Below are 144179 nucleotides of genomic sequence, written 5' to 3' on the forward strand. Positions count from 1 at the left end.
CTAGCTAGCAGGACCGGTGCTCAGGGATGATGGGAGCTGTAGTCCACAAAATCTGGGAACGCAAGGCTGATATATGCTATAAGCTGTTTTAGCGCAGGGATAGAGAATTTGGGCCTTCCAGATGTTGCTAAACTGCTACTCCCATCGCCCAGTGGCATAGCATGGGTTGCCAGTGCCTGGGGCCATGCGGAGTGTGGAAGGGAAACAAATGGAGTACACATGTGCATTCAACTGCCTAACAGCATCCACATTACAGCTGCAGAGATAAGAAGAGTCGTTCCGTTGTCTGGAGAGGTCACTTCCTGGTTTGCAGGGAGAAGCTGTTTTCAATGGAGCCCAGTGCCAGAAGCACACAGGTGTACTAAGGCAGCACCGGGCATGGAAATTTGGTGCCCCTAACAATTTTACACCCAGGGCAACCAGCCCTGACCATTGCCCCTGACCACTGACCATGCTTGCTGGGGGTAGATGAAAGTTTGAGCCCAGCAAAATATGGAGGACGTCACATTGGCCGGCCCTAGCTTGGTGTTACGCCAATAGTCTTTCCTTAAGGGATTCCTTCATACTGGCAGCCGGCCGCTTCCCATGCAGCAGCAGTGTGTCTGTGAATGACACAACCACACAAGTGATGGATCTGGGTTGCTGATGGTCCCCCGCCCACCTTTTCTCAGTTTGCACATTTACCGCACCACACGAGGCAACATCACAGGGATGCAGTTGCAATGCAGCTGGGTGGATGTGTGAAGGGTGGGGAACATTTCCTCACCAGCGCTGTGCATTTACAGCTATGCATATGGAAAGAACTACTGAACTCAAGTTAGGGCCGTGGGAACCTTGCAGCAATTTCCCCTTTGATGATGGCTTGCTGGGTGAATTCAGACGATGCATTGATTGATTGATGACTGTATTTTAATATTTTGTTGGAAGCCGCCCAGAGTGGCTGGGGAAGCCCAGCCAGATGGGTGGGGTATATATAATAAATTATTATTATTATGATTGATTGATTGATTTGTATTTGTATCCTGCCTCTCCTCAAGGTGGCATGCATGGTTCTTGCCCGCTGTATCCTCACAGCAACCCTGTGAGGTACATCAGGCTGAGAAATAGCGACTGGCTCAAGGTCAGATGGTGAGATTCATAGCAGAGTGGGGATTTTAACCCGAGTCTGTCCTCATCCTAATTCAGCACCCACACAGTACTCCAGGTGAGGTCTGACCAGAGCAGAATACAGTGGCACTATTACTTCCCTTGATCTAGATGCTATACTCAATAGGAGTATAGCATCTAGATCAAGGGAAGTAATAGTGCCACTGTATTCTGCTCTGGTCAGACCTCACCTGGAGTACTGTGTCCAGTTCTGGGCACCACAGTTCAAGAAGGACACTGACAAACTGGAATGTGTCCAGAGGAGGGCAACCAAAATGGTCAAAGGCCTGGAAACGATGCCTTATGAGGAACGGCTAAGGGAGCTGGGCATGTTTAGCCTGGAGAAGAGGAGGTTAAGGGGTGATATGATAGCCATGTTCAAATATATAAAAGGATGTCACATAGAGGAGGGAGAAAGGTTGTTTTCTGCTGCTCCAGAGAAGCGGACACAGAGCAATGGATCCAAACTACAAGAAAGAAGATTCCACCTAAACATTAGGAAGAACTTCCTGACAGTAAGAGCTGTTCGACAGTGGAATTTGCTGCCAAGGAGTGTGGTGGAGTCTCCTTCTTTGGAGGTCTTTAAGCAGAGGCTTGACAACCATATGTCAGGAGTGCTCTGATGGTGTTTCCTGCTTGGCAGGGGGTTGGACTCGATGGCCCTTGTGGTCTCTTCCAACTCTATGATTCTATGATTCTATGATTCTAGGAGCCAATTTATTGGGGGGGGGGCATTGAAAGCTGTTGCTCAGCGGAGGCGGCTGCAAACATTTTGCCATGCATCTGCACAGAGAAATTGGAAGATGTAGGAGAATTTTAAAAATGCTTCTCACTTCTTGGCAGCCTACTGCTGCTTTTATCTAGTTGTTAGATTACAAGTTCTCTGCGCAAAATTACTGCTTGGTGATGGTAAGGTTGGTTCTCAGGCACTATGAAACCCGAATTCTCCATTTCAGATTTGTTCCTTTTTATGAAAGCAATCTCACATTTAGTTCTGTGATGCCACCCCACCTTTCCTTATTTGCTGTATACGAAGCCCAACATCTTTGAAAATTAGGCAGGACTTGTGCAAAACACATGCAGTTAAGATGAATGTAAATAAAGATGCAATGGGGTTTCTGTGTGTCTGCCTTTTTTCAAAGCATAAAAGGTAAAGGGACCCCTGACCATTAGGTCCAGTCGTGGACGACTCTGGGGTTGCGGCGCTCATCTTGCTTTATTGGCCGAGGGAGCCGGCGTACAGCTTCCGGGTCATGTGGCCAGCACGACAAAGCTGCTTCTGGCGAACCGGAGCAGTGCACGGAAATGCCGTTTACCTTCCCGCCGGAGCGGTACCTATTTATCTACTTGCACTTTGACGTGCTTGCGAACTGCTAGGTTGCCAGGAGCAGGGACCGAGCAACCGGAGCTCACCCCGTCGCGGGGATTCGAACCGCTGACCTTCTGATTGGCAAGTCCTAGGCCCTGTGGTTTAGACCACAGCTGTTTTTAGGATAGTTCAGTAGTAGCACGCTCCAACTCCAGAATATGTGATAGATTACATCTCAGCAAAATGCCCCCACCTCAAAAACAAAACAAAAGTTGGCTAACTTTTTATGCATTGTCTTGATACAGTAACTTTAAAAAAAATATGCTTCTGCTAGCATCAGAAATAGACAGCATTGGCCACAATTTTTTATCACTAAGAACTGGGGTTGAGGCTCTTGTTACCCTGATATCACAGTGCCTCCTGTTGGGAGAGAATATCCTTTACCTTTCTACAGTACTTCTTGTAAACACAAGATTCTTTATGCTATAGACGCAGCACTAAAAGAACCATCTACCATTGCTCCTTCATGCTTCATCATGGGAACTGGGAGCTGTTGAACGGGAGTCTCTGACACAGCTGCTGCAGCAGCACTACTCAAAAGGTTGCGGAGAGCAGTGCTAAATTACCGGGTCCCTTCCAGCTCAGCTGGTAAGAGCGTGAGACTCTTAACCTCAGAGTTGCGGGTTCGAGGCCCAGGTCGGTCAGAAGATCCCTGCATTGCAAGAGGTTGGACTAGATGACCGTGGGGTCATCTCCCAGCTCTACAATTCTATATGAAACTTTGAGAGCGTCTGTCTCACGTGGGTTTCCCTCCGCCCCTTCCCTTATTTCCCACGCTACTTCCCCCCAGTGTCTTCTTCTTCTGCGAGGCTATTTCCTGCAGCCCCCCCCCTGCGCCCCACTCCTCGTTTCAGCCAATGACTGCCCCTTCCTTCGGGTCGTCCGCCTGTCTCTCAAGCCCCGTCTGCGGCCAAGCTCCCCTCTCACCCCCCCCCCGGACTCGCATCCGCATTCCGAGCATCTGCTAATTGGTCGCAGCTGGCGGGACAACACCCCAGCCACTCTCGGGTTGACTCCGCCAGCGCCCCCTACAGCATTTCTCAGGTAGCCGCGCTCCCACGCCCCCCCCCCATCCCCATATCAGCTGCAATAGCGACAGGCAGGCCGCCCTGCGCGCTCCGCTTAACTTTTCCCGCCTCGTCCATATACACAGCCCAGCCAGCCGTCGAGCGGCGCCGAGGAGAGTTCCCGCCCCGTTTTGACTTTGAGGGAGTCTTTCCCAGTTTGCTAAGGGGTGGGGGGAAGCAAATCCATTCTCTTGTCCTGCCTCAGCTGCCTCCCCTCCAAATATATTTTTTTAAAAAAAACTGTGATGAGGGTTGCTTGGAGAGAGTCGGAAGAGGGCTTTCTTTCCTCGACGGGGGCTGCCCGGTTGCTTCTGCTCCTGGGCTGCTGCGCGATGGGCGGGCAGCCCTACAACCTGGACCGGCGGAGCGCGCTCGTCTTCCCGGGTCAGAACGGGACGCTGTTCGGTTATTCGGTGCTGCTGCACAGCGTGGGAAACAGCAGATGGTGAGTTAGGGAGGGTGGGCGTGGGAGGGTCTCTCCCTCCCTCTTCTTAGAACGACCATCCTCGACGTGTCTCCTCGGAAGTTTAGGACTTCTGGGTTTTACTCCCAGGTTCATAGAACTGTGGGAGTTGGAAGGGGGTGCCGAGGGTCATCTAGTCTGACCCCGCACAATGCAGGGGTCTTTCTGCCCTATGTGGGACTTGAACTCGCAACCCTGAGGTTAAGAGTCTCCTCTATTCTCTGAGCTGTCCAGGGTTAAGGACGGCAGCGCTTCTTGGGAAGAAGTTTCCTCCACTGACTTCTGTCGTTGCATTTTGCCGATTTAAAATAATCGCTCGTGACAAGGTTAGAAAGTTTTAGGAATGGAGCGGCAGATTAACAAATAGGCAGGGTGGGCCTTTTGGGGGGGCCCCACAACAAACGGATTGTGTAATAAAATTGGTTTATTCAAATGGTTAGCCGGTAAAATAAAATAAGTATTAGGAGTTAATTTGAAAAGGGGCCCCTGATATTTCAACTGCCTAGGGGCCTCCAGAGGGTTTGTGATCTGGCACTGAGCAAATGTTTCACCTCTTCTCCTCTCGCAGCTTGTAGTGAGGAGCCAAGAGCGTGCCTTGGTTGTGTTTTTCTCATAGGTCTCAAGCATGGATGAAAGCGGGGGGGGGGCAGCTGCCCCTCCAAAACAAGTCAAGTAAATAAATAAAAATGCTTAAGTAAAAGTAGAAATTATAGAAAGATTTTGACAGGTTTTTGCTGAGCAATTGGGGTCAAAAGGGAATAATTTAAAACAACTGTTGTTGAGACATTGCATTCGGAATCTGCTAGACAGAGCCAGGTGCCCCCCCCCAACATAAATCCTGGTCTCAAGCTATCCTTTGAGATGCAGAATTTTTTTCTGGCTTGCCCCCCCTCCAAATATAGGATCCCGGTAGACAGAGGCGCTTCAGTGTTTCTCTGCACCATGAGGACTAGGGGCGCTAATTTTAAACTCCTACCTCCGTTGGTCCCCAAGGGGATTGTCACTGAGTCTGCAGTCCACTTGCCGTTGGTTTAGCCTTGCTTTTCTTTTGCTTCCTTCCCCCAGGCTTGTAGTGGGAGCCCCAAAAGCCAGCTGGCTTACAAACAGCTCCGTGGTGAATCCAGGGGCAGTTTTCCGATGCCAAATTGGGAATAATCCCAGGAGAGACTGCAAAATACTCCAGTTGGGTGAGTGGAAGTGACCCTCTCAGTGACTTGGCCATTGTTGGCAGCCAAACGGGATGACCCCAGCTTTGGTGAAGCTCTTCGGAAATCCTTACCGTATAGCGCTGTTTCTTATTTCCATCTGTCCTCGCTCAGTAATGTCTCCAAAGTCCTGAAATGATAAAGGAGTTATTGAAGACTCATTTCTTTTTCTTTCTTCTCCTCCTCCCTGCTTCCGAGAAGGTAGGATGTCCACTTGGCAGTTGTAATTGCGAGATTGGCACAAGACGAGTTTACTTTTCCACCTTAATTTATTTCATCAGTATTCAAAGATGATGGATTTCCTTGCTGAATATGCAGAGAATGATGTGTCTCCCTTTTATGACACATCAGCTCTCAGTTTGTTTATATTCCTCTACATCCTTTTTTTTAAAAAAAAGAAATAATTGCAGCTGATTAATTTAATGTTTGAATGCCACTTCCCCCAAGAAGGTGCCCGATGCCAATGAAAAATGGAGCTCAAGTAAGAGCGAAAGAACAACAAGCCGTGAAATCCTAAACATGTTTAATTGCAAGGCAGTCTCACCGCAATCGATGGGACTTGCTCTCTAGTTATGTTCTTAAAAACCTTGAAAATGAAATAAAAGCCAGCAAGTCAAAACGCAGGTAATTATTTTGGATCAAGCAGTTGGGCATAACAGCATTCACAGGAAAAACAACAACATGATATGGTCCTTGAAGAAGTGTAGAATTTGAAATCAAAGGGGTTATGTTTACCTAGTTGCCTTTTAATGTGTCTGTTCTTAGAAGGGCTGACTCATTTAAAATTGCCAACCACCAAAATATCGTTTTTGTCTGTTTGCAGATGGAAAGTGAGTTTGCTGTTTTAAGACCGAGTTAGCTGTCCGGACTAAAAATTATATTTGAAAACCTAATGCACTGTGTGATTTCCCGCCTTTTGCGCCCAACACTCACGGAGCGCTTATTCATAATCTTGTGGAAGCCTAGCCTTTTAAGGCATTGTAGCAACAAGAGTCCAAGAACTTTGGAGCCAATGCCGTTTATAATGACAGTCATGGACGAGAGAAAAGGGGAAACCCCATGTACTTCAAAGTGTGTGGGAAGAAGTGTTTAGATTGGAGAAAAATTCTCTTGCATAAATACATCCCGTTCCTTGTGGATAAATTAGCTGAGGAATGCTGTCACATTGTAGTTTTGTAGAAAATGGAGTCATTCAAGAAAAAGGGTCACAGGGAGTGTTTTGGCTCCAGGCTTTTTACTGAATACAGTGCACTGTTGCAAACCTGCATGCTGGTGATTTGAAGACTAGCTGAAAGGTCTACTCTTCTTCTCCAGTTAAGGATTCCTTAACATCTCGTGGCCACAACACCGAGTGATAACATGCATGTGTGAAGGAACCAGTACAGAGAGAGAGAGAGAGCTCAGGTGCAGTACTTTTCAGTGGAGCTGGTTCACAGATTTGCACCGCTTCCAATTTATGAAGCAAATAAGTTATATAAGTGGGACGATTGGCCATAGCTCATGCAGAGCTCTTGGGTTCAATCGCCAGCATCTTCAGCTAGGATTTGGAAGCCTGGAGGGTCAGAGTAGGCAATGCTGAGCCAGATGGACCAATTATCTGACTTTGTATAAGGTAGGTTGCTATGATCCTGTGATGTGTGAAGCATTCCCAGAAAGAGACCATTTACTGAGGTAGGTTGAGGCACAGAGAGAATGTGCAAGCTTCTTAAGCATGATGGTACTCTTTTTCCAAATGTTGCACCCTTGACATCAATTTTTGTTGTAACAGTAAAAGAGACCATCTTGAAATCCATGTGGCTGGAACAAAACCGTAACAGGTTATCCATTGAAGGATAATCTTGTGTTGTGTTGTGCCATGTATCCATGCAAGCAGATTTCTCTTCCACTTAAAATAAATCCCCGGGGATTTAACTGGGGACATTTTTGCTGCACTGCTGAACAACAGCTCTCGTTTGTGTTTCTTGTTACTTGATGAATGGTAGCTGGGTGTGTGAATGGACTTCATACCATTCCTCTTGTCCAGATTCACCCTTGTATTGTTCTTTTGCACGTGCTGCCCACATGTGCAAAGAGCAGCATCTTGATCCCTACTGACAGTCTCAGCCTGCCATGCTTACTCATGACTAGATCAGTTGTCAGTGGAAGGACGTTGTCCCACGTCACCTTAAGCAAGTTCCTTCTCCATAGATGATATTATTATTATTATTATTATTATTATTATTATTATTATTATTATTATTTATACCCCACCCATCTGGCTGGGCTGGGCGGCTTCCTACAAAATATTGAAATACAGTGGTCTGTTAAACATTAGAAGCTTCCCTGAACAGGCTGGATTTCAAGATAGGTTTCCCAGCCTGACATGTTAAGGGTCAGACTAAGGTGTTTATATGTAAGCAGCAGAGACTTGTGTACGCTGCTCTAACTTGCCACTTGAACATAAAAGGCTGAGGAGAATACTCATATCCCTACTGCTCCTGGTGACACGCTTCTTTGCGATGCCTGTCCAGGGATGGTAGGGAAGCTGGTACTTCATTTTTGCAGGATCAAACTGAGAAACGTAGTGGTAGTCAGGGTCGCCACTGTGGATGTGGGGCTTCATTCCCTTTTGTTGTGTTCGTCTCTCTGCCAATTCTGGCCCTGGGCTTCAGCAAGCCTCTGGACACAATGCTTTCGGTATGCCACCTTACTGAGTGAGCCTCCCTTTGCATCTATGCTTTTGCCACCGACTATTCATTTTTCAATAGATGATGTTGGACTTTCCCATCAGTTCCAGCCAGTGGGACCAAGAATGATGGGCATTGTGTTGGCTACACCCCCGACTTGGCATCTTTGGGGTCCAGTCTGCGCAGCTGCCCAGAGTGGAAGAGGAGGCTGTTGTTCCTGCTACTTGCTCCTGTTCCTGTTTACTTGGCTTTTCAGTGGAGACAAGTGAGCAGGCAGCATTAGCAAGGAGGTCCGTGGCCAGGAGTTGGTGATAAGCTCCCTGCTTATCCCACCCTGTGGGATGGGCCTTGATGCCAACCCCTGATTGCCATTGCAGGGTTAACGGTCTCTCAACGCATTCACTTCTTTCAAAAAGCAGCAAATACTTAGTTCTTGACCCAGCGAGGACCCAAATACTGGGGCTACACTAGCAACGGATTTGAACTGTCATGAAGCATGTTTGAGTTGGAACTGTTCTCTGATTGGCAATGTAATAACGAGCTTCAAACATTGTTCATGAAAACTGCATTCCCCAAGAATAATTTATTAGTGTTCTGTTGCTCCTTAGCTCAAATAGAGAAAAACAGAGTTCCATGTTCTGATGATTGTTGGCTACTAGGAAGTCTGTGTACCTGCAGGCCTTAGATCCCAGGCACTTTCAGATAACTGAATTGAGCACTGAACTATTTCACCCATGCCTGTGAAATGCGGAATTTATCTTTGTGGGGACAAAAAAGGGACCATGGTATACCCAATTGTCTAGTGATAAAACCGCTAGCACATCTGGGAAGCTAAGCAGGGTCTGGTATGGTTTCAAACTGAATGGGGAACAACGTGTTGACATTCCTGCATTGTAGGGGCTGTTTTACTAGATGACTCTTGGGGTCCCTTTCCAAATAATCATGCAAATTCAGAACTAACAACTAGAGAACCTATAAAGGCCAGTGATGGAGGAGAGCCCCCTAACACCCCTAAGTCCTTGGGACCTGATTTGGTTGGTCCTCAGGGGCCACCTCATTTGCTGAGCTTCCTGAGGTCACATGGCAAGCTGCCATTCCATGGAGAGGAATTCCAGCTTACTTTGTGCCAACCAGACTGTTATGTACTGAGTTGAATAGGATTCAGAATGCAGCAGTCTGATTGGTCCTAGAACAATGCAGCAGTATGATTGGTTGGCAGGAACCACCAGATAGAAGTGCTCCAGATAGAAGTGAATCCACAACCTGATTGGCTTACAGTAGAATTCTGGAATTAGCCAATCATGTGCAGCCCATTGTGTAAATAATGTATATAACGCAGATACTTTGAGGGGACATTCATTCATTCCTCCTCACCACTATGAGCTGAATAAAGAGCATGAAATCACTTTGCGACTCTGAGTATATTTCACAGACCAAGCAATCAGGCTTGCTGTCCCTCCACCCACGTCTGTCTACATGTCAGCTATCATTATGTCCCTAAATGATGCCAAATTATGTTGCCCATAAACTTTGGATTCTTAACCTGGCAGCTCCTCCACCTGCCACAGTTGTGGTGAAGTAAAAACAGCAACTTTTGACCAGTTACAATGTTTGCTGGTCATCCTGGTCCTAAAGCAATAGGTAAAGGGATTGCTAGCATACTCAGCCCCCACCCACTTGTACCAAATCTGCCTTCCTGGGTCTGAAGATTTGATTTATTAGATTTCAAATGAATCACAAAGTGGCTTATAAACAACAAATAACAAAAACAGAATAGAACATCACAAATGCAGCACAAATCATATAGAAGAATTAACAAATTGCCGTTACAACCCGTAAAACATCATCGACTGAACAACTAAAGCAGTACAATTGCAACAAAGTTCATATTGAAGGATTCGCAGAGGACTACAGCATTCATAATAAATAAAATAACAGCAACAACATTAACAAAATAGCACCCAGAAATAAACAAAGCACTGCAAAATTCATACACACTCTCTCCCCAACCCCATGACTCATAACCTTTCACTCTATTCATTCAGTTCATTATTGATGACCCCAAATTGGGGCTTAAGGTGCAGAAACAGGATAGGTGGGTAACCGTCTGATGCCAAAATGCTCCACAGCCCTGAAATGACCTGCGTGGGGTTGTTTAAATACTCAAGCCTCTCACCCTTTCAAATTCACCAGTCCCAGAGCAACAGGATCCTTTTAACTAAGTGTAGCATCCCCATTGGCCATGTCTCACATGCTGCCCCCACCTGGCAACAAGTGCTTGTATGAAGGGCCCCTTTGCAGCATAAAAATCTGCCCATTTCCCCAAACATTTCAGAGTCTTTATCTTGCATGCACCTAACTGCTAGCTCCCAAACCAAGCTTCCAAAGAATTAGCCAGTTAACCTGTTATGTTACTTTTAATCACGAGGAGCAGGGAGAGAGACTAAGAGAAAAGTTGTTTCCATTTTATAGTTCTGAATTCCTTTGTGATCTTAGAAACAACTAGTATTTTAAATGTCTTGGCTGAAGATTTGCAGTGCAACTCTCTGTGTGTCTACTTGGAAGTAAGCTCAATTGAGTTTAATGGGATTTATTTCCAAGTAAATTTGTGTAGGTTAGATAATTGTGCAGCCTTATACATAGCATGTGAAAGAAGCACTCTAGTAAAAAGTGAAAAACATGGAAATATAGTCAGGCCTATTGAAAGAAATCGCTTTCTAAATGGGTGCGAAGCTGGAGGCATTTTTAATTCTATGAGAAGCATGATCTTGCCTTGTTGTCAGAGCCATATAGTTCATCTGTCTGCCTTTTGGGTGGAAGTCATCCTGCTTAAACCACGAACTTAGATATATTTGTTAGATAAGCCTCCACACATTTCCTTGGACCAGGCCGTGATGCTGCTGAGCTGAAACAGATGTGAGGCGAGCTATTTAAATTCAAGTGCAGCAAAACATTAGCATGTGTTTGTGTGCATTTATGTGCATGTGTATGTGTGCATGCATGTGTGTCTGTGTGCAAGTCTCCCCCCCACCTCCCCACAAAAGATATTGCTGTAAAATCCCAAGCACATAAGCTTAAATCTGAAACCGTGACTCTTAATTTTTTGCTTTCCATTTTTCCCCGTTTTCAAGTTGGTGAAATGAATCAAAAATACATTTGCAAATTGGCTCGTCTGTTGGCAGTAGGGGTAAGAAGGTCATGGCTCTGCAAGAGTCTCCTCAGAATTAGTCACCAGACGCATAAGATTTTATCACTTAAATTTTTTGCTTTTTGGTTTTATGTAGGAATGTTACTGCTATGAGCAATGAATTTTTTTTTTTTTTTTTAAAAAAGTCTGACAGCTTGAAACTGGAACACCAAGAGTGCGGCTGAGATCTTAATACCTTATTTTTTGGATGGTCCCATTTTGTCTGCAACAGATAGGTACATAACTACCCAAGTTCACTATTGGATATAATCATGCTCCCTCAGCATAGGAAATTTTACCCGCAAAATGTGGTGTCCCACAGAAGTGAATCACAAGTAGGGGAAAGCACTGTTGTGCTCAATTCCTGCTTCCATAGCCATCTGGCTGGCCACTAGTGAGAACAGGATGCTGGGTCAATGGGCTTTGGGCCTGATCCAGTACGGTGCTTCTTAGGTTCTTACAGTTCCTTACTTGTCAAGTGTTTTTATGTTGGAGGCAGCTGCATACTTTCCTGTTTTGTCTTTCTGTGCTACTTGGTTCTGTAAACTTTCTCTGAAAATGATAGGTACTTTGGAATATGTTTTCTACAAGCAGTTGATTGCATTGGTATAAAAAATGGGGAGAAGGCAACCCCATAAATTTGCCTTACATTTCATTGGAGAAGTCATTGTGTCCTGTGTAAAGGTAAAGGTAAAGGGACCCCTGACCATTAGGTCCAGTCGTGGCTGACTCTGGGGTTGCGGCGCTCATCTCGCTTTATTGGACGAGGGAGCTGGCGTACAGCTTCCGGGTCATGTGGCCAGCATGACTAAGCCACTTCTGGTGAACCAGAGCAGCGCACGGAAAAGCCGTTTACCTTCACGCCGGAGTGGTACCTATTTATCTACTTGCACTACCTATTTATCTACTTGCACTTTGATGTGCTTTTGAACTGCTAGGTGGGCAGGAGCTGGGACCGAGCAATGGGAGCTCACCCCGTCGCGGGGATTCAAACTGCCGACCTTCTGATTGGCAAGTCCTAGGCTCTGTGGTTTAACCCACAGTGCCACCCACGTCCCCTGTAGTTGCCATCAAAAACATTTGTACATTTCTCTAGAAATCCAAGAAATTCAGTTCTTGTTTTCTGTTAGCTTTGTCTGGAGGATGTTTTTTTTGTTACGCAGGCTGTGAACTTGCTGTGTTTTTGCACACAGTTAATGAACTAAGGTGGTAAAGATACATCTGTAGTGGCTTTGCCATGAACACAAGTGAAATGATACCCACATGCCACTTGTTCTTTGTTAGCCTCACCGCTTTGTTTACAAAAAAGGGTTTCCTTTCATCAAAGTTCTTACTTTTCTGCTTAGACACTAGAGCAGAGTAATACAGCCCCATGCTGCACATCTCAATATGTGAGTTTGTAAAACTCTTCCAACAAGCTTTCTGAGTTGAGATCTTTTCCAGATCTGCATTGAAATTATTTGAATGTGTTTTATTGTTTTATCGCTTATTGTTTCCTGCCATGGGGTGCTTTGAGAGGAAGGGTGGGGTATAAATTCAATAAATAAGTAATATATAAAATAAAACTGTACTAGCCTGGCTGATCAAACCAGTTGGTAGGTGAGTTTCTACCTGTAGCTAAAGCTCTAGATGGGTGGGTGTGTCTCTGGTCTCTGGTGGTAGGAGAGCCCCATGATGATGGAGTAAGTTCCTTCATAGACTACTATGGGACTTGTTGCCATATTTTTATCCCGGGATCTCTTTCAGTAGTGATCTAAGAGTTTCCCCCCTTGTTGTACTATTGAACTCTAATCACGTGTTTTTCTTGGAGTATAGAGGTTTTCTAAAAACGTGAATCATCACAGCAATGTAGAATGCTTTTGTTCAGCCAGGCTGCCATGTCCTTTCCCAGAATATTCCATGCTATTACCTTGGTTTTCCATTTCCCTCTACACTCCCTCTGCAACAGTTCAGGCATCATTCTGTGGTGAGCAGATTGTGCTTGGCCTTCATTGGGTTATTTTTCTCTCCCCTCATAAGCATTTATTTTGTACTTATGCAGGTTTTGGGTGTTTCCATGGGCCTGCTGATACCTCCTCCTTGTAAGTGGATGGTTCAATGAGTTTCCTATTGTTATACGGGAAAATAAATCCTTTCTTATACCACCCCTGTTGCCTCCAATAGGAGTGTGTTTGCTTATGCCATTCGTTTTGTAAGTGTGACTTAGGAAGCTGGAACAAACTAAGCAAGAAGCAGCCCACTGCATTGCCCATCTCTCACCGTGTCCTGAGACCACCCCTGCTTATGTTGGCACCGCTTGCAATCACCTTAAAAGTTATCTAGTGCAATGTGAATGTTGCACCGTCATAACATCGCTATGCTGGCTGAACTTTGAATTATGCCCATTAAGGGTAGGAAGGCAGTGGAAGTGTGGTTCATAAGTTCTGAAAGATGGCTACGCATGTGCTAACTTTTCTCTCTTTCTGGTTTAAGGTGACCCAAAAGGAGAGAAGTGTGGGAAAACCTGTATAGAAGAAAGAGACGATCAGTGGTTCGGGGTGAGCTTGTCAAGACAGCCAGGAGAAAATGGATCCATTGTTGTAAGTACTGCCTTACATTCCCCAATATTTGGGGGAAGGATAATATCTCAGTTCTTTTCGTGCAGATGTTTCCTGGTTCGATTCCTGACATCTCCAGGGAGGTCTGGGTAAGAAGCTTAGTCTGAGATTTTGGTGAGCTGCTTGCCAGGTTGTTTAGATGACATGGAGCCAGATGAGTTCATGGTCCCATTCGGTGAAAGGCAGCTTCTTGTGTCTTGAGTGCTTTCTCTTCAGGCGACCTTCGTGATCATCACACTTTCTTTTTGTCTTTAATTAGGCCTGTGGACACCGATGGAAAAATGTATATTATATCTCAGCGCACAAATTTCCCTACGGCATTTGTTATGAGATACCTTCCAATTTTCGGACGCTGCTGAGTCGAAGAATATGTCCTTGCTATATGGGTAAGTGTTGGTGCAGCTGGAAGTAAATGATGCATTATGAGAAACACTCATTTGCAGCAAGCAAATGCTCAACATTCTATAACTGGGAAAGCCAAACGTTGGCCTCCAACTTTTAAAAGCTTTTTTGAGGCTGCTATGATTGCTACGAAAAACAAAAAAAATCTTTAACAAAAATGAGGCAAGGTCTTTTAAATGCACTGTTATAATGGGTGTTGATTATACAATGATTATGATTACAAAGATGGCTTTATTGTTATTTTTTAAGAAACCCTCTCACCCAATGATTCCGGCATCATCTATATAGGAGGCCATGTTGGAACGTTTAGGGAGATTGAGGGACAGAGAAGCAACCCAGCTATTCTCCCCCTGGAGTGGTTTCCTGCATGATATCCCCAAGGCAGGAGAGGCAACAGCCTCAGAGACTTGGTCAACGGAGTCTGATTCTCCCTGAAAAAAATATTTGCCCTGGTCCAGAGTGGAGTTGAGCTGTTGACAATGCCAGACCACCATTGCTTTAGATACAGCAGATGTCCGGGAGAAATCATGCCCTACCAGTTCATTGTGCAGGATGGAAGGAAATTGATTCCTTCTATTCTGCTTCCCACATTTGACTCTAGACCAGCCTCCCCTAACTTGATGCCCTCCAGATATTTTGAACTATATCTTTTTACCCTAGCCGACATGGCTACTGGCCAAGAATGACAGGAGCAACATTTGGAAAGCACCAGGTTCAGGAAGGGTTATGACTTGGAATGAGCAAAGTGTCTCTCACTGGGACATATGGTGACTTGCCAGGGCACTCCTTGACTTTCTTTAGATCAGTGTTGGGTCTCCAGCTGTTTTGGACTACAACTCTCATCAGCCCTAGCTAGCAAGACCAGTGGTCAGGGTTGATGGGAATTGTAGTCCCAAAGCAGCTGGAGACCCAAGTTTGGGAAACATTGCTTTAGATCCACACTTTTGAGCTTGTGCCATCACTTAGCTTCTCTTCCCATAAAGTTCTCTAGTTCCAGTACCAGTGATTTCCTGATATTATAGATGGGAGGGGAAGAAACAGCAGTGCTACCAACACATCTTATCTGGGAAGCCTGTTAAAAACAGTGACATTGGCATTCTAGCTGATTAGAACGAACTGTGTCAAAAATGAGTTTGCCGGTTTTATTGGAATCCTTTAAACCAGAGCTTTGAAAGCAAGGTTGAGCAATGACAATACATTTCGAATAGGACCCTTTTCAAATCCCTTATTCTTCTGATATCATTAAGTGGGATATTGCCTTGCTGTTGGATGCCAGGAGTTCTAGTTAATCCCAAACTCCTTTATCAAACAGCTGTGGAGAATTTGTGATATTATTCATGGAGGATTATTGTTTTTAGTTGCTTGTTGTTTATACATACTCTCCGTCCCCACCCCCACCCTATATTTTGTTGTGAATATTCAGATTACTGGAGCAAATATGGAGACAAATACGGATCATGCCAGGCTGGGATAATGTCATTTTACACAGAGGTGTGTGTTTTAAAAATATTGCTTTTCTGTTAAAGCTTTGGATATGTGTGTGTTTTATCCTCTCATTGTATATTAGTCTCATTGTTGACTGAGGGCCACATTGCCTTCTGAGGAGGCTTCCAGGGTCCAGAGGCAAAAGGAAGTGGAACAACACACTCTTCTCTGTCCTCTGTCCAGGCAAGCAAGAGGCTTTGTCTGAGTTCAAAGGCAAATTTCAGCCTGGCAAAAACACCCAATGAAGGAGTGAAGGAGGGCCAATGAGGGGTATGCCTGGGGAGATTTCTGTATGTGGGGAGCACCACATACCGAGGCCAGGAGGGCTGCCTTTGGGCACTAAACTGAGATTCCACACAACTGCATGTCAGGAGTGAGCTGGCAGTAAACAACACTGTTCAAGTTGTTGGCAAAAACACAATCTGCACATACTTGGTGGAGTGTCTGTGCAAAGCACAGTTGCCGAGACTGAAAGTCCCCTCCTTCCCACAGCCATTTGCTCCTCTCCTTTCCCCAAGCAATTGGAGACTGCACCTGTGTGAAACCAACCTCTCCTCCACCCTTTTCATGCCTCTTCTGGTTCTGGGAGACAAGGGAGGAAGGGGGCTCATCACAACAGGAGGGGGAGACACCCACAACTCTGCACCAGCCTGACTCAACTCTTCCTCTTGGCTGCCCTCATCCTACTCTCCTGCTTCAGCTTCTGCCTCTGATTCTGGACTTCTCTCTGCCACAGACTCTCCCAGCTCACTAAGCCCTGTTACCCCTTCAGCTTCTGACACCACCTCCTCCCAAGACCCATCCAACCAATAATCCCCCAGCTCTGAGCCTTCTTCCCTTGGGGGCTCCCCAGCTGGAAACTCCCACTATTCCTCTGTATCCAACCTGTCTGTGGCACTGCACTGTTGTCATGTTGCTATGCCAAAGCTCTCCCCCACTCTCTCTCACACACACCCCTTGTGTTCAACACACAGGTCATTGTGTCACATGGCTGGGGCCTTTATTATGCAGCAGCTACAGCTGCATTTTTATTATTTTATTATTTTCTCGGTCCCATAGCTTCACCTTGTAATTGCAAGGGAGTCAGGGTTGACCTATGAGCTGGCTCTGCTCCATTCCTGAAGAATGCAGTCATGCTTCAGGTGCAGTCGTATAAATGACTACTTGCGTCATTGCCAGTGTAAGCCAAACTACAGACCACTGTTCCAAAGGCAATGTATTTTGGAGCAGAATGAGTACTCCACAGCACAATTTTTAACACACACCATGAGCTGTATTTTTTTTTTAATATAGACTTGCCTTCTTTATTTCAAAAAAGATATAAATAATATAACGGAACATAAGATTTTATTGCCTGATTCAGATTTAACCTATCCATAGCAGTAATAAGTTCTGAAAGCATTCCCTTTGGGGTTGTAAAGATCACTGTACCTCACTGCGCATCTTTATGTTCTGGATAAGAACTATGAGTTCTTAAATATTCTGCGGAGGAGGGCAGTTTTTCATTAGCTTGTAGCCCATTTGGAGTTGCTTGCAGACTTAATCTTTAGCAGAGGAAGAGCTAGTATACTTTCAAATATAGAAAAAGAAAGCTAATGGGCTTTGACTTGATTGTACCTACTGAATGACGTTACCAGTTGAGCAAATGTGTCTAGGGCTAGGTAATGCTGCAGGCTTTAAAGCAGAGCAGGAATAAATATGAATCACTCTGATTATCTTTAAGAACTTAAGACTTAAGCTTTTTGTTTTCTTCCAGGATTTAATTATTATGGGAGCTCCAGGATCATATTATTGGACTGGATCCATCTTTGTATACAATAAAACAGCAAATAACTTCCTTTCGTATGTAGACGACAATAATCAAGTAAAGTCTGGGAGTTATCTAGGTAACTGAAATATATTTTGTCAATATGCTTTCATATGAAACTTTGGTTTAATACAGTTTCTGAAAGCATGCTATCTATGATTGTTTTTGCTATTCATGATAGAAATTCTAGGGGGAAAACCTGTTAGCACTTGTTTGTGAGAACAGAAACAAGGGCTCATCCAGACTTCTTTTTATTCTGGGTTTCTAGACAGAGGAAACCCAGAGGAAATATAAAATATAAATCTATTGTGATTGTTCTGACATGAAGGGTTTGAGTAAGTTTCATTTTTGTAGTCGGAGATGGTTGTGCATCATGAGGTGTTGACCACAACTAGTGGCCTAAGAGGGCAAACTGGGAGGATGTTAGCATCCGTACTGCAGGAAGGGTAGGAAAGTTCATCCCGGTCTGCTCTGTGGAGGGAAAATGGGGATTGCATTTGGAAACCTTGCATCCCAATGCATGTCTGACCTGATCCAGGAGAAAGAGAGAGAGAAATGCCCGCATGCATCTTCCCTACTGGATTACAGCATGTATCTTCGAGTTGAGCAAACTTGCCTTGACCCTTCTGAATATGCTTGGTATATCTTAATAAACCTCAGTGGTATTCTTCTCTCCCTTTCATTTTGTATAAGCACATGCCCAATTCATTTCACTGCATTTAGCCTTATAGCAGTCCTAAAAGGAAAGTAGTTCCCATTTTACAGCTAGAGAAATAAAACCGAGGCATGAACTTGCTCACAACAACTTACAGCTTTTTTGACAAGTGTTTTTAAAGGATATGTGCCTGTTAGCTTGCAATAGGTAAGGGCCAGTTATGTGCCTTTACCCTCAGCCACTGGGTCGAGATTTCAGCAGAGCAGCTTGCAAAATGGCATTAATGGTGACATGCCAAAAGCTGAATTTTCCACAAAGTGTTGGGTATGCACAACCAGATATCTAGTGATACACAGCTGAGCCTGCTTTGGCCTTTTCAAGCCATTGTCTTGATCCCAGATAGCTGTGTGAATCAACACTGAAGTATTTATTAAATGAAATAATTTCCTTAACTTCATTCGTTTATTGGGGATTGGGTAGAATGTATTGCTCTGCATTGCATAGAACCTGGGACCTTTACCGCGCTCTCTCACTGCTCTCTTAATGGACAGGCTACTCTGTTGGAGCTGGTCATTTCCTGTCGTGGAATAGTTCTGAAGTAATTGGCGGTGCACCCCAACAGGAGCAGACTGGTAAAGTAAGAATTAATATATACATGTATATACATCTCTCACAATGATGAGAAAGGAATTTGCACTTTGCAGCGGCGATGGAGAGTTGGCTGTCGGGGCTTCCATGACAGCCAAGTAACAAGAATCAGATTGATATGTATGACTTGTTTGTCCCTATGACCACAGCTGTCAATGTTGCATTTGAGCTGGGAAGTGGCTGATGGCATTCAAAACTGTGTACACTTAACAACAGAAGTTGCAGGAGCTGACACCTCTGAGCTGTCAGCCATGTGCTGCTTTGCTGCAGTAAAGGAAGGCAGAGGATGGATGCACACCTGCAGGGCCGTACATTTAGCTCTGCCTCTCCTGTCATGCTGAGAATAACTTCTGTGCTGCCAGTCTCCCTCCACATTCCCAGGCAAGGAAGAACCTTGGGCAGCATTACTTGCTGCCCTGTTGGCCCCACAGCTGCTTCCTCCACACTTGTCCCTCACCTGCGCATAACACATGAAGAGAGCTATAGTTAACCCAAGGTGGAGGGAGGCTTTTGCTAAGCTGCAAAGCAGATCTGATAAGGAACAGCAGGGGATGGTGCAGTCTGTGAACAGCCGTACCTTGGAAGTCGAACGGAATCCGTTCCGGAAGTCCATTCAACTTCCAAAATGTTCGGAAACAAAAGCTCGGCTTCTGATTGGCTGCAGGAAGCTACAGAAACCTCATCGGACGTTCGGGTTCCACAGAACATTCACAAACCGGAACACTCAATTCCGGGTTTGCGGCATTCAGGAGCCAAAATGTCCGAGTACCAAGTCGTTCGGGATCCAAGGTACGACTACTGTATTCTGTGGTGGAGATGGAGAACTTTTTTTTTTTTTAAGACCAAATTCAACTTAAAAGTCCAAGCTCTGGACATAGCTGACCTTGCAACAAAGCCCAGCATCGAGTGCAAAAAGACGCAGTATGAAAACACTGGTCTTGTGTGCAGAGTTGCCTTGTGGGCAACTTTCTGGGGAATGTGTACCAATGATAAGTGGAGCCTATCAGAGGCAAAAATGGGCAGAGCAATTAATGCAAATTTGTACAGCAGGCTAGTTTGTATGTGTGCTCACACATCCCTCCACCCAGGCAAGCAAGGGGGCATCACCAGATTTCAAGGACACATTCCAGCCCGGTAAACAAACATACCCAAGGATAGTGCAAAGTAGGGCTGGTGAGGGGTGTGACCTAGAGACAGTGGGTGTGGGTGAGGAGGAGGTGTAGACTGGGAGAATCAAGAGGGCCATGTGGGGAGGCCAGGAGGGCCACATTTGGTGCCCTGGCCTGAGGTTCCCCATCCCTGCTATTGGAGGTGACCAGATGTTGCCATTGCCAAAGGCAGGGTATTGAGTTGATAGCTCCTTGAGCTTGAATGCAGAGTTGAAGTGCTGTTCTTGGCCAGCTGGTTTTGGTTTGCCTCTTTCTACTGCATGTTGAATGCTTCCCCCTCACCCCCACATACCCAATTAACTTCTTTATCTTTATTTTAGGCATACATTTTTAAAATCGAACGGAAAAAGCTTTCGATTTTGTCTGAATTAAAGGGCAAAAAGGTAATGCATTGTTTAAAAGCTGAGACTGTTGCCTGCAGCATTTTCACCTTGAGGACTAGCTAATTCTCTCTCTCTCTCTCTCTCTCTCTCTCTTTCTTGTGTATGGCCAGCTTGGTTCTTATTTTGGAGCTACTGTCTGCGCTGTGGATCTCAATGGGGATGGGCTCTCAGACTTACTGGTTGGCGCCCCAATGCACAGTAAAGTCAGGGAAGAAGGAAGAGTGTATGTTTACATCAACTCAGGCTCCGTAAGTATTGCTTTATTTTAACCGATTGGTAGTTTGATTCCAAGGGGTGGCTGATGTTCTGTTCATAGGACCAGCTTTTCTCCACAGGGCTCTTGAGCCTTTGACAACTTCCTATAGGGAATGAGTATAGTATGAGTATAGTAATGAGCAAAGGTTTTTCTGACATCGGGATGTGGTGATGGGGAAAGCTTCCCCTGATGAATTTCACTCATTTTATCACAGAAAACCTACCAGAAAAAAATAGCAACACTTGTGCATTCATTGTCCCATCATATGTTATGAGTAAACACTTTGCGTGTCGATTCCTGCCCCGCCCCCCAGTTGGAATAAATAAAGACACAGGACACCAGAATTTAGGTTAATGGGCGAAAAATGGCCACAACTTTATTGGTTACAGGCTTTAGGCATTGGTCCTATCAGACTATCCGGCATAGAACCGGAAAGGGTTAACACCAACAGGGGGAGCCCCTGAGATGCACATCCCTAGGTGCTCCCCGAGGTGTCACCACTTGGGAGCGCGCTTTAGGCCCTAGCCTCCATAGGTTTTGGATGAGGCAACACCCCCCAGAATCCTTTATCGGACTACCCTTAAACATTTGAGGGAGGTGATGGTGCTCCCCCCCAACTCATCTGCATAATAATAACCCTACCAATGCCTAACCGCCAAAGCCAAATGCGTTGTGACGTTTTGCTACGAGGTAGGCGAAAAAACCAAATGGTTTTCAAAACAACGCCAATTAGCCAAGTGGAAAAACTCCTACCAGGCCCCTTGCAGCAACCAACCGAGGTCCATAGCAAAGTCCGAGGGAAAACCTAGAGGGTGGGTGGGTGGGTGGGAAACCGCAGCTGGACGAGGGAAAGAAAGGGGCGATCTCGGGCTGCCCCGCCCTTAAATGACCCCCCTAGCCCCGCCCCTGCCGCCAGCCTATTGGCTGGCGCAGGGAATGACGCAGCCCGAGGATTCCCAAGTTGCGCAGGGCCGCAGCCAGCCCAGCGTGGATGCAGGTGGGCGTGAGCCCGCAACCCCCCCTCCTTATGTCGGGAGTGGCTTTATCTCATTGACACCTGCATGTATTGAAAAGACTAGGACCAATTTAAGCAAGGGCAAGGAACTGAAGCCTGTCTGGAATATGTAGTCACACATGAGTAAAATGCATGTGAGTGGGGGGATTGCCTGTATGACAGGGGAAAGTGTGCATAAAAATGCTTTATGTTATAGAAAATTGCTGGAAAGCCATTTTAAGCAAAATTGCATATGAAAATTGTATGAGGCAAAATTTGTCCTGAAATGGTGACAAGCTTTTATGATACCTTTCTAGAAAATAATAAATTGCAAACTGATTCAAAAATGTGGAGAACTGGAAAAAGACCAGAGAAATGAGAAACTGAAATTCATAGATTTGTTCATCCCTACCTGCAGCCCTTTCCACCCCAAACACAAATATATTAGGTGTTGAATGTCTGTAGTGGTGAACTTCTCTATTAAAGTTGACTCTCCCCATGATTATTTTTATACCCGTCCATCTGGCTGGGTTTCCCCAGCCACTCTGGGCAGCTTACAGCATATCTAAAAACATAATAAAAACACCAAGCATTAAATACCTCCCGATACTGTAGAAGATGAGCATTGTAAGTTGCACAGGAAGCTTGCTTTTATAGAGCAAGCTCCCTGATGCAGACATTCTTCCCCCACCATACAAAGAGGGACTAATGCCAGGGACATTCAGGAAGTAACAGAGCTAAAGACTTGCCCCTGCTCTCCCCCTCACACAGTACAGGTATGGAAGGGAGAGGGATTGGGTGAATAAGGCTGTTGTGTACCATATAGTGCAAAAAAAACAAAAAACAGTTAACCTGGCTTTGGTAGAACAATATATGAAGAGTAGCAGGTTTTCATATGAATCTGTCAAAATGAATCAAATAAAGACTTTATGCTGATGGCAATACAGTGGTACCTCGGGTTACATACGCTTCAGGTTACATACGCTTCAGGTTACACACTCCACTAAGCCAGGAATAGTGCTTCAGGTTAAGAACTTTGCTACAGGATGAGAACAGAAATCGTGCTCTGGCGGCACAGCAGCAGCAGGAGGCCCCATTAGCTAAAGTGGTGCTTCAGGTTAAGAACAGTTTCAGGTTAAGAACGGACCTCTGGAACGAATTAAGTACTTAACCTGAGGTACCACTGTACAGAAACAATAATATATTGCTCTATTAATTTCAAGTATGCAATTAATTCTCTTGCTCCAAGTTTCACTGGTTTCCAAGTACTTAACTTCAGCTCACGTTCCACACAGAAACACTCTTGTGGAAGGTAATGTGTTGTTCTTGTGTGTGTAGCATGTTGGTCTCCCATATGCTGAAGATTTCAACATGGACTGTTTCTCTTCTGAAGTGTTTTCCTTAATTGTATCCCCATACAATAGGAGCCCTGCTACAAAGTAGAATTATTATTTCTTTTCCTCTAGGGAGGAAAGATGCTGGAGCTGGAGACGGCACTGGCTGGGAGTGATTTGTACGCAGCGAGGTTTGGAGATGCCATTGCCAATTTAGGAGACATGGATAATGATGGCTTTGAAGGTATAATGTCCTAATGATTTAAAACTAGGTATTATGGAACTTAAAATGATTTGTGTGTATGTTTATGTCATACAGAGTTCAGTATAGATTACCAAAGTTTGTATATGATTGCAGCCTCCTTTAACTTAACCTCCCTTTGCCTGGCTTGTGTTGTGGGCTGTGGGATGTTCACTTGTTTAATTGCTAAATATTTTCAGTTTCTGCATTTTGTGTGCCTAATGCACCATTCTAGAGATTGAAAAATTCTTTCGTAAATAAAAGTCCTGTTTCTACTTTGTTTTAAAAAGCGTGATGCATTTTGAGGCAACACATTCCAGTTCTCTTTCTGCTTGGATCATTTACTCTAGCTATTCGTACAACACTCTTGGAGATTTAGGTAATCGTGAAGACTATTATTCTTATGTCTCTGAATTTTCTGTAGGAATAAAACTGCTCAGGCGCATAAATAAGTTTCAATTTACTTAAAACTAGTTACCTTCATTTACCTTTTAAGTGCCCTACTCATAACAAAAGTTCTAATTGGTTGCTTAGAGATTTTTAAAGGAGAAAAGAAGTGTCAGGTTTAAAATGAATGCTAACTAAGTATCCTGTCTCATACCAATGAGAGTGGAATACTGCATAGTTATCCACTGGAATTGTCACAGAGATTCCACTGACCATTTTTGTGGACTTCAGGTATCCATATATGAAGAACAAATTCTGAAAGTTCATTCAGAAATGGAGTTTTGGAAGACCTGAAACCATATTGTGATTATAACACAGCTTATTTTGGAATCATAGGTTATAGATCAGCAGTGGACAGTCCTCCCAAAACTTGTGGGGTGCTGCTATACCTGAAGCAAGCTTCCTGTGGCTTCACCTGTTAACTTCATCCAGAGTGCCTCTGGGCATGTATGGAAGGTTTAAATTCAGAGAGCGGTGGCAAACTTGGGTTCAACTGGTGCCACCAAGCAGCTGGCCTACAGGGGCTACAGACAGCTCTTAACATTCTCCAGTTTTAAGTAGGCTGCAGAGCTGGCGGCCATTAAAACATTAAAACACCCAATCCTACTTGTGGAAGCTAAGCAGTCCCTGGATGGGAGATAGCCTAGGAATCCTTGGAATGTTGAAGAGGTGGAGATGCCTTAGAACAGAAAGCAAGGGGGACCTGAGTATGCCAGCATGCATTCCTGAAGGGGGCAGCAGGCAAGGCACTTGGGGAATCTAGCTTGGTGGGCAGGGATGGGTAGCCAGCAATTAACCTAAGCAGCATGCAAGGTTGCCAAAGGAATCCTGTTTTTATTTTAAGAAGGAACACTTGATTATTCTCCCAATTTGGGGGGGGGGTGGCAACCACCAAGGCATAGAGATTGAGACCTACTTTTCAATAGCTCAGCTGAAGAGCTTAGATCATGGGTAGGCAAACTAAGGCCCGGGGGCCAGATCCAGCCCAATTGCCTTCTAAATCCGGCCTGTGAACGGTCCAGGAATCAGTGTGTTTTTACATGAGTAGAATGTGTCCTTTTATTTAAAATGCATCTCTGGGCTATTTGTGGGGCCTGCCTGGTGTTTTTACATGAGTAGAATGTGCCCTTTTATTTAAAATGCATCTCTGGGTTATTTGTGGGGCACAGGAATTCGTTGTTGTTGATTTTCCCAAAATATAGTCTGGCCCCCCCACAAGGTCTGAGGGACAGTGGCTGCCCATGGCTGAAAAAGGTTGCTGACCCCTGGCTTAGATGAATAAAGGCTAGGGGTGGAAGAGAACTTTATTCAGTCTGCGCTGATCTCTTCACATCATCTTTATGTTAGACTCTTCTTCCAGCTGCCCCCAGAACATTCAAGACACCTTTTTAATTAAAAACCCCCAAAAGGCAGGGCAGATAAAGTAAAATTTGTTAGATCAAGTTCAAGTGAATCTTTTGCTGCTGTCTTCCCTGGGCTTGCCTTAGGATATCCCTGCACTGCTTGTACTGCCACAGTCAAAGTCCTTCATCTATCACTAACTCCAGAGCTCCATTTTTGTTAATAGCTCTTGATAGGCCCATCACCCATGCATCTGCCTAATTCTGTAAAAGCATATCTAAGCTAGTGGGAAGCACAGCGCTTACATGACTATCAAATTCAATAAATCATGAACATTTCCAACAAGTCTAGTTTTTCAGTAACTGTGCTTCATTCAGCTGATGGTGATGCTTCAGCCTCTGCAAAATAAATGTGTTTTTGTTTGACATTGTTTTTAATTTGCTTTAATCTGTACTACTTGCCATTTTGATTTAATCATATCCCTTAGGCATCACTTGCATAATGACTTTCATTCTCAGCCATTAATGTTTCTCGTCGTCTTCAGGTTTCATGCACATTAATGTACTGAATATCTAAATTTATTTGCTAGGCAACTCAAACAACATTTACATTTCACACTCTCCTCTGGATCTGCTTAATTAACATTTGTTTTGTAGGTAAAACTGCACGGTATTGAACTAGAGCTACTTCCTGGAAATTATCGCCCTCTCCTCTTTTTTCTACCAAACCTTAGTCAAGTTAGAAATGTCTATACACACCTCCTTTCATCACCTTTTGCAGGCTTTTTAAAGAGGAATGATAAACTATGCACATGTGTTACTTTTAATATTTTAGGTTCCCCACTTTCAGATTTTATTGAAATAATGGAAGTAGAAAAAATGAACTATATGTTAAGGAACATGCCCAAAACCCAGTGAATTTTTTACAATATACAGTAATCCTTAATATTTAAAGATACCCATGGGAAACATGAGTAAACTTAGAAACTTTGGGATGTTAACTGCAATATGTACTGGAAAGAAATCCAAAAACCATCATCCATAGACATGAGAAGGTGTCTGTTTGGTTTGTATGTATGGTGGAAGGGAACCATGAAGGAAGTAGCAAATTATTTGGGGATGGGGCTTTAGAGAGAATAAGGAGAAACTGTAGCTCACTGATAGAGCTTTGCATGCAGAAGGTCCCAGATTCAGTGCCCAGCATATTCAGGTAGGGCACAGAGAGACTGCTGTTGGAAATTCTGGAGAGCTGTCACCAGCAACGTAAGCTAGGCAGACCAACAGTCTGATTCTTCTTAACATAAATCAGCTTCTTAATGTTCCTGTGAGAATGCAGCATTTGCAGCCCTATTTGCTGATTATCACTGACATAGACACCAATAAGATACATTTCAGTTAGTGGCCACCACTGTCAAGCTAAGACTAGGAAGGGAAGGACTTGTACATGTGATATATATGCACTGCAAAGTTGGGCTTATGAGCAGTGACCTATAGTGGACATCACTTAGTCTGCGCAGGCTGTTGGAGGTGCGCGCCTGTCCTCTGCAAACTGACCCCTTTCACCAGGCACCACTTAGTGGTGGAGGGCAGGAGTTTCAATTTGCATCATGCATTTGTCTCTCGTCCATTTGGTCCATGTGGCGACTTGATAAGTAGATGCACAATTTTGATGACCTGTACGATTGGCCCTCCCATGCTATACCATGTGATTTCAAGAGCCAACCATGTAAAAAAGGATTCTTCAGAAGCTGCAGTAACCTTTAGGCAATATTTGAACTGGGCTCTAACTAGATAAGTGGAAAGCTTTTAATGTGAAACATTGTACTTGAAGATGGCAGGGAGCATTTGTTGTTGTTTAGTCATTTAGTCATGCCCGACTCTTCGTGACCCCATGGACCAGAGCACGCCAGGCACTCCTGTCTTCCCAGCCGCTTCATCAGCTCTGAATCTACTTGTACTTGTCCTCCGCTCTTCCTCAGTAGCATGTTGGACGCCTTCTGACCTGAAGGGCTCATCTTCCAGCGTCATAACTTTTATATGCCTGTTGCCTTTGTCCATGGAGTTATCTTGGCAGGGATGCTAGAGTGGCTTGCCGGTTCCTGCTCCAGGTGGATCACATTTGGTCAAAACTCTCCACTATGACCTGTCCATCTTGGGTGCTCTGCTCAGCATAGTTCATAGCTTCTCTGAGTTATTCAAGCCCCTTCGCCATGGCAAAGCAGTGATCCACAAAGGGTGCAGGGAGCATAGGCAGATATTTTTATCAAGGAAGGGGGAATGAGAAAGTTGAAGGCAAAAGTAAGTTTTTGTCTGACTGAAGATAACGATGTCTAAGTTGCTAGTTATCCTGTTCTAACCTGGAGACTTGGGACAGGTTGCAGCATTAAACTAGAGAAACACAATTTTGGGGGCTTGTGGGTAAAGAAATAGAATTACATTCTACAGAAAACCACAGTGGCTTTGACCACAAGTGACTTGCAGAAGTCTAAGCAAGAAATGGCTGTGGTGTTCCATTTTTGAAGATTGCATGGCTGAAGAGAAAGCAACATGCTGACCTCATCCAGGGGTCATGAGGAGCATAGCTGAGCTGGTGATACTATGGGGTGTGTGTGTGTTGGCATGGCTCCTGCAAATCCTTTATACAAAGATAGCTCTAGCAAGTTCAGTTATGAGACCATAAAGAGCTATTGCAAATTGTTTGTGTGTGTGTTGTAATCTCCAGCTGCATTTACAACTGATACAAGACTAGGAAAGTTTCCTGAATAGAAATGTAGTGTTTGCAAGAGAGGGAGCTGCTCTCTTCATCACTTTCCCTTCATTACAGGCCAATAAGATCAAATTGTGAAAGCAAAGCTGTGCTTCTTAGAGAGAAACAGAGCAAATGAGAAGTGTGTCCTGAAATCCTGTCCTTACCATAGCTGTCAACTTAGATTTGAAAATAAGGGACCAGCAGCCTCGAAAATAAGGGATCAGCAGCCAAAATAAGGGATTTTAGTCAACCAGCAGCCAAACAAAGCCTCAAGTGGTGGTTCCCATAGCGTAGCAACCCTGCAAAGGGGATGCAGCAAGGAAAACCACCGTCACCTCTCCACTGGGAAGTGCTGAGCAAAGGCAAGTCCCCAGGCAACGCGGCCGATTTGATCTGCACAAGGCATGCAAGCTCCACCCTCCAGTCATTCTTAGACTCCTTATTGGGTGAGCAACACAGCCAAGCAACACAGTTGGAGCCTCTCTCCTCCCTGGCCGGCAGGGAGGGAGGGAGAGGAGCTGCTTCCTTTGAAACCCGGGAAATTTAAGGGAAATCATCAATAAGGGACAGCAGCAGGACACGGCGCTGGGATAAGGGACTGTCCCGGCAAATAAGGGACGTTTGACAGCTATGGTCCTTACATGAAACTACAGGGAGAAGATGGCAATACAAAGCAAGACAAACAGAAACCGAAGCATGCTATGTGCTTCCTCCAACACCCTGGAGCTTCTTTCCCTTTGTCCAATGTTGCTTTCCCTCACTCCCACCCTGTCAAGCAACTATCCTTGCACTAATTTATGCCACTGTTCTGTGAACAGCTAATAGTGATGAGATATTGCCATCTTTCCACTTGGTGCGAGCAAATCTTTACTTTCCTATCAAAAAACCCAAACAAACCATGCATTGGAGTAAACGTTATTAAAATGAGTGTGTAGCTAATATGCTAATGCATCTTCATAACGTTGCATTGACATATATCACATCTATTTTAACAGATGTAGCCATTGGGGCTCCACAGGAAAACGATTTGGAGGGCGCAATTTACATATATAATGGCAGGAAAGATGGGATATCACCAACCTTCTCACAGGTAGGTCTGTTTTAGCCACTGCTTTGACTGTTTTAGCAGAGATGCTGTTGTCATAGCGAATGGGGCATTAAACAGAACACAGAAGTGACACCGTCTCGGCCTAGAAGGCTTGCAATTTTTGAGGCAATGCTTTTGCCAGCAACCCAAGAGGCCACTGGTATACGAAATGAGAAACAGATGGGGTGGGAATGGGAAGTCACTAGAAGACGGAAGAGATGGGGAGAAAGGAAATAACTCACTATAGCTGCCACCATTCATTTGTTAGAAAGTATTTGTTAGAAAGTTAGAGTCTGCTGTTGCTTCAATCTTCCTCCACAACTCAGTAGATTGTGTAGCAAAAAGACAGAAAGCAAATTGTATGAGTCTGGACTGGCAGTATCTGGGACAGTGATAGAACTCTGAGTGAGTGGTTCCCATGTCTGAGAAATTGGTTAATTGCCTAAACGGAATGTGCTTACACTCCTTCTGAAGGACCAGGTGTGCACTCTGGGGATGCTTTTGGATCCATCTTTGTCACCGGAGGCCCCAGGAGGCCCCTGCTTACGAATGCTTGGGGTTATGAACTCCACAAACCTGGAAGTAGGTGTTCTGGGTTGCAAACTTTGCCCCGGGATATGAACGCCTTCTGCTTCTGGGGCTGCGGGAGGCTTATGTAGCGAATGCGCACCTTGGGTTAAGAACGGACTTCCAGAACAAATTATGTTCGTAACCCAAGGTACCACTGTACTTTCCGTTGTTGGTTAACTGCAGTCACTAATGGTACTTAATGGGGGGGGGGGGATTCCTCCAAAACTATTTTTAGATATACTAAAAATATCAGGCTTTTTCTTTAAAAAAATTTTTTTTAGAGGATACAAGGACATCAGATCAGCAACAGTTTACAAATGTTTGGTCAGTCTATATCTGGGAGAATTGATGTAGACAACAATGGGTATTCAGGTGAGTGGAGCATTTTGCTTTGCTTTTGTTTCTTTAAAGCAATAGGAACAAGCTTTGCTGTATTTCGTACCCACCCTTTTAAAAAGCATCCTGGAAAGCAGGATGCAAACTAATAAAGCAAAACAGGAAAACGGGGGGCGGGGGGGGGACACACCAAAACACTCAACAACCCACAAAACATTAAAGTCCATAAAAGATTAGTAAAACAAAACAACAACAGAACCAGTGTGGGTTACAAACTAATCAGAATGTCTGAAAGTGAATTAATTTCAGTTCCCAACTATCCCACTATCCCTAAAATTGTGGGAATATTCTGTGATGTTTCATGCTGCATTGGTAGTGATGGTGCCTATGAATGATTTCCTCTCCCATTGCCCACTGTTGATAGTGTTGAATTTATTTAAAGATGGTAGCAACTTGTCAGATGAGAAGGCCATTAAATGTGCAGTCCTATACATTTCCGCTCAGAAGTGAACTTTATTTAATGGGATTTAGTCTCAGGGAAATGAATACAGGATTGCAACCCAGTAGCGTTACCTTGAGTTCTTCTCGCTCAGGAACATGCCCTGTTCAACTTGGCAGAACTTACTTCTGAGTAGCCATGCTCAGGCTAGGCTGCTTATCATAACAGATTTTTTTTTAAAAAAAAAAAAATGTTTTCAGAAAGGGAAAATACAGAAGAACAAGGAGGTTAGTCTTTCAGTTTTTAAATGTAATTCATTTTTTCTTTATCTATTAAAATTCTTTCCCACCCTGACTCCAAAAATGCTTGAGATTGAGCAACCGCTTAACTATATGGTGTTATTCAATGACTGTGGAATTATTTTAATGCCAGGAATAAAAGCAACGCAGCTCCATCTCGATGACTCTGTTTAGGAAGTTCCGATAATATATGTTGGCTTAATGTATCCTCGTATCCCCTCTCATTAATAATGTGCAAAGAGTGATTTAATGCAGTCCAGAGGTGAATAAGCAATAAGGGGATTGTGCATGAGAGAAAGTTTTCTGGTGACTAATGATCATCTTCAATCTGTGGGGCGCTTTTTCCCGTCTACAGATGTGGCAGTTGGTGCTTTCCTGTCAGACTCTGCTGTGCTGCTGAGGTGAGTCCAACACACACACACCACATAACATAATTGGAGACAAGTGGACATAATGGTGAAATATGAGATGCAATTAAATAAATTTGCCATGTGCTGCTGACCTCATAAAGCTCTCAATTAAGCTCTGAACTTGGTCATTAAGCTCTGGAATATGACTCCAGAATGGGAGTTCTGTAGGACACTGGAATCACACAACGTGTCAACATCTCTAAGAAATGATCTGAGCGGCGAACATCTCTGAATCTTGTGCCAAACAATATTTTACAGTCACAGGCTTGGCTCCTAAGTCAATTAAAGTTAGGTTTTGTTTTCTCAAAACTTGGGGTGTGGAAATGATAAAGCAGCATGCACGAAATGATAAACATGACAAAATTACAAAATTGTGACTATGAATTCTTCTTGCTTTTCAGGACAAGGGCAGTCGTCATTGTTGAAGCATCCTTAAAACATCCTCCCACAGTAAATCGAACTAAACTGGACTGTGTGTTAAATGGACAGCCAGCTGTGTGTGTGCACCTGACACTTTGTTTTAGCTATAATGGCCGAACAGTTCCAGGTTACATAGGTAAACTATTAGCTAAATTCTGCATCATTATTTCTCAGCATACTTTATTGATGGTGTATGTGCCTCAATTGCTCTGCTCTTTTTTCTTCTTCTTTTAAAGGGCTTACTGCTGATGGTTAAATGGAATTTAATTACCTACTAATCCATCAAATTGAAGCCAATTGGTTTCCATTATTATTTTTGGCACTGAATGACGTGTTCCAGATAGGAAAAAGCATCACACAATAGCTGTACTGCGTAGCTCAATAGTAGACAGGATCAAGAATGGCTGATAAAAAATATTGGAATATGCAGAGGTGGCAAAAATTGACAGCACTGATAAAAGATACAAATTTGGAATCTTTTAAAGAAGTCTAGAAACCATTTCTAGTCTGTATTAAAAGTTATTTTTCATATGCAAAGACCACAGTGGGGTTTAAAGTGTAAGAAAACAACAGCATATATTAAGAAACATGTCGGAGAGGATGAAATGAGATAATTTTACCCTGCCTGTGGAATGCCGTCCCATCAGATGTCAGTGAAATAGACAACTATTTGACTTTTAGAAGACATCTGAAGGCAGCCCTGCTTAGGGAAGTTTTTAATGTTTGATGTTTTATCGTGTTTTTAATATTCTGTTGGGAGCCGCCCAGAGTAGCTGGGGAAACCCAGTCAGATAGGTGGCACAGAAATATTATTATTATTATTATTATTAATAATAATAATACAATTGTATGTAATTTGGGTTATAAACAGTGATGAGTTGGAAGTCACTAGTTTTGCTGAATTGAAATATAATTGTTGAGTAACAAATGTAATTTTCTACATTGAAAATAGAATAGAAATATTTTTATATTATACACACACACACACACACACACACACACATATATAATATAATATACATATATGTGTGTGTGTATAAACAGGATCAAATTTACCCTAATTAGTCTCTTATCCTGAGTAGCTGTTTAATTTTCAAAGTAAATGCTTGTATTATTTGGTGCTTTAGCAATTAGTATACCATGGAGCAAAACAGATGCTTCTCAGAGGTTTTGCTACATGGTATTAAGAGACACTGGATTTCTGGATTAACACTTTAGACTATGGGTAGCCAAACTGGTCCCTTTCAGGTGTTGCTGGACTCCAACTTTCATCCCCCTCCCCTGACAATTGGCCATGTTGTCTGCAGGTGATGTAAACTGGAGTTCCACAAATATCTAGAAGTCACCATATTGACCTGCGCCTCCTGTAGACTTTATCAGAATAAAACAGAATGGCTTTATTCTGATAATCAGCCAGTCCCTGTTGCTGAGAGCACAGGGTATAATGCGTAGCTAAGGTTGCCAAGGCTCAGATTGGGTTCAAGCCCAATGAGAGAGGACCCAGCATTATGATGCTTACTGTAGAGGCAGAAGATGGCATCTAGTAGGTTGAGAGAAGACCATAGCTATTCCTGATTATCACAGAGTGGAGTGACTAGCAGAAGCTCTCCAGGCAACAGCTAAGTGGCTAGACCAACAATATGGAGAAAAATTCACTAGAATAAGATGGTGGGAGCAGTATATGTGATACAAAAAGAAGAAGAAGAAAGAATTGGGGGTTTCCCCATCAATTCATTCATCAGAACGCACAATTGTTGTTGTTTTTAAGTGTGCAAATGATACTGCTGACGTACTGAAGGTATGAAAGAAAATTCTGCAATACTTTTTAGAACAATTTGAAAATGATACTTTTGAAAGCCTGCCTGGCATTCTAAAGCATTCACCATCAATTTAATAAATATGAAAAGCCTCTGAAGTTGCTTTCCAAACCCTTCCTCTTAATGTTGTCCTTTCACCCCCTCTTTCACTTTTTTACAGTATTGCTTTATAATCTAAGCCTGGATGTTAGCAGGAGGCCAGATACCGCAGCAAGGTTTTATTTTTCCTATAATGGTACATCTGAAACGACTTCTGGAAGCCTCAGCATTTACAACAGCAACAACGTTACTTGCACAACTCACCAAGCATTCATGAGGGTAACATGTGTGTTTCTTTCTCTCTCCTAAATAGAATTGTTGAAGTGAATTAATTGCACCAGTATGTGAACAACGATGGGAGAAGGATTGCCAAAAACTGGCTTGTTCTATTTCTTTGTCGAGCAAGACATGAGCAGAATAGCTCCTCTCTGAAATGGATAGCCTTATCCTTCATGAATTTGCCCAATTCCTTTTTAAAGCCATCCAAGCTGGTGGCTATCAAAAGATGTAAGGGTGGCCATCAACTTGGAAATCTTCAAGAGGGGATTCTAAACTTTTGAACAAATGCTTGTGCCATCCCTACTTCTGACGCAATGCCCTTCTGTTTTGAAATATTAATACTGAAAGTGTCTCCCCCTTCTGTGACCTTTGAACTTAAGTCAAGTCATTCAAATTCAATAAATCCTCAGCGTCTGTCGAGCATAATCCTTGCATATTCAGTATCTGAGAAAATAATAATTAATAGCTAATTGGCATAATGGAAAGTAATGAAGAGCAGATGTAGGGAAACCCTTGTGGAAAATTATATGAATTGGATAACATACGAATTGGTGGAAGCTTTCTTGTAGATAAGAATTAAGAGCAGGAGACATGTGGGAGGCAATCAGTCCCTGCCTATCTCACCCATCCGGGGAATAATTTAATCATCTTCGCTATTGTAATGTTCAGTGTTTCAAGCAAAGTAGCTTGCTTGGGAACTGAACTTTGATCGAGAGCCTTACTACACAGTGTGGTCTGGCATTAAAATTTGTATATCTTACAAAGACATACAAGAGAAACAGAGTAGACTCAATCCCAATTTACTTATTCCAGTGCAGTGCTGGGATTTTAAGCAGAGGTCTTTTTCCTGGAAGACCCTGCCTGTGATACCTTGAGCTTGCAGCACCATCCCCAGAAGAAAGTTCCATGGAACTTGCACCCTAATAAGCAAATTTGTTTGCAGCCTTAAGCAGAAAAGAGAAAAGGTTACATCAACTATGTGTGAGTGTAGTCCTACTCATCCTTTTCGTGACTGCCAATATGTGGCCCCACTTTGGAGGATTAGCCAAAGTGGAATGTGGTCGCCAGGCCTTTAAAGGATCCACACCTCTGGTCCAGCTTTGTAGCTGTTTCCTGGCCACTTCTATGAATGAATGAATGAATGGTATGTTCATTGTAGTCACAGACCAATGAAACTTCTCTAAATGCATCATTAGAATATTATGAAGAAATGCAACATTGGAAGCACCTTTGAATTTGCTTTGGCCGCACCTTGTTTACTATAATTTAAGCCAGGCATAGGCAAACTCTGCCCTCCAGATGTTTTGGGACTACAACTCCCATCATCCCTAGCTAACAGGACCAGTGATCAGGGATAATGGGAATTTTAGTCTCAAAACATCTGGAGGGCCAAGTCTGCCTATGCCTGATTTAAGAAATATACAGTGGTACCGCAGGTTACAGACGCTTCAGGTTACGTGTTTTCGGGTTGCGCACCGCGCCGAACCTGGAAGTACCGGAATGGGTTACTTCCGGGTTTCGGTGCTCACGCATGTGCAGATGTGGCGCTGCGGGTTGCGAACGTGCCTCCCGCATGGATCATGTTTGCAACCCGAGGTTCCACTGTAACAAGCTTTAGATGGTAGCTCAAAATAAAATACAAGGTAACTTTTCTTTTTCAAGAAACGAATGAAAAACAAGTGAAGTTCCAACATGTAAGATTTTAAAGAGAGAGAAAGAGGAAGCAGCTTTTATTCGGCAGGTGGGATGATCTTGTGGCATTTATCCAGCAGTGGGCAGCATGGTGGTGATGCAAAGCCACCCTCTTCACACTGGTGTCACTCCAGATTCCCTGGATGGCACTGGGGCAGAGCAGGGGTGACAATGCAGTCAGGTCTGCATGGACCCACTAGCGTAGCCAGTCCACGCAGCCCTGTTATTCCCTCCCTGCAGACATGACCTCACTGCTGCCCTGCTCTGTCCAGGTATGCTGAGCAATGGCAAATCCACCCCACCGTACTGGCTGCTACTGGATCATTGCATGTTGCATCGTGTGGCCTTTCACATACTTAGAAATTCTGCTATTTACGTTCATGTAGCGATCTAAGGTAGGTGGGGTTTTCTTTACATGCACACGTGTGTGTTTTTATGTTGTTAACTCATTAGGTTTCCAATTTCCGTAGAAAAATGTGAGGGATATCTTGACTCCTATACATGTTGAAGCCACCTACCACCTCGGAGAGAACGTTCTAAAGAATCAAAGTTCAGATGAACTCCCACCACTCCAGCCAGTTCTTCAACAACGAACTGAGGATGATGTCATACGCAGCAAGGTATGTTTGTGTTTGCAAAAGTAGCATATTTGCACCTGAAACAGGGGTTGTTGTTTTTTTTGCATACTTATTGCTATTTGTTTTTCCTCCAACATTTATATGCCTCTCTGTAATGTAAAGTTTTCTGGACAACTTAAAATAAGTAAAAACAGTTGAGTTGCGACTTCCAGAGGCGGTGCCAACGGCAATGGCGGTCTCCTTCTGAGTAGGAGGAGAAGCCCTGTAGAAAGTGGGTCTGTTCCGCTACGGCGAAGCGGGGACCCGATCTGAAATCGCAGGCAGAAAGAGCCTGCGAGCGTGGGACCCAGCAGGCACCTTTTGCGCCCCCCGTTTTTGCGAGGGAGCCCCGAAAGGGGTTCCGGTGTGCAGCGGGAGCGGCGCGGTGCTACGGGTCGATTGCTGCGTCTACAGAGCGAAGCCGCGTAGCTGTTGCCGGAGAGCGCTGACCTTTTTCCTGTGAAATTCGGCTCTAAAAGAGAACACCCGTGAGTAGGGGGACTTAAGAAATTTGGATTTGAGAACAAAAAGGACTGAATTTGGGCTCCGAAGCGGAAAGGTGTAAACAGGAAGTCCGCCTTTCCGCTTTGTAAAAGATCAAAGCAAAGACCTTTTTGTGCTATTACTTTAATGTGGATCGTTCAACTTTAACTCTAAGCACCAAAAGAGAGAACTCCCCTGTAGGGGAAGTTAAGAAAGTGACTGTATTTCTTCTGGGGATCTTCTGGGAATTTAAAAAGACTTTTTATTTGAACTCTCATGGGAACGGTCTGTCAGATTAACGAGGTTTGCTACATTTGAGCTCGCATTGACTGTGGATACAGTAAATATTTGATCTAACTCTGCAAGAAGATACATTTCTGAGTTTTACTGATCTGAATACTTAGTTTCAATTAAAGAGGGGACACGGAAAGCTACAAAAAGACTTGTTTGTCTGGCTGTTGAGAATTTTATGGTAGCCACTGTGTCCCCCTAGAGGACTATTGAAGTTAATACTTGACTGGAGGAATTTTCCACTGCTAACTTTGGGGACTTTCCACTACAAGGCTTGCCTGTGGGAATTGACCTTGACTGAAGATAAAGGGGAATGACTGACCAAAGAGCAACAAGATCCAAGGTCAAAGTCCAACAATCTACTTCAATCTCCCAGCAACGTAGGGCATCTGTGCCTGGCCTCCCTGTGACTCAGTAGGAAGACCCAGGGCAAATTGAGCCAAAAGGAATGGCCTCAGAAGGGGAATTTACATCTGTGTTGAATAAAATTTACGAAAAATTGGAAGGCCTAAGTAAACAGGTCTCAGATCAGTCAGCTGAAATTAAAGGGAACACAGCCAGTATTAACTCAGATACCAAAGCTATAGAAAAACTGTTGGAGGAATCTGCGACTACTAGGAAAATAGCCGAGGAGGCAAAAGAAAAAGCTGTGGCTGTGGAGGAAGAAATCAAACCAATACGTAAACAGATTGGGGACCACCAGGCCTTATTGTCTATGGTTGAATTGAGAGAGAGGCAGACAAACCTGAGGATCAGGGCGGTGCCAGAACTTGAGAGAGATAATTTGAATGACTATCTTTCACAGGAATTTCAGAAATTTTGGAACTTGGAGCTGGATAAAGATTTTAAGATAGTGAGCGCCTTCAGACTTGGAAGAGGAGGGAGGAAAAACAGGGTGAGAGACTGTTTGGTGACCCTCCGATCGAAAGAGGAACGAGACAAAATATTGAGTGCTCACTTCCAGAAGACCCTAGAGATTAATGAGACCAGAGCGGAGATCTTTAAAGATATTCCGAAACACCTTTTGGATTTGAGAACTAACTACGGAGACTTGGTGGCCTTGTTGAGAAAGAATACTATTGTTTTCAGATGGGAGTTCCCCCAGGGACTGTCCTTTACATTTAAGGGGAAAAAGTTCAGAATCAGATCAGTGGAAGATAAGGAAAAATTTCTGAGAGATTTTGAAGAAGATCTACAAAAGGAAGCGACAGATCTGCCAAAAGCCTTGAGACCAGGAGCTGGCACAGCACCACCACCTTTGGAATTTGACAAATCAAAAAAGAAGATACCACCGCAAGAACTTGACGAGCTCTTGGGAGCGGCTGGAGGAAATTAAAATAATCACACCATGTCTCTGCAATTATTAAGTTGGAACATTCACGGTTTTAACTCGCCGGAGAAGAGGAGGAAAGTATTTCATATATTGAAAAAGGACCAATTGGATCTAATTTGCTTGCAGGAAACTCATGTGGTAAGGCTCCACAGGAAAGTTCTTATTAATAAAAGATTGGGTCAAGAATTTATTTCATCGGACAAAGTCAAAAAGAGAGGAGTTGTTATATACGCTAAAGAGAGCCTATCACCGAAATTTGTTTTTAAAGATGAACAAGGAAGGTTTATTGCAATTGAGATTCAACTACAAGATGAAAAATATTTGATTTTAGGAGTATATGCACCAAATGAGGGGAAATCTGAATTTTTTAAGAAATTGCACGAGACATTGTTGGACTATATGGACTATAACATCATTTTGATGGGAGATATGAATGGAGTGGTATCTACTAACATGGATAAGTCACAAAGACAGGTGGTAACTAAAGATGGAAGACTACCCAAAACTTTCTTTGAATTGACTGACAATATGGATTTGATTGACACTTGGAGAACTAAGAACCCCCTTGGAAGAGAGGGAACATTCTTCTCTGAAGCCAATATGACATGGACAAGAATTGATCAAATATGGATAACTAGAGGACTGGCACCTAAGATTCGAAAAGTGGAAATCTGCCCCAAAACTTGCTCCGACCACAATGCAATAAAGATGGAGATGAAACTAATGCCAATCGGCTCCTTCAGATGGAGGATGAATGACGCCCTGTTTAGAAATCAGGGGGTGATTAAGAAGGCCCAAAAAACATTGAGAGACTATTTTGAGATAAATTTAAACACTACGGTGGAAAAAAGAACAGTCTGGGACGCAGGCAAAGCGGTCATGCGAGGGTTTTTGATTCAACAGAATGCAATAAAGAAGAGAACTCAAAATGAGAAAAAAGGCAAAATTTTGGAAAAAATAAAAGAAGGAGAGAAAAGATTAAGAGCGAAACCAAAATCCCAAGAGATTCTGAGAGAAATTAAGTTATATCAAGTACAATATATGAGAATGATAAATCAGGAAGTGGAATGGAAAATTAAACAGATGAGACAAAAGTCTTTTGAATCGGCTAACAAATGTGGGAAACTGCTTGCATGGCAGATGAAGAAAAGACAGAAACTAAATACCATAACAAATTTGGAAGTAAATGGAAAGATTATACAGAACCCATTGGAAATTAGAAACTGCTTCCAGAGATTTTTCAAACAACTTTATACACAAGGGCCACAGAAAGAGGTCGAATTAGACCAATTTCTGAGGAAAAACGGATTACAAAAAATCTCTCAAGAAAAGAGGATAATGTTGAGTGACAAAATTACAGAACAGGAAGTGGAGGGTGCCATTCGGAACATGCAGTTGGGCAAATCTCCAGGACCAGACGGCTTAACCTCCAAATACTATAGAGTTTTGAAAGATTGGTTAATTCGACCACTAATGGAGGTATGCAATGAGATACTAGAGGGGAAAAAGGCGCCGGAGTCGTGGCAGGAAGCTTATATTACACTTATACCAAAAACTGAGTCTGAAAAGACGCAACTTAAGAACTACCGCCCCATATCCCTTCTTAATGTGGATTACAAAATATTTGCGGACATTTTGGCAAATAGACTAAAGAAAGTACTATTGGAAGAGATTCATAAGGACCAAGCGGGCTTTCTCCCGGGTAGACACTTGTCGGACAATACAAGGAACATAATCAACATCTTAGAGAAGTTGCAAGTGAATATAAATACCAAAGCAGTTTTAATCTTTATAGATGCGGAGAAAGCCTTTGACAACATTTCTTGGAGTTTTATGAAGAAAAATCTTCAGGGGATGGGGGTGGGTCAAGGGTTTGAAAATGGTATAAGTGCAATTTACTCAGAACAAAAGGCTAAATTAATTGTGAATAATATGGTGACAGAGGGATTTAAGATAGAGAAAGGTACACGACAAGGCTGCCCAATTTCCCCATTGTTATTCATCACAGTCCTGGAGGTATTATTGAATATGATTAGAAGGGACCGTTTGATAAAAGGCATTCAGGTCGGAGCTAAGCAATACAAATTGAAAGCTTTTGCAGATGACTTAGTTTTAACATTACAGGAGCCAGAATCTAGTTCGAAAAGAGTTTTGGAAGTGATCCAAGAATTTGGGCAGATGGCTGGTTTTAAGCTGAATAAATCTAAAACAAAAGTTCTTGAGAAAAATTTAACACCGATTGAGAAAGACAGGTTTCAGAAGGAGACAGGCCTAACAATAGTAAAGAAGGTTAAATATTTGGGGGTTAATATGACTGCTAAGAATCTAAACTTGTTTAAAGATAACTATGAGAAATGTTGGCTAGAAGTGAAGAAAGATCTAGAGATATGGTCAAACTTGAAGCTTTCCTTGTTGGGAAGAATTGCGGCTATAAAGATGAATGTATTGCCAAGGATGTTATTTTTGTTTCAATCTTTGCAAATTGTGGACAAGATGGACTGTTTCAAGAAGTGGCAGAAGGATATTTCTAGATTTATCTGGCAGGGCAAGAAGCCTAGAATAAAATTTAAAATATTAACCGATGTAAGAGAAAGAGGTGGTTTCGCCCTGCCAGACCTGAAACTTTATTATGAATCGGCCGCATTTTGCTGGCTGAAAGAATGGCTGCTTCTTGAAAACACAGACATTTTAGATTTAGAAGGTTTTAATAATGTCTTTGGGTGGCATGCATATCTGTGGTATGACAAGGTCAAAGCTCATAAAGCATTTAAAAATCATATTGTCAGGAAAGCATTGTTTAACGTCTGGTTAAGATATAAAGACTTACTGGAGAACAAAACCCCAAGGTGGTTGTCACCAATGGAGGCAAAGGCACTTAAAAAGTCCAATATGGAGGCCAAATGGCCGAAATATTGGGAAATACTGGAACAAGAAGGAGATAAATTGAAATTGCAGAGTTTTGAGAAATTAAAAGATAAGGTGCGAGATTGGCTGCACTATTTTCAAATAAGAGAAGCCTATAACATGGATAAAAAAATAGGTTTCCAGGTGGAAAAATCAAAATTGGAAACTGAGTTGTTAGAACCCAAAACTAAAATACTTTCAAGAATGTATAACTTGCTGCTAAAATGGAATACGCAGGATGAAACAGTTAAATCTGCTATGATTAAATGGGCACAAGATGTTGGTCATAACATCATGTTTGCTGACTGGGAACGGTTGTGGACCACAGGTATGAAATTTACGGCATGTAATGCCCTAAGAGAGAATATTATGAAAATGATATACAGGTGGTACATGACACCAGTCAAGCTTGCAAAAATCTACCATTTGCCTGACAATAAATGTTGGAAGTGTAAAGAAAGTGAAGGAACATTCTTTCACCTTTGGTGGACATGCCCAAAGATTAAGGCTTTCTGGGAGATGATATATAACGAAATGAAAAAAATCTTTAGATATACATTCCTTAAGAAGCCAGAGGCCTTTCTCTTGGGCGTGGTGGGCCAATTGGTGCCAAAGAAAGATAGAAATTTCTTTATGTACGCAACAACAGCAGCAAGAATTCTCATCGCAAAGTATTGGAAGACACAAGAGCTACCCACCCTGGAAGAATGGCAGATGAAGCTGATAGACTATATGGAATTGGCGGAAATGACTGACAGAATCCGAGACCTGGGAGAAGAGTTGGTGGAAGAAGACTGGAAGAAATTCAAAGACTATCTTCAGAAATATTATAAAATTAATGAGTGTTAAAAATGTGCTTGGATGGGTAATAAGTGGTAATTAGTGATAAAAGTTATTAAGATTATGCAAAAAAGGTATTGATAATGGGTTGAAAAATAGGGATATAGTATATGTTATGGTACAAAGTTTAAACATTTGATAAAGGGTAAGAATTTGCTGAATTAAATATTTGAATGGGAATACAAAAAGGGGAAGGTGCGAGGAGGTCAAGAACATAAGCATATGAAATTGAGGTTATTGGAAAAATGGAATGGTTTTATTTTTTCTTTGTTTAAATGTAATTTTTCTTAATTAGTTGTGTTTTTCTTTTTGTATTTTTTTTTCTTTTGTGTGTTTCTTTTTTCTGTAATTTATGGTTTTTTATTCTGTGAATTTCTATTTTTCTTTTTTGTAAAACCTTAATAAAAATCTTATTAAAAAAAAAAACAGTTGAGTTGCAAAATAAGTTTTCAATTGCATTTGTGTGTATGTTGTTTTCCCCCTATGTTTATGTTTTGTATTTATGTATTTTTGGGGCCACTGTAACAGTCCTTGAGAATTGGAGATGTGGAGTATGAATTTATTAAATAAATGAATGGTCCAGATTTAAGCAGCTTGCACTGTGTGTTTATCTAATAAATGCTACTTTTAGGACTGCCATCTTCGTTTGTTTTTTAAAAAAACCTTTTTATCGAAATATTTTGCAAAGGTACATTCAGTGTCTCTGTTTTTAAATCGTAGCATCCTTCATACAAAGCAATTACAGTCCGTTTGAGACACATTTTTAGCCTGGAGAGAATGGCTTCAGAAATATTACTTGTGAAGCCAGTCCTATGGATACAGACCCATGAGAGTAAACCAGGGGTCAGCAAACTATGGCCCCCAGGGGGCTGGTTCACTGTCCCTCAGACACTGTTGGGGGCTGGATGGGAAGGACAAGCTGGTGCCTTACCTGCAGCTGCCACCCCATGTGGGTGTTTCTGCCCTTTCGTCCTCCTGCTCCCCGGAGGTGAAGGCCACCGCCTGGGCCACTTCGCCGCCAGCCTCATCGTCCTCCACCATCCCGTCAGCCGCCAATGGGAGTGCGGCAGCTGTGGCCCCGCTGAGCCCTAGCCCAGGCCGGCTGTCCTCCTCCAGGAACGCAGCTGCTGCCCCACTTACGGGGATGCAGAGTGGCGGCAGCCACAGCAGCACCAGGGCGGCAGGGGGAGGAAGAGGCCAAGCGGCAGCAGCTCTGCCAATCAAACGCTGCGCCTGGTTTACCTCAATGCAGCGCGGGGACGTCTCTGCCAATCAAACGCCACGCCTGGTTTACCTCAGCACAGCGCGGCATTTGATTGGCAGAGACGTCCCCACCCCACCCTGAGGTAAACCAGGCATGGCATTTGATTGGCAGAGACGTCCCCGCACTGAGGTAAACCAGGCATGGCGTTTGATTGGCAGAGCCGCCGCTGCTCAGCCTCTTCCTCCCATCGCCTTCGCTGGGAGTCTCGGCTTCACGGTGGGTTCTTAAATGGCCAGGCCGGATTTAGAAGCCTGCTGGGCCTGATCCGGCCCAGGGACCGTAGTTTGCTGACCCCTGGAATAAACTATTCCCCTTGCTCTGTACGAAACTTTGAATAGCAGTTAATTCATAAGTGTGCGTGCGTGTGTGTGCATGTGTGTGTGCACAGCCTTCTGCTGCTGGCATAGTTTTCCGGATCCGGGCAAATATGTACATTCCCTGATCTAGTTTTAAGTGCTCCAATGCAGTGTTTAAGAGCCTAATAAACCCCTTCAAATTAATAAATGTTTCCCTCAGCAAATACTGTTGTGATGAAAGGTCAAATGGATTTGTTTCCACACCTCATGAAGCATCTTAGTTAGCATCAAGCCAGTCTGAAAAAAAAATCAAATAAAAAAATGCCTGCACTACATCAGTCCACTGACAGTGTATTATTCAGTGGGAATCACAAGTGGGGAGATTGCATTCGGGTCCTGCTTATAGTGACCATGGTGAAAACAGAAGATGGGGTTAGCTGGGCCTTTTGCACTCTCTTTTTATGGTCAGTAATACCATGAGTATGTTGTGTGGCTGATGTTGTGTTAGGAGCCTCCCAGAGGTATCTGTTGAGGGGTTGCCTAGAAAGAGCTGTTTCCTTTTGGGTCTCACGCTTTGTTGTTGTTGACGACAGTGGAAGGTTCTAGACTTGTGTGTAAAGAATGAGAGAGAGGAGTGAGGACCTGCCAGTAAAATACTGTTTTAAATCAACAGTCTGAGTTTCAGAGTGAAAAGGGATTTACTTCTGAATATGTATGGATATGGTATTGTATTTGACCCTAAATAATTGCTGTTTTCCTCTTTTATAGTTCATGTTTGCAAGATTTTGCTCTCAAGAAAATTGCTCTGCTAACTTGCAAGTTTCTGGAAAACTTGCATTCCCGAGGTAAGTAACTAGTGGTTTCTATGCGGTAAAAAAAAAGGCTGGATATGCTTTATTTATTTAATTATTACACTTATGTCGCACCTTACTTCCAAGGAGCTCAAAGTGGTATATATACTTCTCTTTGCATTGCACAATATGCCACATCATGAAGAACCCTTTTCAGCAATTTGTGTTGCAGTGTTCTGTACATTTGTACGGATGAGAACTTTTATGGACATTGATATATCTCCATAAAAATGGGCTCCTGCACTGCTTAGTGTGATATATATACACACACACTATGATTACTAGTGAAAAGTCTAGTTTAGCTTTCTCACATTCCCAGATGTGCACCTGGTGATTTTATTATATGTGCAAATATCATACTCCACACTGGCCATCTCCTTTTGTCCAGGCTCGCCTTTCCAGCTTTGGTGGCACACTGGCAATGAAGCAAAACACAGCATCACACACAATAGGAAAGGGAAGAACACCCCATTATTTAACTTGGAAGCAGACTGTAACCCCAAGATCCAGCCACTGGAATGTTAACAGTTGTGTGTTTCTCCTTAATTTGAAACTTAGCTTCTTACGCAGAGCTTCTACCTTTTGCTGCCTGCCTAAGTACCAGCTTGTCTCCCCAAGGTGTTCATTGACTAATGTGTTGGTCTCGAGCCAATATATTTGATAAATGTCCATTTCAAGGCAGCTCTTCTGCAAGTCTTAATTAAACTTTAATGTCAAATTGAAGTTTACTTTTTAAATCCTCTTAGGGATCTTTTTTTTGCTTGTTAACGTGATTAGAGAACACCAGGAGGAATGCAAGCTAGACGTGCTCACTCACGTGCAGGAGTCCTGTCTATATATTAACCTTGACTTGGAGTTTATAAGATGAGAGCTTGTGTGCAGCATAAGGTGGCCATAAAAACAGCAATTAAGCACAGACACAGGGGGACGCGGGTGGCGCTGTGGGTAAAACCTCAGTGCCTAGGACTTGCCAATCGTATAGTCGGCGGTTCGAATCCCCGCGGCGGGGTGAGCTCCCATCTTTCGGTCCCAGCTCCTGCCTACCTAGCAGTTCGAAAGCACCCCCAAGTGCAAGTAGATAAATAGGTACCGCTTTCTAGCGGGAAGGTAAATAGCGTTTCCGTGTGCGGTGCTGGTGCTGGCTCACCAGAGCAGCTTCGTCATGCTGGCCACGTGACCCGGAAGTGTCTCCGGACAGCGCTGGCCCCCGGCCTCTTAAGTGAGATGGGCGCACAACCCTAGAGTCTGGCAAGACTGGCCTGTATGGGCAGGGGTACCTTTACCTTTACCTTTAAGCACAGACACACCTAGCCATGTGCTTTTTTTTTTTTTAAGTGGAAATACAAAGAGCAAGCAAATAAGGCTAACAATATGAGACAGAGCAATTCCAATCAACACAAAAGCTACAACAGGGATATTGTGTGTGTGTGTGTGTGTGTGTGTGTGTGTGTGTGTAAAAGCACTTGCTAGGTCATCTAGGCTTGCCAAGTGGTAAGGACAATCATGCCCCACACCCCCTTAATCAGACAGGGAATAGTAAAATGCCCACCACCAGGTCATAGGACAACAGAGTCCATAAAGATGTCTATTTTGCTACACATTTGTATGTGATAGAATGGTGCTTCCCCTTTGGTAGGAAGATGCAGATGACCAAGGTCCTTCAAGAAGACATTACCTTAGGAGAGCTGGCCATTTTTATCCTGCCATCCTTCCTTCCAAGGAGCGAAAAATGGCATGTATGGTTGTCCACCCATCCACTGAAGCAAACTTTATGCCCCAACAGCCCTGTGAGATAGGTCAGGGTGAGAGATGGTGCCAAGTCCAGCGGGCTTCATCAGATCTCTTTGGTCCTTCTTTGTGTAAAATTCTGTGGTAATTTTTTTGTCACCACTTGGCAAAATGACATAAGCCCTGCCCAGGTGTTAGCTGTTCACGTCCAAGGGACAACTGCCTGGCCAGGTGTCCTGATTGTGTGAAAGCCCCTACGTGTGGTAAGGAGCTGATCAGTTGGGCTTTCTTGACAGACAACACTGCAGTGACACGCAGCTGTTGAAAAGAGGACATGACATTGGAGAACGGGGCTAAATGTGTGGAGGGAGAACCATATGATGGCAGGGAGAACCAGCAAAAGTGATCAAATCCCATTTTTGTACAGGGCAGTGCTTTCTGAACCCACAGGCCAAAACATCCTGAAGTAGTCTTGTGTAGCAGATTTATTTGGGAAGAGTTGGTTTACTCTCCTAGGAGAAAATAGCAGTTTCTCCAGTGGAGTTATTTCCCAGCTGTCAGCTTATAATAGCAGAAAGGGACCTTGTGATCCTCCAGATGATGCTAGACTCCAACTCCCAGCCTTCCCAGCCAGCATGGCCAAAGGTCAAGGGTGTCAGCTTCGCCTTTGAGCCAGTGCCACCGACTGGGCCCAACCACTTCAGCCCCGACTGGGCCAGGCGAGCTGGGGTAGCACTTCCAGAGACCTTCTTCTGCAGGAACAGGTCTAAGTGCTGTGGACTCACAACTCAGAGCTGTGAGCACCAAACTCACTTCCAGAAGACAGCCGTGCACAGCAGAGTATAGCAGAGCATAAATCACTCGGACGACAGCGCTGAAGAATATCTTCTTTTATTCACTACAGCTACTGTACTATGCAAACTATATACAAATGGAGGCGCTGGACTGCACTGAGTGTTACAGCTGCTTTCTGCAGCGACCTTATCTACACAGAGATAACACTCAGTCTCCCCCTTTGAAGTGAGGCTGGAGCGGAATAAGTACTGGAGCACAATCTGCCCCCTCCTCTCTAGAAAATCAGCAGATTCTTGCAATGGGAGGGGTGAAATCTCCTCAAAGCGTTGATGGGAGTTGGGATCCCAGCGACATCTGGGCAGGGACACAGGCTTCATGTGTATGGCTTGGCACTTTAGAGGAAAGCCTGAGCTTGTACAAGCCTCTTGTACTTGAGTAACATTTGAAGTTAAGTCAAAAGCAATATTTTCATTTCCAACAGGCCTCATGAAAAGAAGCCCTACCTTGTGGTGGGAAGTACGAGAGTACTGATGTTGAATGTTACCTTGTACAATGCTGGCGATGATGCCTATACAACTGCCCTCCATATCCAGCTCCCCAAAGGGCTTTATTTCACCAAAATTCTACAGCAGGTAAGAAAGGAGGGGGTCAGTTTTCATCAGAAAAATAATACACACACCCAGCACCAGTCTCTATCCAGACTTGAGCGACCAATGGCTTCTTTCTACAAAAATGTAATGATACCCCATTGCAGCTCTCCATTACCTTGTTACGTTGATCTCTCAGAACATGGTATTTTTTTTTAATATGTACTTTTGCAAACATCCATATTCCTTTGTCAGCTGCTTCTTGTACATTCTTACCACAGGAGGAAGCCCAAATACATTGTGAAGTGTCAGAAACAGAAAGTCATGCGGTGAGACTTGACTGCAGTGTGGGGCATTTATATGTAGATCACCTGTCAAAGGTAAAATTAAATATCAACTTTTTAAATATATTTATATATATTACTTTCTTTGGCATCATTTACATTGGGGTGGGGAACTTATGACCCTCCAGATGAAGTTGGTCTAAAACTCCCATTATATCCTGACTGGCCATGCTGACTGCAGCAGATAGGAGTCCAAAACATCTGGAGAGCCACAGGTTCCCCACTCCTAACTTACACCAAAGAACACACCTTGTGTCCTATGGCAATTGAATAGACTCATGCATGTGTTTTTCTTAACTGCCCTTTTGATGATTAACAAACAGCCTTGCAGTTAGGATCTGTGTCAGCACATATTTGAAAATAGAATCATAGACATGGAAGGGACCACTGGGATCATCCAACCCCCTGTGATGCAGGAATATTTTGCCCAACGTGAGGCTTGAACTCACAGCCCTGAGATTAAGAGTCTCCTGCTCTACCATCTGAGCTATCCCAGAGCTCACACCTCTCTGGAAACAGAGTTCTTTGGAGAACTAAAAACTGTAGACAAGCTGGCAATGTCAAAATGAAGCATTCATGGGTGACAAGCATGGCAGTCAATAGGATTCTGCCAGCATATGTAGTACTTTGGGGATTGTTTGCCAGGGAGATTCTTAAACTATTTTGGCCTGAGGGCTTCACTCACCCTTGCCCAAACCTCTCCCAGGGCCAAGTGCCAGTGGTGGCTGTGATCAGAAGTGGGGGGCGGCCACTCCACAACACACTCTTGAAGACACACCACATGTTACACACTCAGCTCACACACATTACATAGACATGCACACACAGAGATGTGTGGACAGGCACAAAGCCTCCCCTAGCATTTGAACAGTATTGTGCACATCAGCAGAACAGAAGTGGAGTTTTCCTCCTCCTCACGTTCCTAGGCTGGGTAGAGAAGTTTAAAACAGTAGCCACAATGTTGTCCCCTCACCCAGCCCAATTTGCCATCAGCAGCAGTGCTGAACAAAGCACCTCCCGCTTCTCAGTGCTGTCACTCAGAGTCGATTGGAGTGTTCTGATGTTTCCAGAGAGCTTGGCCATCACCAGCACTTGGGAAACAGCTGAACAAATCATTTCTCTAAGTGCCCCCATCCTTTTTCAGTAGCAGCAGGAAGAGGAGAGGCATTCAGCACTGCTGCCAGTGGTGAAATGGGTGCTGGTGGTGGGGCAGTAAAAACAGAAGCAAGGAAACCCTCTGCAGGCCAGTTCTGGTCCAAAATGTGGTAGCTTACCACTCCTGGTTTAATGTGTGTTGTGTACTTGATCAAATAGGTATTTGGAATGGATGAGCCACAAAAATGCAGCTTGCCTGGACAGCAAGTCAGACTGAAGATAGCAATTATTCTAAGCACACTTACTAGGAAACGAATTCAGTAGTACCCATTTCCCAGTGGGTGCATTGAAGACTGGGCTGATGATTAAATGAGTTACAAAGGCAGCATGCAGTTCAAACACCAATAATATAATTTCTACTGATATTACTAATATCGTATGCTTGCTGATAGAATACAGATGCATTCGTTTAAACCCTAAAGCATTTCATTTACTCCACAGATGGATTTCAGTTTTGGGTTGGATGCAAGCTCACTTAGCAGGGCAGGAGATGACCTCAGCATCAGCATTAACGCAACCTGGTAAGTGCTGTTTGCTACAGATTGCCCTTTTAGACTGATATTGTCTCTGCATTTGAATGACAGAACCGGGAATTATACAAGGAGTTGCTGAAGCATGGAAAGTATATATTACATAATGTGCAAAAGTCCTAACAGAAACCAAATAAAACCTGTTTTTAGTAGTTTGGTTGCAAAAATAAGACTTTAGTTAAATTGCAGTGGAAATGTGCTTAACTCTTTCACTCAGACCAATAGGACTTCTTGGGTTGGCTCCTGCTCTCTCTTAGTGATACTAAGTGTGCAGTTCAGAAAACTTTATCTAACCAAATCTGATCTTGTGTGTTGTGCATGTGTTGTGATACACTGTAATCTTTGTTTCCTCCCGCAGTGAAAATGAACTGGGCACTGACATATTGTTGGATAACAGCCTAATTTTAACATTGCCTCAGAAGCATGAGGTTGAGCTGAGTGTTCATGGGTAAGCTAATGAATGTTCAAGTGTGTATCTAGAGCTGATAATGAACTGCTGCAATCAGGGTTTTGAGGAAGACAGCATGAACCCTTTCTAGAGTCCAGCAGGTTTTTGGATAAGGTGGTTTAAACCACCTTCATATTTGTGGGAGCAAAATATGAATCCCTGTGGCCCATGTGTGAGGGCTGAATAACAAAATGATTGGCTGGGTGCCTGGATTCATAATGTGGGGCTCAATTGACTCTTCAGCAGGAGAGAGTCCCAATGGGACAAAGTCAAGCAGCACAGTGAAGCCTAAGGAGTGTAGGCTGTTAAACCTTTGGCATAACCCATTTAGTCTACTTGCAAAGTGCTCCTCTATTTCTACCTCTCTTGCAATGAGCAAACCACACAGTGTTAAGTAAGTTTAAAAATGCTTTACTTATAGATTCAAAGGTCTTGTTCGTGAACTGATCTAAGCAGAAGCAAGGAGAACATGGGCAGAATACCCTTGGGTAGAAAATGCAGAAATATGGTTTCAAACATGTATTCTAAGCTTGGAACAAAGCTTTGCCATATCTGCCTTCGTCAGTTACATGGCAGGGAGACAGAAGGGACAAGAAGAGGCTTCGCTTCCTCTCTCATCAGAGAACAGGGAGCATGACTTAACTTGAGTCCATGAACCCCTTCATGTACTGAGTCTTAACCCTTCATGTGCTAACTAGTTCTTATGCATAGTTCTGTTTGACTTCCATCTCCCACATCATTTCCATGCCTTTAGGATTTCACTGTCAATGTTTCTGCAATCTTGTTACCTTTTCATGGCTTAGAAACTCTCAGGAGAGCTTAGAACATTGAGCTATTTGGGAGATGGGTTACTCTTAACAAACAAGGGCAGATATGGGTGACGGAATGCAGTTGAAACAAGAAGCCTCTGTAAGTAAAGAGGGACCAGAGGGTTTCTGAAAGGGAAGAGAGACTGGATGGTAGAACATCCAGAACGGCCCCACTTCAGTCACTGGCATCTCCAGGTAGGGCAGGAAAAGAATTCTCTTTGAAATCCTAGAGAGGCACCACCATCCAGTGTAGAGAATGGCGGCTTACCCCCTTTCCCGTGTGGGGCGGAAGTTGCGCCCCTTGCATTCTGTGGCCATCCATGCTAGCCAGGGCACATGTGTCCAGCTGGCAATTTAGAGGATTTCCCTGGCTGCAGAGTGGGCTTGCCTGCCAAAAAACTAAGTTTAAACGGGCCAGTCAGAGCCCCCCTCAATTGGTCAGTGCCTCACTGGCTGAGCGGGATTGCCTCCTTGCCTGCCCAGTCAGCAAGCAGTGCATAAACACCAGCTGTGCCTGACTCCCTCAGCACAGTTGGCAGAAGAGCCTGCCATCCTAGAGTTGGAGACCCTGTTATACTTGCCTCTTGCAGGCAGCTAAAGGTAAAGGGACCCCTGACCGTTAGGTCCAGTCGTGGCCGACTCTGGGGTTGCGGTGCTCATCTCGCTTTATTGGCCGAGGGAGCTGGTGTACAGCTTCCGGGTCATGTGGCCAGCATGACTAAGCTGCTTTTGGTGAACCAGAGCAGCGCACAGAAATGCCGTTTACCTTCCCGCCGGAGTGGTACCTATTTATCTACTTGCACTTTGACGTGATTTCGAACTGCTAGGTTGGCAGGAGCAGGGACTGAGCAATGGGAGCTCACCCCCTCGAGGGGATTCGAACTGCCAACCTTCTGATAGGCAAGTCCTAGGCTCTCTGGTTTAACCCACAGCGCCACCCACGTCCCTATTGCAGGCAGCTACTATAACTAGAATTAGGCTGCCTGTGAGCTGACTTCCATTTTGATGACCTGGGATTCCAGATGTGTAGCAAATGGTACTTAAGGAAGCTAATTGACAATGGATGCACTGGTAATGATTTCATCAAGATTTATTTTCAATCATTTCTTTTGGGAAACTCTTTTTGTAGATCTGTATCTCCATCATCATTTGTTTATGGACCCAGTGAGGAAAATTCACCAGTTACCTGCATAAAGGAGACGATAAACTTCACTTTCCATGTAAGATATTTCTTACAGACACATTTTCTGTTCTAGGCGCTTTTGAAAAGTGAATTAAATGAAATTTATCACTTCATGGGGAGCGGGGGGCTTTTCCTTGTAGGTTAAGCTGATTTCAATAAAGCTAGACACTCTCTGAGCCAGTAAGACTATACCTGCAGTGCCTCTTTCAATTATATCTCCTTGGACTATTCTTGGAACACAATTCCTTCAATAGTTCCCCAGATGAAAAATTAACTGTTCTGTCAAAGTTGCTTTCTAAGGTTAAGTAATAAAAACATGCAGTTTTGCCATTATTCCAGTTACAAATATGATGGTTGAAAAGGCCACATTTGCACTGAGCAAAACACAGAAGAATTCTGCAGGGGGGGAGCTTAAAAGGGGTGTGTGGACTCCTTTATAGCCCCAGAATAATTTAATTCTGAGATAGCGAGAAAAATAGAATGTATATTGTGATGAGATGGGTTATAGGCCCTGCACCATGAGAGGGAAAGGAGGCAAGCAAACCAGCCAAAGCTCTTCCTGCTCACTACTGCCACTAAGTGGATCTCTGCTCACCCCCTCCCACCTCGCCCTCTGGATTCCTTCCCTAAACAGCTCTTTAACCCTTTGGATTTTTAACAGACCCAACCTTAACTTCCTACACCTAGCAGAGTGGTATGACGCATTAAGCGTGAGGTGCATTAATAATTATTGAATTTTGTGCCACCCTTCTTCCCAAAGGTCACTTCTGAAAAGGTTGCTTCCTGGTTTACAGGGGCAAACATTGTCCACAAGGCCTCAATGGAGACATTAAAGAATTTAATGTAGCTGTGTTGTGATAGTAGTGTGTCCATTGCCCCTCCTAATTTTTCTCCTTCCAAAAAGAAGTCCAGAGCAGTAGGTACAGAATGCTGACGGGCTGTTGTAGGAGGGAGGAAAACTGGGAGTGGCGGGGAGGAGAGACACACAGAGTAGCTAGAATCTTGAACAGCACTTTCAAACAGCAACATTTTGTCGCAGGCCGCTACTCCTACTTGTATAATCTCTGATCATCATTTCTACTTCAAATTTACCTCATTTCTGGAAGTCTTATGATGACTCACCTCCTTTAAAAATGATTTGAAATGTAAGATATATAAGCCTTTTAATATAAAACCTGGGTACGTGAACATCTTTCAAACTTTTGTGTTTCAGAGAGCAAAAATAGCAGGTATTATGTAAGTTAAGAGTCTGGTTTGATTTCCAGTTTCAGATGAGATTCTACCATAATTGTGTTCTTTACTCCTTAGGTCAGCAATCCGGGACTAAGTATGGCTCCTGGTGTAAGCCTGGTGATACAGATACCCAATTCTTTTGTTCCTAGAGAAATCAAGTTGTTTAATATTCTGGATGTCCAGGTATGCCTGGTTTACTCTATGTATGGCAAGTAGGAAGGTTGTATCAAAGCAGTGAAATACTGAGAAGTTTGCAGCTGTGTAACCAGTAGGGATTGGGCTGCTGTGTCACACAAGACACTTTTCATGTCAGCTGTACAGGTGCAAAGATCTGCATGTGTCAGACATCCTGAGTCATCCAGCTGTGTCCATCCACTTTGTGTCCTTTCCATAGCCATAAAACACAGCTTGGCAAATAGTTGTTTAAAATCCCACCAGTAAGGACTGAAAATTCTCCTCCAGCTGCCTCATCCGTATTAGCTGCGGTGGCACAGAGCCCACATATCAGCAAGTTTGGCCCTACATTTATTTGCAAACCCACCCACCCTCCCTTCAGCATAGTTTGAGGGAAAGATGGGGCAAATTTAGCCATGGATAAAGGTTATACGCCGGACTCATTCTCTCTTTCTCTCTCTCTTCCCAAAGCTATCTGTATTAAAACTTATGCTTTAGTTGAGATTCTACCATTGCAGAGGGTTGGACTGGATGACCCTCTGGGTCCCTTCCAACCCTACAATTCCATGATTCTATTATTTAAAGGACTATTAAAAACAATGTGGTTTACTCCAATGAGTTCAGTAGGGTTTATGAGCAGACAGGGTTAGGATTGCAGCTTAAATGTGTTTAAAGAGTAAAGGTGTGCACAAGGGGCAGTAATTCAACTCAGAGAAGGCCTATTGGAATAAATGAATATGTTGGTCATGTCCATTAATGTCAGTGAGTCTACTCTTGAGTAGGACTAGTGTGGAATAGCACCCAAGGTTCAGAAACTACAATCTAATTTTGCTTTTGTTCCTTTTTTAGACAACTGATGGAAACTGTACATACAAGAAGTATATAAGAGACTGCACTCTGCCGGAGACAAATGGAAATATATTGCAAGATCTCATTACATTCTTTACAAAGCTTGATAAGAGAGGGCTGGTAATTTCTTGACTTTATTCAATGTTGTTAGAGAGATGGGTTTGAATCCAGAATGTCCATGAGCAGAATCCATTTATGGGATTCTACCAATGGAAGAGGAAGACATTGTCTCTTGCATCCCTGTAGCCCCTTTAAAGCTGTTGTAGAAGATTTGTGGAAAGGGCTGCAGACGGGAGGGGGAATTGGTGAAAATAATTTCCCACCTTGTTCCTCCTTTCCTGGATCTCAGTCCCTTGTATTTGCAGGAGGGGACACTCTGGATCCAACCCACTATGACTTCCTATTCCACACTTTTATATTGCATGTTCATATTAATTAGATGAGCAGATTTTGGTATCAGAAAACTGGGTTTGATCATGTATGGAAGAAAGAGGTGTTTGTTGGAAGACTGAGGTACATAATAGTTAAAATGGTAAACTTTGGACATAAAAAAAGCAAAGGATAAGAAAAGATGGTGCTTATGCTTCAGTAGCTTCAGATGGGGAATGTAAGCCATGAAAATAATTAACAAAATGAGAACAAGAGCCTCTTTTTGAAGCATTTTAAAATCAATTAAGGATTGAAATCAAGATTTCTCAAAATATCGCAAGTTGGTCATACATGTAATTAATGCTTTCAAAGTGGTGAGAGCCAGATAAAGAGTTTACTCAGACCCTGTAAATGGTATAATGGAACTGTAGAATATTGAACTTCCTAACTTCCTAACTTCCTAACTTCCTTTTGTGATGCGGGTAGCACTGTGGTCTAAACCTCAGAGCCAAGGGCTTGCTGATCAGAAGGTCGGCGGTTCGAATCCCCGTGACAGGGTGAGCTCCCATTGTTCGGTCCCAGCTCCTGCCCACCTAGCAGTTCAAAAGCATGTCAAAGTGCAAGTTGATAAATAGGTACTGCTCCAGCGGGAAGATAAACGGCATTTCCGTGCACTGCTCTGGTTCACCAAAAGTGGCCATACTTGCCACATGACCCGGAAACTGTCTGCAGACAAACGGTGGCTCCCTCAGCCTATAGAGCGAGATGAGCGCCACAACCCCAGAGTCATCCACGACTGGACCTAATGGTCAGGGGTACCTTTTTACCTTTAACCTTTTGTGACAGCCTTTTTTTTTTAAAGGAAGGTGTAATCAACACATAAACAAGTTTTAAAAATCCTTGGTTGCTGATTTCTGCAATTTTTTTTTATTTTTATTTTTGCATTTAAGTGGTTTTTAAAGCTGCAGGCCTGCCAGCCACTTTGGCTATATAAATATACTGAAAAACCCAGTCATATTTAGGGCTTTAGTAACTGCCATGTAGGGACTTGCCATAATATCTAAAATCATGTTGCTGTCCATATGTTCCCTGTTTATCCTCTAAAATGAACAACCCTCCAGCTATCTGCAGTAGCTGGCAATGGCAGGAAGGCAGGTCTATGTCTCTCTTGACAATAGTCCTTAAAATGCTGTAGCAAGGGAGTCTGGGTAGTCCTGGCTCATCAGCTGCCTGTCTGGAAACCCCCCTGTATGGCTATGCTGTTTCCAATCCCTGCATCCACAAGTTAACAGTACCCATGCTTTTAGCTTCCTCAGTGAATGTGATGGATCTGGTTCCCACCTCTGGTGCAAAGCAAAGGAAGCACTCAAACTCCATGTAGCCAAGTTTCCCTACATGGCCAAACAGTAAATGCAATGTATCTACCATAAATGGATTGGCATTTGCAATATTCATTAAACTGGTATTTCAAAATTAAGCTAACACTGGGGCATCCATATCTGAGGCACTTTTGGCATAGCCCCTGGTGCTTCAGAAATGTTTTGTGAGAAAGATCAGAAAGTTGGTATCTAAATCAGCCCAACTATGGTTAAGAAATCACACTTGCACACTGCCTCTTCTTCCATGCATAAGTTCCCCACTTCTCCCCTTTAAGGAGGTATAATCAGAATATGTAAACCAACTTTTACAACTTTGATTGCAAACTTTGCTTCAAAGCTAACCATGGTTAGCTCCAGGGAATGGGGAGAGGAATGTGTGTTGTATTCAGTCTCCAAACCACGATTTTAGGAGATGGAGAACCTTATGTGTGGATGAGGCCTTCATCAGAAGTTTACCAAAACACTGAAATCCCTGGGAAGGAGGAAAGCTTAGTGGTAGATCATCTGCTGTGCAAGCAGAAGGTCTCATGTTCAACCCCATCACCATCAGATAGGACCAGGAGAAAATCCATCTTTGTGGGGATAGATAAAAATGACAAAACCACATTTGTGGATGCATCTAAAAAAGCTATATTCTAGCAAGCTAGCAAGAGAAATAGTGCGGAAAGATTTAGAACAATGAACAGCATTACTGGTAGCCTTTTATGAGAAATAGCATAAGCAGGCAAGTCCTTGCTGAAACTTTTCCAAGCAAACTCCAAAGTAACAGAAGCAGAAGGAATTATAGCCTATCTCCAAATGTCTCTGAAACTGTGACAATCGCTCAGAGAAACTTGTTAACCCTTGCATAAGGCTGGTCAGTCTAAATGTTTTTTAAAAAATTAATAGCTGTGTATAAGTTGCATCTCATACAATTTTTCTCTTTCTTCTGAAGTACTGTATGAAAGATGACTTGCTCTGTTTGCAAATATTTTGCAATTTTGGAAACATGGAAAACGGGAAAGAAGCAACTGTTCACGTTCAGCTGGAAGCAACTCCTTCAGTGTTGAATATGGTAAATATTTTCATCTTTGAATAATCGTAATTAAATGCATGTACCCAAGGGTCAGAAGCCTCACAAAGAGCAAAATCCATTAATGGTTTTGTGCTTATAAGACTCACTAATTTCAGTGGCAGGGACTAAAGCATGTACTTAATTTCTTCCTCCCTCCCGCTCAAATCCATGGGACTTGAAAAGGGCTTAACATTGCCTGCATGGCCTAAGTGGGTTCCTGAGCCTATATTTATAAACTCAATTTAACATTTCATAGTGTCTTTTGCGTGTTCCCTCCAAGTGGTATAAACCTATCTTTTAAAAAAACAGGATGCGGCTTCTGCACTTACATTTGAAGTAAAAGCGAGTGTTTCAGCAGATCAGAATCCTAAAGTCATTGAACTGCACAAGGACAAGCAAACTACCTATGTAAGTATTTTTAAACAGCATTTTATTGGGGAAGCAATATTTAGGCCAGTCGCATGCGAGCTTCATTCAGGTGGTCCATGATGTGTCTGTAAAAATACAATCAAAAACCACACAGCTGTTGCTACAACAGGCACAAAAATGGTTAAGCGATCCGCCAAACCCTTAGCTGTTTTCAGCTGGAAAAAAGTTCATCTGCTTGTGCTGATGGAAGTGCACCACGGTGTTTCTTCTTTTTGTGCTCCTCCTAGCTGCTGTTCCTCCTCTGGTCACTGCTGTGGATACAAAACCTGACTGTCTAATTTATACACCCTGAAGGATACAAGCCATATAAGTTTGTGTGTATGAGAAACCTGGTACAGTCTCTATAGAATCCTTGATGGTTAAATGCTGGATGTTCCTTATTTGTGCAGGTCATTCTGGAGGGACTTCATAACCAAAACCCAAAAGCTAGTGTAACAATGTTGCTCATTGGACTGGGTTCACTAGTTGGAATTGCTTTGCTTTTGATTCTTGCATATATTTTATGGAAGGTAAGTACTGCAGATTTAATTCATACATCTATTTGCTTTTTGGACTGTTTCCCCCCCCCCCTAGATCTCATCACAATGGAAGAGTCACCCTTGCTTCCCCACGGCCCACAAATTTATTCTAAAGTGCAGCTTTTATATTCATTTTTTAAAAGTTCTTTTTTTCATCGGAGGGAGGCTTTGGTCATTACATGGGTTGAGGAATGACAAGTTTTTCTTCCCTGGAAAAGTTCCCACTTTTATTTCTAAAACAGTCATTGGTAAGTTATCACATTTGCAGACCCAGCCTTTTAGGGTAAAGTTAGGTAAAAAAGCTTTTAACTCATTTCTATCTTACCAAATAATGGCCTTTGATGCATGATAGACATTCTGCAGTTTACAGTGCCATTTGTGTTGGCACTGTTGTGATTATTTATTGGCAACTGCTGAAGAGAATGCTTTCTGGAAACTGATAGTTTTCTGAACAGCCACCCCAAAATTTTCCTTTTTGTTTAAATCATGTGGCCCCTCCAGCTGTTGTTGGACTCTACATCCCATTAGCCACAGTCAGTGGGAGTTGCAGTCCAGGAACATCTGGGTAGGGCACGCATTAGTTACAGTGTTAGAAACTGAGATATGAAAGCTAAGAGCTAAATGGCACCTTAAGCCTAGGTTATGGGCGCAACAACGGAATGTCTAGGCACACTTTTTTATAAGAATACAAAGCTGAAAATGAATGAACTGCAGCAAAAATATGTTCATTTTTCACATGGTCTACTCTAGTCCTTCCCCTGCCCACCCCCCTAATATTCTTAAGAGGGTCTCTTCTCCAGTCTTCACAGAGTAGCTGGAAGTGGAGAGGCAGAAAAAGGTCCTTTCCTTTCGCTCTGCAGTTTTAATCTGAAATCTTAGGTGCAGTACTGCACCCAGAGCTCAGAAACTGCTTGCATTAATGAAATTCCCTGTTGCAAAATGTAGCTAGAGCAATGGGAGTTTTGAACACTGATTAGTTAGCTCAGCTTTGGAAGAGGACTCTGCTTACACAGACAATTGCAGTGATCAGGGCTGCTTTAATTCAGTGGCGGGGGCTCTGTCCACACAGATAAGCGGAGATACTACTGTATAGTAGAATTGTAAATTTTATTTTTTAGTTGCCAACATCATCTTCATAGGTTCTGAAATTGTGTCTTCTAGGTTGGTTTCTTTACAAGAAAATATAAACTTCTTCCTCAAGAACAGAATGGAAGGGAAAGCTGGAGCTTTATAAACAGCAAACAAGAGGACACCAGTCACAATGATTAAAAGTTTTTCTACATAGTACATGGATATGTATTTTTTTAATCGAAGGCACCGTTTGCAAGAATTGACATGTCATAAATCCTTGCCATAGATATATCCAAGTGAAAAGAAAGATTTCACCTTTCTCAGCTTCCTACAATACAAATCGTAGGATGTCTGAAGAAAAATGGCAAATATAAGTGAGACCACCAAAGATGAAGAAAAACCAGCGAAAACACTATGAAAGAGCTACTACTTGCTAAAACGAATTTTGGCCATTTGAATCATACTTGAATTAAGAGTGCATAGCTCCACTGCCCAGGGATTCAGCTGAATATATAAAAAGGAACAACATTATGAACAGGCTTGGGATGCAGCAACCAACAGTTCCTTTTTATCTGATTAAAAACGCAAACCCTTTTTTCCTATCTACATCAGAGCTTAAGTTATCTAATGTACATCTGCATGAAAGAGGCCCTACTAAATTAATGAATTTGGTCATCTGTACAATCAGTGTATGGACTTTGTCTTTCCCGTATTATCGTGGACTTTTAGGGCTACAAACAAATAGGGCATTTTTCCAGGGCAAACCTGGACCCAAGACGCAACATGAGCACAGCTGTTTCACCCTCCTCTACACCCCAACATGTGCATGTAAAATTGATATTTGTGCTACAACACAGCATCTACTTTCTGAAGGTGACAGTGGTTTAGGAGTACAGTGGTACCTCGGGTTACTTAATTCGTTCCGGAGGTCCATTCTTAACCTGAAACTGTTCTTAACCTGAAGCACCACTTTAGCTAATGGGGCCTCCTGCTGCTGCTGCACCGCCGCCGCACGATTTCTGTTCTCATCCTGAAGCAAAGTTCTTAACCCGAGGTACTATTTCTGGGTTAGCGGAGTCTGTAACCTGAAGCGCATGTAACCTGAAGCGTATGTAACCCGAGGTACCACTGTAAATCCAAGCCCTGGGCCCTTTCCCTGGTGATGGTGGATGAGATTCAGCACAGGATTTTGAGATGGCCCTGTCCCCAAACTCCCTCATTTCAGGGTTTCTGCTGGCTAACAGGAGAGGTTTCCATCTCTCCAGCATTTCAGAAGCTTGGATAGGTCTGCCCCTTATGAAACTCAAGACTGCAGGATCCTTAGCGAATAGGAGTTTCCATTCACAAGATAGCTGCCCCAACACCTATGCGGAGCTCACCTTCTGTGAACTGAAGCTGTGTGTGTTCATGGAACAAAACCATCAGAACCAGGAATCTATGATATATATTTTTTTAATGTGCAGTCTTTAGATTCCAGTTTGCCAGATATATTTTTTTGTAGATATATCCAATCAGAGCATCCAAATTAAAATTATGTTGAAGTAATTCTTCTCCCACTGACTTCTTTGATCAGGGAAATGTAGCAGTCATATTCCTTCCATTCTATTTATTTTGTTTAAGAGCAGGTTTATATAAGGAAGTCTGAAATTATATTTCAGGAAGTCTGAAATTATATTTAGAGCAGGTTTTGTTGTTCAATATATTTTAATTATCATCTTTTAAAATAGGGTTTGAGACAGAGGTGAAACACTGCACTTTAACCCCCAAATCATTGTGCTGTCACAAAGTATACCTCAAAGTTTAAAACAGCATTAAACACTCTGAAACATAGCACAAAAGTGACCTGGATCTACATTTTTTACCAATTCAATGACGCACAAATATTTAGAAAGTTGTCATAATTTAACTTACAAACAAGGATAAAAGTGTCGTTATGAAAATAACAATAAAAGTTTGCATACAAATAAGATCTGATACCATGTCAGTTCAAAATGCTCTGCCAGTTAAAAATAACTAAATCCACATATCAATTGTAACTGCTCAGAGTCCAACTTCAATAAATTCACTTTTTTGTATTTGAAGTATTTGTCAAATTATTCCAGAATACTTAGGAGGAGTAGGAATTACACTAAAAATTAGTTTTGTTGTCTCGCCCCCACCTTGAAGATTACCAGTGCAATCATATTCAATAAGAAGAAAATCCTACTGTATTCAGGTGGATTTACTCTCAGGTAAGCATGTACAGGAATGCAGCCAAAAGGTACAAGTACAGTTATGCTATAACATGTTTACTCAACTGTAATTGGCTCTCACAGGGCCACAATCCAAAATTAAGCATTTTTCTTAATTATTTGCATTAGGGAGGGACTGAAGATGGCAAAAAGTTTAAGAGTCTTCTTAAATGTTTAATGGAACGGACTTTTTCCAGCAATACTGAAATGTGCAGAATGGTTTGCAGAACTGAAACAATGGAAGTCATAAAAAGTAATGGGAAAAGCTAGACTCACTGAGTAATGCATGGGAGCTTGGGTGAAGAATGCTACCCTGCCTAAAGTGTGCTTAGATGGAGAGGCTTAAATGTTCTGCCTACTGCCGCTTTGAAAGAAGCAGAAAAACAGCCACAGAACCCAATTTCCAGGGCCTCTCTCTTCTGGTGAAGGGCACACACAAACCCACATACTCCCACACCTTCCTTACCTCTGTAGCATATCCCTGCAGCCCCTCTCCTTATTCTCTGAAAAATGTCAATCAAGTATATAAAAATCATTCAGTTTTCCTGCAGAAATAAGTATGCGTTGGGGATTTGCCTCATCCAAGCTTGTGTTTCAATCTGCATCAGTCATATCCTATACAACTGAGTTGTTCGATTTAGCAGCAAAATCCATAATTTCTCTTCCTAGATTGTTTCTATAGACAGCTGCATGATCCTTTTGGATTATCCACTGCATCAACACTCTTACCATATAGATTAATTAATCGGGGATGTACCCTGGTAATAGGAAGAAAACAGGAAATCCATTACTTCTCTGCAGTATTGCTATGGCATTTTATCTGAGCACAGATTTACACACAGGATAAACTACAGAAAATTTAAAAATCCTCTTCCTATTACAATCTAAACATTTCTCATAAAGTTACTTTCCTAGATTATGTGGGTCTGCCTTAGTGCCTGGGATATTTGTGTATGGAATTAATATGAATGGGTCATTCATGCAGCAAGCAAGCTCGGTAAAACTGAATTGACTCTGAACTATGTAGCATCAATTCAGACAGACTTCAAAATCTCTGTCCTTGAAATTTCACTTGTCCTTCATGAGAAGTAAACCAATGCTATCAGCTAGAACTGAACTACAGCATGAATCTCATACTGGTTTCAATGGCCTGCTGAAGGTTTTGCTATGCAATCACAACAGGCACAAGAACAGAATGCAGCAAGGAAGTAAAATCCATCTGCAATTTTGTGACATTTTCTGGCCTACAGGGCTATGTGATTTGCTTAAATGTAAAGGGACCCCTGACCATTAGGTCCAGTTGTGACCGACTCTGGGGTTGCGGCGCTCATCTCGCTTTATTGGCTGAGGGAGCCGGTGTACAGCTTCCGGGTCATGTGGCCAGCATGACTAAGCCGCTTCTGGCGAACCAGAGCAGTGCACAGAAACGCCATTTACCTTCCCGCCAGAGCGGTACCTATTTATCTACTTGCACTTTGACGTGCTTTCAAACTGCTAGGTTGGCAGGAGCAGGGACCGAGCAACGGGAGCTCATCCCGTCGCGGGGATTCGAACCACTGACCTTCTGATCGGCAAGTCCTAGGCTCTGTGGTTTAACCCACAGCGCCACCCGCGTCCCTGTGATTTGCTTAGATATGGCCTAAAGCATTTATTAAAGAGAACAATGTATCATAAAATGATGTTGAAATGTGTCACTCAGCACTAAACTCTAGGCACACATTTCTAATGTGCATAATAAGGGATTGGTATAATGTTAAGTCTGCACTGCCCAATTTTGTCACACTGGATACGGGCCTAACATCCACAGAACAGAGTCTGTACCCTACAAAAATTCACATGTGGTCTATCAACAATGGCAACATACAGGTGCGAGCTGTGTGATTCAACTTCTATTTATTGTGCAAGCTCTCCCCATCCCATGTATGGTTCTAGATAAAGGCGGCAGAGGAAACGGCGCTGAGCAGGGTTCAGCCAGCAGCATCAGGTTGGAGTCAGAAGCAAAGACCCCAGCCAAGGATCCCAATATTACCAATGTCCCAGGAAGAAGGTAAAAGTACTTTGCTTAATGGAATACAGTGGTACCTCGGTTTAAGAGCAGTCCTGTTTACGAATGATTTGGTTTAAGAATTCCCCAAAACTGGAAATAGTGTCCCGGTTTGTGAACTTTACCTCAGTCTAAGAATGGAATCTGAACAGTGGAAGGGCACCGGCGGCAGGAGGCCTCATTAGGGAAAGAGCGCCTCGGTTTAAGAATAGTTTTGGTTTAAGAACGGACTTCCAGAAAGGATTAAGTTCGCAAACCGAGGTACCACTGTAGTAGCTAAAGAAAGACTCATGCAGAAGCACAGTGTGGAATTCCAGTATTGCATTCTGTGTGTGCACCTGCAGAGCTACAATAGCATCAGGACTGTACAGAAAATGTAGCAAAAATGCAGGGATTAAGCAAAAAACTCAACATGGTTTTTGATAAACTTGCCAATTCTCTAGTTCAGAGTCTTGAACTATAGCATACCAAACTTTAAAAAGCAGGGGAACAGCCAGCATTGATTAATGGACCACTTAGTGCTTACAACAATCAATCATCAATCAATCAATCAATCAATCAATCAATTGCATATCACTACACTTCACCCTACCGGACACAAACTTCCGATGGCCATTCCATTAACTCCCCATCTATATTCCATGGGTAGTTCTTTTCTTCAGGATCTATGGAATTCAAGTTGTCTCTAGTGATGCGTTCCTTTCTAGTTCTTGATTGGACTTTTACCTCTTCAACAATGAAAGCTTCAACAAATGGAAAACTGAACTAACACACAAAAACAGAAGATACAATTTTGTAAATATAACAGGACATTCCCCCTCCCCTTATAGGATTGGTGTTACCTTATGCTTTCATTTCATTAAAGAAAAAAGATGGAGTAATAATCTCAAATGACTCCATAGAGTTTAGCTGCATCTCCGTTAACATGTAGTTTTAAAACCAAAAGAACCAAGAAAGCCTGCGTTCCCCCTGCTCTCATGTTTCCTGCCACCGATAACTCCTAAAAAAAGACTTGTTTTATCCACTTCAATAAGATGAAGGAAAGCTCCTTCTTTTCCTTTGGATTTATGGCAGCAATGCATCACACTAAGCCCCACATTGCAGTTCACTTTATCAGCCAGAAGTTGTGCCCAAAGACAATGAACCTTAGCGTGGCCTTAACCTGGAGACTCAACACACTGGTCATTAATTTAGAATAATACTTCATTCCCTGTAACTCTTGAATCCCCTGCTTTCCAAATCTTGGGGTTGGGCAGGGCGAAACCTGTGGTCTTTCGGATGGCATTGGGCTACAACTCTCATCATCCCAAACCATTTACCATGCTGGCTAAGGTTGCTGAGAACCCCCCAAAAAACATATGGATTCCCAACCCAATTTAATGTGATGTTCTTCATTGCTGAGCACTACAGAATGAATCTGGATAAGCTCCTTCCCCAAGACTCCAGATCTACTGAACTGGATGAGTGCTATGTGTGTGTTTGTGTGTGTAGATATGCACACTTGTATGCACTCTCAAACATGTACATTGAAGCTTTGTGGATAAACTGTGGTGTTTGATACTGGGTTGCCTGCTGCTTGTGTATGTTGTCCACCTGTGCTCTGCATATTGGTGAAACTACAAAAAAAAAAAAATCCTACCCACAAAACGTAGGGTCTCCACTTGCCCTTAATCTGAGTGAAGTCTCTGTTTAAACACAATAGTGTTTCTGGTTTACCCCCCCCTCCTTTTTAAAATCAGTTTAGCAGCTTTACACTCTAGTAACTCCTGTATATAAGAACCATATATAACTAAACCACAACAGATGGGTGGAAATAGGCTAATCGGTATTAGTCTGATTGGTGATTTTCAAAAATCAGATAAAAGTGGGCTAATCTACTCTGACAGGAGGTTAAGTCTCCTTACCAAGGCACTACTATCTCCTGGAGCATTTACCTCCCATCTTAAAGTTTTGTCTGCTTCATCATGTTATGTTTTAGATACTCTTTTTTTGGGGGGGGGAGTGATGTATTGTGCACATTTCCATCTTCTGTGCCCTCTGTTGGGCACAGCGATTAAAGAAATCTAATCAAAATGAGTTTGGGTTGCAGCGGTAATAAGAGTAAACCTTTACCTGGTTTTTCACACTAGCATATCTTTTCAGGTGCTTAACAAACTCCGGACGAGAAGTGTTCCACACAACAATAAGAGCCATGCTTCCATCATTCAATCTAAAAATGGCATAGTTCAGTAAAGTATGGAATTAACACAATTATCTTTGATCTCATTGTTGACTTATTCAGAATCATCTATTTTTATTATCAGCGAGGTTACGGGTTATACTTATATTCAGAATTAAATAATAACTAACAATTTTTTAAATAATGGAACTACTTCATTGGCTCCATTACTTCTACCATGCCAATATTTTAAAACACGGGTGTCAAACACAAGGCCCGCGGGCCGAATCCGGCCCGCCAGACCTCGTCATGTGGCCCGCGTAGCCGGCGGCGGCCGCCAGCCTTCACCTTTTATTCTCGTTTTTTTTTCTACAGTGTGTCGCTCTCTTTCCCCCCTTCTCCTCATTCCTATTGGCTCGGCTCCTGGAAGCTGGACGACCAATGGCCGCGCTCAGAGGAGTCTCGCGGGGAAGCGGAGGTGCGGGGGCCCACGTGACTCGCATGCCGGCAGCCGGCTGAGCGAGCGCGTTAGGTACGGAAGCCGGGAGCCAAGATGGAGGAGTACGCGCGTGAGCCTTGGTGAGGAGCCGCATTTCCGCCTCCCGCTTCTCCCGGGAGAGACCAAAAGCGGGACGGAGGGGTGGCAGGTTTGGTCCTTAGCAGTCAGGGCTGGCAGACCTGCTTAGCCTTCCTTTTTTCGGGACCAGCAGCGGGCAAGTGACCTTGGGGAGCCGCGAGTGGGTCAGCCGCCGCCGCCGCCTGACCGGTTGCAGGGGCTGGGGAAGCCTCTCTTGGCCAGGGCGGTGGGGAGCGCCTTGCTTCTGCCTTGGCCAGCTCCCTTGCGGGTGGATGAAGTACCCGATCCCAATGGATCCGAGAGACGCGGGGTGGGCTGAAGTTCCCTGTGCCTGTCAAAATGGGCAGGTTCATTTTGTCCTTTGGCGAAACGCAATTGCAGAAAGGAGGCCATCTTTTTGCTAAATTGGAAGCTCCTCGGAGTGCCCTTTTAATCTCCCATTTAGCAACTCGGATTTACATGGCCATAACTGGCTATAAGTGAAGGTGCTCTGCAGGTCCATGGGGGCAATACTGGCCAGTTTCTCATTCGTCCTTCACCTATGTTTCCAATTTGCTGAGGCTTTGTAGGAAATTGCTGGACTGATACCACCAGTGCATTATGTGTATTCTTCAGCAACATGGTGCATGCTCAGGTTACACTTAAAAGCGGGTTGGTTTAAGAGATGCTGAGTGTACACTTTTGCTTTATAAGATTAAAAACACATTGTAGGACTATGCAAACAAAAAATATAATACTGCAGAACAGTGGTATCACCTTGCCAGCACTTTATGGAAGAGGTTGCTAGATCCACTGTACATGGGTTGGGGTGGGGAGATAATAAAGAGTGGACACATAGTCCTACAGATACAACTGGCCCTTTGAGGGTGACCAAACTGCTGATGCGGCCCCCGATGAATTTGAGTTTGACACCCCTGTTTTAAAATTAAAATGCTCAGTCCAAGCACCTCTACAGTGCTGATTGTCTTTCCTTATCTCTCATTTGGGGCAGCCTTTAGTAATTGACCTGTTGTGATTCGCTTTGATAACAAAACACCCTTCTGGTAAAATCAGAGGTGGGAACACTCTTCAGTTCTGTAAACATAATGTTAACCAATAGTTTCTGTTCTAAACTTGGGAGTCTCCTGTATCCGTACAATTTTGTATGTTAAAATACCATTCCAACTATATTTCTACATGACCCTTTTTACTTTGTTACTAAATCCAATGCCTGCCACAAATTCAGCCTGGGCAAAACAGACACTCTACCCAAAATGAAAGGTAGGAGGCACTACAAGAAAGGAAAAGGAAACACATGCTGGATCAATTACTCAACTGTATGTACAGTGGGAGTGCAATCATATGCAAGTCAGTCCCACTGATGGCATAAGATGCTGATGTTGTAACATGTAGTGGCAGCTACTAGCAAGTCAAACCCTTAAGGGCTTCAATTTACGTGACCTGAAGGAAATGCAGTAATTTTGTGGATTGTGGCAAGGGTCCTACATTGGCCACATTGGGGAACACTAAAGAGACTGATGAGGACCCAAAGAGTTAATTCTCACAACCAGAGTTTGATATCTACCCTGAGATTGTGAGCTCCGATAGAAAGTCTTAAAATTGCTTGTCTTCTGCACCATAAAAATCTTAAAAGTTTTGCAAATACTGCAGTCAAACTATGTCAAAGAAGCTCCGATAATAAGATCTGACTGATTTACTGTCATGATGACGTTATTGTAGTAACAAATACTGAAAACTGCAAAGAAAGAAAAGTATTGAAACAATCGATCAGTCAGATCTAAAGAACTAGTTTTCCTATCAACAAGCTCCAGGGAGATTATTACTTGATGACTACCACTTAAGTCAGACTTGTAAACTAATTTAATCACTGTAATTATCCAATGATTATTTCTAGGTGGGTGACCTCAGCTGCCTGCTCCTAAAACTGATTACAATTCCTGAGATTAGGGAGTCAATGGTAGTCCAACTCAACTATCTTCATCCCCCCCCCATGAACCTCAGAGGGTCTAGACTGTTCATGACACAAGCACACATTCTTGGGAAAGCCAAGGCATTAGAATAAGTTGTCAGAATTTAGAGACATTACTCTAATTCTGTAAATCCTTACTGACCTGGTATTAGGTGCCAAGCCTCTTGGTGCCATTGAGCAGAGGCAAGGGATTGCCATAATGCTCACGTTCAGGAAGTGACCCTGGATTCTGCGCCAGTGATCCCTGCTGTCTAAATATAACACCACACCGTATTACTTCGAGTAAAACCTAATTCTCCTGCTAAGTGATTAAACTTGGAAACTTACCAGATTTAAGTCTCTTTTGCTGCTTTCTAAAAATAAACGCATCAGATAAAATAATTAACGGGCACGGAACGATGTGGAACAAAAAATAAAAACAAGCACAACATGTTTGTGATTTAATTGAAGATTGAACACTCAGCTAGGAAATGCAAATTATTGTTTGAAAGAAAAGTGGGGTTTCATTTTGATCTTAAGCACATTATTTCTAAAACAACAGGAATTCTGATTAAAGCTTTTGGGGCAGAGGGTGCTGGTGACAGCTCTGAACTACTTATAATAAAACCGGAAACAATAATATCTAAGTGCATGGTTAATCATTTTCTTTAAGAAAACAGGATCCGCAATACAATGGTCCCAATCCAACTAATGCTTGTCACATTTAAATTGCATTGAAATCAAACAGTGCTTACATTCATTACAACTTAGCTGAAGTTGGGTTGCAACTGTTATGGAATAAAGTTTGGAATATACAGACTTGCGGTTGTTTGTCTGAGTCTTACTTACTTATCCTCCCCCTGAGCATCTTGCTCCAAAGGTAGAAATGATAATTCACAATATTCTGGTCTAAGGACAGAACAAGATATACGGTAAGTTATTATATCTCATCTTATGTTTATTAGGTGTGCACACAACAAGGTTTAAACAATTACAATTTTTTCTTCACGTTACTATGCTGTAAGGTTTACAATGCAGTCCTATACATATCTATGTCACAGTAAATCCCACTGGTTTTGGAGAACTGAATTTGGAGAGGTTTACTGACACGGAGCTGGGTATGATTGCAACCCAACACTAGTTATTAGTCTAGATCAGGAGTACCTAATTTGTGTCCCTCCAGATATTGTGGGATGACAATTTCAGCCATCCCTGACCATCAGCCATGCTGGCTGGGGCTGATGGAAAACGACCCAACCACAGCTGGAAGGCCACTGGTCAGCCACCCCTGGTCATTATTATCTGTATAATATCTACTGATGCTACCCAACTACAATCATTAAACTTTTGCAAACTGGTAATAATATGAAATCATGTGTTTTGGTCCAAATGGTACAACTCTTTTTTTTAAAAAAAAAACAAAACTAAAAACTAACACAAACATAATTTTAAAAAACCAAATTCATCGTACTTCAGACTTGCCAGTGTCTTGAGCACAGCAAAATCTTTTCGCTGACTTGATGGCATCCAACGATGTTTTTCAGCCAAAGCCAGAGCCCTTGATCCAAACCCAAACATTGATGAAAATCCAAAGCGAAGTAGCTTGGTTGGACTACTGAAAGTACACACGTCCACTGACTGTACATGCCCTGAAATGGTACCATACACATATTATTTCATTTTTCCTCAACTTTCATCACAGGGCTCAAGGTGGCCCACAACCGCATGAAAGTCCTCAGTATTTATCAATTTTAAAAGGCAATTAAAATATCTGCAAAGTCAGGACCCCTATATCTTTTCTGTCAATATTAAATTCCTAGATGAATGAAAATGTTCTGTTTTCTAACTCCAGAAAGTCACTCCAATTAACCCAGTCAAGGTGGAAAATCTGTAACCTTCAGCTATAAAGTAGACAGTTTACTTAGAATTCAGGTAAAACAGCACAAATACAAAGCAAACATGTGAACATAACATAATAAACAAAGAGCACATTGATTAAAATGTGCCTTTATTACACTGAGTTGTCTTTCCCCTTGCAAATAAACATAGCATATTTTGAGCAAAACCTGTACTGATTGCAGGCATTTCTACCCTATCTTTCAAACATATTTCTGATTACTCCCATACCCACTGTTTCCCAATAAAGTGACAGTCTTATGTATAAGCCAGTAAGAAATTTCTTTTCCTAGTTAAATGTTTACCCACCAATTATTCCTGGAACAGACTTTGGCACAAGGCATACAGAATGTGAGCATGAATCTGGAATACTCTGTGATTTCAGACTCTAAATTAAGAGATAGAGAATCAGAGAACTGTAGAGTTGGAAGGGACCATGCAAGTCATCTAGTCCAAACCCTACAACGCAGGATTTTTTAGCCCAAAGTGGGGCTCAAACCCACGACCCTGAGATTAAGAGTGAGACTGCCTCCAATGCCCTCCTAGCAAGATTAGCACCTGCTACACCCTTTCACAAGAGGATGAGAAACAATAGAACAGTAGTAAGAAATGGGGGCAGGCAGAACACACAAAATAAGAGCATTCCTTAAGAGTCCTTTGTTTTTTTGTTTTTTTTTATTAAATATTTATTGGTATTTTCGAAAAACACACAACAAACAAAAACAAAAAGTAAACAAAATAAAAACAACACAAAAAAGCATATTCGAAACTAAACAGAAAAATAGAAAAAACACATACAGTTTCTGATACTTATTTTCCTCAACCTTGTTTCTCAGACCTCCTCACACCTCCCCTTCTTGTATTCCAATTTAAATTGTCAATTCAGCAAGTCCTTAACTTATTTCTTCATCTTAACTTAAACATTTATTCTAACATACTGTTATTTTACTTTACTTCTTTTTTCCATTTCCTCCATTTATTTTTAACAGCCTTATTTTCACTTAATTTAAAAAAAAAGAGAAAAAAAACCAATTTCACCTTATTAAAATTACACATCAATACTTATACCTCATTAATTTATTCTTAAACCTTTTTCCTAAGGTCGACCAAAATTTCCCTTCCACGGTTTACCCAATTTCCTTACCACTAACAAAATATAAAACAAACAAAGCAATGCAAATTATCCTTATGTACCCTTTGGATTCCCAACCTCCACCCATCCTTCTCCCGGTTCCAGTCCCCAACCAATATCCATCAGTCTTTATATTATTTATTTAGCCTGGAGATCTCAGGTCCGAGGCCCTTATGTCTCTCTCAGTTCCTTTCTGCCGGTCTCTTTGATAGACCTTGATGTTAAGCCCCAGGTCTCGGAGGGGCTCCGGCCCAACAGAATCGGTATTGCTTCTAGCCAGTCCTCCATACTTAAAAGCAGAAGCAAAGCCTATGGGGTATTCCAACTCTTGTTTCAAATTTCTTTCAAATCCAAATGTCCCCACAGCTCCAGCTTCCACCTTCAACAAATTTATAATCCTCAGGTCTTCAGATCTCCTCAAAAGAGGATCTCTCCATTTTCCAAACTCCCAATCAAACCAGGCTTTCCGCATCCAGTTTTTATTGTCCTTTTTTATCATCATGTCAGGCCTCATATTGTAGCTCTCCTTTGACTCCTGCAAACCTCCATCTCCTCCTTCGTTTTCTTCAAAAAGAACATATTGCTCCATCGTGTCTACGCTTTCGGTTTCATTTATTTGTTCAGTTGAATAGGCTTCCTGCTTCAAATCCTTATCAGACTCCAAGCTGTTGTTTACTGTCCAGTGTAATAGCGATACCTCTGTAGACAAAGCATCGTACTCATCTTGTAAGTTTCCCAAGAGAACAAGTGCTCTGTCCAATTCTGCTTGGAATTTAGACACTCCAGCCATTTTTGTAATGTAGTATCCTTGTTACCCCTCTAGGGGGATTTAATTCCTTGATCTTCCTTTCAGCTCAAAAACCAAAAGTCCAGTTATTTTGTATCAACCTTATTTTCAACAAGTTATCCCGAATAAACCAGCAAAAACAGCAGAAACAATGTTCTCTTTTTCCAGCTGACAACTAGCTGACTAGCAGCTCACTTGACAGCTGTCAAAATCTTCCATGCAACAGGCTTTCTCATCGGACGTTCCCGGGTCTAGGGGGGGGGGGTGTAGTTTCAGCTCCCAAAATTCTTTTTATCCTCCAGAATATCTTCTTATAATGTCCAGACCGTGAGGTCAGGATCTTTTGTTAAAAAAGCAAGAAACAGATTCTCTCGACCTTAGCTGCCCAGTCCTTTGCTTTAAGTTGTTTACAAAGAGGGGGGGGTGGACTTCCTTTTTAGCCCCTTCCCGCTCGTTCCAAATCCAAGATAAGAAATTTTTTAAAGTTCCAATCTCCGTATTACTCACGGGTTGATGTTTTAGAATCCAATCAATCTTAGAAGAAGTTGGCGCTCTCTGTCAATGGCTTGCGGCTTCACTCCGTAGACGAGGGAGTACTCTCAGCACCACGCCTTACCCTGCCTCCGTTCCGAAGCCTTTAAAAAGGCTCCGTCGCGGATTGGGGGGGCGCAAATGGTGCCCGCCGAGTCTCTATGTTCACAGGCATCCGCGCCTGTGATTTTAAGGGTCCCCGCTTCGCCGCAGCGGCCAGACCCAGACGCTACGGAGCCGATTCCCTCCGGAGCTCGGAGGGAATCCGCCATTAAACAATGGCACCAACCCGGAAGCCCCCCTTAAGAGTCCTTTGAGCCATTGTCACAGTGGGACAATGAGTCAGTGTCACTTAAGTGGGAGACCAAGCTGTGAAAGAAATAGTATGCAGTTCTCAATAGGCCAAAGGAAGAATGTGAGTGCAAAGTGGACCATTTGTCACAAACCCTCCTTCCAAACAATGGCAAGAAATGTTCAAAGTAATCCTCTCTTCGAAAGGCAGGTGTCGTGCTTAGCAGTAATTATAATGCCTAGAAGTGGTCCTCTCTTTAACTGTAATGCATACTGAAAACAAAGCTATTGTTCGATTTTATTCCAGAAATTAACAAGTAATGGCATTGTGCATTCATGTTGAGAAAACAATGCCAAGCATCTTACTAAGAAGTGCCACATCGTTATTTGAAACTAATATTACTAAATGCAAAAAGGTTCTGAAGTAACTTGAATGCAAATGTTCCTCTTCCTCAACCCACATTCACAAAGACAGGAGAAGGAAAGAGGTAGAGCTAGTCACATCCTACCAGAGGATATTATAAACTGCCCTGTGATCTTTGGACAAAGGGTGGTATAGAAATTTAATAAAATAAAAATAAAATCATCCTGCCCAGCAGATTGGAAATTAACTCCCTTCACCCTCCTCATGCAAATGCAGTCTTTTCACCTTTGTATATTAGAAGTATGAGTGCTCCTCCTAATGGAAATAAGCATTGTTTTTTTAAAAAAATCAATTCTTTTCCTAAAGTATTTCAGATATAGGATACTTACCCATTATTATGTGCAGTGTTGCAGTTACCGTGTGTTGTATGCCATTCACAGTATATGCCAAAATATTTGTAGAACCTGTAAATATTCAACAATGTGTCCAATAATGAAAGTGAAGTGAATAGGGTAATTCTACAAAAGAGAATATTGCAAAATGAATCCTCTAAGCCAGTGGGGAGCTGAATTCCTTTAGTAAAAGCATTTGCCCAAGTCAATTGATTTCTATAATGTAGGGTTATGGCAGTGTCTCACAACCAGATGTTAAAGAAGCATATAGTTTGAAGCATACAGTGCTACCTCCAGTTACGAACTTAATTTGTTCCAGATGTCCGTTCTTAAGCCGAAACCATTCTTAACATGAGGCACGCTTTCACTGATAAGGCCTCCTGCTGCTGCCACACTGCTAGTGCACGACTTCCGCTCAGATCCTGGGGCAAAGTTTGTAACTAGGGGCATCTACTTCCGGGTTGGTGGAGCTCGTTACCCGAAGCATTCGTAAGGAGGACAGTACGTATCCCAAAGTTTCACTGTACCTCCTTGTGGAAGACAATTCTTGCCCATTTATCTTTCCCCTTGCACCCCAGCACTACCTCTGATGCTGTTCCAGATGATTCCCCCAACTCTCCAGAGGAGCTTTCCAGGGGGCACAGGAGACTACAGGGCAAAGGAGGAAACAGCAAAAAATTGCTTCTTCCTGCCATTCCTCCAGCAGTTATGACCTACAAACAGAACTTCATTCACAAGAAGTCTGGCTCCAGCCCATGTTGCCTCAGTGGCCAATGTTCAGTTCAACTTTTCCTTTCTGGGTTTCTTGCCTTGGAATTTTGAAAGCCAGCAATGATCTGACCTGTTTCCATTTACCGTACTACTCTGGCTTTAATCTAGGACAAGAATGAGTTCCAACAGCTAACTTGTCTGTTACACAGATCCTAAACATGCACCTGGAAGAACTCCAGTTGTGGTTTTTTGACATAAGAAGTTATGCTATGTCAAGGTCAAAGTACATAAAACCTTTGGATCTCAGCAATCCTTGTGTGAAAGATGCAAATTCTAATTAAATATTTTGCACTATGCAGCCTCCCTCCACGAAACAAAGGCTCCAGGTAATGTATTCTTTTGATTATTTCTGCAGTCCCATGATATTATTATTGCACTGTTGTTCAACATGTATATGGTCCTAGCAATAATACTAGCATACAAACAAATAACAGTAACTAAAGGCTACTTATTCCATGGAAATAAAGGATTGGATCTAGGTTAAATTATAATACAATCCTAACATACGTGTATGCTCATAAGTCACAGTGAGCTCAGCAGGACTTACTCCCAAGGTGACTATGTATAGGGCTGCAGTCCTAGTTGCACTAAGGTCCATTAAAATCAATCTAAAAATTTAATCACAGCTATGTTAAGTTCCACAGATTTCAATGGGAACTAAGCACAACTAACGTATCCTGGATCCAAGCCAATGGATTTCTCATTTCCCAAGTGACAGCACTGTGCAGAGGTAATTAAAAGACTGCTTATTAATGGCAATGTTGTGGCTTCTTAAGTTATGGTGTTTCCCAACATATTACAAAAGACACATTTTTTAAATAGACAACACTACCAATAAAATGAAACTTCTATTCCAATGCTTCTTTTCCTGCTAACCAAACCTTCTCCTAAAGGGTGCTAAAGGGTGGGAGAAAGGGAAAAAGTACCAGTTCACGTAAAGCCTGACTGATGAAGGTACCAGACAGAAATTGTGGGGGGAAATGTCTTTGGAAGTGCAAGCACTCCTGCAGAACAATTAACTTAATTAACCAGACAACATGAATATTCATAAGTCTGTTAATGTCTCCACCACATCCAAACAGATAAATGTGATGTAATGACTTCCTAGTCAAGCATATCTAAGAATCTCACGAAAGCTGCACCAACACTGTGGTTCTTTGCCCAAAGTATCATGGAAATTGAAAATCGCGTTAACAATATATTATTCTCCACAAATTAACTGGAAGCAGGAAATAACGTAAATCTCAGGGCTATGAGATTTACAGTCCATATATATAAAATTCCTCTGTTTCATAACAATTTCATAACAATTAATCTGCTTTCCCCCAGTCCTTCCAGTTTTCTCCAAATCCCTCTGTACAGTTCCTGAGCTGTAGTTCCCATAGCAACAAACACTATTCCTAAATAGCCAGCAGTACCACCACAGGCTTCCTCCATCTGACTGGTTTTATTTTGACCACAGTATAGTAGCTTGTTATGTTGGTCTAACGAAACCTTTCTTCCGTTTTTTTCTCAAGGAAAACTACAATTTAGCACAATGCTGAATGACTGTTAACATTCTAGAACTGGGTGTTAGTTTTCTACTCAGAACTGATTTTAATAACCAGCTAAGTTAAAACTCGGGTTTTGTAATTCTGCACAAAACTAACATTCTTATAGCATGAAGCATGTCACTCAAGACTGACTGTAGCATATCCATGATAAAATAAGTAACACTTGAGTTGGATACCAATTTAAATTAGTCACATCAGCTTGCAGTATCTCTCTCACTTGTAATACCCAAGTTATATTTAATATAGAGAATAGGGCCAGGCAATATATCAATATATCATCCAAAACAGGTTTGAAATCCATGTTGCGATATTGGTTTCATAATTTTTGGTTTGTGTGTGTTTGTGTGATGCAAAAATCACAGTGTGGGAAAAACGGTGAAGCCAGCCATTGCCTCTACATTAGGCATCCCCAAACTCGGCCCTCCAGATGTTTTGGGACTACAACTCCCATAATCCCTAGCTAACAGGACCAGAGGTCAGGGATGATGGGAATTTTAGTCCCAAAACATCTGGAGGGCTGAGTTTGGGGGTGCCTGCTCTACATTGTTCCATCCTTATTTCGGACATGGTGATATATCAGTATATCAAAATGTTTAGCTGGTGATATATCACGATGTTGAAAAACAGGTATCGCCCAGACGATATCTCTCACTGATTTCCCCTGGGAATCTCTTGTGCTTCCTGAAAGTCTGCTCTGGAATGACATGGCATGAAACATCTTGTACCTACTGGTAGACCAGAGAGGACTTTTCCACTCAGGGCTTCCACCCCCTTTACATGCATATTCCTCCATGGTAACCCAGCATGGTACATGAAGTCTGCCATGATCCGACCACTACTCAGAAAGATAAATGGAGATCAGCAACTTGCCCATGCTTCCATAAACGGTTCTCCACTTAAGAATCAAAGTTGGGTTTACATAGACCATACTTATGTCTGTGAGGAAAAGATGGGCATCTCCAGAGTGCCATATAAAGAATATGGACTGTGCCAGTAGCAAAAATAAATAATTGGGGTTTTAGAAATAAATCAAACAATAAGTAGAGAACAATATAACAGAACCGAAGACAGTATAAAATCTGAAAGTGATTCTGTCACAATACCATAAAAACTATGTGTACCATTTTTTGTATTCATTGCTTTATATACTCTCACCTGCTGGTATTATTCCAAGAGGAACTTGTGCTCTTACTGGTGCAATTATGTCATCACCATCCCTCCTGGCATCCATCTGGGCTCTAAGCAGAAGACCATGAGCAACTTCATGGGCAGTCCCATCTCCACCAACGCAAACCACCCTGCAGCAAAACAGTGGCAAGTCTCTCTTCATTACAATTTAGTTCAAAAACCATTTAGTTTTAGGCTAAATATAGTGCGAGGCATTACATATGATCAAGCTGAAACAGATTATAATCTTTCTAGGACAGCTTATTGAACTAATATGCTCCAGAACAATTTTCTACATAGCTTTGACTTCTTTTGAGCTTTACAAATATGATAAGTGTGCTGTTCTCATTCCCCACCCCCCCCCACCCCCGTGTTAATATGTTGTTGGCGTCCGTCTGTCTCGGGAGATAATGGAAGAGTGCACCTTTGGGGGTAAAGTCAAACCGTTTGAGAGTTACAGTGCCTGCTGCCAATATGGGAGAGACTTGTTTCATTGCAGGTGGGGCTGATGAAGGCATCCGGATTTGCTGCTACAGGTGCACCCTGGCATTTCTGCTATCTGTGCTTCTCCCAGCAGCCATGCAATCAACGGGCAATATCCCACATTAGTCAAATTACACAATGCTATTTATGCAAATGAAGTCCATCGATTTCAATAGGTCTACTCTATGTGTGACTAAGTTGGATATCACCCAATTTGTACTAGTGTGTGTTTGTAGCATTTATTTAACCATTAAAGCGACTTTCATCACATTCCCTTAAACTATTTATTTAACTAATTTCTATGGCAGTGTTCAAAATATAGTAACTTCCCCACTGGAGCTTACAGCATAGGGAAAACCATACAAAACAGGAAACACTAATATACCAATAATAGCAGCAGTAAAAATGTCTCTGCTGATCTAGTTGCATCATCCAACCTTCCCAATAAAAATAAGAGCCCCTACCTCTTACACATGCAAACAAAATGCAACACAAAGCAAGAGTTATTAACGAAGACACTTCACTATCTTGCCCAAATTTCTGCCATCTGTATCTATTCAAGGCAATACTTTAGAGATTGTAAGCTCACTAGGGGACATTATGGGCAGTCTCACAGCCTAGCTTACCTTCACTGTGTTCATGGCAGAAACAAGATTCAAACCAGGGACTGCCAGATTAGTAGCTTGGTCTCGTAGCGGCTGTACCACATGAACTGTCAAATCCCATACATTTTGCTTGTGAATTTTATTCCGCTTCTGCCATTAGCCATATTTGTGTTGCCTTTAGCAGCTATGTTAGAGAGTAGCCAGCTTGCTTATAGTGGCTACAGTATGGAACTAAGGCTTCAGAGGCAAGGGCCAAATCCCAACTTACCCATGAAGCTCATTAGGTGCCTCTGAGCCAGTCACTGTCATCTCTTAGCCTAACGTACTTCACAGAGTTGAGGGAACGAAATGGGGAGTGGGAAAGCCATTTACACTGCCCTGAACTCCTAAAAGGAAGGGCATGATATAGCTAGACAGCTAGAATTAGAACAACTAAATGCACAGCTATCTTTAATGTTGGCTTGCTGATCCCAAAATTTTGAGCAAGCTTATATGCTTTCTACTCCCAGCTCTTCTGCATAGCATCCAGAAGTATAAAAATTAGTGCAAGCTGGTACGGCCTATCTGTAAAAAGCCTCAAGTAGTAATTTATTGAACACCGCTAGCTGTTTCAATTAACTGGCTATTTGAAAGAGAAATTTATTTTGTTGTCTTTTTCAAGTTTGAGGGTTTAAGAACATTTATTAAGATTCTAAATTAATTAAAGTATTCTAAGAAATAAATAAGAACAATAATGTCCTTAAACTAATAAAACAAACCATAACTCAGAATTGCTTGAATTACATATTATGATACCCTACACCTGTTTCATCTGGGGAAATCTGAAATTAGCCAGCTCAATAGAAAAGCCTGTGGATGCTATGACACAGAGAGCTTCTGTGAACCCAGACTGATTGATTTGGTAGGGAATCAAATGGTGGCGGGGTAATTCTGGGTGTGCACAGGAATGCCTGCATTGAATAACGGGTTTGTAGCAAAACTCTGAGACACGATACATGGGATAGAACCCCAAGATTAAAAATAAGCTGTGTGCCTACACCACTGATTACCCTTTCCTTGAATAAGCAGCATCCTTGCAGTAGAAGAAAGCAGTTAAAAGTTAAACTTACCCATGAAATGACGTCAGGTCACATTCCTTAAGTAATTTAAGAGCATGTCCTTCATATTCTGTAACTATGAAATATAATGCACAAACAGACAATTTCAGCAACATTCAACTTCTCAGTGTAAATTGACAAATCTGTCTTGGAAGTCATAATTCACAATTCAGAGATCTATTCAGTGTGCCCAGGAGACCTTTGGGGGTTTTCACTTAGTAGTTGGCATAAGGATCTCCTAATCTAAGTTCTCCTGGATATCAAAAGCACATTTGCCACTCAGTATGCCAGAAACACAAATATATTCTAGAGCCCCAGTGGGTAGACAGAACTAATCATATTTTTTTTGTTTCTGGACTGTGATCATGGGCATTACTTCTCCCTTATATTTTGAACAAGAAAAAATCAGTTACTTGTTTGCAAATTCGTAAACTAGGATTACGTGAATACTCAGTTATATACAGTACATTATCTGCTCTTTCCATAGCGATACAATGGTTATGTTGCGATTTATAGTTGTAGATCTTTGAAGTGCAAGCGTCTGCACAAGAATAAACTGGCATCTTCTACTAGATGCAATCATATCACACCACACAGAATTGAATTATCTGAAAATGAAATGGTATTTGCATCAGTAAATGCACATTTCTAACTTGGACAAGTTAACCATGGAAATAACAAAGACCGGAGACCAGTAGCGAAAGAATATAACACAGGAGGGTGGTGGTACAAGTATACACCAGAGTCTGTAGCCTCTGGAGAAAAGGAATCTGTCACTCTACATCGCTGTCTCTGTTTGTTGATATCCTACGCAGTACAGCAAATCCGGCAAAGAAAGACTAAACTGGCACAATGCAGATGGCATCAAGCATCATAACCACATTTAGCATTTTCTAGGGCATCTTTGCCAGAAGAGACACCCCAGCTGCATCCGCTCATCAAAGATTTCTGCTGACTGACATGACACCTCCAGATGGATTTTTTGTGTAAGAATGTGCATTATTATATGCAAGATTACATTAATCTTTCATGCTTGTCTGTCTTTGGTGAGAGTACATTCTCACTCTCCAGTGCTTTTAAATATTGTTGCGCTCACTCGGTGGTTATTTAAAAACAACTCATAAACACATCATTATTTGTATTTTGCCTTAGAGTTAGCCTCCTGCCTGCTTCATTAGGATGGGTAGCAAAGTCCTAAAGCAAAAAACAACAACAAAGACGGTGCAGTACACCATAGCACAGTTTCTCACCTGGGGCTGCAAATGGGAATTCCAGCCACAAAACAGCATAACATGTTGTCTCTACATATGCTAAACCCTTGACCTTTAGTCTTAAAAGGTCAAGAGTGCAAAGTGAAGAGCCCAGAAGCAGCTTTGTAGCACTGTCACTAATGTGTAAACAAGTTTCTCACCCCTCAAAGCTGTAGAGATGGGTAGAAAGAAGGGCCCCCTGCTTATATATATGCCTGCAAAGCTAGAATCGTGCCAGAAGCTACAAAGATTTTTTTTACAATCCTTGGGAGGCAAGTTTGAAATGCTCTTATAGCTCTACGCATCCCATCTTTAGCATGACTTAGCAAGGCTCAGGAATCATGTACTCAAAACATGCTTAGGTATACATTTCCCCTGCTTCTTTGACACTCTCACAGGCCAACATGAAGGGCAAATATGAACCAATAAGCTCGAATGCAAATAGTCAGAAGCCAAGACAAGAGTGAGAGTGAGATTATGTCTGAATCCAGTTTTGCTCTCGCCTTGTTTAGGGCTATGTGTAGGCAGAAGTAAGATATCAGAAGCACTGGCTTTCTTTTTTCCAGCTAACTGCAGTTTTTCCATTATGGCTGAATCAAAATGGTGGGTGGATTTAACTATGGTTTATCCAAATAAGCCAAGCCCATGCACAATGGCCAGCTTGGATATGCAATAGCTAAAAACTTAGCAAAGCCTGACCCAGTTTAAACATAATGACAAACCACCACTAACTGAAAACAGGGGCAGGTGCTTTGATTTTCCCCTGCTTGCCACACCCAAGGAGGAGAGGAGTGGAGGAAACAAGTTGAGGGCTCTTCTTATAGCATTAAACCATAGTTTAGTGTTTCATTTGATTTTAATTTTTTTGAAAGTTGGTTTGAGTAGCAGCAAGAAAAAGCATCTAATAAATGTAATAATAATAATGATGATGATGCACGGCAAAATATAGCAGCATTGTGTGTAACAGAAGTATGAATTTTCCTAAAATCATTCTTATTTATTGAACTTATATTCTGCCCCTACTCCCAAAGGAGCCTGGGACAGCAAACAGATCCACAATTTTAAAACAAAAATGCCTCAGCAAAATCAAAATAAGTAAATATAGCCAAATGCTTAAATTATGCAGGTTGCAGAATTTAGCTTATATTATGGAGATTTCATTTTAACGAAGGACCCTCACAAGCCTTACTTTCATCTTAGATTTGTGAAGAAAGGTTTTGCTCACATAAAGACTGAAGGGGTTTTACCACAAAAAAGATTCTGGCAGTCTACTAATTAAAGTCTTCCTGCTCTACTGAAATATATCTCAGCTTTACAGACTGTTCCTCTGATTGGCTGAGCAACATAAACACTATGAAGGATGAATTAATTTAAAGGTAACACACTTATTTTTTTAATAAAAAAATCAGTAAGCATGTTTTTTCTTGATCTACAGTTCTGCATAAATTCCTAGTGCACATTTTTATGATTTTACTATTAAAAATAAATTTCATATATCCATGTGCAATCTATGTCAGTTGATACACAGCAGAAGAACTTCTTGGTTTGATAAAATTATATCTGACAAAACCGAAGTACATGTCATTTGCCAAATTAACCTGTAGGAGGAGTGTTAACCACTAACCATAGCAATATGCTATGAATAGACCTTACGATAAGATAGTTTGAGATTTAATAATAAAAGGACACAATTCTTCAGCAAGAATAGTGTGAATGCATAAAAACTCTTCCAGATTTCCTCTGCATGTCATTGTCGTGGTATACATTTATCTCCAGAGTACATGTTTCGTACACATGCACCAGGCATGTACCAGCAAGCAGTTTTTCAGCTCTGAAAGCACTGTTCACCTGTCTGGAAAGGTAGAAGGACTGAGTCAAAAACACTACTGGGCCTCTCAGAACTGAATAATCTATTCGGCATCTAAGCAAGTAGAAGAGCTAGTCCCAGAGATCTCTGGACGGAGCAGTCATGGGGTACCTCTGAATTTGACCAGCAAGGCAGCTTCAGGCAAACTGCATCCAACTGCCAATTACTTGATATCATAGGTCAACAGCAGCACAGTGCTAAGATGAGAGATAGGCCCTCTGCCTGCTCTTGGACAGTAAACGGCAGCCTAGGTAGATCTAAAAGGTAGGCAGAGTGAACTTTCTAGCCATTCCTATCTCAGTGCTGGAGCAGAGAGGAAAGGATATGTTCTGTGTGTGATTGCATGACTACTAGGAGCCAGCATGATGGGTCAGAGCTGCTTACCTGACCTCCTGGCAGGTAAGTCACTGCTACTTACCAGAAGGGGAAAGGGCAATGCAGTGGTGAGGTTGGCATGTTGCAAACACACCAATGAAGCCGATTCAGTGGTCCTGCAAGTATATTTGCACCATCTTCCTTGCTTTACCTCTCCCAGGTCTGGTGGAACTGCCTCTGCCACAACACGCAGTCTACTACTGTTTGTGCCTGCAAACCCATCTGGGGTGTGTATGAGTGTGACTGCATATGTTGATTTTTATGAGAGAGGAACAGAAAGAAAGTGCTGTGCACCTGATAGAAAGGTGCTTGTGACAATGTGTAGGTGGGGAAATGTAAGTGTATAATATAATATTTGATACTACATTGGGGGGCACTCATATTTGGAATGCAACTCTGTATAAGGTTGGACAAGTTCCAACTCCCCACCCGGGATTGAATAATTGAACTGCTTCTATTCTATCACTGTGCAATCCTATTCATGGCTACCCAGAAGCATGTTTCAATGAGTTCAGTGGGGCCAACTCCCAGTTTGATTGTGTACAGGTTTGTTGTCTTACTCCCTAGAAAGTCTTGCCTTTTGCAGGGTTAGTGAATAACATACAGTGGTACCTCGGGTTACATACACTTGAGGTTACATACGCTTCAGGTTACAGACTCCGCTAACCCAGAAATAGTACCTCGGGTTAAGAACTTTACCTCAGGATGAGAACAGAAATTGTGCTCCGGCGGCGCGGCAGCAGCAGGAAGCCCCATTAGCTAAAGTGGTGCTTCAGGTTAAGAACAGTTTCAGGTTAAGAACGGACCTCCGGAACGAATTAAGTACTTAACCAGAGGTACCACTGTATTATACTAATTTTTTCATTAATTTCCTATAACTTCAGTAACTAATAAACAAGATGGAGAAATGTATTTAACAAACCAAGTGCATATGAAAATATTTAACTAAAAGATAAACCAATGACTGCACATCAACACAAAATAATTTTCGCTAACAAGGAATTTATTTCTTTAAAATCATGTGTGCTAAGTGATGTCATTAAAATAGAAACACTAAATGCAGACTGACCCATTTGTGGAGATGCTACCTCCAAAAATGGATCGAATCATGTTCCACAAAGCATCTTACCTGTAACGTCAGCCCTGATGTCAGCAAGCTTAAAGAGAGGTGCAACTTGTTCGTGATAAATGCGAGCAGCCTCTTTTCTATGACTATTTGGATTGACAAACACCTTTAATGACTTTGGCCTATTCGGAAAACCTTTAAAAAAAAACACAAGGAAAAAACCACATCAGGGTTTTTAAGGCTAATTCAAACCACTTTGAACACACAGCATTACAAAAGAATAAAAGCATGGATTGCAAACATTAACACCTGCAGATGAATATGCATCCTGAAAAGGTACAGCAAATTCTGGTTTGTGTCTGTGGCCATCTTTTTTTCTTTATTTTTTGCACAAAGCTGCTCATTACTTATATATGCCATCTACGTAATCCTGAAACAACTGGAGCAACTGACCTGTTTGTGCATCTCTACAGCTAAGAATAACTAGTACAAATGAGTCAGGCACCCTCATCAAGAGCATTATGTGACAGCTATCACGAAAGAGGTTTTAGGTCATGGTTCAAACCTGAAAGAAGGAGGGAGATCAAGTGAGAAGAGAATATTCTCCTGAGAATTTAAAAAAGGAAGTGCCTGTCAGCAAGGATTTGATAATAGTACTCCTTCACATTTGCTGCGGAGATACGATACTACAATTTTAAGGATTTACAGATTATGTTTCATGCCACACAGAAGGTGCACAGGTGCAAAAGAAATCTGCCCTTGATTAAAAGGATCAATAAAATAGAGGTATGAGAGTAAGGGAGGGGGATGAAAGCCAAAATACACATTTTGAAACAACATGTCTTGTTGATAATCTGTGCTTTTATCACTACAGCATTTAAAAATAAATTATCTTGTTAACTTTCACCTACCATACAACATTATTTATCATTGATTCTAATCATGTACACATCAGGTGATAATTCAAAGGATCATTTGTTTAGCAGTTATTTGCCCCTCTCTAATATCCCCAAAATTTTCAGTGGAAAAAATAAAACAACAGCTACATTTTTTTTTACAACATTGGCATTATCAGCACCATGCTCTAACCAACTGAGCTATCCAGGACTCTTAACTAAGGACCATGGTTTATCACACCAAAAATAAACTTTGTTTTTGTGCACTGTATTGTTTCATTGGGACTTGAGGCTTGCAGGGGAAATGGACACACTCAGGCATGATCTTCCTGGACAGGCAAAATAATGTCAAGTCTCCAAGCAGAGGTCAGGGGTGTCAGGACCAAGGACAGATCGCTCTAGGGCTAGCTAGTTGGAGCTTTCCCTCCTACTACAACTATAGAGGGATGCTGCCACCCAAAGCCTTATGTAGGCTAACAAGGCCTGTGATACGATGACTCTATCTACCTGAAGGGGGACTTTGCTTTTCTAAAGGCCTTTCCCTAATTTTGTATCCATTAGCTACTTTGGGGTTGCTGCTGGGGTTTTGTCTTCAGGTCCACGTCCTCCGGCAAAGAAAGCAAGAGAGAAGCTACTGAAGATTATTCCCTGGAGGCAGCAGCATGTGCCTCATCTTCCTCTGAATCTTCCTCAAAGTACTGAAGGCCCCTGGGGTCAGGGGCCCTGACACACTCTCCTCTGTCCCATTCACACTGTGGATCCAGATTTAACGAACATATTAGAGTTTGCTAAACCAGAGTTAACCATAACATCTAAGTGGAGAAACCATGGCTTAACAAACCACATCTTTTCTAAAACTGGTCATGCATAGTGTACACAAGAGGGTGGTCAAAGGACACGCATGGGTACAAGGCTTGTTCTCAGTCCAATAACCAATGGTTTACGAGTTGGAAGTTGTTATATATGAAACCAGCAAAATGATTTGCAGAAACATCACTACAACCCTAAAATGATTTCCCAAAGGGTTTGGAGAATTTGCTTCGATATCTCGATTCACTAGGGACTTTGTTTTCTCCTTCCCAAAATATATTATTCAGCAGTCTTACAGCAAACAACTTTATAATCTAATAATGTTAAATAGTTTCAGGTCTCATTACCGGCATAAAAGTGCTGTAGCCTTTAGCATCATTAGAGCCTATGCTCTATTGAATTGCTCATTGTAGCTTCCTTTGCTAAAGTGAACTAGGACTTTAAAACAAAATAGCCAACTGTTCCTCTGGTAGTAACAAATGTGCTAATATGCACTAGTTTAAACTTGATCTATCAGTGAATCAATGAACCATGAAAGGTAGGGGTTAATCAGGGAGTTCTGAAAACAAAAGCTCATAGGGCAGCAGAGACGCTATCCTCAGACACACATCTGTGCTGTTTTCACTGTTTAGTTTTATGGCAGCAGGCTCATGTTTACAAAAGTTAAGGGCTTGAAATGATGTCACTGTCACATACGTTATTAATATTTTATACAACAAGCAATAAGAAAACTGCTACATAAAGACAGAAGTAATGATGTGAATAAACATTTTTCATGCTAACTAGAGATATACCACCGTTGATGCTACACTGTTAATGTATAACATTAATGGGATAATTAAACCTTCATGCATGAAGCTTTCGATGTTCACATTAAAAACTTGGTGTGAGAGGCATGCTGTAAAAGGAGCTTCTGTAACAAATTTCTTCTATAAAATAGGCACTCTTAATTTTTATACTGAAAGCATAGCTCTATATTGCTCACTGCTAAAGTCAAGCAAAAATTTAGACTAAAAATCTCTCCTAAGAGAATGTTTAAATTATGTAGTTTTAATTTAAACCAAAAATTATCAGTTTTTTAAAAAAGGAAAATATGACTGCTTTGAAACAAACCTTTTCTGGTTTTGATGCTTTATCTTAATATTTCATAAAACCATAGAATTGTAGAGTTGGAAGGTTAGAGAACCATAGAATTGTCAAGTTGGCAATGCAGGAATCTTTTGCTCAATGCGGGGCTCAAACCCACGACCCTAAGATTAAGAGTCTCATGCTCTTCCAACTGAGCTATCCCAGCAGTCATGCAGGGATGTTTTGCCCAATTTGGGGCTTGAACTCAGGACTCAGGGATTAAGAGTCATGCTCTATGGACTGAGTTATCCTTGATTTATATTACACAGTATTCTTTCAAATACTACAACAAACTAAAGTAACCACACCAATCTTCCCCACTTCACATAGATTCCTGGTTCCAAATCTTGTTTAGGAGGAACCTGGTTACCATACATATGCGTGTATAAGCCAACTTTTCCAGCACATTTTTTATGCTGAAAAAGCCCCCCTCGGCTTATACTCGAATGAGGGTCCTACCCGAGCACATTTCCAGCAGCCCCTTGCCGGAGCAAGCTGTTTGCTGCCACCACTCGTGCCGCCTCCGCTCTGCCAAGCGCGGGCACAGGAGCCACAGAGGCTGTTGTTGGCGGCGGCGGAGGAACCCTTTTGGGCTGCTTGTTCTTCCTCCATTGCTGCCGCCACCAGCCTCTGCCTCTTGACAGCACCCTGGGTAGACAGGGGGATGGGAGGGGCTGGGGGTGGGGGTGGGAAGAAAAAACCCCTCTGCCATGTGTGCATGAGCGCGCACACACACACACTCTGGCCCACCAGGAGGTTTGTGGTGTGGTGAACTGGCTTATTCTCGAGTCAATAAGTTTTCCCAGTTTTTTTTGTGGTAAAATTAGGTGCCTCAGCTTATATTCAGTTCGGCTTATACTCAAGTGTATATGGTAAGTATGGAAAAACAAACTGGAACCAGAGGAGAGAAGGAGAAAGCATCCTCATGACTCCCAGTCTCCTATTGTGTCATATGCTTTTAACACTGCTGTCTTTGTCTTTAACTGCTGCTGGTTTTCCTTGTTTGTTTTGTTTTCTGGTTGCATTTTGTTTGGGTTTTAGGCTGTACTTTTATATTATTTTGTACTATCTCCATTTTGTATACATTTTCCTGGTGTACTTTTGCAGAAAAAAGTGAGGTATAAATCCACGAATAGCAATAATAAATCATATTTGCATTTCTAAACAAGAGATCTACTGCAAACTAGAGTTAGCACAAACTCATGATTTCAGATCCTATGTTGTCAGCTCCCAAACAAATCACAGTTTGAGGGCAGCCGCAAGCTTAGAAAATAGCCTGGTTTGGATCTGTTTATTAATTCAAGCTATGAACAAGCCTTTTCCTTGAAATCCACAGTCAAATCACTAAGCATCTAATTAACAATAGTTTCTCATTTCATCCAAACCAGGAAACTATGGTAACCAACTTTAGAGCAAGCTAGTATGCTAAACAAACTTCAAATCATGGTGTATGAGACTGGGTTGTTCTGAAATAACACACAGAGCTTTACTACAGTCCATAGACCCAAAATATGATACAATGATAGTATATAAAATGTTATTAAGGTATAAGATCGGCCTTGCTAGCCAACAGAGTAGCTTTAGCTTGTACATACTGATTTCTGATTTTTACTGCCTCCAAGAGGAATTTTGCTATGGCTAGTGTAATAGTATCAATCTTATCCTCAAAGAGGACATTGCTTCTGATGAAATGGAAAACTCTAGTTAATTGGAGATTTGCTGGTTTAATTGCTGCATGCCACAAAGGGAGGAGTGAAGTAGCTCCATATGCAGACGAAAGAGTTCATGCATATATTGGTCTGGTAAGCCAAATTATGTTTATTCAAGCACAGGCATTGGCAGTGTTTTGATGTGACATTAAACCAGTTTAGCAGTACAAGAACAACCAGTACAATCCCTCCCTCCAGCACAGTTGCAATGAGATCAGAAGTTTTTTGCATTTTACTTCTTTTGTCCAAACCAATAAATGTGCTTAATGTTAATTACAATTTAGAGAAACAGGTCAGGTTTGTAAACCATGGTTCAAAATTTGCTTGCTTCTGTAAACCACAGTTAAGAATAACCACAATTTGAGTTCATGCAAAACAAGTAATTATAATTAGTTGAAAACAGAAGTGAAAGCTTCCCATCTCATCCTCACAGATGTGCCAAAGGAGGAATGGTAAATTGAGTGTGCAAGCCCTGAAGCTTGTGCATGTAGTGATAAATCAGACTTTTATTGGCGAGCCAGGCCAGTAAAATGTTTGGTTTCTTGTTACATATTAACAGAGGCTTAGACTAATTTAAAATCAGCTAAGTGGGATATGTCACTAACAGAATAAGATGGCAATTCTAAGTACACTGATTTGGGGGGAAAGTCCTACAGAAATCAATAGGACTTATTTCTCAGTAAACATGTTCAGCCTCATACTGTAATTTTTTAAGGTTAAGAATGTTTAGAAAATATAGAAATAAAGTCTTTCTAAAAAGTGCTTACCATTCAAAATTTCCTTCAAATGCTTAAACCACAGGTAACAATGGTCCTCACTTAAATTACTTAAGTTGATGACAGAATCCTTAAGTTTGTTTCCTTCTTTTTTCAGGCAGACAAAAACTGTGATACCTAATAATAGGCCACCTTTTTGTTGCCCAGCAAAACGACGGCGTTTCAGTTTTACGGAAAATACATCTTTCATTTCGACATATTCCTCTTCATTTGTCAAGCCCACATTGGAACCACCTGCCCAAAGGAGGAAGAGAGAGTGTTTATTTTCATACCACATCACAGTTTAATCCCTTATGGTTCCATCCTAACTAAAAGTGCACATACAAAATATCTATTATTGTCACTTTTTTCTTGAATGCATGCCTGAAAAAAAATAGTTTTAGAGATACTTAAGGGCTGTTCATGAACTGTGAAGAGAGGGCCAGACTCTACATCGCTGGCAACCATGTGGGACTTACAGCAGTTGCTTCCATACCACACTCAGTAATATTTAAAGTTGTTTCTTCTTCACAGAAATAATTGTGCTACTCTCCTCCACATTATGTTATACTCCTTCTCCAATGGTTCACAAGGCCAAGAGATGAATATCTCCCTTTACATCTGTAAAAAAACTCTGAGCGCAAGCCCCGTCCTCCCCCACCGCTGCCTAATTTTGATAGCAGCTGCCCTTTTACATACAGTTCCAAAAGTGCTTCTTTAAATCCCTCACACAATATTTTTTTTTAAAGCAGTTTAGGGATATATCATGGAAGCTCCACAGCAGGTTCACTACCTCTCTCCCATTCTTGGTTTTCCCTCACAAAATGGGTTATATGCAAGTCAATATGTCACTGAGTAACTTTGTCAGAATGGCTGGAATTCCTTGCACCACAGAGACACAGTGCTTATTTGCATGTCACAGGAAACCGTAGTTAATTTTACGTACGTCTGAACCAAGGATCATTGTCTTGTTTTACTCCCAACAGGAGCTTACAGGAAAACAAACAATGAACCTTGGTTTGGACACAACACTAAGGAATTGTAGTGTGTTTCCTTGGTATGCTATTGTGGAGGGGCAAAGTGGCCGAATCATCAGTTTGATAACTATGGGTTTACCATGACATGCAACCTACTGGTTCCTTTCTTTGCTCAGAAGCAAAAAATCAAACAAGATTTGGCTGCCTCTGAGACTCCAAATTGGATAGCTGACTTTAAGAGAGTCATATTTCTTCTAGAAGGACTCTGATAGGACTTTATGATTTATTCTTCTTGTCCTTAGCCACAGCAATTCCCCCCCCCATCAATGTCACCATTAAACAATGGCCTTTAGTATGAACAGTCTCATCATTAGGAAGCCATACTTTTAATTGTCTTCCTTTAGGATGAAATTAGCAAAAACAAACAAATAGACTCTGGGACCAAAAGGCTGAACCTCCTTTATCACCTTCTGTTGCACTGTGGACACAGCCTTCAAAATGTGGAATAAAACATGATCACAGCAGTTGCAGCAGACTATCAAGCTGGCCACGTACCTCTCCTTGAAGCTTTCAAGGGAAGTAACCTATTCTATAAGCTTCTCTTAACATGCATGCCTCAGAGGTTCTAGTCTACCTTCCAGTAGATGATAAAGTATCCATGCAGCAGGGAAGCCACCTGCTCCTGAGTAAAATGGTTTTCGTGTGTCCTTTCATCCATTAAGGCTGGTATTGCAGATGGTGAAATACCACGGCCAAAGGCCCATGGCCAACAAATCAAGGGAGCAAAGAGAGCATCTTGAACAAATCCCTCTGGTTACATGCCACTTATAAGACAGACAAAGACTGGTCAACCAAAAGTATTTCTTTTTTTCTGTTTCCTTTTCTTAGCTTTTTTATAGTAAGACAGCATAAAAGCAATCTTACAGCTATTCTGGTTGCTGGTGCTGGAATGTAAAAATAAATAAATGACTGGTTGCATTCCTTGAAACTCTAGATTGACATCTTATGGAGAAGCCTTACTAGAATGTATATGTAGACTTTCCTCCTAGGAACCATGGAAATCACAGTGCACTGTTTCTTACAATTCTAAAATCACTTTTTCAATGCAATCGGTGCTCATGGTGATGTACAACGATTACATGTCATTAACATTGGAAATACATTTTCAACTTTCAAACTTTTGACTTCATCTGCATCTATGGAATTTTGAACACCTGCTTCTCACTACATTAAAAAAAGAAACTATTTTATTTCCCATAGTCAAAATCTTCTAAATAAGCTAAACTTGCCTTTAAAAAAACCCCCACACAGTAATTCTTTCCATTCAAGAACTATCCATTCATTAGTATCATACTGATTATTCCTAGCTGTTTCAAAACATTAACTATCCTCTCATATTACCTAGAAGGATACAGGGTTCCATCTGTTCTTATAAGGGGTTTAAGTATACATTAGATATCATGCTATTTATTTAATTCAGCACCCACTTCCCATTGTATTCCCCCCCAAGTCAATTTAATTACAAGGAATAAAGATAATCTTTCCTGCCAGGTTGTTCCATCACCATAAGAGCAGAGCAGGGACCTTCATAAAGTAGGCTGCACTTGTTAGGTCCTCTTCCATTTTTAACTACACTTAACGCTAAGAAAGGTCTTAACAAAAACAATACTACACAGCTCTTAAAAATATTATTATAAGCCAAGAGCTTGTCTACATCAATTTTGGCACATCTGCTTGATAGAGAGCATAAACAGGATTAGCTGGATTTATCTGCTTGACGCTAATTGTACTCACAGTTTCTGCACATGTCCATTTCCCCCAAATACAGCATGAAAAATAAGTATGGCTAGGATAGTTATTTCTACCAGCATGTGTTACGCACTTGGATAAGGCATGCTATATTCTTAAGTAAACGAGTGCTCCTAAAATGGGTTCAGACGTGCATTTTCCTCTAATTACTATCTATAATTACCTTTGAAAAATTCTTCACACTTTGCTAAACCTTAATTCTCTTCAGCCTGAGAGTGAATGAAGGGGAAGAGGATTTCTCATTCTTTTCTCCTTGCTTCCCCCTTCAGCTTTGGGATGCAAACCGAGGGATAGGGGAAGAGAGAAAACTGGCCCCACAGAATATGTACCTTAGATACATATCATCCGAGGCAAAATCCCAGCCTTCACATGAGTTTTTAAGTTGAAGGGCAATTTTTTCCTTCATAGCTGAGATGAAGTGTGAAAAGAGATTGTATTAGCTAAGCTTGACCTCAGCCAAAATGGCACCTGCATTGTCTTCTTGTTTGGAGGCTATGAGAATAAGTAATATCCCAAGCTTTGAAGGCCTTTCTTATTTCTGGATCCCCAAAGGTGCCAGAAAACAGAAGTTAGGCAGGAAGCAGGCAATATAAGTTGCTAGGGCTGTACTCCCACAGAGAATAAATAACCATGGGGTGGTCTGGCCTCACAGGATTGGCCTCAGAGAAGATACACCCTTGGGCCCACATTCTCTAACTATCCAGAGGACTTTGTTGAATACATAATGCTAAAAGTAATAAATGAGACCAGCTCATTACTGTCACAGAATTGAATTCAAGAGAATGCCAATTACTTGTTTGTATGGGAGATGTGCTATTCCAGCCCCTCCCTCAGCACCCAAGGATCACCTTTGTTGTGAGTTGAAAAGTGCTATCTGTTGAAAAAAGCAGAACATCTCATATAATGATTAACTCTGGAGATTTTCAGTCTCTGGGTTTAAACACTTCTCTTTTCTGTCTTGTGTCACAAAGGGCGCAAGTAACAATGCGGCCAAACTGTGTGTCTTAGGGCAAAAAATACCCAACTGAATTCTGATTAACTTTAATGTATATCATGGCTACATACATGGCTATTAAAAAATAAAGGTATGTCTAACTGCATTCTATACACTTAGTTCAAAGTAACTGGAGGTAAACCTCATTGTACAAAGCAAATATGCTCAATGTTCCTGTCAAATATTTTCCAGACAAATTTGACAGCAATATGATCTGATCCATTTGAACCAAACCTACTTTTCACTCACAGCAAGAAATCACAGTATTAAATAATACTGTGCAGTCTCTTAGAAAAGCCCATTTCTTACGGATGAATGAAAGTTTCCTTTCAGAGGTATCTTCTGTATAAACAGTAAAGCATCACTGAATATGACCCAGCACTCTGTTGAACTGCAGCAAGTATAGCTGCAGGATTAAATGATAAAGCTCAGAAACTTCAAAAGACACATGGCACTAAGGGCTTATTCACACATGCACACCAATTTACTGATACAGTATTTCATACCATTTTGATTCCCAGTTGCGTGTATGAACTACCACCATTTAGTGTGGGGAAAACTAATATGTGAATATATAAGTTCTTTCTCATGCTCAACACATGCCACTCCTTGTTTTATGCTGCAGCCATTAGGCAGTGAGCATACATGTGTGAATTGACCTGGAGATATTTGAGGATGTGGTGAAATGAGTTACTGAAAGTTCCTATTGCAGGATGCAGACTATAGTTACTACTAGGTTGTTTAAAAATAGGGTAGGAGTCAACTAATGAGTCCTGTCTGCAGAAGTCCTATGGAACATGGCTTTCCCCACCTCCCCTCCCCTGTGTCCCATGCCTCCCAAACTGGCTCAAGGTGGAGTTGGGAGAACCCCAAAAGAGCATTTAGGGGAAGAATAGGGGAATTGTTCCATCTGGAAAGTCAAAATGCTTGTCGTGACAAAACTCACATTTTAGTGCAACGTTTAATTCCTCTCATAGTGTCCATGGGGTGGGGGTGGGAGGGTTCAACTAAATTTTACTCAGAGTAGACCCATTGAGCTCAATTGACTTAACTTAGTCATGTTCATTAATTTTAATGTGTCTACTCTGAGTAAAACATTGTTGACTACCATCCTTAGAATAATATTAAGCCCTAGTATTCTCATACCTAATATTGCTTGGAAATTCTAGGTACCCATTGGTTAAACTTAGTGCAAAATGGTGCCCAATTATATCCACACATAGACAAAAGCCTGCTCCTTGATCACAGGAAGAAAATTAGGTTGTGCTATCTGAAAGGGTGGCCAAATCCGATAACAAATAAGCATGTCTCCAAAACATATAGTAAACATATAATAATCTGTATGCACTGTAATATTTTACCAAAGTGTGTGTATGAGTGTGCATACACACCCTAAGTGAAAACAGCTTTATAAGTGTTTATATACTATTGTATGTAAACATCAAGGCAATCTGTGCTTCCTATGAAGCAGATACCACACACAATGGGCAAGCACACAACATTCAGACCACAAAACTACTTCCAGTTCAAACTGTGTACTCTTTCCCCCATGTTGTTTTGTGCCATGTGTTGCACTGTGTGGTGCTTGTAATCATTATATCCACCTGTGAATCAGATCAATCAATCAGGTCAAGAACAGTAAGCTGACTGGTCAGAAACGTAATATAAAAACCTCACATTCCTGATAATACAAGATGTTGCACACAAGTGAAAGTGCATCAACGCAACACAATCAGTCAATGCAGAACACAAAACCGTACAGTGCTGACTTAGGATGAGTCTGGAAAAGCATTGTCTGTGTTCTTCTTTGTAATATACTTGTCAGCTGCATAAGGAGAAAAGCTAATCCTGTATGTAGATTTCATTATTACTCTGCAGCCTTTATCCATGGTAACCATAATTCTTAATCCTACCATTCTCTGCAACTGTAGTCTTATTTCTATCTCATCTTATTCCTACCAACTATATCCAAACAAACAAACAAAGACCACATATGCATCAAGAACTGTACTAAGCAGTGGGCAGAAAAGAGACTGCGTCGTACAGAAATTTTGGTTAGGAATCTGATTCCTATAAATACACAACAACTCATGATAATAACGTTCCCCTTCCCTCCCACCCTTGTCCTGGCATTGTAGAGCTAAAATCCCTTCCCCACACCCAGGCATTAGACAGCCATGGGCACCTGTACATCCTGCCCCTGCTTGAAGTGTGATGAGGAAATCTTATGGACCACAGACTAAGGGTGCCAACTATCAAGCTGTGGTCCAGCCAGGTGGGGAGCACAAGCACCCTTCTGTTGTTGACCAAGAGGGACAGAAGAGACTTTGGTTAATTACTATACTGCAGCAGGGGACTGTGAGGTAGGGGGGGTCCACCAAGTCCTCATTCACTAGAATCATCCCAATTATGACATTAGGTTGGCTTGTGGAGGGGGGAGCACACGACAGACCAGCTTACCCACCCCCACTATTCTATCACAGCTACCCAACCCAAATTGTTGTTGATTGATAAGAGGGGCCTGGTACTGGGCGCTTAGCAGTTGTGCATCTATGTACAGAGAGCAGGATGAAGCCCTGCATGACCAATAGGGCTATTTCAAAATCGGGGGGGGGGGGACAAGCTCAGGACATGAATTTGTTATTACACTTCAGTTATTTTTCACTATCACTTTAATATTTCTTATATAATCTTCTCTCTCTCTCTCTCTCTCTCTCTCACACACACACACACACACACACACACACACAATCTCTATAACTACATCACATCATAGCCAATGACAAGAATTTATTCCTGGTATTAGAAAGTATGTCGTTGGCTCAGGTTTTTTTGTTTCTCTAACACTCTCTCTGTTTCCAAGATACACACTACTATGTAGATCGTAACATCTGTCGCTTCAGAGATTGAAAGGTTTGCAGAACCTGCCTAAGCATACTTTCCTATACCCTGCTATTAGGTCAATTTACAGGGAAGATATGCGGTCTTAACTCAAATCAATTAGAACACGGCAAGTTAGCTGTACACCGTATACAGCTCTGTCATTTAAAAGCAGCACCGATCAGTTTCTGCTCTAATCTTCTTGTCAAAAAGCAAGTAAATATTGCATCTATTTTTAAATCAGTTTCTTTTCTTTGTAAATATATTGCCTACTAAGTTATGTTGTGTTGAAATATATTAATTTATTAATGCAATAAAAAAATTAAATGTTGAATGCATACAAAATCAGATCAATAGAAGTTTACTTTTCAAGGGAATGTTTCCAAGTCTAACCAGAGAACTAAAAGCCCCCAAAGAAAACTAAATTCTCAACCTGCAATCTTGCAGAGTTCCAAACAAGAGTGCAAACATGCTATTTTCAACATTTCAAGAAGAATTAGTTTATACAATTAAATATTATTTACTTAATATATTTCTTATCCACTCTTCACAATCTCAGAGCCTGGTGTGTTACATTTTTAAGTGTTACATTTTAAAAAGAAATGCAACAGAAAAAGCCGCCATTGTTCACTATGGGTTGTATTCCTACTCAGAGTAGACCCAATGAAATAGATAGATATTAGGGATGTTAATTTTAATGTGTCTACTTTGAATAAGTTGAATATGGCCCTAAGTTAACAACCAGTAAGCTAGTAAATCACAACAGGCTCCAGCCTTCATGCCTAGCAAATGCCTGAGCAAAAAATTCAAGCTTTACATCAACAATAGTAAATGTTTAGAAGTGTTTCTAACTTATTCAGTGTTTTATGCAAACAACCGTTGCCTTTATCTGAAAGTTACCCAGCACACTGACAGGTAATAAAAGGGTTTAAAAACAAGGTGACTGTCCAAAAAAACCCATTTTGCTCTTTTCAAGTGCTTTGGATCATTAGGTAAAAACTTACACTCATGGGACTGTGCCGTGCAACAGTAACTTTCCACCAGAAGTCAGCAGACCTATGATGGCAGTTCTAGTCATGCAATTTGGAGGCATGGATTAACCAACAACAACATGAGCTGATATTAGCTCTGCCTGTTATTATACTTTATGGTGCCATTGCCAAACAACACTGCATATTTCTTCCAGAAGTCCGTTTCTCCCAAGGTAAAGGTAATGGGACTCCTGACCATTAGGTCCAGTCGTGACCGACTCTGGGGTTGCAGCGCTCATCTTGCTTTATTGGCCAAGGGAGCCGGCGTACAGCTTCTGGGTCATGTGGCCAGCATGACTAAGCTGCTTCTGGAAAACCAGAGCAGCACACGGAAACGCCGTTTACCTTCCCGCCGGAGTGGTACCTATTTAACTACTTGCACTTTGACGTGCTTTTGAACTGCTAGGTTGGCAGGAGCAGGGACCAAGCAACGGGCGCTCACCCCGTTGCAGGGATTCGAACCGCTGACCTTCTGATCGGCAAGTCCTTGGCTCTGTGGTTTAACCCACAACGCCACCCGCGTCCCTCCCAAGACTTCACCCCAAATGCATCAAATACTAGTATGATGTGCAATGAAAGCTGCCATAGTATCCCTGCTTCACCCTTGCTTTCACCAAAGCATTACACTCATACAGAATAATTTATTCTGAATGAATATGGCACTGGAATAGAGTCTAGCCCAACTGCAACTTGTGAAGGTTGTTACTTTAGATGGCTGCTCCTTTGAAATACCCATGGGACAGGCTGGGGAACGGCAGGCAACTCACGGAAATGAAAAACAAAACAAACAAACAAACAAACAATAAAGCTTCCACAGTTCAAATAACTTTAAAAATATTAAGGGAATAAGGGAGCGATCTTAATCCTGCACTACCGGGGGAGGTTTGGAATTGGCAGTGAGCAAGTTCTGACACTGGGAAGTCCCCATCATGCCCATGGAAAGAGTAGGCTGTTGTGAAGCTACATCTGATGGTGTTCCTGCTGGCAGGAGCCAGAATAAGGCTTCAAAATGCAGAGGCAGAGCAGTGTCAGACAAGGATCCCCGGATCCCATGTCAGTCTGTTTGCAGGAGACGTAGCTTTGCTGACCAGCTGGGAGTTAGCGTAACCAAAACTGCACGTGCACAAAACACACAATGCCCCCCCCCCCAGCCCCTTGCACTCAGACCAGCTGGAGCTAATGGATCTTCAAATGTGGCAGAAGCTCTGAGCAACGGTGGTCTCCTATTACAATTGCTCTGCCCAATAACAACAAAATAACCATGCCCATTTAACAATTGGGTCTAATCTGTAGATATGACAAAGGGAGCCAGAACTCAACTATCTTCCTACAGTTAGCTGATTAGTACTAATTTTTTTTTTTTTTGCTTAAGTCACACAATACTGAAAAACTAGAGAATTGTAGCTGCAATTAACCAAAAGGTCAAATTCTAAAAGGAAACAGCAGATACCACCACAAGAGTAACAGATGTTCTTTGAGTTCATCTGGACAAAAACATAAGCATATGTGAAAGAAATCCAATACCATCATAAAATCAGTTGGTGTCTAAAATAATAGCACGCCCTTATGGCAGAATGGTAATGTATGTATCAAATGTACAACACATTATGTTTCAACAGAATGTTCCAATAAGAATTCATAACCAGCAGAAATTAATGCCAGATTCCCATCCCCCCCCCAACAAGGAGAAGCTACATAAAGATTATAGCAGGCTATTAAGGCATGCAAGCACATACTGCTCAGAATTCACAGCTATTCAGATTTGATCTGTAAATGCAATATAAAGGTAACAATTAAGTTCCACTATCAACAAAAATAGAACATCACAAAATAATGCAAACACAAAGGACTTTGCTAAGGTGAAAAAAGCAGCAAGCCAAGATAACGAACAGTCATTTTGCTACTGCTTTAGAGTTTTTCAACATACAGTAAAATTCTTTCACACCTCAGTATGTTTTTCTTAATAGGACACCACTATGCAAGAAACATAGACCAGCCACCACAAGTTAAGGGTATAATTAAGTGGAAGATTCTAAAATGCACTAAAATTTTGATATCCCTTCCATTCTGTCTCATGTGTTCAAGCTGTGGGGGCAGAAAATAACCATGAAAATAATGCTTGCTACAATTTAATCAACCTGGGAGAGTTGCACCTATTTATTCTTAAAACTTGAAATCTGCATTTCTGCAAACTGTATTCAAGGTGACTTCACAAAGAGTAAAATGTAATAAAAATGCAGTGAGTTACAGAGCAATCCTAACTCCTCCCTCCCCCCATGCTGTCCTGAACTCAGGACAGTGCAGTGTTAGAAACTCAGCTATATAAACTATTCACCAAATGGCACCTTACAAATCAATGACAGTCACCACAACAGAGTGTCTAGGTGCCATAAAATAAAAACCAACAAGATTACAAAGCTGAAAATAAATTGTGTACATTGTCAGATTAATAGGTAACCGCTCCGGCAGGAAGGTAAATGGTGTTTCCATGCGCTGTTCTGGTGTCAGTGTTCTGTTGCGCCAGAAGCGGCTTAGTCATGCTGACCACATGACCCAGAAAAACTGTCTGTGGAGCGGACAAACGCTGGCTCCCTCGGCCTGTAAAGCGAGATGAGCGCCACAACCCCAGAGTCATTCACGACTGGACTTAACTGTTGGGGTTCCCTTTACCTTTAACCACCTCATAAAAAAACATACATTGGTTTTCTAAAAATAAAATCTATGTACCGTATTTTTCGCCCTATAGGATGCACCGTCCCATAAGGCGCACCTAGTTTTTTTGGGGGGAAATAAAGGGGGAAAAATTTATTTCCCCCTCCCCCTCAGGCACGGGGCTCCCGCATGCAGGCAACTCTCCGCAAGCCGTGGGAGCCCAGCGCCGGGCTCCCGCACTTTGCGGAGAGCTGTACGAAGTCTGGGCGCGCTGAGCTCAGCGCGCCCAGGCTTCAGCATGCAGGCAACTCTCCGCAAGCCTGGAGAGCAAGAGGGGTCGGTGCGCACCGACCCCTCTCGCTCTCCAGGCTTCAGCGAAAGCCTGCATTTGCCCCATAGGACGCACACACATTTCCCCTTCATTTTTGGAGGGGAAAAAGTGTGTCCTATGGGGCGAAAAATACGGTAAATTACAAAAATGCTTCATGCTGTTTGTACTAAAATAGATTCATCCTCCAAAGATTTGCGTAAACAGATGTGTTTTTAATTGACACTTGAATATCAAAAGTGAAGGGGGACAAACACACTTCCAAGGGAAGTGAGTTCCACAGTTTGGGTGCCACAACAGGGAAGACTCTGTCCCATTTCCTCACACAATGAAATATGAGGTTTCCCCTGCCCAAAAATCTTAAATACTGGGTCAGCTGAAGGGCTGTTCTAGCAAATATCTGGGTCCCAAACCACTGAGGGCTTTTATAAATTAATACCAAAACCTTGAATTGGACCCGGTAGCTCACTGGAATCAATAACAGTGATTAGCTGAAAGGCAGCCGTGTGGGTGACATCTAGCACTGTATTGGTAACAGCAGACTTCGAATCTATTAACCTATCCCAGTCATATATTAGAATCCCACTAAAAGCCACAGAAGGTCCTTAAGAAAGATTCCATGGTTGTGAAAGCCACCAAAAAGTCCAATAAAATCAATGAAGGTCTGTCTCCCAGCAACGGGCCATCAACCAGAATAAGCAAAGCAGTTTCAGTCCCAAAACTAAGTCAGAATCCCGAAAGAAATGGGTTTATAAACCTTAATCTCTATCACACAAAGATGTTTGGACGTGGGTAGCTATTACCCACTTGAATACCTTGCCCCAAAAGGATAAACTTGCAACCAACCTGTGACCTTGCAGATATTGTATTCCATCTCCCAACACCTCTGACTATTGGACATGCTGAGTCTGGCTGGTGGGAGTCAGGAGTCCAAAAACTTTTGAAGGGCCATAGATTCCCCACCCTTTAAAGCTTAACAGAGTTAATGTGTCCAGAGAAGGCTGCTTTGTTGTAGTATCATAACAAGCTCTTACAACTGTACACTGTAAGAATCCACTCTTATAATGCATTATTTCTTTTTCCTAATCAAATATTTCACTTAAAAAAACTTTTGGGTTTTGGGTATTAATATGCGAGCACACGCGCACACACACAATGTAAAATGAGCATGACATCATTTTTTTTGTTTGTTTACTAAATATAAGAAACATGAACATCATAAATCAGATCCAAATTGATTTTGCAACATTAGAAAAACCTTCCCATATCACTGGGCAAACTAATGCCTAGGTTGGGAGGAGGTGAGAGGAGGAAACCCAATGATGGCTATAGACTGAGTCTGATGTTGTGCAATTAGAAAGACAGGGACACAGCACTGTCTCCCGCACAACAACCAGGTCACCAACTCATCTACAAATGCTTTGAACTGAATGTAAAACAATAAAAAGCATTGGGCATGTATCTAAGCTCAGTGGCCAAAACATACATGGACCATTGAGCCCTTGTCACATACAATGAATATTAGGATTCCCTTTCAGACTGTTGTGTTGTGAGCAACCAGTATGTTAGACTTTCATATTTTATTTCTTTTAGATATGTGGCTGCCATTATGTCATCATCTTTACTTGCTTTCCTAAATAGGACCTTGCTGAGTTTTACATACCAGTTCCTTTATTGGCTGACAAATCAACTCACAACTATTACTTCCATATAGTGCTTGCTCTGCAAACAGCATCAGCAACCACACTCATGCCTCTTCCTTACTCTCCTAAGTATGCAACCAGAGTTGGAAATTTCATGAACATTTAACTCATTTCCCAATAAACATGCACAGGAAGGATGCCATCTCGTCACCCTATGCATTCAGTTGGCCATGCAGAAAGGGGCAGAAAACAAAGTTACAGGGATTCTTTGTGTGGGAGAGCGATGACTGTTAATGTGTGCATGCGACAAAAATGTGAGAGACTGGGTGCACAAGCACAACCCATTCCATGTTTCCATGGCTATTGGGCAGCCCCCAACTTTTTGTTTGGCCTCTATGTGACGTTAACATATGAGAGTTCTGGAGGTGAAATAGTTAAACAAGTTACCCAATCAGAACCCAGGGGGGTGGAGTCAGAGGGACTATAAAACCAGCTCTGGGAGGGGCAGAAAGGAGGAGTTCGTTGGGAGTTGGGTGGTTGGTTGGTTGGAGTGGGAGTGAATTGGGATAGAGTCTGTGGGTAGGTTGAGTTAGTGTAGCGAAATAAGCTGAGTCAGGAAGTTAGGAACTAGGAAGACAAGTAAATATGAGAGGTGGTTTAGTGAGTGAGAGCAGGTAACAGAAGATATAGGTCTGGATAGGCACCCCATGATTGTAATGGACCGATACTGTCTTTGAAACCACACGCTTGTTAAACTGCAATAAATAAATAGAAGTTTATGTTCCAATTTAACCCTGACCGGACTCAGTATTGTACCAGGTAGGACCTGAGTGGTGCCAGTGAGAAATAAAGTGGTGGCACAGGGATCAATAGACGGTGAAACGTCCAGGGACCCTGTGTGACTGCCACACTCTTGCAGTCAGTGCCTAAAAACATTACCCTCTCTTTTATGCATTCCAATGCTCATTAGGAAAGAACCAAACTCTTTCCTGTAACTATTCCCTGCCAAAATGATCCATCCTGATGTCAGCTTGAGAGACAGCAGATTATTCCTCGTTTCAGATGCCCATGATCTAGCACTCAAGAGTATAATTTGGTTCTCAGGTAACCAGAGATGTCAACTTGACTAAAATATTGGTGGGGGAGGCAGCCCTGCCTTGCAAAACCGATCCCATGATGTGGTTCACGCACAGTATTTGAATGGCAATGGCCATTCAATGGCCAACTGGGGGGGGGCTGGCCCCCCCAAAAATATTTAACGGGGGAGGCGCACGAAGGAATACTTCTATCAAGGGTGCCAACTTGAATAAAATATTGAGAGGCGGCAGGTAAGCCCTATCCCACATAATCGATCACATGATGCGGTGTACACACCCAATTTGAATGGCAATGCCAATCAACTTTCTGGGGTGGGGCTCAAATATGTTATTTGGGGGGGGGCAAAGGGACATCTGCCCCTAGGAGGTGGCTCCTATGCAAGTAACCCACCCATCGGTTGCACGCCAGTCCCAAAGTTAACAAAACTTTTCTTTCGCTAAGAGAGGCAGGCTACCCTCTGACGTCACGTCCTCCCTGCCCACCTGTATCCTTGAGTGACACAGCGGAGAGGGGGCGGGATGGAGGCGGCGGAATGTGAGGGCACGAAAGGAACTGAGGCTGCGCTGCACGCGCTGCCGAAGCGAGTTCGAGACCCGTTGTGAACCCAGCAGCCCTTCCTGCTATGCTCGGGCTGTAGCTCCGCTTACGCGGCGGTAAACCCCGCCGAATTCAGCAGAGGAAGCTCTGCACGGAGCAGAAGAAAAATCCAAGCAGCGCTTGCTGTTGTTCCTCACACTGGCTCGCTCTCACCTACGGGCCTCTCGGGCTGGATGGGGCTCCAGCTGAGCCTCCGCGCGCTGAGCACCACGTCGCAGCTCCTCTTGCCGACGCCGAAAATCCCCCTCAGGAGGGGCTGCTCGTCTTCGTCCCCCGCCGCCGCCTCCCGCACCGGGGGCGCCCCCTTTGCTCCCTCCTCCTCCGTCGAGGAAGAGGAGCGGGAGGAGGGGGCGCCGTCGCTTCCCTTCCACCCAGCGCCCGCTGCTGCTGCTGCCGCCACCCCGAAAGGGTCCTCCGGGCTCTCGGCGGCCCAGGCTATCCTCCTCCCGGGGCGGTGCATGGCAGGCAGGCAGGCAGGCTCCTCCAGCTAGGAAGGAGAAAGGGGACAGGAAAGGCGCCTCAGCGCGTCGCCGCCGCTACCAAGGCAGCGAGCCGCTCTCCTCCCCCTTGTCCCGGGTCCAGCTGGAGGAGGGAGGGGGAGCGCGCGCGCATTCGGCTTTGAGCTTAGGCGCGCGACCTCTGCCATCTCCCCGCCTCCCTCGCGACCAACTTTTAAGCCCGTTTCCCGCCCCGCCCTGGTCACGGGGTCGGCTTCAAGGAGGAGGGGGGAAACTTTTTCTGAAAGGCGGGAAAAGAGCCGCGAAAGTGAGAGGGATGGTTCTTTTGAATTCCTCCGCACGTAAAAGCGCGGCTCAGTTGCCTCAGAGGGAAAGGGGTGGGGAGGACACAGGTGTTATCCAATCACCAAACTGCCTGTTGGTTTACATCTCGCAGCGGTTCTCAACCTGTGGGTCCCCAGATGTTGTTGGACTACAACTCCCATCATCCTTGAGCTCTGGCCTTGCTAGCTAGGGGTGATGGGAGTTGTACTTCAACAACATCTGGGGACCCACAGGTTGAGAAAGGCTGCTTCAGAGCTTCCCAAACTTGGGTCTCCAGCTGTTTTTGGACTACAGTTCCCATCATCCTTTGACTGCTGGTCCTGTTAGCTAGGGGATGATAGGAGTTGTAGTCCAAAAAAGTTGGGGAAACATTGGTATAATGGATTAATTTATAAACTGCTTGCTCAAAAGAATAAAAGCGACACCCTTCCCCAACCTTTTCTGCCAATGCATCCTCTTCCTTTCCCTGCAGAAGTTATTGGAGAGAGTCTTCTATTCATTAACTTGTTTGGGAGTAAGATGACACCCACACCCAGAAATGTTCGCAGAGAATCTCTACAACCACAATTACAAAAGTCTTATGTTCCCAGAGAAAGTGAAGTCTTTGGGGAAAAGGCTTTTGAATTGAGGACAGCTGCGCAGAAGCAACAGCCAAATATTGGCCCCTGGGATATATGGCACCAATGTAGGCATGTAAGGCAATATAGGCTAAGTTGAGCACTGGAGTGGCAGTGCCCATCAACAGTTACTAAACTGGGGCACATGACTGTTTAGAAGTGCTTTCTTGAAACCTAAAATCTTGGCACTATTCCCTGGTCTGAGTCACCATGGTTAGAGTACGCAAGTTTGTCAACATTGAAGTCGATTGTTACATTTCCTTAAAGAGGTCAGTATGTAGCTCATTTTCAGAAGTTATTGCTACTCTCTCACAAACGCAACAAACCTAAAAGATGGACCTATTCCTGCCTCTTTCCCCCTCAGAAGGATTAAATATGACATTTACATACACACCCTGTTTCTGAAAAGAAAAGAAAAATACTGGGAGGTTTGCCACTCACATTAATGAATTCCTGGGTTCACCGCAATATTCACACCAAAAAGCCACATCTCAGTGCATGTTTTCTATCCATACAGTGAACGCAACATTAGCACTGTGTAAAAAATGCTAACCTAGATTTTATAAATATGTTCAGTGCTCTTTTCTGGGGGGATGCAGGGGGACGCATACCTCTAAACATCTTGTGAATCTAGGTTTGGCCTCATTGAGGGGCAGTATTTCAATATGAGTAGGAAAATAAGAGTACCCCTAAACATTTTTATTTTTTTAAAAAAGCACTGGATATGTTCATCTCCAATTTGATTGCTTGAGCATAGGGCAATAAATTCTCCTCCTCCTCCTTCTATATTGTTGTTGTTGTTGTTGTTGTTGCATTATGATCCGAAGTCCAAGAAGACTGGGGTAGCAACCTTGGTGATGTGAATTTTCCTATTTGTTTATTGATGCAGATAGCCAGGCAGTTTATAGAGAGCCAGGCTGGTTGAGCGCAGGGTTGGTGCAGCCTTTACTAACCCAACACCTTTGGGCTACAAAACATCTGTTGTGATCCAAAGCATGGAGGGGGTCAGGGTGGTGAAGGCTGGTGTTATAGATAAGGCCTGTGCAGAACCTCAGGCCTGGGAACCAAATATGACTCTCCCAGCCTCACAGTCAGGTCCTCAAAAAAGTTCCCAAGCCACAAACTTCACTGGCCCTGCTTCACATTCTTGGTTGTATCGGGTGTTAGGGGAGGGGTAGTACTCTGATGGGGGACATGTCATGCTCCTTCTGGGGTGGCTTGTCCACCTTTGCTCCCCATCCTGCACTCAACTCTCACCTGTGACCAGGTGAATTAAGAATTGGGGGACAGGTAAGCCCAATTCCTGCCCCCAAGATGCAGCCCCTACATACCATTTGAATAGCAATGCCCATTAACTGGTGGGTGGGGTGGGGATTCCACCTTGTAGGATGGTTTTCCCAGAATGATGTTGCAGGCTACATATCACAGGTATTCATTTATGCTTTCCATCTTAAATATCACTCAGTCTGTGACGCAAGGTACCCAGAATCTGAAAATTAAATGCAGCAATTCAATGCCTTGCTCACCCTGCCAACAATTTAATAGTATAAGTGAATGCATTAAGAGTGATGTCAGGCTTAATTTGGATTACCTTACTTGTGACAGCTTGTTAAGTACATATTTCAATGTATGTATGTATTTTTAATTAGGGGAAAACACATATGCGTTTAAACAACAGCTTGGTTGCAAACCAAATTTCCAACCCACCACTCTAATATGTATTAATATATTTTATGTTGTGGGAGAACCAGTCATAGTAGAGGTCTTCCAACTAAGTGACCTATTTAGGCTATTCTTTTGGGCATGGTAAATTCCAGTCACTTGGGGCACAATCTAGTTTGGTAGAATATAAAGAGCTGCTCCTTTCTTTTTCTTTTCTTTTTAAAGTGCTTTTGTAGAACTAAACATGTCCTCCTTTTGCAATATACTGGAACAGTGCTAGGATTATGTTCAGGGTCAGAAAACGTGTAGCCCTCCAAACACTGTTGAACGTCAACTCCCATATCAGGACCCTTCAGCATGGTCAATTGTTAGGGATTGTGGGAATTAGAATAATAGAATTGTATAGAGCTGGAAGGGACCCAAAGAGTCATCTAGACTTCCAACAACTGGCAGGACACAGTTAACAACCCACCCACTACCCCACTCTTGGTAGTTGATGATTATTAAGTAATAACTTTTGTTAAACAAGTTTCTAAGGACTGGAACAGATTTTATTCTGTTTGTTTGTTTGTTTGTTTGTTTGTTTGTTTAAGCCACCTCTCAAGGGCTGATATTTCCCCCCCCCCCACACACACACCTGTGTACAATGAGGTTAACTTGAGTGGACAGGAGTTTGAGATGAAAGGTGCTTTAGCGTGGACTACCTTGCATCACTCCCCAAAAACACTTTAGGAAAATGGAAGAGGCTTGTGGCAGCTGTGGTGAGGAAATGCCTTCTACACAAACTTGAGACAAAACAACAGTAGCGACTCTGTAAGGCTGGATTTGTAACTTAAGAGATTTACTCCCAGCCACCACTTTCCCCCAATTGACAAATCAATTTACTGGCATTCTTCTTCCTAGTATTGCTGGTATCAGAGCTGTGCACCACTGCCAACTTCTATCAGTGTCATTAATAGTAATACCTGGAAATACAATTCTTATCAGCTTGTCTTTGCCAGCTAATAAAAAATATATATTCCAGTACAAAATTCTTCATGAGAAAAATTACCGGCTTGGATTTTCAAAAAATGCCCAGGTAATGTGTAAAGTTAATCATCTGCCCACCCAAATATTTCACCACCATCCAATTGAGCTTGTTTGTTCTTTTGATTATTATTTATTTTGAAGTACTACAGCATCAAACATTTGTCATACCACAGTCAATTGCATTGGCTGGAGGAGGTGAAAATGATTATTAGCTGTGAAGAGGGGGAAATAATTGAAAAGCTTTCTTGTGGCTTGCAAATGCCTTCCAAATATTCATTAAACATTTAAGTGACTAAATTTGCAGAATATGTTCCTGACATTGGCACTGGTTCTGCAGTTTTCTCTCATCAGATGGAAGTACTGTGTGTTATGTGGAGTGCATTCATGCATAAACAATATCATTTTCATAAATTAAAACCTCCCCTGCAGAAGGAACATCTGTGCCTGCCTTTGAATAAAAGATGATGGCATCTGAGTTGCCCCTTGACTGACTGGAAGAATCCTTCTATTTGGAATGGAAGCACTTAACCAAAAGGAACAAAACACGGAGCAGATTTCTCTCTCTCTTTTTTAGACCTTGTGACACCACTTTTCCACCTTCAGAACTAACTCTCCAGAACAAGTGAACAAAGTGAACAAATCTTTATATATGCTGCAATTTTAAAAAATAAAATACTGGAAGCCAATCATATTGCAACTGCCTTGGTCTAACTGACTGGCATTTATGTGGGGCTTTTTTGTAATTTTTTTGTCTTTTAAACATAAGAGTCATGTTTGCCTACAATAGCCAAATCTTACTCATTTGATTTGGAATAATTTTCATGTTGCTTTTTTGTGATGGTACTCACCAACACAGACTACCACCACCTCTTCTTTGCTGCATTTTTGGCTGACATGCACAGCACTTTTATCAAGATGCGATACCGTCACCTCATTTTTTACCAGAAAATCCCTCCAAACCCCACAGAATTTTCATATAACCATGATGAAGTCCCGAAGCTCTTATACACAATGCTTGTAACTACTTTCTTCTTGTTGGCCTTATTAGATCACTTCTTGCTCAGCCTGTGTGCAAGAACCCTGAAAGATAAGAAAAATGAAAATGTAAAACCACATGTGTCACTCTTTTAAAAATAATAAAATAACATAATTGGGCATAGTAAACTGAGATCATGACCTTGTCTCAAGAAGGAAAGCTATGCAGTAAACACAGCTTAGTATGGGGAATATGGCAGCTGAATATTTAGAGGGTGGTGCCAAAACATTATTCTCCAGGCAACTTGTTCTAATCCATTACTTCTCCATAAAGGATGCATGCCCTGCATCCTGGAATAAGCAAATTGCTTTCTTACCACCTCAGAGCCAAGATGAGTCTCTGGCATGCAACAGCAGAGAAAACACTCCAAGCTCAGATGCTGTGAGAGGAACCATTAAGTTGCCATTCTAGGATTTTGCTCCATCAAAGAGAAGCCAGGTTGTCAAATACATGCTTGTGCATGTCAATCAGTAGATTACCAGTGACCAATTGTACTCAGGGTTTGTTTTCATTTTAAAAAGAAGAAACAAATTTCAGCATCATCCATTTGGAATATTGAGAAGAATGGAGTTTTGAAAAATGACAGTTGTGGCTGAGGATGTTCAGAGATACACAGTTTCATTACCTCAGTGATGAGGCTTAAAGTTCTGGAAGGTTTTGTTGATATGTGAACATTCTAACAGTTCCAGAGCATGTTCTGAAGGTACATGATACAACCACTTTGCTAGGCTAAACAGGTCTGCATTTGATCAGTCCCAAAATGGGAGACTATCTGGGATTTTTATGCATGCTTTCTTGAGCTCCATGGATGAAAGTTAGGGTATAAATGTAAATAATGTTTGCAATCATACATCCACAGTCTTGCCTCAAGGCAGTTGCCTCCTGCCCATCTGCTCTTCCAGACAACAAACCAGAGCTGGGCAGAAAGTAGGCTGGGATCTACGGATAGATCTGTAAGGATCTGTAAGGATCTAAGCAAGGATTCTGACTCCCAGTTGTTTAACAACAGGAGCACCAAATGTTCCCCTTTCTAAATTAAGGCTGCTGAGGTTAAGAAATCTGGAAGCAATAGGAAGCTATCACTGTGTTAATTCAACTGCCAGGCAACCGAGGGAGGAAACAAGAGACAGTATGAAGACTGTGTACACCCTTTCCTGAATGCAGATCTCCTTTCATAGTAACTAGGCACAAAGGAGAGGCAGCTAAGAACTGCTTCTCTGTTTCCAGAACTACTAGAAAGGGTTTCAGCTAAGTAAGTTGCTACCTACAGGGCAGGCAGGAAACAAAGGTAGTCCTGCTACCAGTAAATTATTCTGCCCTTCCTCCACATCAAACAATAAAAACATATGCATTTGAAAAGGCAAATGTAATATACCCTGCCCACTATCCTCATGGCTGTGCATTAAAAAAAACTTTAGAAAAGATAACTGCGCACCAAGAAAAACAGAAATCTGAGAAGGATAAGATGAATTTTACGTTGTATTTTTGCACCCTTCCTTTCTGTTTGCTTGCCCACTGAGTGGTGTTGTGTTCATGTCCGTCTTGCAGCCTTCCCACGGGCATCTGGTTGACCAGTGGGAGAACAGGATGCTAGGCTAGAGGGGTCATTGGCCGGGATCTTCTTGTGCTCTTATGATCACTGTAAAGCAGCAGCTCCTCCTCTGGCTTTGTGGTTTTCACCAGGCATTTCTCACACACTTTCATTGGGCATGGGGAGGACTGGCCTTGACCTTGACTAGCAATTACAGAAGGAACAAACTCCACGAAACTTTCTGGGTCCCGTCCCCCCAAAAAAAAACCACAATACCACCAAAAACCCTGACACTTCCTCTGTCCCTGCACATCATCTGGAGAACAAAGTACTACTGGGTTGAATGTTTTTACCTAGCACACCACCTACAATTAATTCCCACCTTTGTTTATATAAAATCTGCCTTTTTCCCTGCTTTCCACCTACCATGCAAGCTGTGTGTTTCTCCTAAGGACAGACATGTAACAGCTGCTTTTTTGTATTTTTAGAGGTGGGAAACTAACCATTGTAAGTTTCTCTTTCCCATGATGCATTGGTGCAAGCTGAAACCTGCAGAGCATCTTACAGAACCTCATTTGCATGTCTGCTCCTTTCACCTGCATTCCATCTTCAGCCTCTTTCCCAAAACAGACTCTTGACTTCACCACCAAACATTTTCCCCCTCCCTTCTCATTGCTTTGCTTGCCACCTGACCTGATTAAGAGTTCTGTAGAAAATGAAATCAAAATGTTGTTGCACGCTCATTTGTGACAGCTTGGTCATTTTGGTTGGTCCACTAAAGTATTGCCCTCATGTGGATGTTGAGATTCATCTTATGGGCTCACATGGTGACCTTTATTTTATTTTTGTGGGGGTTGAACACATGCAACGTTTGTGTGTTTTTTATTTTGCATTGTTGCAAACACAGAAGTATTACTGCCTCCCCCCAAAAAACAACAACCCAAATAAACCATCCTTGCAATTAAGTGGTAGAATTTTTTTTCTCCCTTTAAAAATGAAAAAGAATGCTGAGATTCTCAGGGAAGCACAATAGCCCATTCTGCACTTTCTCTGTGCATGGCATAATGAAATGCAAACAGTCCTGAGGAGCATGGTGACTCAGGGAAGATATTCAACAACATGCTAAGGTGATGTTACATGAGGATAAGCATTTCCGCTTGCATGAGTCCTTGCCTCCTCTCCCAGCTCACTGTTCTTGAGGTTCTCCCAACCTTCTCAAGACAATTTTGGGGGCATGTGGGTTGGTGAGAGTGGGGAAGCCCCATTGCAGAAGTAAGTAGAAGCTCTTGTGCAGCACTTTTGCTGATAGGGCTCAATAGTTTAATCCCTCCCTCAGTATTTTAGTGCTACAGTGTAGCCATAATGAACCTCATAATACATATTCACACCAAACAGTAGGGTTACCAGTTCATCACAATGGAACAGGCTCATGGATGCTGATTTAAGCATGCATCCTGTATATGCAGACTAGTTCCTACTTTTGTCACACACATCCATAACAGTGTTACTCCAGCTCATGATGTCTGCTCTTGATTGTACATGGTGCGTTAGGGAGACAACATGAAATAGGTGTGGGAAACCTGCGGCACACCAGATGTTGCTGGACTCCAACTCCTGAGAGTCCCAGTCAGCATGTTCAATGGTCAGGGATCATTAGAACTGTAGTCCAACAACTTTGGGAGGGCCACAAATACTCCATCCCTCGTGTAAGATATTTGTGCAAGCCTGCCAGCAATCTGGAAGGCTAGTGACAACTGCCAGCAATCTGGAAGCCTAGTGACAAGCCTAGTTAACAACTCTTAGCAAAGGGCAGCTGGGTTTCAGTAGGACTTATGCATACCAAACTTTCCCTGCATTGGAGCCTTTAAGTGGGCTTGTTAGCAACATAAACTTGAAAAGGGGTCCTGATTCACCAGCAACTTGGCAGCAGCAATTAATGGTAAGAGGAAAATGGCAGACTGGGTACTGCAAAACTGGGTTGGCCTAAACACATAAATACCAGCTTCAGGCAGAAACATGATTTGTTCTGGGGAGACCAACCACGACTGAATTCAGATGCTGTTATATATCTAAGCCAGTCACCAAAGGCTGAAAAATAAATCCCTGGAATGCTGGGGTCTCTATGCTACCTCCTGCTTGGGGAAATAGAAACCATTTCCTCTATGCCTTTCCATGAGCAGTTGGTGGGTTCCCATCATCACCATCCTTGCTTGCTGCAGGACCCCAAATCTTAGTTATGGTGCTGTCAGTGCCAGTAGATGCTCTAGGTCAGGGGTAGGAGCAAGATTAAAATTTCAGATGGTACTGCAGATGTGAGGCAAGATGTCCTAGAAAGGTCTGGGGTCTGACCTTGGAAGCATTCAAAAATATAATTGCAAATAGCAAAGTATGTTTGCATTGCTTACGTCTTTAGATGTCATGATGACTGGAAACAGATGTGTTCCTGGTAGAAGAGTTACATGTGTGAAACCCAAGCGTACGGAAGTGTCCTCCCCGCTCTGAAGGAACACATATCCATATTGATCAGATTTGAGTGAGGGCAGGAAGGAGCGGAGGAAACAAGAGCTACCTATGACTCCTGGTAAGATTTGTGTGTAGGATATGGCACTCCTGAATTTTGACCACAGATGGTCTGGACACAAAGTGAGGGCGACTGCCACCCTCCATCCAACCCAAACAATCGCTTAGGATACATGACTTGCTTCAGAGAAGTCAAACCACCACTTATTTCAGTTCACTTTCAGATGCAGTAACACACCCAAGGCTTAAAAGTCCCAGAACCTGTCTGAGTGCCATACATTCAGTGCTCTGCAGAGCTTTCCCCCTCTCCACCGAATAACTATTGCCAGCTCCCCTTCTCCATCTTTGGGGGGGCTACAAAGCGCTTACAGGTCAGAGGTCGTGGCTTCCTGTTTGGTCCAGAGCAGCAGCAGAATCTCTACAAATTGATCACCGGACGCTGCGCAGTTGGCTTTACTGGCCGAATCTTGCCGTCTCTCCCTGTGGGATTTCAGCACCGCAGAGCTGGACAGCTACGTAGGGCCTTGGCCCGGTGAGCGGTTGCTACTGGGAGCGCTTGAATGCGAGCTCGCCTTGACTTCCAGATCAGATTTCCGAGGGAACCTTGCTCGCTAGCTATGCGTTCCTGCCACCTCCCACCCGTTGTCAGGTTGCTATTCGACTGCACCTTGGTTTGTTTGTTTTCTTAAACTTCCGTTTATTGTACAAATTAGTAAAGGTTGCACCTTTTTTTAAGGAACTATTACAATAATCCCATAGGAATTGCTCACACTAAGAAGGGGGAAGGGAGAGGGGAATCATATTTAAGAAATGCAACATTTGACGGACGTCTCCTTACTATCTCCTTCCAAAGGTGTGCTTACTAAATTCCCAAATGTGCATTACATAGTCATATACAGGATTACGAACAAAATTACAGTACAGATTGAGTTCGGTTGAACCAGCGTTACATTTCAGACAGCACTTATTGCGGATTGCATTGTACATGCATAATAACTATATTGTTCTAATTACGAAGTCAAATGGTTCGAATGGGTTTGAAACTACTGACTACAATCCACCAGCATATTATATAACAACCCCAACCATAGTGAACCTGATTGGCTTTTCGACTCCTGGACGGAAATATGACAAACCACCGATTCATGTGACTATGTATATATTTAAAAATATATATATCATGCATTTATCATTGCCTGGAAACATTAAGTGTTTTCAAGTTATCTCTGTTCTCTTCAAAATCACGTGAGGAGAAAGGACGGGGACGCCAAAGATTAAAAAGAAACAGTGCAAATTGAATGTGATAGTCAAGCAGCTTTTGATTCGGGGAAAAAAGGGAAGAACTTGGCATTTCCTTATGAAAACAAGAATGTCTGGCGGGTGGGAGGGTGTCTCTATCCGCACATAAGGTTTTGCAAACCTTCCGTTGGATTGATATGTTCCAATAGGAAATAAATATTTTCCTACTTCCATTTTTTTTTTTAAATCCAAAAACCCTGTAGGAATCTGGTTCTTACTGGAAGGAAACGAAATTTTAATGGGAAAGACTTTGCTGGCGCTGTGCATTTGTGTGTGTGAAGAACGTGAAAGGAAAATGAACGGGGCGGGGAGGTGCTAAGGCAACAGAACATCTCCCCCTCCCCACACACCTCTTCTAAGCACTTTTCTGCTGGTTTAAATTACTTAAATTATTTCGTTTAAATTAGACATAATTCTACTTTGTTTCCAATACGTATAAAAATCGATGAAGCTGCATGGTTTAAAATAGTTTATCAAAAGTTATTAAAAATTCTGTACAAAACCACAACAAAATAATTCGGCATGGGAAAAGGTAGCAAGTAGGAAAAATGCTGGTTGAAAAATAGACATTTTATATATACTTTTTTCGATATTTTTTTTAAACTGGCCCACGTCTAGTTTCAAAAAAAAATAATAATAATAAGAATTGCATAGATCCTAATTATTGCTTGTGATTTTTTTTTTTGTCCCGATCAGATCAGTGGGGAGACTGGCTGACTTTCTTCTACACTAAATTGATAGTGCAGATTTACATTCGGGACCGTGCGGGGTGGGGAAGCTTAGCGGAGGGAGGTGGGATTTACAGAAGGGGGACCAGGAAAAATGTAGCCTCCCCATATATTTATATAGATGACTCTGGCGTTTGGAAGTTTCCCCCTTTGCCCCTTCCCGTCTTTTTGCACTTGGAGCCCTAGGGTGGGTGGGTGTCTGTGTTGTGGGGGTCCCCCTTCCGAAGCAAGGCAGCCCCTCGATGCCCCTTCGCTCCTCTGCCCCGACGCTTCTGGAAGGGCTCAGTCGTGAAAGATGGCATTGAGCTGGGCACTCATGACCCTCTCGTGGTGGGCATGGCTCTCGTAGGGCAGGAGGTTGTCGATGGGGATCTCGCAGCGAGAGGCAGAGCAGGAGAAGAGCGATCCGTGTCCCGGGGTCCCCGCCAGGCCGGCAGCGGCGGGGTAGTGCATGGTGAAGGCATAATTTTTCTCAAACTCTCCGGAAGGTTCGTGTTTGAAAGAGAAGTTCCCGTTGACGCTGAGCGGTGGGCTGAGGGGCCCGTCGAAGGAAGGGCTGGCGCACTCGGCTAGCGCGCTCTCGAAGAAAGGCTCCAGCGCCGCGCCGTAGGAGTGCGGCGCTTTCACGTGGAACAGGTGGGAGCTGTCCATGGTGCCGTAAGGCGGGCTAGGCAGCCCTGGCGACTGGTAGGCGTAAGGGTGCACCGGGAAGGAAGCGCTGGGCGGTTGCATGTGCGGAGGCAGGTCCTGGCTCTGCTCGGGCAGGAAAGTCCTCGGGTTGAGCTGCAGGCAGCCGGCCACTAGGTTGGTGGTAGGCTGGGACAGGCCTTTGCAGAGCGTCTGCACGAAAGAGACCAGGTCGGGGCTCTTGCCCGAGCGCAGGATCTCCGAGAGGGCCCAGATGTAGTTCTTGGCCAGGCGCAGCGTCTCGATCTTGGACAGCTTCTGCGTCTTGGAATAGCAAGGCACCACCTTCCGCAAGTTGTCCAGAGCCGCGTTGAGGCCGTGCATGCGGTTCCGCTCGCGGGCGTTGGCCTTCATGCGCCGCAGCTTGAACCTCTCCAAGCGGGCCTTCGTCATCTTCTTTTTCTTGGGACCGCGCCTCTTGGGCTTCTGATCGTCGTCTTCTTCCTCCTCCTCGTCCTCCTCTTCTTCCTCTTCCTCTTCTTCGAGGTCGTCCTCTTCCTCCTCCTCTTCCTCTTCCTCGCCGTTCCTCAGCGAGTCCACCTCGGCTTCCGCGTGCATGGCTTCCAGGTCGCCCTCTTTCTTCTCCGCCTCGTGCTCCTCGTCCTGGGAGCTGAGGCAGTCGTCCGTCCAGCTGGGGGGACCCTGCGGCTGGGGCTCCCCCATCAGCCCGCTCTCGCTGTACGATTTGGTCATCCTGCAGGATCCTGCGCGCGGAAGAGATCACAAGAGAAAAGGCATTTAGCAGAGAGGACACTCCCAATAGCTTCCTCCAAGCCCTTCCTCCGGGGCTACAATCCTAAATGCATTTGCCACGGAGTAAGCGCCACTGAAACCAGCGAGGTTTACTTCTGAGTAGAAATGCACAGGATTTTCTCCTTGTCAGCATTATTTAGGAAGCTCTATAATAGTTATTCCGTTCACACCCATTACAATGTGATAATTGGCTTTGGTGAGTTTCACCACCCCACCCCCCACATTTCTATGCGACTTTCTGCAAATTGGGTTCTTAAAGAAGTTTCCTAGCAATTTGAAACTTACGGCGCAATCCTCACCCCGTCTACGGAGACGTCCTATTCAATTCAACCGAGTTTCCTCCGAGGCGAAAGAGTACTGTAGCTTTAGACTCTCTGACTCCTAAGCCTTCCCCAGTAAACAAACTTCGACTTTTCTCCGCGCGTCTCCGCCACAAAGAGATCGATCGTCTCAAATAGCATTATATAACGTGTTTATATTAGTGTTGGTGGTGGCTCTCTAAGGAGATTATAGATAGAATGAAATTTGACGGAGAGAATCGAAAAGAAGAAAATGTCTCTAAGGGGGGAGGGGCGCGGGCGTGGGGGAGAGAACATCACGCAGCAGCAGAATCAGCGGCACAAATGGCCAACGATTATTCAGCCCGGGCAGGATTTATCCGTTGAGTTGGGTGCCCCTTTTCATTCTGCCCACATTTCATTCTGCCACTTCATTCTCCCCTACAATAGCCGTGCAGACTTCCCAACTGTTCAGAGTCCAGCCAAAGTCTGCCGCCCAGACAGGGGATCAGGTGCAGCCACAGCCTCTCTAATAAACCACCCCTCCCCTGCCTCCCCCCACCCCCCTTTCTGCCTGAGGATCCCCAACCTTGCGAGAGGAAGCGTTTGCTAATGAAGGGGATGGACCGATCCTGACCGTCTTAGGCAAGCGACGCTACCGAAGCCTCCGGAACTACAAGGCGATCCAAATGCAACAGTTGAGTGAAACCGTTTGCTTCTCCGTCACCAGCGCAGCCCCTCTCCCTCCAGCGGCAATGGGGAGCGAAACCTGACCCATCTGTTGTCCACTTTCCCTCTCCCCATATAGGAACTTCCCTCTCCCTTTTAGCAAGCAACCCGCCAGTTCCCAATCCTGACCTGTCAAAGGACAGGCGAGTCCTATCAACTGATTTGACACCCCATTTTTCTTCTGTCTTTCCACCGCCAAAAGAAAGAAAGAAAGAAATCCAGCGGCACCTGTTCTAGACTGCAGCCCACACTCCTTCCAATCTGTAAGGACAAGGTCTACTGGATTCGATTTGGCTCTGATCCCCGCCCCCCCCCCCAAAAAAAACCAGTGCCATGCGCAACAAGGCATTACTACGGATTCCTCGGATCATTTCTACCGTATTTTTTGTGTCGCTGCGCCTCACACAGCTTGACGCAGCAGCAGAAACGCAGATGGGGGGAACTGAAGGATGTCATACAACGCGCGCTTTCTAGCGAGTAGGTCGAGAGCGTTGGATCGGCGGGTCTTTACTTCATGGGTTTTGCCAGGATTTATGTTGGGGGAGGAGCAGGCTTTATGCTGTGGGGGGGGGGGAGAGAACCTCAGCTAGTTAAGTATTTTGTATTGATTTACTTGATTTAGGGGGACAGCTACCCCACCTTGCCCCTCCCTTGGCTATGCCCATGCTTTACTCCCGAGTAAGATCGTACTGGACCCAAGCGTGTGGCGAAAAGAGTTCGCCAACAAGAAAGGTCATTAAAAAAAATATTTTTAAAAAATAAAAATGTAGTGAAAAGAGCCAATCCAATGGTTCATCCTTATTTCGTTCAGATAGAGGAAATAATAGCCTTCTGGGGAAATAAAGCTAGTCGTGCGATGGGTTGGGGTGCTTTTTTCCCCTTTTCTTTTTTAGGCATATCCTTCACCCAAGCCACGGATACTGTATAAAGAGGAGATGGGCGCTAAGGAGGGAATCAAATATTTACCTTTCTCTTTTTCTTCTTCAGCGTGTCCTTTGCAGTGATGGTCTCATAACCCTGTTGCTCCTGGGAAGCTTTCCTTACAAGGGAGGGACGTGCCACTTTTTATTGGATTTGTGTGTGTTTTTTTCCTTGAGGCTGCATGCAGGAGACTCCGCTTATATATATAGCCGAGGCTCTTCTGCTGGGGGGGAGGAGGAGGAGGAGGGGGCGGGCAGCGAAGGCACCCCCTGGGGATGGCCAGGCAGCAAGCTCCACCTCCTTCGCTCCTCCCCCCTCCCGCTACACTCACCCTACCCACCCAGCGACTGCGTCAGCCTTCCCCCGGCACGCGCCATATGGTCACCCACGTCAAGCTTCGCGCGGGTCACGTGAGCTGCCCATTCGTATGCCGCCCGGCTCTCCCTGCCATCCCTTTGTGGCCCGAAAGAAAGTGGCCATCTGTCGCCAGCCAGAGACTCGGCGGACCTGTTTGTACCCGCAGGAGAGATTAACCCTTGCGCTGGCGCGCGAGGCTTGGGGATATTGAGAGGGAAAGGGTGTGTGTGTGGATTGTCCCCTTCTACTTTTGACCGAGGAACTAGGAGTAGCCTCTTTGAAAGAGAAAGAAAGAGCGTTTCGGGCTCTTTCTTTTGCCAGATCGCGGAGATCCTTTGCGCGCTGCGTTGTGTAAACATCCAAGGTCTCCACCCAGCACCGAACTCGCAGAACGATTTCACGTATGAGGAAGGCTCATTAGTGTACAACCAGCGCTCGTTTCCCCCTTGCATTGCGCTCAGTTCCCTGTTCAGGTTCCCTAGTTGCCGTCGCTTCTTTCGGTGCGGAGATGGAAACAGAAACGCGTTCTCGGATGCTTTTCCGCGGGGGTCCGGGAGCAGCTTTGCTCCCCTCCGGAGGGAAAGAACCGAGCGCCAAGCAGCCTACTCCCAGGGTCGGGCAGCTCACAGACGTGGGTAACACGCCATACATTGCGAAAGCTGCCCTGGTCTGTTACAGCAGCAACCATCCGCTTCCCGCCCAGCAATGACCCAAGAATCTGATCTGGAGGCAAAAGCTTTCCTGCTAGGCGACAGCCCACTCCCGCAGAGTCTCAAGAGATCTCCAGCCTAGGGGGAAAGCGATTATAGGTGGTTTTTATATATAAACTCTTTTTAAAAGTGGTGGTGATGTGTGGGTTCATGCGCGCACCTTTGTTGGCCGAGGGTAGCAGAAGTGGTTAGGAAACGGTCGGATCCACCAGTCTCCACACAGTGGCGAACGAGTTATAAGATCCTTCCTGCCTTCTACTGAATCATTGGTTCGTCTAACTCAAGATTCCCTGCACGGCTCTCTCAGGTCGGGAGCCTTTCCTGGAGATGCTGAACCTGAGGACTGAACCTGAGGACCTTCTGCTTCCAAAGCAGACGATCAACTACCACTGAGCAACAGCGAAGCAGAGAAGAAAGAAGGAACTTTTGTTTACTTCCCCGCTACCCTTCGGCTCCGAGCTTCCTGCAAAGAAGCCAGGGCTGTTCGCATCAGGTTCCCAGCTGAGCTTCAGCACTAGGTCAGCGTCTTCAGAGCCTTCGAACGGGCTGCTTCGGTGGGTTTGCAAATCGCATTTCTGGGAGGTGTGTGGTAGAGGCGCACCGTCCTTCCTCGCCTCACCTGGCAATCCAAAATGAATTAAAAATAATAGCAGATCCGCCCCACCACACTCTATATTTTTAGTTTCTATGCGCACAAATCACGGGGAAAGTCCACTCTATAAACTGAGCTCTCTTTTCCTCTAGCCACAGACCAGAAGGGTTGCCCCACATGCATCCCCGCTGGGCTGTTTCGAAAACCCACAGTCTTTAGCTTGGAAGGGAAAAAAAATCAACGAGCGCCAACAGATATTTGTTTTTCGACTTGTGATCAGCAAAGCATCACACAAGGACTGAAAGCAGAGTTCTTGTGCGCCTAGTGATATTTGCCGTTTCACAACGAGAACTTCTCGCTCTTGAGCTTGAGTTAGGGGCCTCTTTAGATCCAGACCATCACCAGATTTTTCTAGGCTTGTTTGTTTTTTTCTTTTTAAAGGGGAAAAAAGTCTTTTCTAGATGACCCTTCGTTATGTCATTGATTCGCTCTCCTAAGAAGGTGGGTGGAGGTTCAGCCATCTAGGTTCCTCTTGCGTGGCCTGGAGCAAACCACCTCCAGACCAACCTAGCTTGCAGGGTTCTTGCTAGAATCAATTAAAGCGCACAATGGTAGATGCCGACCAGGGCGTTTGGAAGCACAACCATCTAATACTGAAGGACGGATCACCGATGCTTCGGGCAACGTGCTGACGCCTTCAAGGAGAAGGTCCTCTTCAGCTTTGGTCGCCTGCTTTGTGCATAAATCAGTATAAACAAGCCATCCCTCCCTCCCCGCCTTTAGTAAAGCACTCCATTTTCATATCCCGGAAAGGAGTTAGGCGATGCAGAGAAGAGGCTCCCGACGGAGCTGGGGAAGAAGAAGAGGGACAGGACTTACAACAGGGCAATTGAAAGCGGCCCTGTTTCTCAACAGACGGCGTCGTCATGCGATAGGAACGCGCTTCTAGACCCTTTAATGAGCGTTCCTTTTCCAGGAACTTGCTTGGCAAGTGATAAAATGGTGGCGCGTGTGAGAGAGGTAGAGAGCAGGTTGCTTTAAAAAGTTCGCCAGGAGAGACCAGTTGAGAAAGAATGGGAGAGATACTCGGTCGTCGGAAGGGGGTTAGGCGCGACAGGAAGAAAGCCTGGGAAGTGGGAATTTCGTCTTACGGTTCATCCCTTGTGAATTTAGTTCTTTCCTTCCTTCGTGGTTCTCCTATGCGCTCCATTCAGCCAAACCATCTGCGGCAGTGTTGGATATTACCCTCGTTGGAAGCAATTCGTCGACTTTGAACCCGAGTTCAGACAAGAGATACGTGGGCCGAATGGTAGGCCTTCGGGCCCGGATTCAGATCCCTGAGAAATTTAGCCTGGGGGGTTTGGGCGTCGCTCTCTTTGGGCCCCAATCTTTTTCTGCAGAAGGATAAATAAGGCCGCTTAAGGGCTGAGGCAGCAGTCCTAAGTCCACTTACCTGGGAGTAAGCTCCATTGAATCCAATAGGGTTTACCACTGAGTAGACGTGGTTAGGAACGCATTGTTAATGGGGGGGGGGGGGTTGTTGAGGGTGGGATTCCACAAGAACTGCAGGGCAGTTCAAGCTATTAAAATGTGCCTTTGTCTGCCATCCCCTCAATGGGACTTCCTTTTGAGTAGGCCATATAGGATCCCACTGTTAAAGTCCTGGCTGTGGACTGGGTCGCACGCCTGCAGTTAGTTTCCTGTTTGTTTCTGTCGCCGCCACAACCCTCATCCGTCTACGAGAGGGCTTCTTAACTTTGCTCTCCAGTCCCTGAGTTCTATCCATCTGCCCCCATTTTTTTGAGGGTGTGTGTGGACAGTCTGAGCTCATACACGTTTACTCAGAAGTCATTCAATGGGGTTTACTTTTGAGTAGCCATGGCTGATCCCAGGGAAGAAACAAGTGTATTATTATTATTCCTGTTTTGTTTTACTGACTTCCAAGCAACTACCAAAGAGGAATAAGAACTGGGGCTGAGAATATGGTACTTATTTATATGCCGCTGAATGCCAAAACAAAGCTTCAAAGCTGTTTATAAAGTGTTGTTGTTTTTTTTTAAAAAAAAACAACAGCCCAGTGATGCCACGTTAAAATATATTTTTAAAAATCCGTAATGGTAAAAATGCATAGTAAAATAAAGCAATTATTTTTTAACAATACAGCAAAAACAAAACCAAGAGACTCGGGTCTAGAGATAAAGAAATACCTCTGCGCGTGCGTGTCATCTAATCTATCTATCTACCTATCTCAAAGCTTCCTTTATTTTTCTTTCCAGTTTCTTCCTTCCCTTGATTATTTTTCTATTCCTCATCGGCACCTCAGAGTCCCCCCCTCCACCCGCCCTCTCTCTCTCTCTCTCTCTCTCTCTCTCTCTCTCTCTCTCTCACACACACACACACACACACACACACACACACACACACACCTCTCACCGCTCCCCCTCTCCGACCCCCCCCCATTTGAGGGCTCCTCCTGTCTGCCAAGCGGCACGCGAGCCGCACGCGTTGTCAACAAAAGCCTCTTTCACGGCTCGCTGCCCCTTTGCAGCGTCCCAAATCTGCTCGCCCCTCTGCCGCCTGCTTGCAGCTCATCTGCCGACTTTGGTTCCCGGCCCCATCCATATAGCAGCGGCGGCGGCAAGAGGGTGGGGGAGGGAGGGGGGCGGAGAGGAAAACAAAACAAAACACGAGGGCCAGCGTTTAGGACGCCCACCGCTGAGGGTGCGGGTAGGGGCAGCAGGCAGGTCGAAAGAAGCGCGCGAGGAGGAGGAGGACTAGCTTCTTCGCTTTTCTGTTCTCTGCTGCTAAGTCAATGTGATTTTCCCAAACAGATAACATTTTGAACCTCGCGCGCACGTGCGTGTTCTTACACACCTTGGTGCGATTGTTGCGCGGAGCAAGGGAGCACTGGCACCTCAAGCAGCAAATTTATGAAGCCCATTTCTGTCGGAAGTCAACATGTTTTCCCCTCTCCCTTGAAACTCCGCACCGAAGAAGCCCATGAAACATAAGCATGTTGTTTATTTTAACCGACAAATTATGCTTGGGGGTGAGGGTCTGGAGTCGAGGCAGGTTGGCGACACTTTCTATAGAGATATAAAAATAAGGGGAAGGGGCGGACATCGAAGCAACCGACGACATACCCTGCGGAGAACTGCTAGTTTCTTGCAGATCTGGCGAAGGCGGTGGAAACGCTATTAAAATGCCTTATAGTTGTCCAGAGTGCGAACTCCATCCCAAGGAAATCTCTGGGGTTTGCGGCATTATCTTAATTAAGATAATTGATTCATATTGCACCTGCGAGAATGAAGAGCGGAGGAGGGAGGGAGGGAAAATGATTCTCTGCCCGCTCTCCCTCCCATCCTAGCTTAAAGCTATTGGAAAGAGGAAGCCTTGCTTAATATTGAGTGATTTATGACCGCAACAGACAGCAGTAGCTACGGCTGCGTCCTGTTTATTTGAATATTCTAACCCTTGCACAGAGTACATAAGGCCCAATGAAGATGGAAGCTGCTCGTCTTTCTTTCTTTCTTTCTTTCTTTCTTTCTTTCTTTCTTTCTTTCTTTAAAGTTTAAATCATGTATGTCAATATACCTATACGAAAGGCCGGCAGATTTTTGCCAAGCTCATTAAACAGGGACCCAGCTTTGGGCTTCGTATGCCAAAGAAGTAGATGGAGGCGTGCCCGTGTTTGCCGTGAGTTTTCAGGCAGTGGTGGGGTTGTGTGCGCGGGGAGGGGGACGTCTCACACCTGTTTGCGATAGAAACAGATTGAGGACAGCCGGGGCCAGGTAACAGACGAGAGGGCCTTGACGACGGACAAAGGTGATCTATCGATCTGGCTGAGTTTAATGAGCGCAAACGAAGCTGGGGAGATAGGGTGGGGGATTGGAAAACATCTCCCCAGGCTAAACTCACTGGGTGGACCACCGTTTTGGACAAGCGGCCAATTAGCAATTTAAAGACGCGAGAGAGGGTAAATCAGCACCCTGGACAGCTCACAGCCGCAGATCACCCTGCGGCTATAAGGCTTTACCCGGCGCCGTTTTGCTTGCTCTTGGCAAGTCCCTAATGACCTGTAAGGTCCATGCTGAACCGCTAAAAGGGTTTTTTCTTTCCTTTCCCTTTTTTTAATTGCCAAGCGGAGGTCAATATCCGCCCCGGCTGCTGCCCATTTCTTTCAGAAGCTAACCGCTGCTAAAAACGGAAGCATCAAAGTGAAGGAACAGTCTACACACCAGTGTTTTCCTTCTCTCGAATTTTGTTTAGGACAAAAATGCGCCTATGTTGTTCTTAGAAGCCCCACAACCATCAGCTACCGAAGGAGGAACAGATCCGTTAGGTAAACCCCGCATACAAAGATCTTATGCAAAAACAAAAAAACAAAAAAACTGCAAATACACAGTGACATTGTAGCAAATCAGAAAAAAACACATTTCCACCCCCACCCCCAATAGAGTCCTTAATTTCCTTCTGAATCTTGTATTCAGGTTTCAGCTGTGCGGTTTCAAAATCATTGAATTAGGATGGGTTTTTTGTTGCTATTGTTATTGTTGCTGGTAAGTTTGATCTGCATATAGATGCATATAAAAACAGGTATACAACAAGTGTGTGTGTGTGTTATAAATATGGGATGTGTGCTATAAATATTGCATGCTTATGCATTAAAAACTATTTGCTCTCCTTTGCATTGGCTCCGTTTTTAAAAACTGATGAAAATCCTAATCCTAAACACAGGCAGTAGTCCTAGAGAGAAGCTCGCTCATTCAGATAAAAACTACTTGGAAGTGAGTGAGCTGAAATGGAAATGGGCTTCACCTGTATTTAAGACTGCAGTTTCAGAAAACCTTTGTGCTTGTGTGCTTGTGTGTGTGTGTGTGTGTGTGTGTGTAGGAAATCACCCCCACAGCATCTTCATTTTAATGGCCCATTCCCTTTCCTACCCTTGCTTGTTAAATGATGTTGTTTAATTTTATAAATGACAACTTCTATTTAGTTAATGGGAATTACATCCGGACTCAATTTTTAATTATCTGCTTGCTAAGTGAGCCTTTTTGGTCACTGACATACAATTATGAAATCACAATAGATATTTAAAATAATTCGACTTGATTAAAAAAAAAGGAGAAGAAATAAAACAATCTAAAAATGGGTGCAACAGCTATCTATGTTTAGAGGGTTGTAACAAGGCCTTGTCTGACCACCCCCACCTCAATCTCGCCAACAGCCTTTTTCATTGATGTCAACCTTCTCTATTATTAGGAACTGGGACTCTTCTCAGACAGGATTTGTAGCTGGACAATCTCATTATTTTTGATCCGGGCATTTAACGAAGAGTCTCACCTTCTTTAAATAAAGTGTGGTGTATGGTGCTTTCTTTTTTTCTTTTTTAAAAATGCCCTCTTTAATAAAACTCATTTCCATTTGAATTAAATATTGATAATCTGACCTTTATGTTCCTTTAACTAATCAAAAGAAAGAAATTTCAAATGTGGATGGGCCCCAGCCTTGCCCTGGTGGGCCTTTCCGCTTGAATAAGTGCTCAGATTAAACAAACCCAACTTCCTTTTTTTTTCCAGGGCACCCTCTCTTTGCACTAATTGCTTATGCAAAAATGCAGATCCGTATTAATTAGTAACTCTACTGATTAGTTCAGTGGTATTTCCACATAATAAATCATGCTGCAGACATGGGGGTTTTGGCACCTCACCAAGAGTGGCTCAGGATGCAATAAGATTTCCATGTTAAATAATAAAAATCATAGGCTAAGGCTACCTTTTTTTGCAGGTAATGCTGCGTACCACCTGCTCCCTGCACCTGCCATGGGAAATTGCTTTCTGTCCTGGCAGGCCTTCTTTCCTGCCCTTCAAGCGCACAGCATTCTCAGTGTGAATCACGGCGCAGAGAAGCAAAGGGTCAGATTGCAAGCTGATGTCATTTTGCTCTTTTAAAAGTTAGAGAGCTCAGGTTTTTGAGACAGAGACTTGGATGAGGCTACCCAAGGGGAAAACAACAACAATGGACCTGTACTGAATGCATGGTGAGGATACTATATTACATATATATGAAGATGATGTGCCCAGGTGAAAAAGCATGTCTTTCACAACAGCTTAAGACATTCAGTATCGAGACTGAGGCTGCTGCTTTGCTGTTCCAATAATTTCTGAATGCATATCTTGAAGAATGTGTGAATGTGAATAGACATCCTGTGATGCACTACTGTCTCAGCTATATACATGCAATATATGGTATTCATTTTGCAATGAAGGCTGCTTCCATATTGGTTTATGCTGATAGAAAAAACCATGCACTCTGTACATCAAATAAGACCGATTGCATGAAATGGGGTGAATGTATGAACACACAGTCTCAATGTCTCAAGAGGTACTTTTCAAAATATGCTTCCATCTATATGTATCAGTCGGTTTCTGTGCTATGAGTTGATGCATTTAAAACACACATTTACTCTCAATATTAATTGCAATATATTATACAGTGGATAATCCTGATATATACCCACATTTTATTTTCAGTTGAAATTCCATCTAAGATCTCTATTTCCTGAAATCTGCAGTTCATTTTAACTCAGGAATGGACTGGATGAGAGCCACCTTCCTTCTTCTGCACATTTAAGCACACAACAATAATTTAAACTACACCCTTGCAGTCATGAAGGCTAAACATTAAATTTGTTAGAGTGAGTTGAAAATAATAGGTACCATACTCAAATCACTAGAAAACTTAAACTTTGTTAAAGTTGATAGGGCTCTTCCAGGCTTATATTTCCCTATACAAGAGAAATCCTATTGGTTTCTAAAACGCTGATATGGAACAGGAAACATTCAGTACCTAGCTACTTCTGGTAAAAGCTAAAGGACCCCTGACAGTTAAGTCCAGTCACGAACGACTCTGGGGTTCATCTCTCTTTACTGGCCGAGGAAGCTGACTTTTGTCCACAGACAGTTTTTCCAGGTCACGTGGCCAGCATGACTAAGCCGCTTCTGGTGAAACCAGAGCAGTGCACGGAAATGCCGTTTACCTTCCCGCTGGAGTGGTACCTATTAATCTACTTGCACTTTGATGTGCTTTCAAACTGCTAGGTTGGCAGGAGCTGGGACTGAGCAACGGGAGCTCACCCCATCATGGGGATTCAAACCGCCAACCTTCCGATCAGCAAGCCCTAGGCTCAGTGGTTTATACCACAGCACCACCCGTGTCCCTGGTAATGGTTTCAATTCTGAGACCAGAGTCAGTAATACTTCTGAATACCAGTTGGTGGAAACCACAGGAAGGGAGAGTGCTCTTGCGCTCAGCCCTTGCTTGTTGGCTTCCTACAGGCTGCTGTGAAAACAGGATGTTGGACCAGTTGAGTCATTGGTCTCATCCAGCAGGCTCTTATTGTGTTCTTACACTCACATGTGGCAGAAGCAAAGGAAGCGCCAAGGTGAGCAGTAAACAGGTTTTTTTATTGCCTCACTTTCATGCAAAAGGTAGGTTGAGTCCTGCCATCAGGCACACAAATTGAAAAGATAAGGCACATAAGGAAAGGGGAGTGGAGTGAAAAGACAGAGGAGGCAAATCAAGGCCATAGCAAAGTGGTGAGCTATAAGGATTTATATCCGGTTTGGAACTAGGTGATCTTCCCTTGCTGGTGTTCTTGCTTGACTAGCAGCTAGTGGTTCTTTTCTTATCGGTGGATGGGTAACAGGAGCAAGGTGTTCTTTCCAGCTGGGAGAGGGTAAATCTTCTCCCTGCAGCTGCTCCTTCCTTGACTGATGGTGGTGAATATGGCCTGCAGATTCAGCACGCAAGACCGACTTGTGGTGACCGTGTGGGGACACAGACAAAGGAGATCGGTACGCCTTTGTGGGATTTGATGGGCAGGAAGGAAGAGTGAGAGCATGTTCAAATAAATTTATCTTGTACTGATTGAGTCTGATATTCAGATCAGATCCAGGTGCTCTTGAGGGAAATTGACTTTCTAGATCCATTTCAGTTGGGGTTTAAGGCCTGGTTTTGACACAGAAACTGCTTTGGTCACTCTGTATGAAGACCTCTGTCAGAAGATGCAGGGAAATGTGTCCCTATTAATTCTCCTTCACCTCTCAGTGGCTTTCAATACTATTGGCCGTGGTAGCCTTCTGGAGAGAATGTCTGAGTTGGCGGTTGGCAGCACAGCTTTGGAGTGGTTCTCGATGGCCATCTCCAGAGGGTGATGCTTGGCGAGTGCTTTCCAGCACCATGGAAGGTTCCTCAGGGTTCAGTTTTATCATCTACATGAAACCACTGAGTGAGGTCATCTGGAGTTTTGGAGTACATTGTCAGCAATATGCTGATGACACACAGCTCTGCTTCTCCTTTACATCTGTAGGGGTGGCAGTGGATGTGTTGGACCATTGCCTTGCCTCAGTAATGGACTGGATGAGAGCCAGTTAACTGAAGCTCATCCCAGATAAGACTGGGGCATTGTTTGATTGGGTTGGATGGCTAGGAGGTTGTCTGCTCTTGGTGGGGTTACATCCCCCTAAAGGAGAGAGTATGCAGCTTAGGGGGAACTTGTGGATCCTTTTCTGTCACTTGAGACTCAGGTAACCTCAGTGGCATAGTGTGCCTTCCATCAGCTTCAGCTGGTGGCCCAGCTGTGCCCCTACCTGGGCAGGCTAAAAAAATGCAACCTGTGCCGTTAGTAAAGATAGTGCAACTCGTACAGCACGTTGGCGACAATTATTCACACAGTTGTTCAAAAATAATTTTACACCATTTATCAAATATGTGCGGAAGAGACAGTAACTTACAAAGTGCCGTGAAAACTAACAAACTACCTAAAATAAAGTGAACTTGCAATATCAGATTTTACTAGGTTCTTACAAATTCTTGGCTCAATTTTTTTATTTTTTCTTGTTTTTAAATAAGTTCAAGAAGATTCAAGAACAGGGTAAGTTCAACGTTGTTCCCGATAGTTGTGAGTAAAATCTGAGGCCCTTCTTCATGTGCTGCCTCCACAAGAGGTCCAGTGGGTGGCAACATGATAACAGGCCTTTGCTGTGGTGGTTTCCTGTTTGTGGAATGCTCTCCCCACAGAGGCTAGCTTGCTACCTTCATTATCTCTAGGTGCCAGGCGAAAATGTTTCTCTATAAGCAAGCTTTTGACTAATTAAACAATCTATGGCCTTTTAAATGCATTTGTGGGAGAGGGGTTATTGGTTGGTTGGTTGGTTGGTTTGGCGGGGGGTTGTTCTGTATTTTTTGTTTTCATTTGGTATGTTTGTGTTATAAACTGCCCTATGATCTTTGCATGAAGGGTGATATACAATTTTTTAAAATAATATATGATAATGATAATACCAGCATACCACCCAATAGTTCTTAAGTGCGAGGGAAGTTCTGCAGTCATTTGTTTCCCTTTAAAAACCAATATTTACTGGTAAAACTGGATTAGGCATTGTCAGGGAACTGCCATCGGAGCCAAGAGTGGAGGTAAGGCTCCCCAACGATGCAGGAGAAGGGACCAGCAGGGAGAGAGAGAACACTTCCTTTGGGGAAGGAAATCGGCGTGACACCAGGAAGAAAGGGGAGCAGGGAAGGACTTCGGAGAGATGGCTCCAAGACTCTTCCACAGAGACCAGCGGGGAGAGCCCAGGACCTCCGCTGGCCACGCCCACTCTGCGCAGAAGACTTCCACGCAGGGAAGCTAGGCGGAGACTTGGCGTCAAGGAGCTTTTATGTTGGAAGAAGTTCAGGAAACACCCACTGACGGATTCTGCCAGTGACTGACACAGCCACGGAGAAAGGGCTGTCCAGCCAGGGAAAGTTTTAGCCAGACAACGTTGCCTAGAGCAGCAGCCCCCTTACGCACGAGCAACCCCCAATTCCCTTTACAGGCATCATGCCAGATATACTGTAGAGCAGCATACTACAAAGTTAGGGAAAATGTAATGATCTGAGTGTGCCTCTTGGTAGACAATCTATCCCCTGTACTGCTGAGTTTTCCATATATTCCTTCAGTGATCTGAGAATGGAGGAGCTTTCCAGGATTAAGCTCAGGTAGTCTTTTGAATGAGAGAAATGTAAAACTCCAAAAGCATCACCTACACTTAAATAACTGTACTCTGGCTATAGAAGATTGAATGTGCAGCCTTTCTGCCTCTGAATGCCTGGCTCTCAGGGTATGTGTGAATACAAATGAGAGACTGAGAATGTAGCTTAGGCTGAAAGATAATGCCTGGCCCAAATCCTCCCAGCGAACTTCACAGCTGAGTGAAGATTTGAATTAGAGCAGGGGTCAGCAAACTTTTTCAGCAGGGGGCCGGTCCACTGTCCCTCAGACCTTGTGGGGGGCCGGACTATATTTTGAAAAAATAAAATAAAAAATGAACGAATTCCTATGCCCCGCAAAAAACCCAGAGATGCATTTTAAATAAAAGGACACATTCTACTCATGTAAAAACATGCTGATTCCTGGACCGTCCGCAGGCCGGATTTAGAAGGTGATTGGGCCAGATCCGGCCCCCGGGCCTTAGTTTGCCTACCCATGAATTAGAGTCTCCCTGGCCTAAGTCTACCACTCCTTCTGTTAAGTAGTGACCAAGCTGCATTCTAAAATGGTGGAATTTTTTTTTTTTAAATATTTATTTGCTTTTTCAGATTAAAATTTTACAATCATATATCAAACATAAATCATAAAAAAAGATTCCAAGGAATCTCGTGGACTTTCACCCTCCCCTTTGTTGGTCCTATCATTAATCATTTCCTCCTGCATCTTTTATGATGATCCAAATCTTTTACATCTCCATTATATCCAAAATTCACCATTAAACTACAAGTGATATTCCAATCCTACTAATGATTTTAACTGTTTACAATGGTCTTTAAGATAAGTTATAAATTTCCCCCATTCCTTATTAAAAGTTTTATCTTCCTGATTTCTGATTCTTCTGGTCATTTTAGCCATTTTGGCATAGTTCATCAACTTCACCTGCCTTTCTTCTCTGGTAGGGACTTTATATTCTTTCCACTCTAGGCTGATAACATCCGCATAGCTGTGGTCGCATACATAAAAAGTCTTTTCTGCTCCCTTGGTACAATTAGCAGTTGTACCATGTGAATTTTCTGAATGTGTCAGCTGGCCTTAAAGAAATGCTGAAATGTAATGGTTCAAAATGGACAATCGGCCCATATTTCATGGGAGTTACATGAAGTGCCATCAGTTTCCTCTCTTCTCTCTTCTCTCTTCTCCCCTCCCTTTGCTGTTATGCGATACTGCTACTAACTGTACCTGAGTCCCTGCTCAATTGCGCGGATTAGCCTGTTTGGAGGCGAGAAGAACAGCTGGCTGAGAGATAACCAGATCGGAGAGAAGTGAACTTGTGGGACTAATTGGGAAAACGCTATACTGACTATAAGTGTAATAGAAAGATCTGTATAAAGGTCTGGTAGCCCAGGAGGGGGGTAAGGACGAAAAGTCAATATAGCGAAAGGGAGGAGGTGAAAAATATACAATTAGAACACAAGAAAGAAATAAGGGAGGAAGATACTTTCTGGGAGGTGGGGAAAAGAAAAATCTGAAGGATGTCGCATACGGGAAAGAGGGGTACGAATGGGGGAGTACCTAGTGATAGAAGGGGATCTAAACAAGAAGTGGATTTTAAGACTGATATTTTGAAGGTGCTTGCTGAAATTAAACAGAGTCAAAATAATGTAGAATATAAATTAGAACAAGTAGATAACAGGATTGGGAGAATGGACAAAAAGATGGATGAAACAGTGAGTGAACTTAAAGGCCAAATAAAGGAAATATTTAGGAGAACGCAGCTCAATGAAGAAGGATTAAAAAAGACTAGATTGGAGTTAAAGGATATAAAAAGAGAAAAGGAAAAGGTGAAAGCAGAAGTGATGGATTTAAATAAGGCACAGGAAGAGATGAAGGACATTATAGCAATGAATGAATTGAGACAGAGGGAGGTGAATCTAAGGCTGAGGGCAGTGCCAGAGGCACAAAATGAAAATATTAAGGAGAAATTAGTAATGGAGCTAGCGGAATGGATGGGTATATCAGTGGAAGAAATGGCCAAAAATGTGCAGAGTGCATTTAGAATGCGGGTTAGCTCAACAAGAACAAAGAGATATACAGGCGACTGCCTGATTACATTTAAAGATAAAGATATAAGGAACAAGATTCTTCAAAAGAATAGGGAAAAGAGGTTGAATATTGAGGGGAATTACATCATTATTTTTAAAGACATCCCAATCAGACTACTCAAACGAAGAGACTCTTATAAACCATTGGTGCAGGCACTGAAGAAAAATAAAATTGAATTCAGGTGGGAATTCCCGGAGGGGTTATCTTTTGCATATAGAGGCAAAAAACACAAGTTATTAAATCAGGAGGAAACCGGGAAATTCCTGAGAAAATATAAAGAGTTAAGAGCACAGATGAATGGAAGGGGGGGAGCGGAGGGAGGAGCTTCAGGAGAATCAGAATCGAAAGAGGAAGAGGAGGGAGGGGGGAGTGGACCAGACGAAGAAACAGAGGGCGAAGTAGAAGAGGGGGACCCAGAGAATCCATAAAGAAAAGGAAAATTCACGGGAGAGTTAGGGAGAGTTAGAAATTATGGGGTTAAAAATTTGGAGTTGGAACATCAATGGGATGAATGAGAAAAAAAAGAGGAATAAAATCGAGCAATATTTGAAAAAGAAAAATTTGGATGTTATTTGTCTCCAGGAAACGCATATAGCCAGAAGGCACAGGAAAATATTAATTAACAAGAGATTGGGGAAGGAATTTGAATCATTGGATAAAGAGAAGAAAAGAGGAGTGGTACTATATATTAAAAATAAGATTGAAGCTAGAACAATATTTAAGGATGAAGAGGGTAGGATAATAGGGGTCCGTATTAATTGGCAAGGAGAAAATTTGGTGTTAATAGGGGTGTATGCCCCAAATGACAATAAGTCGGAATTCTTTAATAAATTGGAAGAGAAAATATGTGAATATGTAGATCAGAAAATTGTTCTAATGGGTGATTTGAACGGGGTGGTTTCTCTAGAAGTGGATAGGTATAGAGAAGGAGGAAGTAGGAACGGGAAACTACCAAAATCTTTTTTTTCAATGGTGGATAATAGTAATTTGATAGATATCTGGCGTCTCAAACACCCACTAGATAAACAATTCACCTTCCACTCGGAACCCAATCAGTCTATGTCACGGATCGACCAGATATGGACCTCAAGTGAATTATGCCCAAGAATTAAACTAATAGAAATAAGACCGAGGGTAATTTCAGATCATAACCCGATAGAGTTAGAAATAAAAAGCCTGGAGCCAAGAAGTTTTAGATGGAGATTGAAGGATTATCTTCTGGAAGACCAAAAAATTGTTGAGACGGCGCAGGAAAGACTAAAGCAATACTTTAAGGAAAACAGTGGTAAAGGAACAAAAGCTAATGTGGTGTGGGACGCAAGCAAGGCAGTAATAAGAGGCTACTTTATCCAGCAAAATGCAATTAAAAATAAGAATAGAGAGAAAGGGAGGGAGGAAATTTTGAGGCAGATAATGGTAAATGAACAAAAATTAGCCCAAAAACCCAATTGTCAGAAAGCAAAAGAAAGAATAAAAATATTACAAGCCCAATTTGCCATAATAATAAACAGAGAGGTGGAGTGGAATATCAAAAAATTAAGACAAAAAAACTTTGAGTTTGCAAATAAATCAGGCAAATGGCTTGCCTGGCAAATAAAAAAGAGGAAGGAACGGAGTACAATAAATAAAATAAAGGTAGGAGAGGAAGAGAAAACAGACCCCAAAGAAATTAGGAGAGAGTTTCATGACTACTATAGGAGACTATACTCTAACAGGGAGAGAACTAATTTAAGGAGAATAGAAAGATTTCTGAGGGACAAAGGGGTGCAGAAAATTTCAATGGAGGGAAAACAACGACTAAATACCCCAATAGGAAGTGATGAAATAGAAGATGTAATAAAAGAGCTAAAGAGAGGAAAAGCCCCAGGTCCAGACGGATTTACTGCAGGTTATTATAAGGAGATGAAAACTGTATTGATGGGACCTATGAAAGAAATTATGGATAATATTCTAAGGAAAGGAGAACTCCCAGAGACTTGGAGGGAGGCATTTATTACGTTCATTCCTAAACAGGACGCGGATTTAACCCAGGTCAAAAATTATAGACCGATCTCACTGCTGAATATAGATTATAAAATTTTTGCAGGGATCCTAGCGAGAAGGTTGAGGAGGTTGTTATCAGAAAATATTCACAGAGATCAAGCAGGATTCCTGCCAGGTCGGCAGATGAGAGACAACACAAGGAATATAATCAATATGTTGGAGTACTTATCTGTTAGGATTAACAAACAAGCTATAATGATGTTTGTAGACGCCGAAAAGGCATTTGACAATGTCATTTGGGACTTTATGCTGAAAAATTTAGAATATATGGAGGTGGGGGAAGATTTCTTTAATGGAGTAAAAGCTATATATACAGACCAGAAAGCTAAATTGATCATTAATAACATAGTGACAGAAGAGATAAAGATACAAAAAGGAACGAGACAGGGCTGCCCGCTCTCCCCGCTTCTGTTCATAATGACATTGGAAGTCCTATTAAATTCTATACGGCAGAACCAAAAAATAAAAGGAGTGTGGGTCGGACAGAATGTATACAAGATCAGAGCATATGCGGATGATGTTGTAATAATGTCAGAGGAACCAACAACTGCAATGGAAGAAATATTGAAAGAATTAGAGCAATTTGGAGAGGTGGCAGGGTTCAAATTAAATAAGAGTAAAACCAAAATAATAAGCAAAAACTTAGATCAGAAAACCACAGAAATAATTCAACAGCAAACACAAATAGAGGTAGTCAAAAAAGTGAAATATCTTGGTATTTGGATAACACCTAAGAACATAGATTTATTTAAAAATAATTATGAACCGACGTGGAGGGAAATAAAAAAAGACTTGGAAATATGGGGGAGGTTAAAACTGTCATTTTGGGGCAGGATTAACACAATTAAGATGAATGTATTACCCAGGTTGATGTTTCTGTTTCAAACTATCCCAATAATTAAAGGAAGCCGAATTTTTAAAGAGTGGCAACGAACGCTCTCGAGATACATCTGGCAGGGAAAGAAGCCGCGGATTCAGTTTAAATTATTGACAGATATAAAAGAAAGGGGAGGTTTCGCATTGCCGGATGTGAAGTTATACTATGAGGCGGTTTGCCTAAGTTGGGTTAAGGACTGGGTAAAGTTGGAGAATAGGGAGTTATTGGATTTGGAGGGTCATGACAACAACTTCGGCTGGCACGCCTATTTATGGCGGGAAAAATGGAGGATACACAGGGGGTTTGGAAATCATATTTTTAGAGGACCACTAATTGAAATTTGGGAAAAATATAAAAACTTGCTGGAACCAAAAACGCCACATTGGCTTTCACCTCTGGAAGTAATGTGCGTAAAGGCTATTAATATGAGAAGTAACTGGGCAAGATATAATCAGCTAATAATTAAAGAAGACGGTAAATGGAAGGTCCGACCATACGATCAGGTCAAAGAGTATGTTTTCGATTGGCTACACCATCTCCAGGTGAATCAGATGTTTAAGAAAGATCTTAAAGAGAGAGGCTATGGAGAGAAGGAATCCAAGTTTCAGATGGAGATTATAAATAAAGAAGAGAAAACTGTTTCGAAAATGTATAGGATACTGTTAGACTGGAGTTTAGGAGATGAGGAAGTTAAATGTGTGATGATTCGCTGGGCACAGGACGTAGGACATAGTATACTATTTGAAGATTGGGAAAGACTTTGGAATGAAGGATTAAATTTTACGGCCTGTACAATGATAAAGGAGAACGTATTGAAGATGTTTTATAGATGGTATCTAACACCCATGAAATTATCAAAGATGTATAAGGTGGATAATAAATGCTGGAAATGCAGGGTTAGTGAGGGTTCCTTCTACCATATGTGGTGGGAGTGTGGAATAGTGAAGCAGTTCTGGGAAAAAATTTATATAGAATTAAAGAAGATCTTAAAATATACGTTCTCAAAGAAAGCAGAACTTTTCTTATTAGGCATGTTAGGCCATGAGATAAAGAAAAAAGATTGTAAACTAGTGTACTATGCAGTTATAGCAGCAAGAGTAATGCTTGCTCAGATGTGGAAAAGACAGGAAATACCAACGGTAGAGGAGTGGAGATCTAAACTACTAGATTACATGGAAATGGATAGACTTGCAGGTAAAGTAAGATACATAAGAGACCAAAAATTTACCAAGGATTGGGGAAAGTATGTGGATTATCTGGAACTTATTAGTCAAGGGAAAATAACGCTAAGGGGATTTAGAGATGCACTGTAAGTGAATATGAGTTATTGTTTGAAGATAATAGGAGTACAAATAATGTATAACGAATAATGAATAGTATACATTAAGAAATAAATATAAAAAAGTATAATGACAATATTTACTAAGAAATGCGTAGCTTAAAGTATTATTTCGAATGATTGTCGGGAAAGCTAAAGGAAGTCCCGAAAGTGTTAATTTAAGAAGGAGTAAATGTGAAAATTAAGTTTTTTTTTTCCTTTTATATTTCTTCTGTTCTTACTTTTTTTCTCTTTAGTGGTGTATGATTGTGTATGATTTCTATTTTTATTAGCTCATGTGTGTGTAGATAATTCTTTTGTTTAATCTTTTTCTTGATGCAAGTAATAAAAAATTAAATGTGAAGTGCCATCAGTTTCCAGTGTCACAGGTGCCGTATGCAAAGAATCACTGCCACAAGTAAAGACACTGTACCTTTATTCTTTAGGCAAGGATATTCACAGGATGGAGTGGGGGAGCAAACACAGGTGTTTGCAGATAATCTAAAGCTTTGGTGAGATTAAATTGGTGTCTCAATATGAGTTATTACATATACTCCAAATTGAAATATTCTTAAGGTTAGCTTTAGAGGAACTGATTTTGCTCACTTGCCTTAGAAAATCATTGCTGAAAAATGCACTATGCATAGAATTGCCATTTCCAGCAGGACTGTTGCTAGTTGGATATCTTTTAAGGAAGGAATCGGCAGTGTGATACTCTCAAGAAGCCATTGGATCAAATCTGGTGGATAGTGGGGTGTGATGCTGCCACTCAGCTGACCTCTGGCTGATCAAATTGCTGTTGTTTAATGGGAGGTAGAGGGGTGGTGGTGAAGCAGTGGTGAAGTTAGCATAGTACAAATGCACCAGCAGAACCAATCCAGTGCTTCTGCTGATGAGTTTGCACCACACCAAATTCCCCAGCACTTTGCCCATCCTCCTCTACCTCCTTGTGAGCAGCAAAAATGTCTTCTTCTTCTTCTTTGGCAATCACTCGTGGCTGAGTAAGATTGTCTCCCATAAACAGTCTTAACAGTGACAAGTGATATGTTACAATGGCTGTGAAAGCAGATGAAAGCTGCAGCAGATAAGGAACTACTGACTGCCATGATACTCATGCCATTGGAACAGAGCCTTACTGTGAAGACTGTGTTGATCAGCATGCACTGATATCCACACATAAAACAAATTTACACACAGGCATCTTCCAAAAACCCATCCAGTAGAAATGTGACCACCTGCAGATCAAATAAGTGGTAGTGCACCCCCTCATAGGCTACTGTGTCTGGCAATTGGCCATACTGTCTGGGACTGATGGGAACTGGAGTCCGACAAAATATGGAAGGTAACAAATTGGATCCTCCTGTTTCAGGTGGTTTTATTGTTGTTGCTTGCATGGGATGCGGGTGGAGCTGTGGTCTAAACCACTGAGATTCTTGGGCTTGTCGATCAGAAGGTCGGCGGTTCAAATCCCCACGATGGGGTGAGCTCCCATTGCTCTGTCCCAGCTCCTGCCAACCTAGCAGTTCGAAAGCATGCCAGTGCAAGTAGATAAATAGGTACCGTTGTGGCGGGAAGGTAAACAGCGCTCTGGTTTCCGTTACGGTGTCCCATTGTGCCAGAAGTGGTTTAGTCATGCTGGTCACATGACCCAGAAAAGCTCTCTGCAGACAAACACTGGCTCCCTCAGCCTGAAAGCGAGATGAGCGCTGCAACCCCATAGTCGCCTTTGACCGAACTTAACCGTCCAGGGGTCCTTTACCTTTTTTATTATTGTTGTTGTTGCTGTTTCCTTTAATGTAAAATTCTAAATAGACACACACATGCACAAATGTTGTTTTTGCTATGTTATCTGAGTTTTATGCTTGAAAAGAATCCATACAAAATAGGGAGTTCTGTCAGTTATTATTGTGAACCATGACAACAGATTCAGGTAGGGACTGTTCACTGTAAGTGGGTGTTCAGAACCATAAAAGGTTCAATAAATGATTCAGCGGAATGCAACATGGTTGTTTAATTGATTGATTGACTGATTGATTCAACATCTCCCTATCCTACCAATCCACCAACTCGAGAGAGACCACAATCTCATTTAACTTTTGTGCATCATTGTTGGCAGCCCAGTAGAAATTTTGCTCTTGGGTGTTGCGGAAATGTACTTAGCATAGAAATACCATACACAAGGCAATGTTGTCAAAACCCACCCCAAAAAGAGCGGCATGGTCTTCTTGAGAGGAACTGGATTGCATTATGCAGGTCATGCTTCTACACACATCACACCCACACACCCACACCCATGCACAAAGACACACATTTCCTTAGCAGGACAGGACATAGCACATTTCCCTAACAGTAATACTTGTGCTTGCAGTTCATATCTGCTCCCTGCAATAAAACAGGACTGCATTTTATAGGCTGTGTACATGAAGATTCATAATTACAAACACCAGAAAAATAATCCAGCATTTACTAAGCCATTCAATTAGATTAGCATCCAGATTTACATTTTCCATTACACGGCAAAGTTTATAAGTTTGATTCTCAGCCAGTACTTACTGTAAATCTTCCGTGAGCTCCATTAGTTCATGTCAGTGTTTTCCATGAACGATAAAAAAAAAAGCCGTAAGATAGCTAAGTGAGTAGCTCCACCTACAGGGTAGCTTAAAAAAAAATCCCATTGAATTTATTAGCTCCTGTGTCTGTATTGATTTTCAGTGATGCTTAATAAAACATTCTACCTGTTCCGTAGAGATTTGCTGCCCTATTGTTTCTGGAGGATGAGAGTTACAGCAAATTTTTTAAAGGTAATATTTCTTCCGGAGCAAAATAAACCTTATTGGGTTGGTGACATGGTGACAGGTGAGCTGTGACTCTTCTTTGGAGCTGGGAAGAACCTCAGAGCGGGCCCCTGCATCACTTTGTAGAGGTTAGACAATTTGGGGTTGTATCCTTATCTCACCATACCATTCAGCCTCAGATGAAGAATGATGTCCTCTGCTCTAAATACATTCTACATTCTTTATTTCAGTCCAAAGACTCACAAGAACTTTTTCAAAAGCAAAATAAAACAGAAATACAGGGAAAGGGTTCCAAGGCTATGTTTTATCCAGAGCATGTAGGTTTCTGCCTCTTAATACTTCCGAGAGGAACTTAGCCACGGCTGGGGTAGTATCATTTGACATATCTCCAAGGAGGTACTTATGGTGGAAGGTTTTGGATTTTCCAGTTAAGTTTACCAATAGGGGTTTAATTAATTGATCCCTGGCTTGTTTGAACTGCTTGCAGTGTAGTAGGATATGCTTCATAGAGCCGACACCCTGAGAGCATAAGCAGAGCCTATTCTGAAAGGCTATACCAGATAGTCTTCCGTTAGTACTTCTGATAAGGCACCCCCAACCTGAGGCCCTCCAGATGTTTTGGCCTACAACTCCCATGATCCCTAGCTAACAGGACCAGTGGTCAGGGATGATAGGAATTGCAGTCCAAAACATCTGAAGGGCCAAAGGTTGGGGGTGCCTGCTTCTGATGGAAATACATTTAGTCTAGCTTTGATGAATAACTGGTGATCATTAGGTACAGACAGATTCATGAAATACGATGGTAACTGAAAATCATGGCCATAGTGGCTTCCAGATGCAAACGGTCCACAGGTTACATAGGATCTAGAATGAAGATCACTGTATGAAATACCCCATAACCTCTGCCTGGGCAATATCATAGCCCAGATGTTGTAAGATGGATGGTGAAAGACCAATCAAGGAGGCTTTTCAGGCCGTAGTTTTCAAACATGCTGCTCTAAATGAAGGGCAAACAAGAAGCATAAAGTGATGCCAATAGAAGGAGGGTGCTCTGAAGTCCCCTTGGTTTTCTTGCCCCAAGGAGATTCTGCCCTTCCGTGTGTGTGTGTGTGTGTGTGTGTGTGTGAAGGAGCTGTCAATGAACCAGGTCAACCACACGGCAGGCACACAAACGGGAGGCAAGGATTGCAATTAGCTCTTTATTCACAGAAAATAACAACACAGCAGAGTCCTCTGTTTCGAATCAATCCAGCTGAGACATTGCTGAAACTGACCACTAGCTCCACCTTTCCCCCTCTAGCTTCTCACTCTGGTTCCCTCCCAAGCAGACAAAGGCTGTGTCAAGGGGGTGGGCTCCTCCTCTGGGCCTGTCTGGCCCATTGCTCAGCAATGTGCAGCACTCTCCTTGAGTGGGGTGTCAGAAAGGGAGGAGATTCAGCAGGACTGGAACTATCTGTGCTCACACTGCGACTTAAACTCTGTCCTTGAAGACCCTCCTTCTCCTGATCTCTCTTGATTGCTCAAACCCCCTACTTCAAGCACCTCCCAGCTTGGCCCTTCTGTAGACTATTCTTCAGTGTCCCACCATTAGGATCCAGGATCTAAGCCGCCATCTTTGGAGCCCTCCCTAGGGGGCTCTTGGGCAGACACCTCCCACCACTATTCCTCAGCCAGCCAGTCCCTGAAAATGTGGTGGTGGGGATTCAATAGTATTTCCAGGGTTTGGTTTTAGAGTTGGTCTTTTGCCCACCAGATGTTATTGAATGTAGGCTTGCCATATTTCAAAAAGTGAAAATCTAAAAAAAACCAACAAAATGAATTGGACTCCCTGGCAGGTTTTGAATAAAGATACACAAATTTATTGAGGGATAACATAGAAGATAGATAATATAAGGATGTATACAGTTTTATAATATGCAGAAATTAACATTGGATGAAAAATCAGAGAGAGGAAGGGTTTGTTGGGGAGGTAGGAGGGAAAAATAATGGGGGGGGGGACAGGGAAGATTATTTGTTTTGATAATTTGCTATGTTGAAATTGTTAATATATTTTTTTTCAAAAAGCAAAAAAAAAAAAAAAACCCCAATAAAGTGAAAATCTGGAAACAAAAGTTTTGGGCAAAGTTGTTCAGGCTTTTTTTGCAAAATCTCCAAAAGAAAAAAAAAGGTATTTTGGGGAAAAATTACCCCAAACCAGGTTTTCGACTGATTACTGAAAATTCTGCCCGGATGCCATTTTTTTACAGACGAATCCTGGCTATGTCTGGGAAATTCTGGACGTATGGCAGCCCCAGCTGAATGCCATCTCCCATCAGTCCCAGGAAGGATGGCAGATGGACTCCAACACTGGGGTTGGTGGGAGGTGGAGTCCATCAACATTTGGGAGGGCCACAGGTTCCCCATCCCTGAAACAGACAAACCAGTCCAGCTCCCTCAACCACAACAAGATGCTCTATTCGGGGTGGGGTGGGGAAAGAACTACAGATTACCATAGATGGTTTGCTGGAAAGCTCTTACAGAAAGCTCTTGGAAAGCCAGTGTGGTGCAGTGGTTAGAGTTCAAAGCCCCACTTGGCAGGGAAGCTCACTAAGTGGCCTTGGGCAAGTCTCTGCCTCTCAGCCTAAGCTACCTCACAGGGTTGCTGCGGAAGATTAAATGAGGAGCAGGGAGAACCATGTATGCCACATGGAGCACCTTGGTGGAAAAGGTGGGGCATAAATGCTGTAAGTAAGTAAGTAAAGGTAAAGGGACCCCTGACCATTTGGTCTAGTTGTGACCGATTCTGGGGTTGCGGCGCTCATCTCGCTTTATTGGCCGAGGGAGCCGGCGTACAGCTTCCGGGTCATGGCCAGCATGACTAAGCCGCTTCTGGCGAACCAGAGCAGCGCATGGAAACGCCGTTTACCTTCCCGCCAGAGCGGTACCTGTTTATCTACTTGAACTTTGACGTGCTTTTGAACTGCTAGGTTGGCAGGAGCAGGGACCGAGCAACGGGAGCTCACCCCGTCGCGGGGATTTGAACCGCCGACCTTCTGATCGGCAAGTCCTAGGCTCTGTGGTTTAACCCACAGTGCCACCCGTGTCCCAGTAAGTAAGTAAGTAGTGTGCAAATAAAGCTGGGCTATACCCACCAGCAACCTAGCTGTCTCCTTCCATTATGTGGGGATAGGTGATCATCTATCACTGCTTCTGGATTGATGCTCTCACAAACATAGCTGTAAGAGAAATGTGCTCTTTTGAAAGTCCCATCCTATCTGTCAATCACCCAGCTTTCTTCCCTTTGCCTGAAAAAATAATAATGAAAAGATTGAAGGGCTAGCTCATGACAGATGCTGACAAGGGATCGGCATGTAGCTGACTCCCTGGGAACTGCCACGGAGGTTGACTGCCATACCTTTCTTCCTATGATCCATAGCCCTGAGGGGGAGAGGGAAATGTTGCCCCGTCTCCAAGCAAGATGCATTTCTCAGAGCAGATGTTCGCTGCGCACGCCAGCATCTGGACCGAGAAGTGAACTTCTGTCAGAGCAGAAGATACGAAGGAAGGTCTTCACGTAGAAAAAAGAGGGGTGCTTTGTGAAAATCCTGCACATTGCAGCAAAGAGGCCCGGCCACAAATGTGCTTTCAGATCATTTCACCTCAAACAGACGGTGCACAGGTGAATAAATGGAAATGAAATGCTTCTCAGCGGTCAATTTCAGGTAGGCAGGTGTTTTTCATAATCTTATTTCTTCAGATGTTGTTCTGAAGGTGCCACAGTCAACATCACTGTGCAGAGCAGCAAGGCCCATAAGATCAAATTGGCTTAGCATAAATGATGATGACAAAGATGAAAGGCTGGATTTATTTGTGAAAAAAACAAACAAACCCTGAATTGAATTTATGGCCTTGAGCAGAGCATGGAAATGGAAGGTTGTGTCTTCTTCCCACTTCCTGACCCAGACTGGGGCAATGGGGGGGATCATCTCTGCAAGGTGCTCCTTTGCAAGTGGCTTCTCTGTGAGGAAGCTGCTTGAAAATGATTGATGCCTCCATGCAACAGCTGCTTGGAAACTGCTTGCGAAGCAGCACCCTGCAGGACTGATGCCTCCACTCCACAACTGATGCACAGAGGCAGCAGGCTCGCCGGGTGCTCCTTTGCAAGATGGTTCCTTGCATTGATCCTGTGCGGAATTGCTTCAGGGACAGGATGTCAGTCAAGAAGGAGAGTCGAGCAGCCCTGGGCTCTTGCCTTCTCCAAGAAGCAGCAGCTGGTGGCCTGGTATGACCTGAGGTTTTCCTGTGTGATGCCCTCTTTTCTGCCTAGTACCCTGCCCTCTAACAGTCCCGAATTCCTCTGAGTTATCCAGCCTAACCCACAGCAATCTGTGGCTGTCTCAACCCAATTCATTCAGTGTCTGAATCTGTCTGAATAGGCCAATTTCACCTGAGCTTTCAGTAAATCTGGTGTATGGCCCTATCCTATACCAACAAAGTATTGATTTTCTTTTACTGTAGCTATTTCTGGTCTGGGCCAATTTTTTCCTCTTCTTCTTTTGCAACAACATCATCACCACCACCACCACCACCATTTAAATTTGGATACCACCTTATACTCGCAGGTTTCAGGGCATTTACAACATAAAATCACAATAGGAAAACACAAAATATGTATTAAAAACAAAAACAATCTAAAAGGACCCTCCCCAGCACATTTTATAAGGGCACTGAATGTCAATCAGTCAAAGACCTCGTTTTTTGCCTGGCACCCAAAGGTGTATAATGAAGGCACCAGCCAAACTTCCCTGGGGAGAGGTTTCCACAAACAAGAAGCCACACATCTGCATCTCATATGCATGTGATGTTTTAAATGTGGTCACTTGGTGGTGCTGTAGCTAATATGTTTCTGTTTGACCAAAGCAGTTCCACCCTCCCACCCCTGCTTATATCATTTTTCCCACTTGCCTTCTTTATTTATTGTATGCCACTTGGTCCAAAAAGTTCAGCTCAATGTTTCTTTGTTCCCTGTTGAAACCAGAGGCAAGATGAATTGGTTTTGGAAGTTCTTGGCATCAGCATTGCCACTCTTCAATGAGCATTATTCAAAAGGAGGATAATTGCGGCATGTTGTCAATGTGTCAGGTTGTTTTGACAGATTCTCTTGTCAAGAACTGATTGGGAACCTCTTCTTAGGCACAAAGATGACTGTGTCTAGATCTGATGAAACGAAGGCTTTATTACAATGGGCAAGTCTGAAAAATTGGCCACATCTAAAGAGTATCCAGAACTGTTAAAGTCCATGAAAACAAGGCAAAGGCCAGTTCATTCAAATCCAAAGTGATCTCATTTAATAAGTCAAGCATTGGTGAGAAAGTTACCCCGTCTTTAAATTACAGCTTTGATTTGAACTTAGCCCAACTTGTTCAATTACAGAGAAGGCAGTGTGATGCAGTGGTTAAAGTGTGCAGACGAGGACCTGGGAGTTGTTGTTGTTTAGTCGTTCAGTCGTGTCCGACTCTTTGTGACCCCATGGACCAGAGCACGCCAGGCACTCCTGTCTTCCACTGCCTCCCGCAGTTTGGTCAAACTCATGCTGGTAGCTTAGAGAACTGTCCAACCATCTCGTCCTCTGTCATCCCCTTCTACTTGTGCCCTCCATCTTTCCCAACATCAGGGTCTCTTCCAGGGAGTCTTCTCTTCTCATGAGGTGGCCAAAGTATTGGAGCCTCAGCTTCAGGATCTGTCCTTCCAGTGAGCACTCAGAGCTGATTTCCTTAAGAATGGAGAGGTTTGATCTTCTTGCAGTCCAAGGGACTCTCAAGAGTCTCCTCCAGCACCATAATTCAAAAGCATCAATTCTTCGGCGATCAGCCTTCTTTATGGTTCAGCTCTCACTTCCATACATCACTACTGGGAAAACCATAGCTTTAACTATACGGACCTTTGTTGGCAAGGTGATGTCTCTGAGGACCTGGGAGACACAGCCTCAAATCGCCACTTACCCCTTAAAACTGTGACCTTGGCCCTGCTGCTATTGCTCAGGAAACTCTGCCAAACCTGCAGGGGTGTTGTTGCTAGCACAGAAGTGACAGGGAGAAGTTTGTAAGCAGCCTTGGGCTTTTGGAAGGAAGAATAGGGTGTGTGTGTGTGTGTGTGTGTGTGTGTGTGTGTAATATTCAATTTTTACTATCTTGGGACTCACCTACATTGGCAAAGAAAAAACGCTTTATATGTGTTGTTTATGCATTCTTACACTGTGACACCAGATGGCGCTGCAGAGTTCCGTTTTTGCCAACCCGATTTCTCAAACAAAGTTTGCAATGCATTTAACTGAAATGCTTCTTTGATGTATCTAGATCCAGCTTTGTTACAC

At 42.9% G+C, this 144179-nt stretch overlaps 3 protein-coding genes across 5 annotated transcripts; 1 reads left to right on the top strand and 2 right to left on the bottom strand.

The window, feature by feature from the left end:
* Positions 1–3511: 3511 nt before the first annotated feature.
* Positions 3512–58920, top strand: ITGA4 (integrin subunit alpha 4). Its single transcript, XM_083627809.1, has 28 exons — positions 3512–4027; positions 5111–5232; positions 13576–13682; positions 13960–14086; positions 15526–15593; positions 17344–17473; positions 18601–18686; positions 20187–20249; positions 20360–20497; positions 22966–23077; positions 28606–28700; positions 29549–29639; positions 30697–30742; positions 31153–31307; positions 33149–33306; positions 35469–35618; positions 43795–43871; positions 46882–47032; positions 47269–47367; positions 48928–49007; positions 49375–49464; positions 51403–51493; positions 52765–52872; positions 53713–53832; positions 56395–56514; positions 56824–56922; positions 57333–57452; positions 58623–58920. Exons 1-28 carry the CDS (start codon positions 3828–3830, stop codon positions 58728–58730), a joined length of 3111 nt encoding a protein of 1036 aa, XP_083483935.1. The 5' UTR covers positions 3512–3827; the 3' UTR covers positions 58731–58920.
* A 1052-nt stretch (positions 58921–59972) lies between these two features.
* On the bottom strand, positions 59973–103103 carry CERKL (CERK like autophagy regulator). Of its 2 annotated transcripts, XR_014551933.1 has the most exons (14): positions 102578–103062; positions 88428–88670; positions 83181–83312; positions 78572–78635; positions 76363–76505; positions 72881–72955; positions 68962–69139; positions 68340–68399; positions 67839–67864; positions 67654–67762; positions 64920–65016; positions 63400–63572; positions 61230–61521; positions 59973–60173 (listed from the first exon to the last, which is right to left on the bottom strand). XR_014551933.1 is itself a non-coding variant. In XM_083630116.1 (13 exons), the coding sequence occupies exons 1-13, from the start codon at positions 102882–102884 to the stop codon at positions 61440–61442; spliced, it is 1689 nt and encodes a 562-aa protein (XP_083486242.1). In that variant the 5' UTR covers positions 102885–103103; the 3' UTR covers positions 60218–61439. The 2 variants fall into 2 exon arrangements, 1 of the variants encoding a protein (XP_083486242.1); XM_083630116.1 differs by lacking the exon at positions 59973–60173 and having other exon boundaries at positions 60218–61521; positions 102578–103103.
* Positions 103104–112273: 9170 nt separating this feature from the next.
* On the bottom strand, positions 112274–117201 carry NEUROD1 (neuronal differentiation 1). 2 transcript variants are annotated; one of them, XM_083575242.1, is made up of 2 exons: positions 117042–117201; positions 112274–115019 (listed from the first exon to the last, which is right to left on the bottom strand). In XM_083575242.1, exon 2 carries the CDS (start codon positions 115006–115008, stop codon positions 113911–113913), a length of 1098 nt encoding a protein of 365 aa, XP_083431368.1. In that variant the 5' UTR covers positions 115009–115019; positions 117042–117201; the 3' UTR covers positions 112274–113910. The 2 variants fall into 2 exon arrangements, with proteins under 2 accessions (XP_083431368.1, XP_083431367.1); XM_083575241.1 differs by lacking the exon at positions 117042–117201 and adding an exon at positions 116205–116385.
* Positions 117202–144179: the final 26978 nt, after the last annotated feature.

The sequence above is a fragment of the Podarcis filfolensis genome (genome assembly GCF_964270895.1).
Source record: "Podarcis filfolensis genome assembly, chromosome: 1".
Classification (NCBI taxonomy): domain Eukaryota; kingdom Metazoa; phylum Chordata; class Lepidosauria; order Squamata; family Lacertidae; genus Podarcis; species Podarcis filfolensis.

What these genes read in the sequence shown, in the direction of transcription:
- ITGA4 (XM_083627809.1), top strand. Translation starts at nt 3,828, where the DNA reads ATGAGGGTTGCTTGGAGAGAGTCGGAAGAGGGCTTTCTTTCCTCGACG. An exon ending in AGCGTGGGAAACAGCAGATG is followed by an intron (nt 4,028 to 5,110) that starts GTGAGTTAGGGA and finishes TCCTTCCCCCAG; the next exon opens with GCTTGTAGTGGGAGCCCCAA. An exon ending in AATATGTCCTTGCTATATGG is followed by an intron (nt 14,087 to 15,525) that starts GTAAGTGTTGGT and finishes GTGAATATTCAG; the next exon opens with ATTACTGGAGCAAATATGGA.
- CERKL (XM_083630116.1), bottom strand. Translation starts at nt 102,884, where the DNA reads ATGCACCGCCCCGGGAGGAGGATAGCCTGGGCCGCCGAGAGCCCGGAG. An exon ending in CATCAGGGCTGACGTTACAG is followed by an intron (nt 78,636 to 83,180) that starts GTAAGATGCTTT and finishes TATATTTCATAG; the next exon opens with TTACAGAATATGAAGGACAT. An exon ending in GACCTGACGTCATTTCATGG is followed by an intron (nt 76,506 to 78,571) that starts GTAAGTTTAACT and finishes GTTTTGCTGCAG; the next exon opens with GGTGGTTTGCGTTGGTGGAG.
- NEUROD1 (XM_083575242.1), bottom strand. Translation starts at nt 115,008, where the DNA reads ATGACCAAATCGTACAGCGAGAGCGGGCTGATGGGGGAGCCCCAGCCG.